Source organism: Perca fluviatilis, chromosome 1 (assembly GCF_010015445.1).
Source record: "Perca fluviatilis chromosome 1, GENO_Pfluv_1.0, whole genome shotgun sequence".
NCBI lineage: Eukaryota > Metazoa > Chordata > Actinopteri > Perciformes > Percidae > Perca > Perca fluviatilis.
Genome location: NC_053112.1, coordinates 5,111,386 through 5,233,885, shown reverse-complemented (window position 1 = coordinate 5,233,885; position 122,500 = coordinate 5,111,386). Strand labels below are relative to the sequence as shown.

At 41.6% G+C, this 122,500-nt stretch overlaps 4 protein-coding genes, 1 long non-coding RNA gene and 1 pseudogene across 10 annotated transcripts; 3 read left to right on the top strand and 3 right to left on the bottom strand.

The window, feature by feature from the left end:
• Positions 1-28,248: 28,248 nt before the first annotated feature.
• LOC120563530 lies at positions 28,249-31,591 on the bottom strand (annotated as a pseudogene).
• A 1,466-nt stretch (positions 31,592-33,057) lies between these two features.
• On the top strand, positions 33,058-33,679 carry LOC120563682. Its single transcript, XR_005639998.1, has 3 exons — positions 33,058-33,078; positions 33,282-33,385; positions 33,595-33,679. It is a non-coding gene; the product is annotated as an uncharacterized LOC120563682 (long non-coding RNA).
• Positions 33,680-36,768: 3,089 nt separating this feature from the next.
• LOC120563443 (NACHT, LRR and PYD domains-containing protein 12-like) lies at positions 36,769-53,690 on the bottom strand. Of its 5 annotated transcripts, none has more exons than XM_039807615.1 (11): positions 53,619-53,690; positions 50,655-50,975; positions 49,775-49,873; positions 43,649-45,506; positions 42,908-43,081; positions 42,002-42,175; positions 41,441-41,614; positions 41,157-41,330; positions 40,439-40,612; positions 39,537-39,583; positions 36,769-37,557 (listed from the first exon to the last, which is right to left on the bottom strand). In XM_039807615.1, the coding sequence occupies exons 2-11, from the start codon at positions 50,926-50,928 to the stop codon at positions 37,013-37,015; spliced, it is 3,693 nt and encodes a 1,230-aa protein (XP_039663549.1). In that variant the 5' UTR covers positions 50,929-50,975; positions 53,619-53,690; the 3' UTR covers positions 36,769-37,012. The 5 variants fall into 5 exon arrangements, with proteins under 5 accessions (XP_039663549.1, XP_039663544.1, XP_039663557.1 ...); XM_039807610.1 differs by having other exon boundaries at positions 50,655-50,940; XM_039807623.1 differs by having other exon boundaries at positions 50,655-50,937.
• Positions 53,691-54,143: 453 nt separating this feature from the next.
• LOC120563472 (NACHT, LRR and PYD domains-containing protein 12-like) lies at positions 54,144-75,005 on the bottom strand. 2 transcript variants are annotated; one of them, XM_039807646.1, is made up of 11 exons: positions 74,949-75,005; positions 74,201-74,480; positions 72,751-72,843; positions 69,669-71,508; positions 68,632-68,805; positions 68,330-68,503; positions 67,951-68,124; positions 67,617-67,790; positions 66,161-66,334; positions 65,970-66,016; positions 54,144-55,932 (listed from the first exon to the last, which is right to left on the bottom strand). In XM_039807646.1, the coding sequence occupies exons 2-11, from the start codon at positions 74,469-74,471 to the stop codon at positions 55,394-55,396; spliced, it is 3,660 nt and encodes a 1,219-aa protein (XP_039663580.1). In that variant the 5' UTR covers positions 74,472-74,480; positions 74,949-75,005; the 3' UTR covers positions 54,144-55,393. The 2 variants fall into 2 exon arrangements, with proteins under 2 accessions (XP_039663580.1, XP_039663589.1); XM_039807655.1 differs by lacking the exons at positions 72,751-72,843; positions 74,201-74,480; positions 74,949-75,005 and adding an exon at positions 72,186-72,279.
• Positions 75,006-83,473: 8,468 nt separating this feature from the next.
• On the top strand, positions 83,474-85,370 carry LOC120563591 (putative nuclease HARBI1). The gene is made up of 3 exons (XM_039807848.1): positions 83,474-84,131; positions 84,221-84,332; positions 84,434-85,370. Exons 1-3 carry the CDS (start codon positions 83,505-83,507, stop codon positions 84,802-84,804), a joined length of 1,110 nt encoding a protein of 369 aa, XP_039663782.1. The 5' UTR covers positions 83,474-83,504; the 3' UTR covers positions 84,805-85,370.
• A 13,210-nt stretch (positions 85,371-98,580) lies between these two features.
• On the top strand, positions 98,581-119,866 carry LOC120564103 (NACHT, LRR and PYD domains-containing protein 12-like). The gene is given in 12 exon segments (XM_039808807.1): positions 98,581-98,598; positions 100,910-100,970; positions 101,210-101,278; positions 108,698-109,921; positions 109,924-110,554; positions 112,959-113,132; positions 113,306-113,479; positions 115,092-115,193; positions 115,841-115,865; positions 116,322-116,488; positions 116,756-116,802; positions 119,207-119,866. Coding segments are annotated over 12 exon segments (3,222 nt in total). The 3' UTR covers positions 119,737-119,866.
• The last annotated feature ends 2,634 nt before the right edge of the window (positions 119,867-122,500 follow it).

Sequence of the window (122,500 nt, the reverse complement as noted above, 5' to 3'; positions counted from 1 at the left end):
GTTTAAATGTTTCTCTGCATGAATGTGTCCCATCCCTTGTATTAAAGCCAGTGTATATCAGGCTGTATTAAAGCCAATGATGAAATGATCATATATGCATATTAAGTGTGTGTGTGAGCTGAAAGCTGCGCTCCTCTCCGTGTCCTCAGGTTCACAGCGACTACAGCAGCACAGAGCATCAGCAGCAGAACACTGAGCACTGAGCATCGCACTTTGAAGAAGGTGGAGTAAATCCCAAAGGGCTCCATGTACACTAACACAGTTCTGCTGCTTGACACACACAGTAAATCTCGGTCATGGACTGCACACCAGTACTCTCCTGCATCTCCCACTGAGATATTAGAGATAACCAGGCTACCTTTACCGTAGTCCCACCTCACTCTGCTGATGCTCTGATCAGACGTTACACTAAAGATTCTTCCCTCTGTTCGGTTCGACTTCCCAATCTCTGTTCCCAATCTCTGCATCTGACAGTGACTTCTTCTCCCTCTGAGAACAGCTCTACAGCAGGGGGGCCAAATTTGGGGCACACCACTAGCCAGTACTGTTGCTCTCTCATAGAGGCTGTACAGGAGTACTGACCTGAGTGATTTAACATTAGAGATGAAAACACCAGCGAGTAGTTTTGGTCTACTGAAGGAACAGTCTGGTTTTGTTGTCCCAGGTCAGTGTAAGAGTTTGCTTTTTGATTATACTTCCTCCAATGTGGGGGCTGTTCATCAGTGGAGTCAGTGATAGTGCACGGCAACACAGCGGTCTCTCCCACTGAGCGGTAGATTCTCTCATACAGCCATATTCTCAACTCTATAGGTCGACCGCTAAAACACTGCTGTTGGTTCATCACCAGACATCTGTACCGTCTAAAGTCTGTTGTTGTGATGTTGGAAACACGAAGAACTGATGTGTTTGTCACCACTTGGTATCTTCCTCTAACATTGTCCATCACTGATGTCGTCTTGGCCCCCAAAACTCTGCTCCATGTTTCTTGTTCATATCTAGAGTCCTGTTTGAGCCACTGGACATCCAGATTATCAGCTGCTCCCTTACATGGCAGGTCCACTGTTTGTCCAAAGACCGCTCTGATACTGTTAAGACTCGAACTTATTGAAGCAGTACAAACAGTAATAGTGATGTTGTTCTCATGCGTCACGTTGCCATCAGTCCAACACTCCTCTCGGTACTGGCCGGAGTCTGAATGGGTCAGGCTGAGGATGGTGTAAGAAGAAGTTTTCACTGTGACAAGTCGTTGTTTCAAGTGTTCAGGTACTGAGGAGCTGTTGGACCAGAGGTCAGAGGTGTTCCACAGGACAAGCTTCTCCTCACCAACAGATCTGGAGATCAGGCAGGAGTCGGTGTTCTCGGGGAGATTGAAGGTGTGAGAGCTGCTTTCCGGTCGGAGGATGATCTCTTCTTGTACATGGATGTAGTTGATGAGAACAAACAGCAGGAAGGAGAGCTATGTGACTGCAGCCATTCTGCTCCAAGGTCGACAAACACTGACACCACTCAGCTCATATACACTCTACACCAACCCTCATCAGCAGCTGCTCTTTATCTGGTATCACACATGACTTCTTTATCTCATCAGAGGAAACTTTGCAGCATCAGCTCTCTATCCAGTAATCAATGTCCTTTACATGACTCTAAAACTACAGAGGCTTACGTGACTTCATACACACATTATTCAGAGAGGAGAGAGTGGGGTGTGTGTGTGTCTGTATGTGTGTGTGTGTCTGTGTTTTTTAACAAACATGACTTCTTTATCTCATCATCAGAGGAAACGTTGCAGCATCAGCTCTCTATCCAGTAATCAATGTCCTTTACATGACTCCAAAACCTCTTTATACACACATTATTCAGAGATAAGAGAGAGGGGCTGTGGGTGTGTGAAAGTGTGTGTGTCTGTGTGTGTGTGTGCGTCTGTGTGTGTCTGTGTATGTGTGAGTGTGTGTGTCTGTATGTGTCTGTGTGGTGTGTGTGTGTGTGTGTGTGTGTCTGTGTGTGTGTGTCTCTGGAGAAAGTGCCTGACGTCAACTCCCTGAGGCTGAACACAGACGAGTGAATGAAACTGTCCCATTATGATTCCTGACATGTTTTATTGTTCTCGTTGCTCCGTTTCTGTCCGCTGTGTTTTTCTAAAACATCTTGACTCAATTTCTCAATCAAATCTCTTCAAACAGAGAAAAAAAGAAAGGAAAAACACACCAGAAGTCTGCACAGAGAAACTTGTTCTCTGAGAGAAATCTCCCACACACAAAAGTCTGTCTTCTGCAGTACAGCAGTAGTTTGGTTCATTTTGCTTTCTGTACGTAGAGTCACATCATGTCTGTGTGTGTGTGTGTGTGTGTGTGTGGCTGTGTGTGTGTGTGTGTGTGTGTGTGTGTGTGGGCTTGTTTAACTATATTCGTGGGGTCCAAAAGCCGTGAGTCCAGTATACTTATGTGGTCCCGACAGCTTTGTGGTTAGGGTGAGGGTAAGGGTTAAGGTTAGGCATTTAGTTGTGATGGTTAAGGTTAGGGTAAGGGGATAGGGAATGCATTATGTCAATGACGGGTCCCCACAAAGATATTGCCACAAACCTGTGTGTGTGTGTGTGCGTGTGTGTGGGTGTGTGCATGTGCGTGTGTGTGTAAGCGTGCGTGCGTGTGTGTGTGACTGTGTGTGTGTGTGTGTGCATGTGTGTGTGCTTGACTGTGTGTGTGTGTGCCTGTGTGTGTGTGTGTGTGTGTGTGAGTGAGTGTGTGTGTGCATGTGCGTGTGTGTGTGTGTGCCTGTGTGTGTGTGTGTGTGCATGTGCGAGTGTGTGGGTGTGTGTGTAAGTTTCTGCAATAAGTGAGGAAAGAGAAACAATCTGTGAATCAACAGAGAAACCACAATCCTCAGACGTTCCTGAGATCATGAACCCAAATTCAGAGAATCGTGTCGTTAAACAGAAAAAGACCCCCATCCAGTAAATCATCTTCTGATCTCTGACAGACCGGCAGCTCGCAGCCAAAACCAACCGTTCAAAGACCTCTTCATCCCTCAGGACCCACCCGGCTTTCACTCTCCGCTGCAGCGCAAAAAAACACAGTTATTCTATTTTACAGATTTTTACTTTTTTAAATACAAAAAAATATCAATAAATCATAAAAATCGACTGTTCACACGTCTGTATGATGATTTAACTGCAACGCAGAATAACCATAAAAGATTTGTTTTCACATGCAAACCGAAATGCATATATATATATATATATATATATATATGTATATGTGTCGGGCTCGGGCCTTGTCGGGCCGAACTTTTAAGGCCCGATTACAGCTCTAGCGCACGGACCCTTTTTTCTGCTGTCAAACAAGCAAAAGTGGATTTGGACACGCCCTAAACGCACCTGCACCAGGCGCTTCACACCCAAAATAGGGCCCCTAGTCAGTAAGAGAAGATCACGGTCTGTCTACCGTGCTGCTGTGTGACCAACCAGCTCACCACTCCCTCCTATCCCGGGTTCATCCCCCCCCCGGGGGGTCTCGGCTCTAAGGGGGTCAAAGCGGGGTCACCTTCCTCTCCGTTGACGGGACGTCCCCTGAGGATCTTTGACCTTTTTAAAAATGCAACCTTATTTTCCACTGCAGAGTCTCTGAATGTGAAGGTCTGAAAGGAACCGGTTGATGTTAATATATAAACTGTGAAGAAATGATAGAAATCCAGAGTATTTCACCATCCTCTGTGTGTGTGGATGGGACTCGATGCTGTCTGGAGTCACATATATGGTATATATATATATATAACTGCTCATATATATAATATAGCTGCATTCCACTTAGGAGAGACCCTGGTATTAAACCATTACTGATGGCTGCATTCCACTTAGGAGAGGTCCTGGTATTAAACCATTAATGATGGCTGCATTCCACTTAGGAGAGGTCCTGGTATTGTGCATGCTGACTCACTGAAATATCTTACTGGGACACTTGATGGAACTGAGCCATTGTTAAGGTTATCAATCTCAGCTGCGCTTTTCCTACTATGACAAGTCAACGTGTCTGCTGTAAAAAAGGGTTATAGAGGGAGTCTATCTGCCTGTGCCAAGTGCTGCAGCCACTTGGCACATTGCACTGGTCACACCTGCAGCCCATCAGGTGATCAGGGGAAGGCATTAAGGGAGCCAGCCCAAGGCCCCAGGGAGAGTAGGGACCAGAGGACCAGAGAAGCAACGCTGGAGCAGTTTTGTTGTTCAGGAAGGAGATTGGCTGGAAAAGGACTGACCTCTCACTCTGCTTTAAAACCCCCACGGGACAACACTGAACACTGCCTGAAGACACGGGAAGAATCCTGAGTTAAAGTTTGTCCCACTGTGACTGTGTCTGTGTGCGTGTGTGAGTGTAATGCATGTGTGTGTGTGACGGTAGGTGTGCGCGTGTTTGTGCGTGCGTGTGACTGTGTGTTTGTGTGTTTGTGTGAACATGCATGCAAGCGTGTGTGTGTGTAAGCGTGCATGTGTGTGTGACTCTTTGTAAAGCGTGTGTATGATTGTGTGTGAGTGTAGTGTAAGTGTGTGCCTGTGTGTGTATGTGTAAGCGTGCGTGTGCCTATAAGCGTGTGTGTGTGTGTGTGCTGTAATGACTACCACATGCTGCTATGCTTGCTTCCAGTCTGACTCATGGGATAATGGCTGAATCTTGACGTGTGTGTGTGAGCATCTCCGAAGCCACACAATGCAGAGCAACCGAGCCGCTGCAGTGACTCCCTGTTAACCAGACCAGAGCTCTCGCTCTTCTCACTTCAATCAGTCCAGTTTGGGTGGTCTGTTGTTCTCGGACCCAAAAATGCAAATCGGTAGATCTGAGTTCACGGTTTCCCAAGCGGAGTGTGTAGGTGGTGTTGACAGAGAAGTACAGCTTTAGGATGCACTTCCTCTGCTTTGGTTTGTGGGCGTATAACGTATAATGAAGGAATAGATGTGAAGTAGTTTTTATTTTATTTATTTATGATATTGTGCAATATACTCCTTTTTAACTGTGTTCTATTTATTGATGTGTTGGATAGGTAGCGCTGTGGATGTCTGGTTCAATGTTTGTGTTGTGGACAATGTGTCAATATGCCTGTACTGTACAACAAATTGCCTCTCGGGGACATTAAAGTTTTCTAAGTCTAAGCGTAAACATCTGCAGCGTCGCCCCCCCCTACCCTGGCTACAGGGATCCTAACGCTGGAAGAAAGCCACGTGGGAGTGCTGCCCGCGGGCCGCCAAGCCACGCTGTGTACACAAGCTCCCACGTCCTCCACGCCGAAAGGGAAACGAGTTTGACACCAACTGCGTTCGCGGCATTTTTTTGGCTCAACAAGCTGGGGTTTAGTAAATTAGCTGCGGTTGAAAAAATGGAAGGGAAATGGTTTTGGCAAAGTCAGGATCAAAGTTAGGAAATGGAAATTAGCATTACAAGGTTGAGGCTGAGGCGGGTCAGGCCGCACAATCTGTCCATCATCGACACGTCTACGGACCAACAAAATGGCTTCAAACCAGCGTTGTAATAAGCATCTATTCTCACGGATATACAGAGATGTTCACAAGTCATTTTTTTGGAAGTTCAAGTCAAGTCTCCAGTCTCTGGCCCTCTGATCTGCCCCTAACACTGTATTGTTACAGCTTATGAATTCAAAGCATGTCCTGACTGACCTATCTGGGAGCGTTTGGAGATGCCTGATGAAGTTCAACGTTGTTGATCCAGCATCGTTTATCTTGGTGCCACACACCTCGCATGGAGGTGGTCGCTTACTGTCACTGTTTACCAGGGTTGGGTACCGTTTGGATTTTTACGATTCCTAAACCGATTCTTGAAAAACTGAAAAATTACATCAAAGAAAGGCTCTTTCATGGATTTTTTTTTTTTTTTTAAATTGAAAATTATTTAAATTGAACAATATATTAACGTTTTAAAGTACTTAAATATATAATAAGGAAACCTGAGTCACCTAACACACAGCTACAATAATTGAACAAGAAATAACAGTTACACTATTAACAAGTAACAACTAAATAAATGTTGAATTGGTATGCCAACCAGCTTCAAGCTTCAGCAGTTCTTTTGGAGAAAAATGACCATATTTGCCTTCTCTGGTGAGATAGGACACCTCTCCTGACTTATGGCATGTCCTGCACAGGAGAAAACTCTCTCAGACGGTGTCCAAGAGGTCTGTACACACACAGGTAGGAGTTTGAAAGGGCAGACAATTTGGGAAGGCTGTCCTGCCTCCCCCACCACCAGGCTACAGGCTCTTGTCCTGAACGATAGACTAGCAGACCAAGTGTAGCCTGATATGTTTACTAGCGATCACGTGCAGTGAATGGTTAATATGCTTTTACGTCCGTTTTGGTGAGCCCAGAGGGAAAAAATGGCATTTTAAAAGTAGCCTACATTTATGATAGCGATATTATGATAGATGATCATTATGGCAAAGGGCAGGGGACATGCAGCTCGTTATACGTTTCCCCAACGTATACGCGCCAATAAAAGAAAGTAGAAATACATGAATGAATTTAGATTTAAAAAGCAATAATTGCATGAAAACAGGTTGTTGACGAGTCTCAAAGCTCGAGTCCAAGTCTCAGATTCGAGTCCCCATCTCTGCGGATACATAAGGAAATAGAAAACTCCGAAACCCCACTCCACATGAACACATCATTCATCATGAACACCTGAACAACATGTCAAAGTGATCCGTCCAACAGTGGAGACATCTCAGTCTGGACATCCGTAGAGCCTCATGTTGTCCTCGGGTCAAATTTGACCTGTTTTCCAAATTCCTAGATCAATTTTCTTCTTATCTACCCAATTTGAATAATCCGAAACAACATGGATGATTCCACACAACTCTTTGGCAAGTCCACATCTCTACTTTCATTAATTTTGGGGTGTTTTGTTCAATTTTATAGCATTTGAAGAAAAAACAAATTAAAGTCGTTTCTAAATCGTGTTCTGATTAAAAAGTAAAAGTTGACATATTCCAGTCTGTGATTATCCATCAACATACATTCCTTTAATTTTAGTCTAAATAATTTGATATAATTTCCTATAAATGAGGTTTATTGACCATCTGTATAGCTGTGTTTATATACTGTCTGTTTATATAAGGGTGTTTATTGTGAAATGTTTGTATTTCTTATACTTTATATATATATTTTTTTATATGTAACAACTAATATTTCTTTCTTTTGAGCTGCTGTAGCACAGGAATTTCCCCAGTGTGGGATAACTAAAGTCTATCTTATCTCAGCTTATGAATTCTAAAAATAAGTGTAAAACTAAAGTTAATAAGTTAGTGTTACGTAGTGCTGAAAACGTCAAATAAAAGTTAAAAACATTGATAAAAAGCGTCAACAAGTGTTGATTTTCAATTTTGACGGGAAACCAACACAAGGGTCCCTGCTGTTGTCTTGAAACTTTCACACGTTGTACAAGAACAGCAGTTTGAGCAGTATACCTGATTAATTTACCAAATCAATACGTTACCATGGTTACATAATCACGCTGCAGGTGTTTCTGCTGAATCAGAAGTTAATTATTCCTCCTGATCATTTACAGACAATTACAGTCATGTGTGTGTGTGTGTGTCTGTCTGAGTGTGTCTGTCTGTGTGTGTGTGTCTGTCTGCGTGTCTGTGTGTGTGTGTGTATCTGTGTGTGTGTGTCTGTGTGTGTGTGTCTGCGTGTTTGTGTGTGTGTCTGTGTATGTGTGTGTGTCTGTGTGCGTGCGTGCATGTGTCTGTGTGTGCGTGTTTGTATGCGTGTATGTGTGTCTGTCTGTGTCTGTGTGTGTCTGTCTGTGTGTGTGTGTCTGTCTTTCTGTCTGTGTATGTCTGTCTGTCTGTGTGTGTGTGTGTATGTCTGTCTGTGTGTTTGTGTGTGTCTGTCTGTCTGTGTGTGTGTGTGTCTTTCTGTCTGTGTATTTGTGTGTGTGTGTGTCTGTCTGTGTGTTTGTGTTTGTGTGAAACTGCACACTGTAAGAGAAGCTGATTCGGCTCTTTAATCACATTTTGATTTGGCATTTTCTGATATTTTTATTGGATTTCTTTAGACTGCAAGTGTTCCTGTTATTTTGTCCCGTCCACCTCCCTCCCGTACACACAGACGGGGACACTGTGAGATGGAAGTTAAGTACAAATATAACCGAGGACGTTTATTGGACTAAAGTTAAGCCAGTTCTGTCTGCTGAAGCGGTCGATATCACGCTGAAGCTTTAGAAAGCAGGATGGATGCACGGTGGGTTTTTTGCAGAGCAAGGCCAATTTTAAATTACATTTTCTAATTACTCCAACAAAATCTGTTTCCAGAGGGAATTACTGCAAGTCAGGGACCGAAAAAGTAATGGACTGCACAGACTCTTTAGGCCCTTTATTTGACCTCTGAATATTTAGACAAAAATAGTCGCTATATACAGCCTGAAGCATCCTTACATATATCTATGAAAAATAAAGCCCTATAACTAGTATGTATGACTGTCGGCAGCATGTTGACTGCTGCTGTATAAGAGTGTGAAGATCCTCATAGGGAGGAGGTTGGGGGGGAGGTTTGGCTCCTAAAACACAGAGCTGTCAAGGGGGGGGAGGGGGCAGAGTTCATGTCCTGGAGAAGTTAAGGAGAAAACACAAGACCTTCACCCAGGAAACAGGTGTTCATGTCCTGAAGAAGTTAAAGGGGTGATAGAATGATTATATAGGGTATTTTACACTGTTCCTTAAGGTCTCCTAATGGGGTATGTAACATTGGTTGGGCTGAAAATTGCCCGAATGCCATTTTATTAGGCCCTTAACTACCCTGTGAGTATGGCTCTATTTGGAACAAGAGCTTTTCTTCCAAATATGGTATGCTCATTAATATTCAGAATGAGCTATGCGCTGATTGGTTTGAGCAAACTACATAGAAACACATGGGAGACTCGACAGCAGGTCTCATATTTCAGACACTGCAAAGTTATACATTGTTTATCGGGCTATTTCGTTATTAAATTCACTTCTGAGACTTTTTTAAGCGAGAAATCAACTACATAAAGCTCAAATATGGGCCGTTTTACGAAAATGTATGGCTAATTGTAAATTTGGTAAGACTGTGTGTCGGAGTTCAGCCGCTGGTGCTGCCTCGCCGCCCGCCGGTGCTGCCTCGCCGCCCGGCCTGCCTTCCTTCACAGCCCCCGGCCTGCTATGAGGTACTTGGAGCTCGGTCACGGCAGCCCACAGCAGGGACTACCAACACCGCTGCCCTGACAGAGCTCCAGGGCCTGCAACTCCTCTCTTCCTGCTAGCTAAATGGCCCGTTGAGTGAGTGAGAGCGCCGTCAGCGAGCTTGTTACACCAGCAATCTCTTACCACGTTACACACATGTCACGCCACTTATACAAAATCTAACTAAATGTCTTATAAAGCTAACAACGGTGTCCGATTTCAAATTAATATTTGTGAAGACAAAGTGTTTCGTTAGCTGCGACTGTCCCTTCAATCCTAGCTATGTGTAGCTACAAATCACGGATAGTTAGCTTCCTTTTCGCCTTAATTCGAGTATATTTACAGTTTGAATTTCGTCACGCCACTTACACAACATCTAACTATATGTCTTATAAACCTAACAACGGTGTCCGATTTCAAGTTAATGAATATTTGTGAATTTCAGAGGAATTCTAAGAGGAGGCTAGCTAGCTCTCATTGATAGAGCTACATCCAGCAGCAGGCTCTATCAATGAGACTCACGGACAAGAGGTGTTTATTTCCCCGATCGTTTGTTTAAATAACTCAACACATTATAATTACACACATTAAAAGAGTAACTGAAACCTGTGGTAAGAGACTGCTGGCGTAACAAGCTCGCTGACCGCGCTCTCACTCACATACACCGGGCATTTAGCTAGCAGGAAGAGGGGAGTTGGAGGCCCTGGAGCTCTGTCAGAGCAGCCGCGTTTCGTAGTTCATTAGCCCAAAACGGTGACTTTGCGCGGGTATGGAGTGCTGTGGGCTGCCGTGACGGAGCTTCATCTACCTCACAGCAGGGCGAGGTCTGTGAAGGAAGGCAGGCCGGGCGGCGAGGCAGCTACACAGGCAGCACCGGCGCTGAACTCCCGACACACAGTCAGACAAAATTTGCAATTAGACATCAATTTTCGTAAAACGGCCCATATTTGACCTCTACGTAGTTGATTTCTCGCATAAAAAAGTCTCAGAAGTGAATTTAATGGTAAAATAGCAGATGAACAATGTATACAATTTCTGAGATCTGCGCGACCTAGATTCAGAAGACTAACTGATCTCAGGTCAGTTGTGTAGCCTATGCAAATGTTGGGGCGTGACAAAGAGAAAGACTAGAGCCAAATGAGGAGGAGCCGCAATAGTTGACGTCAACTAGGCTGCTTGTTGAGATTCGCCCGTTTTCAGAGGCAGTTTCAAATTGTGAGATTTTCAGAGAAAAGAGGTGTCAATGGGATTTAGAGGTTCTATGCATGTCGTAGTTACCCACTAAACTGTCATTATTCAACTATGACAAGGTAAAATCAGTTTTGCATTATATCACCCCTTTAAGGAGAAAACACAAGACTTTCACCCAGGAAACAGGTGTTCATGTTCCGGGTGTACCACTTAAAGGAACACGCCGACTTATTGGGACTTTGTCTTATTCCCCGTAACCGTAATCTAGCCTACTGCTCCCAATAAGTGACAAAATAACGCCGACATTTTACTATTTCCATGTTGTGATTTGTATAGTCACAGCGTGTACAAATAACAAGGTCACATGAAACACAGCCATCTTCTAACCGTATACATACTGGGGACTATATTCTCAGAAGGTGAAGCACTGATACTCTCTGCTCCTCACCACGGGGCTTCTCAGGTGCTGCGAGCAAATCACTCCGCCCAAGTAGCAGAGAGTAGCCTGCGCTTCGCCTTCTGAGAATATAGTTCCCAGTATGTATACGGTTTCGTACCATAGCATATGAATTGGTGTGCATAATTGTGCGTACGATATCTCGGAACCCGTTCATGAGAATAGGTTGATTTAGTTTCACACTGGTTTTCTTTATTTAAGTGATAATTTTTTTGATAGATCCACAGCAAATGACAACTCGCTCATCAACCAACTGTAAAATTAAACAGAAGAAAACTAGATAAGTCCAACAGTGGGAGTAGGTTTTTCACTGCAGTTATTTATGATATGATTCCCATTTAATATTTAGAGTGCGGGGGACAGTTTATGGCCGTGCTGGTCGCTGGTCGCTGGTTCCTGTCCGTCCTCTGGACAGATGCTAGGAGAAGCCGCGTCAGCGTCAGTCCGGTCTTTCCTCGGCAGCTTTGTGTTTGAGCGCGGCGGCCTCAGAGCGCACGGCGCTCCGCATGGCGCTCTGCATCAGCCAGGTGGCCAGGTGGACGGTGACGAAGGCGCCGCCGGCCGCCCACAGCCAGTTCCTCCGCAGCCAGCTCCCGGGCTTCATACCGACGCCTCTGCAGGGGGAGAAGACACCAACACTGGATTCATACGCTACGTTCTGTACATTAAACGTCATTTAGTGGACGCGGTTATCCAAAGCAACTTCCAGTTAACTGCTCTAGGTATTCACCATACCTAGAGATTGGCATGGGGTACTTTCCATAAGATCATCTCTCAATGCAAATCAAATCAAGCTGTTAGGCTAACTGACATTAAACCATGCCAATCTCTAGGTATGGTGAAGGGTATGTGATGATGTGGGGGCCAAGGGAACTTTATCAGGATGAAGACATACAGTGGTTTTATTTCAGTCAGCCTAATAGCTGGTTTGATTTTCATTGAGAGATGACCTTATGCAAACCACCGCATGCCAATCGTTATTTATTTACGATACATTATTCATTCACAAAGAAAATTGGTGTCCTTAAAGGTTGGATTTTTCCTAATTAAAGGCATTAAGATCAATTTCCAAAAGATGTTTTTTGTATTCTTCTTTCTAGTCAACTTTAGCATGGGTGTGTAAACGTATGCAAGCCACTGTATAAATAGAAGACTGTCGTGTTTTTAGGCTTGTAGAGCAGAGCTCCGGAGCAGACGCACCTCTACGCTGCTCTCTCCTCGGTGTCACCAGTTTCATTGATCATAGTGAAAGTGTATTGTTGGAACGTCCGCTCTGTGTACGTCACGCCCGTGAGTCAAGACCAAGACTAAACTAGAGCGTCGTTGTAGAACAGCGTGCGGCACGATAATCTTTTTATATGGATTACTTTGGTTTTATAATCGTTGAAAGCAGGTTTAAGTTCTGACTGCTATCGTTCTAAAAGACCAAAACTATCTGCACGGAGAGACTCGACAGAGGTGCACCTGACAGTGAGATATTTAGATGCAGCGTGACTTAAAGATCTCACACTTAGGAGAAAGACCGCTGACAGACTCAGATTATTATTCTAAGTGTCTGACAACATTATGAAAGGATCCCTACAGAGATAGACCTTTTAGTTAAAGAGTAAGATCCTTTTAGTTTAACATCAAACAGCCCTGAAATCACCATCACCAAACTCCACCAGACTCCATGTAAATAATCAGGACTTTTAGCGTGTATAGAGCCAGCATATCTCCACCAGACTCCATGTAAATAATCAGGACTTTTAGCGTGTATAGAGCCAGCATATCTCCACCAGACTCCATGTAAATAATCAGGACTTTTAGCGTGTATAGAGCCAGCATATCTCCACCAGACTCCATGTAAATAATCAGGACTTTTAGCGTGTGTATGCCTACGCTGGATACAGCTGATGTAAACATACCCACCACGTGGCGTGTTATCGCGAGAACGCGACGTACTATCGCGAGAACAACGTCACACGCCTGTTAAAAAAAAAAGAAAAAAAAAAAGAAATGGTTGGGTTTAGGAAAAGAACACAGGGAAAGGCTTTAGTAACAAAAACACGGAAAATAACGACAAAAACACGCTTAGGAAAACAATAAATGGTTGGGTTTAGGAAAGAAACATTGGGTAAGGCTTATTAAAAAAAAAAAAAAAACGGCTGAAACGGCTGAAAAATCGCAACACGCGAACCCGGCTCTCCCGGGTGAAAGTCCTGTGTTTTACCCAACCGCCACCCCCACCTACCGCCTTACTCAATCCCCCGTTCCTTTATACTACTCGCTACGGCGGAAATTGGCTCGCAATGTAGGTCAATGGCGGCCGATTTGCGTTGATATACATGCAAAAATGCGATTATGCGTCTTGGTAACACGCAAAAACGGAATACAAATTGGCCTGTCATACATACGCCAATTCATGAGATCGGTCTGAAATAAAACTACCAAAAGCCGTCTTGGTTCATCTTTCCACTGTTCCAACAATCACCACTCTGGTTTGGTTGAAATAAACCCTTAATTCACCCATTTACATGTGGAGATATGCTGGCTCTATACACGCTAAAAGTCCTGATTATTTACATGGAGTCTGGTGGAGATATGCTGGCTCTATACACGCTAAATGTCCTGATTATTTACATGGAGTCTGGTGGAGATATGCTGGCTCTATACACGCTAAAAGTCCTGATTATTTACATGGAGTCTGGTGGAGATATGCTGGCTCTATACACGCTAAAAGTCCTGATTATTTACATGGAGTCTGGTGGAGATATGCTGGCTCTATACACGCTAAAAGTCCTGATTATTTACATGGAGTCTGGTATATACGTTTATACGTCGGTGATTATATACATGGAGTCTGGTGGAGATATGCTGGCTCTATACACGCGTCAAAGTCCTGATTATTTACATGGAGTCTGGTGGAGATATACTGGCTCTATACGCTAAAAGTCCTGATTATTTACATGGAGTCTGGTGGAGATATGCTGGCTCTATACCGCTAAAAGTCCTGATTATTTACATGGAGTCTGGTGGAGATATACTGGCTCTATACACGCTAAAAGTCCTGATTATTTACATGGAGTCTGGTGGAGATATGCTGGCTCTATACACGCTAAAAGTCCTGATTATTTACATGGAGTCTGGTGGAGATATGCTGGCTCTATACACGCTAAAAGTCCTGATTATTTACATGGAGTCTGGTGGAGATATACTGGCTCTATACACGCTAAAAGTCCTGATTATTTACATGGAGTCTGGTGGAGATATGCTGGCTCTATACACGCTAAAAGTCCTGATTATTTACATAGAGTCTGGTGGAGTTTGGTGATGGTGATTCATCAGTCACACACCAAAACAAAGTTACTATTTAGGGGAGAAAATATGATTGATTGTTTGTAGTTTGACTGAAGTTATTACTGTTTCAACACCACGTTAAACTGGTTGTGTAAAACTGGCATTCGCTTTGAATTTGTAAAGAGACTTTGGGGGGTTTTCATTTGCCTCAGTCCAGAGAGAGTTGTGTTGGAGCGGCATCTAGTGGAAGTTTTTGTCCCTTTCTTTTCTTTGATGGCTGAATTACTTTTTGGGGGCTTTTTGTCGACCAAACTGTAGGTGAGAAGACTATATAAGATATATACTGTACGTGATCAGGGCTCGACATTCACTTTTTGAGGCACTTGTCCTTTGGACAAGTGCATTTACGTTTCACTTGTCCATGCTCAAAAGTCACTTGTCCGGGTAAAGATTTATAATTTTTTTGTGTGTGTGTTTTGCTAATGCAGAATTGGAACAAAGCGTTGAAAGCTGGTTTGAAACAGGCTGATTTACCAGGGGAGCCTTTAAAACGTGTAGCAACTTTACTGTTGAATATTAGCTGATATTTAACTACGTACATTTAACCGATACATAATTATTTTGTTTGAGTTTTAACTTGTCCAATGGGGCAGTAAGTAAGTAAATTTCTCTTCCACTTGCCCTACAAAAACAAAATCCACTTGTCCCGGGCAAGCGGACAAGCCTTAATGTCGAGCCCTGCATGGTAGTCCTTTCACGGCTCGTTAGGCCATAAAGATCAGAATAAATGAGCGAGGTCAAAGTCTGAAACACGCCCCCCTGAACCCGAGCTCAACGTAGCAGAGTTACTGTAGCCTGAAACGCACTATTATCTGAGCACAGGACGGCGAGGCGAGGCAGAATTTCCTACCTCGGTTTGGGCTACTTGGTCTTTGCGGCAGTAGCCGGGGAGACGTAGGCGACGATGCCCGGCTCAGGAACGTACTCCTCTCGGGCTTTGTGCAGCTGTGGGTTAGCCTTCAGGTTGTACCAGCCCCAGTGGATCAGCCCCAGACTCGGGACCATCACAATCAACACCTTGTAGCTCCTCCAGAAGTCCTTCAGACCCATGACTGACCACCACACAGCTGCCAGAACACACACAGACACAGTCAGACACACACAGATACAGTCAGACACACAGAGACAGATACAGTCAGATACACACACACACACACACACACACACACACACACACACACAGACAGATACAGTCAGATACACACAGATATAAACAGACACACACAGATACAGTCCTTTATCATTGCTTAGACCAAGATGCAAAGACATCTTGTCAAATGACAGTTTACTCTGAAAACTACAACACGAAGAAGAGTTGTGTGGAAACGCAACAATCGTGTTGTATTAATATTATAATAATAATAGTATTATATACTGTCTATGGTACTAACTAACGTTACACAGCAGTTATCTAACCGGCGGCTAGCAGCGACACAGAGCTCGCTAACGGTCAGCGGAGAGCCGTTACAGCCGTGAGCTGCTCGGGGAGTGTCCGTTCAAAGAGCCGAGCAACAGAAATATAACGTTACCAAACATTAAGGTAGGAATAAATGAAGATATGATGATCAAACTGCTCTAACCTTCAGAGATCAGCTGTTGCTCCGGCTGCCTCCATGATGTCGGGGTCCTGAATGAAAAGGCGTCCGACGCGATGCCTGAACACTTTAATCAGCAGTAGCAACAAACCCACCAGACTCCATGTAAATAATCAGGACTTTTAGTGTGTATAGAGCCAGCATATCTCCACCAGACTCCATGTAAATAATCAGGACTTTTAGCGTGTCTAGAGCCAGCATATCTCCACCAGACTCCATGTAAATAATCAGGACTTTTAGCGTGTCTAGAGCCAGCATATCTCCACCAGACTCCATGTAAATAATCAGGACTTTTAGCGTGTATAGAGCCAGCATATCTCCACCAGACTCCATGTAAATAATCAGGACTTTTAGCGTGTATAGAGCCAGCATATCTCCACCAGACTCCATGTAAATAATCAGGACTTTTAGCGTGTATAGAGCCAGCATATCTCCACATGTAAATGGGTGAATTAAGGGTTTATTTCAACCAAACCAGAGTGTTGATTGTTGGAAAAAAAAAAAAAAAAACAAAAAAAACTTTTGGTAGTTTTATTTAGTTTCTGTTCACTTTGAATGAAGTGTGTTTTACGATGATAAAAGTCCTGATTATTTACATGGAGTCTGGTGGAGTTTGGTGATGGTGATTTCGTGGCTGTTTCATAAAACTTAGAGTTTAACATCGTATGTTATATGAAAGACACGTTTCTGATTATACATTATGCATTTAACATAAAACATGTGATACAATATTAAAGCTTAAAACGCATCGGAGATTTTTACAACGTTTTGTAGAAAGGCAACAATGTAGGAGCCTATATGCTAACGACAGGTTGTTTTGTTTTTACAACCTTTATTGACAGTGGACAATAACAACAACCGCCAGGGGGCAGAAATACACACACTCACTTTCATTTATAATAGAGAACAGATACATTCAGTGTTTGCTTTCTTATTTGTAGAATATCAAATGGTTCTTTGGATATTTAAACAGCAACACTAAAAACTGTAGTTCTAAACTTATATACACTACCGGTAAAAAGTTTGGGGTCACTTAGAAATGTCCATTACACTCCATTATAGACAGAATACCAGCTGAGAGCAGTTTTCAGATTACATTATGTGCTTACATAATTGCAGAAGGGTTCTTGACTGTTGTAGAAAGAAGTGGCTGATCTTTACTGCAATATCTACATTGTCCATTATCAGCAACCATTCATCCAATGCTCCAAAGGCTCATTCTGTTTACCAATCTGATATCATTTTAAAAGGCTAACTGAGAAAACATTGGAGAACCCTTTTGCAGTTATGTAACCACATAATGTAATCTGAAAACTGCTGCCCTGGTTAAAAAAACAATGCAACTGATCTCAGCTGGTACTCTGTCTATAATGGAGTGGAATGGAAATGTCTAAGTGACCCCAACCTTTGGACCGGTAGTGTGTATATAAACATATATAAAACATAACTGGACTTTTAGCGTATGGAATAATCAATGGAGTGATGCTGTTGACTGCTGTCCTCGTGCGTGAATGCACACAGCAGCAACAGCAACAGCAGCAGCAGCAGCAGCAGCAGCAGCAGCAGCGGATAGCTCCGCTGTGTTTACAGTTTAGAGAAAATTGTCCTCATTAATAATGTATTTCTGTCATTCACCCGCAACCATCTCACCCTTATAACATAGAATATGTAGGCCTACAGTAGATCTGTAGGTCTAACGCGTTCTGCTTATCCTGCAAACATGTACCACTAATAACCAATATGAGTGGGCAGGAGGGTGAGCTGAGCAACCAATAATGAAAATAAACTTTATTTGCTGAAGACCTTTCATACAAGTCTTGGTTACAGGCCTAAAACTCTTCATATCAGCTATTCTTCAAACATCGATGGAACAACTGAACGGGGAAAAACACTTCCAGAACCGGAAACGTTAAAAAAAGTGTCTGGTCACTGTTGAGCTGTTCTAACCTCGAGAACACAAGATGAGTCGTGTTTTTTAAACCTGGAGCTCCTTTGCTTTGCCCATTCAGATAGCCTGGGTAAACCCTGACGAACGTCCGGCAAATTTGAGATTTTGCTATGCAGGTCAGTCTGGCGAAGAGCCCATTCAAACCCATTTCCAATGTCCCCAAAATCGAGGCACCAATCACAACCGTTGAGGAGGGCTTTACACCAATCACAACCGTTGAGGAGGGCTTTACACCAATCACAACCGTTGAGGAGGGCTTTACACCAATCACAACCGTTGAGGATGGCTTTACACCAATCACAACCGTTGAGGAGGGCTTTACACCAATCACAACCGTTGAGGAGGGCTTTACACCAATCACAACCGTTGAGGAGGGCTTTACACCAATCACAACCGTTGAGGATGGCTTTACACCAATCACAACCGTTGAGGAGGGCTTTACACCAATCACAACCGTTGAGGAGGGCGTTTTTACACCAATCACAACCGTTGGGGAGGGCTTTACACCAATCACAACCGTTGAGGAGGGCTTTACACCAATCACAACCGTTGAGGAGGGCTATACACCAATCACAACCGTTGAGGCGGGCTTTTACCAATCACAACCGTTGAGGCGGGCTTTACACCAATCACAACCGTTGAGGAGGGCTTTACACCAATCACAACCATTGAGGAGGGCTTTACACCAATCACAACCGTTGAGGATGGCTTTACACCAATCACAACCATTGAGGAGGGCTTTACGCGACGACGATAGGCGCAGCGACGGCGAGCAGCTTTTTGTTTACATTCAACATGACGGCTACCGAAGCCGTGCTTCACGTGCTCGGCCATGACCGGCGAGCTGCAGGTCAGTCTGATATATGGTGATTTCATGCCGGTCAACGCTACAATTAACTGACAACAGAAGTTCTAGAGTTACAGTTCTCAAGGACGCACGCACACACAGACGCCACAGCACGGACGCCACAGCACGGTCGCCACAGCACGGACGCCACAGCACGGACGCCACAGCACGGTTGCAACAGCACGGACGCCACGGCACGGACGCCACGGCACGCACGCCACAGCACGGACGCCACAGCACGCACGCCACAGCACGCACGCCACGGCACACTCTCTTTTTCCTTTCTCTCAAGTCCTCTGCCGTGTGTGGCGCGTACCAGCTCGCGGTGAAGCACGTGTCGCCGTTATTCTCCCACACGTAGGGAACCTGGTGAGTTAACCTGCAGCATGTCAGCTGTTTGGACATTCTTCAGCGTGTGGTCAGAAGATAACAAGTTTACAATATCAACACCTGCAAGGAGACAGTAGGGCGTGGAGGGACCACACCAAGAACCCCAAATCACATTTTTTTTAGTTGGATATTGAAAAGCATCACCCGGATTGTTGGTCTGATTGGTTGGTGACGCCCCTTTGGAAATGAACTGTCAATGAACCTTTCCCAGACCCACTCTCATTTACAACTGAGAAGTAGGGCTGGGCGATAAATCGATTTTATCGATTAACTCGAATGTGTAGTCAACGTGGATTTGTTAAAATGAAAAATCGATTTTCTCCTTAACATCCGCCGACGCTCCCCTCTGGGCTCCCGTAGCTCCGAACAGGCTCACCCCCCCCGCGCGCGCGTGCCATAGAGATACACAAACAACATGGCAGCGACAGGGACTAACATTAATTATTTTCTTAACCAGTCGTTTCATTACTTACTTATCTGTAATCTGCGCCGAAATGACCGGCCGCTCGCGGTGCTCTGTCCCCGGCTGAGAGTCACCTATTCTGGGTAACTGAACCACCGGCTACAGCTGACCTGAAGGAGCTCCATGGGGGGCACCAGAGGCCGTGTTGAGGAAACTCTTTGCGGCTCAACACATCTACTAAATGCCGCATGATACAACGAAGCCGCAGGTCAGTAGCGCGCTTAAACAACTTGTCGCCGCTGTGTAGCACGGAGCTCCGCTCGACTTTTGTTTTTATCGCTCTCGAAGGAGCTTGCTACAGGTATGCCACATTCAAGAGACCATGGAGGGTTAACGTCGTTACTCAGCAACAGGTGAAAATAGGGGCAAGGCTGCGCAATAACGTTAAAATGATTTGAACTTTTAGCGAGGAACGAAGTTACCACCTGTGTGAAAACAGCTTTATCTCACGCATCCCGTTTTGTTGTAATATATAGCCCCCCCAAAAAATATATGTCCACAAAATTGGCATGAATAATCATAATGGTACATGCCCCATGTGTGTGTATGAGTCAAAACAAAATAAAACTTGTTTTGAACAATTTCTTTGTCATCTGCAGATTGATTTTAAGTAGAGGGAGAAAAAAATCGATTTAAATCTTAAATCGGATTTTTTTTGAAAAAATCGGGGATTTTATTTTTAGGCCATATCGCCCAGCCCTACTGAGAAGGGTCTGGGGTCAACCAGGCTACCATTCAGAGGCTAAAATGATAGAATTGTTGCTTTTGTTTCTCGGTTTGTTTGTGTTCACGCTCAAGAGCCGTGTGATAGCAAACTGTTCTCTCGTTGGTCAGGAAATCTTACTGGCGGAAATAGCCTCACATCCATCAGGGGGGTGTGTGGGCCATGCAGGGAGTCCGAATGTGAGGCCTGAGCGTGGGCTCAGCCCCAGTCTGGCCTCCCTTCCTCTCACTGAAAAAAAAAAAATTCAAAATATTGAAACACTGACAAAATAATTAGGTTGGTATACCAGGGGCACGAAACTCTGGCCCAGGCAGCTGGAGGGGTTTAGTGCAGGGAAGGGTGCTTAAGTTTGGGTACTGTTCCTCCGCGTCTTCACAGCCGCTGTGTCTTTTAGGTTTCGTTTCCTCATATTTAGATATGATTTTAGTAACACACTCAGGTGTGGGGGATGTAATTAGTAATGATTTATATTACTGCGTTACAGCAAAAAATAATATATTACTGTAATTGCCTTACACCCAACGATGATTATGATTGGAAATAATAGTTAACAACGAGCTGATAAATAATCCAAAAGAATTAGCAACTGAATTTAATAATTTCTTTATTAACTCTGTTAATGAAATAACACAAATGTTTAGTCCCTCAGAGTTGGCCTGTAAGCCTATTAACTCTAGACAGCCAGTTTTCAGATTAGAGCAAATAACTGATCTGGAAGTGGCCAACATTATTAAGTTTATGAAACCCTCAAAGGCAAAAGATGCGTATGGCCTTGATACACATTTTTTAAAATTACACAAAGACATGCTGGTATGCCCGATAACACATCTGATAAATGTATCAATTAAAATGGCAGTTGTTCCATCTGGATGGAAGGTGGCAATAGTATCACCAATTTTTAAATCAGGAGACAAAACAAACATCTCAAATTATCGCCCCATCAGCATCCTCCCTGTTGTATCTAAGGTTGCAGAAAAGTGGATCGCCAAGCTGCTGAATAAACATCTCAACAACGGCCATCCTCTTCTGCATCCCATGCAATTTGGGTTTCGCCAGTACCACTCCACAGAGACAGCAAACTGTGTCTTCATAGAAAGTGAAATCTTTGCTTGATAAAACCATCTGTGTTGGTGCAGTCTTTTTGGATTTAAAGAAGGCCTTCGATACAGTAGATCATCGAACCCTTCTGTCTAAACTGACTCACTTCAACTTTGCAGAAAATGCACTAGATTGGTTTCAATCTTATTTGTCTAACAGAAGACAATCTGTGAGTGTTGGTGGCACTAACTCGTCTTACCTTGAATGTTCAGCAGGGGTCCCACAAGGCTCTATTTTGGGACCCTTATTGTTTTCTGTGTATATAAATGATTTGCCAAATGTTTGTCAGACAGTCCACTTCCAAATGTATGCTGATGATGCGGTTATTTTTACACCTGCTAAAAGTACACAGGAAGCATCATCCTCACTTACATCAGCACTGGAGAATATACAGCATTGGCTGCTTGAATCTGGCCTGTTATTGAACAAAAAGAAAACTGTTGCTATGATGTTCACAAAAAAACCCATAAAACTGGAGCGGTCAAATGTGTTCCTGGGGGGAATGGAACTTGACATTGTTGATGAGTTCAAGTACCTCGGCGTCACACTGGACCCAACACTTTCATTTAAAAAACAATCAAACTTGCAGAACAACAGAATAAAATTCAATTTACAAAACTTTAAACAAATAAGACCATCAATGACAATTACTTCTGCTAAAATGTTCCTACATTTAATGATCTTTTCACATATAGATTACTGCATCACAACCTGGTCACTCCGCAGAAATACAATTTTAAAACCCATAGAAATGTTATTCAAACAATCTATAAAAATACTGGATCAAAAACCTCTGTCATACCATCAGTGTAATATTTTGGGAAAATACAATATGCTCAATTTTGGAAATTTTATTCATTTTAAAAACTGTTGTCTAATTTATAAAGTTTTTCATGGACTTGCTCCACCTTCGCTTTCTACATTCATTAAACCTAGGTCTGACAGAGGATGTTGTACCAGAGCCTCATTTAGAGGAGATTTAGAGATCCCGCTTAGAAAAACTACCTTTGGACAAACTGTTCTGTCTATCAGAGGAGGTCACTTTTGGAACAGCATCCCAACAAACATTAGAGAATGTCCAACTTATTGCACATTTAAAAAGCACTTTAAACTGTTTCTTAAGAGTTCCCAGTTATGTCATCACTTTGACTAATTTTATTGATGTAATGTAATCTGTCTGAATGTGTGCTAATGTGTTCCTTGTTTGATATTGTATATTGTCATATTCTCACCTATGTATTATCTGCATGTTGTTGTTTTCCTGCCTCGGGACTACAGGTGAAAATTAGCATTTATGCTATAACCTGGCTCATTTACAGTCTTTACAGAAATGTTAGATTGTTCATTAATGTGCATTGTCCCGAATAAATAAATAAATAAATAAATAAATAAAAAAATAATAAAAAATAGATGCATCCTCAATGTTACTGTTTTGGCCATTGAGTCTGACTACAATTCTCTTTCTCCTTCTTACTTATTTAGGGGACACCATCCAGTGACGTAGAGACAGAATTAGCTGCAGTGCCACAGTCAACTCCCAAGAAGGCGTCAAGCTGGTCATCCAGCCAGTTTCAAAATAGTTCTTTCAAGTCCACAGAAGAAAAAAACCCTTACCCCGTCATGGACAGAGAAGAAGGCGACTGCTTTGTAACAGAGCTTTGGTTATTTCACTAAAGAAGTGAGGCATTTATTTATAATAAATATTTATAATTTATAATAATTATAATTTCATTTATAGAGGGCTTTTCATCGTACTCAAAGACACTTTACAGTAAAAACCAGCACATATATCACATTAAAAACATAAGCAATAAAACCAACACATACAACAAGGATATTTAGAAGCAATTAAAAACAATAAAAGCAGTAACTATCAGGTGAGAAATGTAAGATTATTTGTATGTGGAAAGCTAATCTGAAGAGGTGTGTTTTGATTAGTGTTTTGAATGTGTATTTACAACTAAAAACAAATGTTCCTAAGCTAGACAGAGTCACGAAAGCCTGTTGTACTCACTCATTAGACAGCTGGCCATCAGGTCTGTCCGGTTAGATCATCCTTATAGATCAGATGGGGAAACCTCTCTGTATGGGCGAAACAGTGTTGGTTGACCCATCCAGACCAGGCTGGATGAGATCCCATTCCTTACAGCACAGGCTTTCTTCCTTGTGGTCATTGCGATACAGTATCCACACGAGCCCCACGCATCAAGTGCAACCAGCCATAACGGTAAAATCTCCCGGCGTGTGGAGGTTGTAGACGGTGAAAGCTCAAGCTCAAATATCTCTTCATTTGGTTGCCAAAATTTGGAAAGGCACAAACTCGAACCATTTTCTCATATTAGCCCTGATCTAACTCCAAGCTCCGTCTGTCAGCTCTGTGAGCTCCTCCCTGCTTCTGCCGACAGGCAGGCTCCGCCGTTGCTAGGTTACCTATGCAAATGAGCTGCTGAACTCCTGGAGCCGGTTGCACCAACAGGGCTTTACTAAGCCTGGTCCTAACTGCTAAGTAGGTCTTAGTTAAGACCAGTCTTAAGAGTTGACCTAACGTCTGTTGCACCAACCAAACTTAAGCCTAGGCTTAACTACGCCTGGTCTTAGCGTTGCGCGTCCATGTGTTGTTGACCAGCAGCGTGCGTTGCTAGGTTACGCTGTAAACTATCTTCCGCTGTTTTGTTAACTTGTAACGTTAGCCGTATCAATGGAGGAGCAAAGAAAAAGAAAAGAAAATTTCACCGACATTGAGATACGAAAGTTAATAGAGCTGTACAGTCAGCACAGACACACACTGACTGCCAAGCAATCAAATACAATAACAAACAAGAAAAAACAAACAACATGGAGACAGATAACAGAGGCGATTAACGATTGCTCTGACTCCGGCTGCCGGAACGAAAGCGATGTAAGAAAGAAGTGGAAAGACCTCCTGAGCAAAGCAAAAAAGATTTGTCTGCAAAAAACACCACCCGACCGGGCGGGGTCCTCCCCAAAATCTTCCGTGTACAGTACCATCATTGTGGATATCTTTGGAGAGGATTCCCCGGCTTTTATTGGTTTGGTCGGTGCGGAAAGTGGCGGTTACCGACATGGAAGAAACTGCTGTCTCTCCAGAGATGGATGTCGATCACACAACGCGAGTGTGATTTGTGAAGGTGTGTATATATATTAGAGTAGCCTAGAATAACAGTTTTAGTAGTTGTCTTATAACAATAGGCCTATGACATATTATCTGTATTTTTAGACTCGATGGAGGACCCAGTCACTCCACAAAGTTCTCACGAACACAGCAGCGGTGCACCGCCGGTGAAACGGATGAGGAGGCTGGATAATCTTCAGCAGACACTTCTTGAGAAAGAAATTGTTAGAGTGGAGACTGAAACAAAAAAATTACAGACCGAGCAGGAAAAGTTGGAACTTGAAAAACAAAAAATATTGTTAGAAATACAGTTGCTCCAACAACAGATAAACAGGTCATCTTCGCCTATTTCTGAAGAGGATGGGCGGTCTTTTGTAATTCTGTAAATAAGCCTAATGGCAAATTGTGTACAAGGAATCAATGACAAATAAAAAAAAAAAGTTTATTATAGACCAACTGGACTTTATTTGTGGCTTATTATGGTTTACAACCTGCAGATAATTGGCAGAATTATTTGTAACATTTATAAAGCATTAATAATGCGTGTACGGACTAGTCGTCCACCGACATCGTCATGCCCTGCATGGTCCACAGGGTCGACACCTTCCTCCGGCACCGGCTGATGGTGTTGCCTGGGAAGAGGGATCCTCTTGGTGACACAGATGTTGTGGAGGACAGTGCACGCTGCTATTACGGTGCAGACTCGCTCAGGGTGCATCCGCATCTCTCCATGAAGACAATGAAACCTAGAAAAAATAGTCAATGATTACTGTAAAACCTAAATGTGTCACTTTTTTACTATTGATAAATGAGCAAAACTTGGTCACTAAATATTTAATATTACATTTTTGGGGATTATTTTGACGATCGCCATATTCGTAGTCTTTTCGTTTTGAATTATATTGCTATATTTGCTTCTTATTTATTAAATACAGGCAATTGGTTTATGAAAGATTTATTAAAATTAAGATACAATTTATCCAAAACGAAATTCACTTTAATTCACTGTTCACTTTTCATAATCTAATATAATATTTTAACAAATATGAAGCAACTGCTAGCCGCCCATGTATATAGTTTTCAGTGATCTAGTGACAGCACTACATCAGCACCATGGATAGGGGAACAGACACTGCGGGAAAGGATTTTACCTGCGGCGAGGACTCCGATGCACCGCTCAACGAGTGACCTAGTGGTGGTGTGGATGGTGTTATACCGTCGTCTTGCTCAGTCCTCGGAGCAATTATAGGCGTCATCAGCCAGTGTTTCAGTGGGTATCCACTGTCCCGAGAAGCAGCCCGTTTACTCTTCCAGCCTCGAAATCCTGGTATAACGCATCTCCGAGAGAATGCGTGCGTCATGGGTAGATCCAGGCCATCTCGCCACCAAATTAAAGATTTTATAATTGGCGTCACAAGCAATCTGCACATTGATTGAATGGTATCCCTTGCGGTTGACATACAGATACTCATGATCAGATGGTGCCTGGATCCGGACGTGAGTCCCATCGATGCAGCCCACAATACCAGGAATGCCAGAGGCCCGGCGGAATCGGTGTTTCATCACCGCAGACTCGGCCTCAGTGGGGAGGTGAGCAGATCGCGGAAGGCGACGGCTCAGTGCCAGTGACACTCTGCGGATTGCCCGGCATGCGGTGGATTTGTGGACATTAATCATATCTCCAACAGTGTTTTGAAACGCACCATTTGCATAAAAACGTAGCGCTATTAACAGCTGTAACGCTGGTGTCAATGCTGCGTTGTGGTTCGATACATACTGTAAGTCGGGTGACAGCTCTTCAACAAGTTCATATATATCCCTCCGACAGAATCGAAACCTCTCTATCAGCTCCTCATCATTGTATATGTCCAATGGATTGCTTTTGTCCCTAATAACTCTCTCCCGTCTAAATGCCCGCTCATTGTAAAATCTGTGTATAAGGCGCGCCATGTCTATAGGCTACTGTCTTTAGTTATGTGGTTACAAAGTGGTTACTATAGAAACATTATCTATCGGATAACGGCTATTAACGGCCTAGATTTTGAATTTACGCCTGCTACTGACTAGGTGTAAGATTTACGCCCGGTCTTAGCGAGAAGAGGACTTAAGCTTGGACGGTGCAACTGTCGTAACTTTTAGGTCGGACTTAGAATGCTGAGTTAAGACCTACTTACCTTAAGACCAGGCGTAAGCCCTGTTGGTGCAACCGGCTCCTGAACTGCAGGTCAGCTCTGCTTCACTGCGGTGTCAGGTTACAGCCTGTTGATACATGCTCATTACTATGGACAGGACCTCGGCAAATCGTTTTTGTGTGGAAAAAATACATTTTGGAATATTGGATTGTATGAGATCGGCACTCGATTGGTGGGGACTTGACCGGAAAGCAGTACATAAACAGAGGTAAGGATTAAAACAACTTTTATGCCTTTCTGTCACATCTACTGCAATCAAATTCGCTGTGTTCCCTCGTAAGGAATAACTGCACATGGCTAAGCACTAGTAATGGCATTTCGAACATGTTTAGAGGCTAAAAACAAGTTTAAAACTTGCCCTGTTTAAGCCTTGTTTAAGACTGTTGGGTGCAAAATCTAGCAGGAGGATAACTCGGTGTAGGCGGCACCGTTTGTGTTCGTTTTTCTCGCTACCGACAGTTCTCCTGATTTACAAACAACAGAGCTACGGGTTGAAATCGACCGGAATTCTCCTTTAAGTATGTTTAGTGTTTTGCAAATCACTGTGTGTAGAGTTTTGCAAAAAGTGTGAGGTTGACAATGTGCTTATAGTTGTGCAAATATGGGCTGATGTTTTGCTTGAGTGTAAGGTTTTGCTAATAGTGTACTACTTTTTAGTGTGTAGGCAATCCAAAAAAAACTGTAAAATGTGGCTTTAAACAATGATGTTAACTTACAACATACAAAACTAAAGTTATTGTTATTGTCAGACGTTACCTGCAAGAAGAAGCTCTGCAGAACAACTATAGATGAAAACAGGAGAAATGTCTTAGGTTCTATGGCAGGCCGTTTTAACATTTAATCGAACCACACTCCTATCTGTAATTACATTTTAGATATTTATAATAGCATTTATCCTAGTCAAAATTATATTCTAACTAGTCAGAATGGTAATTAAACATTCTTACTTGTAGCAATTGTTTTTTGAGATATCTACAACTGTGATTGTACTAGTCAAAACTAAATCTAAATCCTTAAATAGTATAATTGGCGGTTTTAACATTTAGTAGCTAGACTGGATATTAATTGCAGATATCTGTATGTAATTCTTCCTAGTCAGAAAGAACTTTCTAGATATCTGCAATAGATTTTATTAGAATATGTCCACACCCTGTTGTGTAGACTAGCTTTTATTAAAGAACAGCACTGCTAACAAAGCTCTGCTTACTGTACATTTCCTCCAGTGCTCAAGTCACTGCTTACTCAGGCCTTGTGTTCAACAGCTGCTAAAGTAGTTTTTATTCTACAATCAAATATTTGCAGATTTCTTTGACTCATAAACCATCTTATAGAATTCTTGAAACAAATAAAAAAATTCAGCAATGTGTTTTCTGTGGCTGCACATCAAATACAAATAAATGTGTATCCGATTACATAATCAACACATTAATTTGATGCATGATGACATACGTTATGTGGACGATATCTATTTAAACCTCTGTTAAACCCACAGACATTTATTATAACTTCCAGAAGAAATCAGTTTCTAAAGATACCAAATATGTCAAGATGAAGTTTGATTCAATTTGCAAAGAATTGCTGCCAACTTAACCATATGATAATAAATGGAACAAAGTGTAAATCAGTCACCACAGAAAACAGATTCTGTAGAAATTAAGACATAAGATATATGAATATGTACATTTGTTCCCTTTATTGAAAATAAATCAATACATTAAATGAGATCAGTGATTAGTTTACTCTGACAGGAGAGATGATCAGAGGGGCAAAGTTTTTACCACCATCATTATTACAGGGACAGAAGTATGGGAAGAGTTTCTCAGTGAAGGAGCAGCCAGTAAAGGAGATAAGAGCTGCAGTATCTACGTCATAACAGAAGACCAGACCCTCCTCATAATCCACAAACACCCCCACCTTCTGAGGAGGAGACTTCAGAGAGAGATGGAATGAAGGGACAGCAGCAGTATGGTACTCATTTCCATTTCTCAACCATATAGTCCAGAAACCATCCTCAGGACTCAGTGTGATGTCTCCCTTCCTGTTGATCGACTCTCTGGCCCTCCTAAAGTCCATTTAGTCTTTCCTTTAACTTGAACCTCAAAGTAAAATCTGCTTGAAGAGAAACTCTGTTTTCCTAAAACACAATGACACTTAGAAAATCTCTCTGGGTTGTCTGGGGGAATCTTCCACACATCAACATGATTTACTTGTTTCCCATCATCAGACAGGATGAGATCAGGATGTGCTGTATCAGGATCAAGAGTCACATCCACTGCATACTGCTGGACCTTCCTCAGCTCAGACTCAGCGAGCAGCTTCTTCGTCTCTTTACTGAGTGTCTCCTCCAGCTTTCACCACAGCTTTCACCACAGTCCCCTCATATGATGATGGACGGATGCTGACCTCTGTCCAGTCCTTAGTGGGTGGAGGTTGTTGGATGTTTAGGGACTGGACACTCTGGAGAAGATGGAGGTGGTCTTCAGAGCGTGAGAGCTGCTCCACCTCAGTGCTTCTCTTCATCAGCTCAGAGATTTCCTGTTCCAGCTCTTTGATGAAAGCTTTGGCCTGTTTTTCTGTTAATTTCTGCTTCTCTTTGATCGTGTTGATGAGCTCATTCAGGCCTCTCTCAACAGACTCCATCAGAGAAGTGAAGACCTGAACACCTTCTGCTATCTCTCTGTCTGCATCTTCCTCACTGAGGTTGACTGAGTGTTTGACCTCCTGAATCTTCAGTCGTCTCTTCTGGATCATCTGCTGAATTTCAGCCTCAGCCTTCTTTCTTTCATATTCTTCTGTCAGAGGAACAACATAATGCATCTTGTGCTCTAAAACAGTGCAGAGCATGCAGACACATGTCTGGTCGGTCTTACAGAACAGCTCCAGAGGTTTATTGTGCTTCGTACACATCCTGCCTTCCAGGTTCTCCACAGGGTCGATCAGCTGATGTCTTTTCAGGCCTGACATTGTCAGATGAGGCTCCAGGTGAGTCTCACAGTAGGAGACCAGACACACCAGGCAGGACTTCAGGGCCTTCAGTTTGGTTCCGGTGCAGACGTCACAGGGAGCTTCTCCTGGTTTGGACACTTGTTGCTCTGAGCTGGTGCTGCTGGCTTTCTGTTGAGCTGACTGTCTGAAGTGAGCAACCATCTCAGAGATGAAAGTGTTGACCCTCAAATCAGGTCTTGTGGTAAAACCCTCCTTACACAGGGGACAAAGGCACCTGTTACTAGTATTCCAGTGTTCAGTGATGCAGTTCTTGCAGATGTTGTGACCACATGGTGTGCTGACAGGATCAGTGAATACATCCAGACAGATGGAGCACAGAAACTGAAACATGTAGGGTGGGAGAGAACAAAAACATTATATTCAAAATACAGAGTTATTTGTTGAAAAAGAATGTGCCTTAACTGTCCTGTTAAGCATAACTTATTGTAGCAACAGCCCACATTTCCCATCATGCCTATTGAGTAGTTTAAGTGTTCCGTTTCATGTCCCAAAACCCAGATGTTGCTTTTTGTTGTTGGTAATTGCCATTTTAGAGCTTGTTTAGTTCTAACCATCAGTGAGGTGGCTGTTACGTTTCATAAACCCAGCTGTATTTTGTTACTATGTTTTGAGTTCTTGTTCGCTGTGATGACTGTCATTAAAGGCTTGGCCCTCGTTGCCTTTGTCTTGTCCAAAATTTAGCACTGGAACACACCACACAGAGTACAGCCGAGGGCCAAGTACCACGTATGTTTTGCGCATGCGTGCAAGGAATCAACTCCCCATACCAGCAGGCAGCGGTAATCTATTCATCATTCAACAAGGGAAACCGGATACCTTTGCTATGATACCCACAACATACAGCGTTTGCTCGGCAGAACCAAACAGAGCCTGCGGTCCCTCTGCTTCACTCCCCGCCAGGAAGACAGCGGTACCGGGAGATGTCTAACTGGACTGTGCCTCCCCCGGGCTGTCATCCGTTCTGTCGGCAAAGAAGTCTCCCTACAGTTGGAGCGGAGTGGAGTGACCAAACAGCCAGCTGCTGGCTCGTTGGCTAACGTTAGCTTGCTAATTTCACCCACCCGACATGGCTTCATCATACACCTCTTACCGAAAATTTGCAAAACTAAATTGTCACTCATCTGGCAACAAATAATTATGTATATCTCGTTGTAGGATATATCTTATATCTATTATCTTATATCTTGGGCAGCTTGGGCGGCTGTGGCTCAGTGGCTGCGCATCGGAGTGTAAATGTGTGTGAATGTTTATCTGATGAGCAGGTGGCACCTTGTACGGCACAGTGTATGAATGTGTGTGAATGGTGAATGCTTCCTGTGCTATGTAAAAGCGCTTCAAGTAGTCATTAAGATAAATACAGTCCATTTACATTTACATCTTATGATCATAATGTGAAACTAAATTGTCACTCATCTGGCAACAAATAATTATGTATATGTCCTTGTATCTTATATCTTATGGACATAATGTGCAAAAATAGTTATTCTAATAGTTCGAACCTGTGTGTTTTTAGAAGGAATATTCAAATTTTTGACACTTTTATGTGTATTGGATTGACAAGATAAGATGAAAAATAAAAGGAGCCTTGGGTGTGTGTGTGTCACAGTCGTTTCTTTGTTTGCCTCACTCTTGTTTCCAAGCTGAACAGCCAATTCATCTGATTGGCGGCCGCCAATGCCAATTCAACATGTTTAATCGGTGTTGGTGGAACAGCCGTCTGACACATCGCACAGACTAGGCCGACAGTTGGTCGCCGTAGGCCCAACTAGGACCGACGGCGACCGTAGGCTTGGTGTGTCAGGGCCTTTAGTAGCTTACCTAACATATGGGAACGTGATTAATATATTATGTTTGTATATAAACTAACTAACTAATGGAGCTGCTGACAGCAATTTACTGCGCAATGGGTGGAGCGAATTAGCCTTTCGCCGAGCCCCCCTTAGTTACTGTTGCTATGTCCGACAAACAAATGGTCAAACACGACCAGCGCGACAGATTGCCATGACGGGAAGAGGTATACCCGTGCGTGTCAGTGACCTTTTTTTGGAGCAATACCTCTGCGATATCCTCCAGATCGAAGCAAAAGGGGTTACAGTATGCAGTGGAGGGATATATTCAAAATATATGAATGACGCAATGACGCAATGAAGGAGACACGACTAGTATCGAGGCTAAATCTTACTGGTCTCAAGCGAAATCTGAGAAACCCCATGACCTGTACCTCAAATGCTACATGAAAGATGAAAACAAAATTATTTAAAGTTGCTTGTTAGGGCGCTATGTTCAACTTTGTTGTAAACTGACGGAAAATAAAGTTGGGGAGCTCATAGACCCAACACAACAGCAGCTAATGTAGCTAGCGTTAGCTAACATGTTAACTAATGTTGGCTAAAGCTAAAGGGCTCGTTAAACTTAGCTTAGAGAGTAGGTTAACATTCTGGCAATGATATCCATGGTAATCATAACTTTGGTCCAATTTGTGTTCTTGCCTCTAGTTAGTAGATCTAGACAACATGGTAACTAGTTAGCCGTTAGCCTTAGCTACCTTTGAGCAGACGTATTTATGCTTCGTAATGTTCGACACATTTAACTGGGAGTGGGGCCGTCCACACTGTTTTATCCATTGTAGGCACCGCTCAAGTTGTGTTTTCGGCTTTGGGAATGGAAAGAACACAACTCCTCCAGACAATCTCTTGGGGTCTCTATTGTCCGATTTACAAACGCCGTGGGCGCACCGCTTCACCATCTAGCTTGGAGTCAATGTTTGTCGGACCTGCTCACATAGTAACGGTTGCTATGATGTGTGATTGGACAATGGCCGTTTTGGCAGAGGGGCTGGCGAGAGGTCAATTAGCATTTCCTAAAATGGCGTAAGAATGTCCCGTCCTACTCTGCCCCTGATTGGCTTGTACTGGTGGTCTAACCCTAAACAATCTCACTCCTCATGCCTTAACTAAGCAAATCTAACCAACAAGTACACCAGTCAGAAAAGAAACCACTTAATCATTGCTTTTCCTAACTTTGTAAAACAAAATGTAACAAATAAATTCATGTAATATTGTCGCAGAGGCTCAATACATTTAGTTTGACTACTATTGTAGACTAATTTTAATTAAAGAACAGCACTGCTAACAAAGCTTGGCTTACTTCATAACACACACATTTCATTTCCTCCAGCTGCTTCACATTAAAAGCCTCCCACTGGTTCTCTGTTGGGAAGCTTTTATTGTGAAACAGCCAGATGAAGCAGGATGTAGGAAATGATCAGTAAATAGTTTCCCCCACCTATTTGTAAGTGTCCTGCTATGAACAGTAACAGACCTTTTAGATACAATAAGGTAAGGTAAGTGTCCTGCTATGAACAGTAACAGACCTTTTAGATACAATAAGGTAAGTGTCCTGCTATGAACAGTAACAGACCTTTTAGATACAATAAGGTAAGGTAAGTGTCCTGCTATGAACAGTAACAGACCTTTTAGATACAATAAGGTAAGGTAAGTGTCCTGCTATGAACAGTAACAGACCTTTTAGATACAATAAGGTAAGGTAAGTGTCCTGCTATGAACAGTAACAGACCTTTTAGATACAATAAGGTAAGGTAAGTTTCCTGTTATGAACAGTAACAGACCTTTTAGATACAATATGGTATGGTAAGTGTCCTGCTATGAACAGTAACAGACCTTTTAGATACAATAAGGTAAGTGTCCTGCTATGAACAGTAACAGACCTTTTAGATACAATAAGGTAAGGTAAGTGTCCTGCTATGAACAGTAACAGACCTTTTAGATACAATAAGGTAAGGTAAGTGTCCTGCTATGAACAGTAACAGACCTTTTAGATACAATAAATAAGGTAAAGGTAAAGTGTCCTGCTATGAACAGTAACAGACCTTTTAGATACAATAAGGTAAGGTAAGTTTCCTGTTATGAACAGTAACAGACCTTTTAGATACAATAAGGTAAGGTAAGTGTCCTGCTATGAACAGTAACAGACCTTTTAGATACAATAAGGTAAGTGTCCTGCTATGAACAGTAACAGACCTTTTAGATACAATAAGGTAAGGTAAGTGTCCTGCTATGAACAGTAACAGACCTTTTAGATACAATAAGGTAAGGTAAGTGTCCTGCTATGAACAGTAACAGACCTTTTAGATACAATAAGGTAAGATAAGTGTCCTGTTATGAACAGTAACAGACCTTTTAGATACAATAAGGTAAGGTAAGTGTCCTGCTATGAACAGTAACAGACCTTTTAGATACAATAAGGTAAGGTAAGTTTCCTGTTATGAACAGTAACAGACCTTTTAGATACAATAAGGTAAGTGTCCTGCTATGAACAGTAACAGACCTTTTAGATACAATAAGGTAAGGTAAGTGTCCTGCTATGAACAGTAACAGACCTTTTAGATACAATAAGGTAAGGTAAGTGTCCTGCTATGAACAGTAACAGACCTTTTAGATACAATAAGGTAAGATAAGTGTCCTGCTATGAACAGTAACAGACATTTTCACAGTTGTAAACAAACATTCTAAACGTGTGGCCAGGCTGTTGCCTAGCAATGGAAGCTAAACCCAAACCACAGAGATGCAGTTCCAAGTAGCCTAACTAAAATCCTGACAACTGACTAAAAATGTGGCTACTGTGGACAAATAGTCATCTATTGTTACCAATTTCACATGAGAGGAAGAGTGTGACTTGCTGCCTGAGTAGAGCTGAAGTTTAGTGTCCATCCTGTTTTTGAAAGTGTAAATATGATCAGCTGGAACGTTACTTACCACCGGGGTTTTGGAGGAGACTCTGAGCGGTCTGCACAGACGCTGGACAGCTGCATGTCCTCTTTAAACGTCCATATCGTATTCCCATTGTGAGTCCAAAGCGAGTGCGTATCCAGTGTGTGTAAATGATAAATAAACTAGATTTCATAAAATAGATTTCAATATCTCTTGCTCTTTGACTTCTTCCACTTAGCTCACTGCATTGGTGTTCCAGCACGATTTAAAATACAAATGGAAAAAGCAATTGTAGTCATGGTAACCCAACAAATGTAAATAAACATGAACACTAAATCAAGACTATAACCTAGGTAACGCAAATGCATAACGAAAACACTAACAGAACATCATTTACACACTTAAACTGAGACATTGAACCGTTAATAACCTAGTCCCATGATCCTTTGCGCTGCCGTGCAGAACAGTCAACACAACGGCATCCTGCCGGCCGTTACAATATTCTTACACACACACACACACGCGCACACACACAGACAGACACACACACACACACACACACACACACAGACACAGACACACACACACACACACACACACACACACACACACACACACACACACACACACACACAGACACACACACACACACACACACACACACCTAGTAACCTAATAACCTAGATCCATGATCCTTCAACCCAGTCTCACGGCAGTTTGTGAAATGGTCACGTTATTTAATCTATTGATTTTTTTTTGTGGTGGTCAGCACGTTTTTTAAACTAATGTATTTCAATGGGAAGCATCTTTTGTGATCACAGCACGACTATGGTAGTGAGCAGGTTGGTTGGGGGGATGGGTCAAACAACACAGGACTTTCTCCCAGGAGACCAGGGATCGTGTCCCGGTTGTGACGTTTCCTTTCCCCGTTGGTCTTTTCTTAAACCAAACTGTCCCGTTGCCGTGAGACTGTGTTGATATATGATAAATATGATACAATAGTTTGAGTTATGGAGGAGCAGATAAGAGTAAACTTCTCCTTTTCAGTTATGTGATATTTGTTCACGTTTATGAGACTTTGTATATTGAGACTTTGTTATATGTTCATTTTAAAGGGGAACTATGCAGGTTTTTTTTTTTTTTAGCATAATTTACCTTAACTGAACAGCTTCAGAGTCATTGGAATGGTCATATGACTTTTTTCGGGTTGAATGGTGGTCATCTCTCTCCACCCTAGTGCCTGTGAGCAGAAAAACCACCCTTGCAACTTTCGCGTCAGGAAGGATCGCGTGATATCAGGTCTTGTCATGTAACAAATTGCTTCACGTCACTGCACTGGTTGAGTGAAGGCTTTGAGAGAATAGCAGGGCCTGTGTCTGTGTTAACCCTGGTGTTTTTCTGAGTCAAAATGTTAAATGAAAAAGCTTTATCAACATTTTGGTCGTCTTTTTCGACACTTTTGTGGCCTTCGGCGATGTTTTTGTCACTTTTTTCAACGTTTGTCAACTTTTTCCGAGCCTTTTGAAGTTTTTGTGGGTTTTTTCACAAATTTTTAAAGCTTTGTTTCTTTTTACACATGCCACTTTTTTTTCTCGACATTCTAAATTTTTTGTCACTTTGTCGAAAAAGTCTGTCACTTTTTTTTTGACATTTTTATCACTTTTTTTGACATTCCTGTCATCAATTTATTTTTCCTCAAATGCTATAAAAATTACTAAAACACCCAAATTCAATGAAAGTAGTGAACTGATTATTTATTTAACTTGTTAAGAGCGTTGTAGTGAACCATCCACCTTATTTTTTGGGAGAATTTGTTTGAAAGAAAACCCAAATTTGTGATATAGAAACTTTTTTGAAAATGAGTCAAATTTGACCCGAGGACAACAGGAGGGTTAAAGTGTCCTGAAAATCAGAAAAGATCAGAAAGAGTTTAATTCCTTTGATGTCTTTTTTGTCTTTGGCTTCTTCTTTTTTCAGTCTTGGGCGGGGCTAAGCTCCGGACGGAGCCCCGGTGCCTCTGCTAAATAGTCTCAGGAAGGAACTTTTTTTGGTGGAACATGTGTACGTTCAAAAGAAGTTTTAGTCGTGCAACAGAAAACTCAGTTTGGACAGATAGTCTAGCTAGCTGTCTGGATTTACCCGCAGAGATCTGAGGAGCAGTTAACCATAGTCCTCACAAATCCACCGGATCCATCCCGGAGGTGGAACGTTGTCAATATAGACTCCCAATACTGTGACTTCAATACCGGTTCCTGAGCGATTTTATAAAAATCCATTTTAACAAAAAGAAATTACAACATTACGGCAGAAATCTTTGTATTTATGTTCCAGCTCCGACTATGTGAGTCGTCTCTGTGTAACGTAGAGTTTTTCCTGCGTGTCTGTGATTGGCTGTCTAACGTGTAACGCTAGACAGCTCATTATTAGATCTTGGTAGAAGCATGCTGCGTGCTGATTGGCTTACTGATGTTGATGAGATTTACTCCTTTAGGTTTTGAAATTGGGTTTTGAATGACGAGGCATTTGTCTATACTAAGGAGGGAAATCGGCCGGTGCCTAGAAAGTATCAAAAGTTCAGTACCCAGCCCTACATGAGACTGTTAGATAACATTGTTTAGTAGGGTTCCAAGACATGCATCCTGCGGCACCAGAACGTCAAGGATATACAGTAGACTAACACAGGAGTAGACTCTCACTCTTACAGTGAACACAGAGACACTGAGGGACTGTATGACAATAACCCAAGCCCAAAGCCAAAACCAGGATAGGGTTCAGTGAATGTGGTGTTGAAGGTGTAGAGGTGAATCAGTGTGTCAGCGGAGACTCTGTAGAAGGACAGCGTGCCAGCAGGACAGTCCACATACACTGCTACTCTGTTAGAGACAGTGGAGGACGAAGTGATGGGAGTGCTTCTCCTGTTGTGACTGACAGAGTAACCTTCGACATCAGAGCACAACAGACTCCAGGACTGATCATTGCCTCCAAACCTGCAGTGAGCTCTGTTTCCTTTCCTTTTGATTCCTCTGAAACTCACTGATACAAAAACTCTTCCTCTCCACTCGACCTCCCAGTAACAGCGGCCACTCAGACCGTCTCTACACAGCAGCTGAGGCCAGTAGTCAAACCTCTGTGGATGATCAGAATATGGCTGCCTCTCTCTCACTGCTGTCACCTTCCTGTTGTTGTCGGAGAGTTGGAGGTGTGGGTTTACAGTGTTAATGTCCATTGTGAGTTCACAGGCATCTGTTGAACACAGCAAAACACAATAGAGCTTAGGTGTTGGGTATTGTTTGGATTTTTACGATTCCTAACCAATTCTTGAAAAACTGAAAAAGGACATAAAAGAAAGGCTCTTTTAGTTGTTTTTTTTAAATTGAAAATTATTTAAATTTAACAATATATTAACGTTTTAAAGTACTTCAATGTAAACCTAAGTCACCTAACACACAACTACAATAATTTAACAATAAATAAAAGTTACACTATTAACAAGTAACAACAAAATAAATGTTGAGTTGGTATGCTAACTAAACCAGCTTCAAACTTTAGCAGTTCTTTTTCAGAAACATTACCATATTTGCCTTCTCTGGCAAGATACGACATCTCTCCTGACTTACGAATCCCACTATGGTCACGCCAAGACCCGCCCTATGAAGCAGCTCAATTGGTTGGGGTTAAGCATTTCACCTCGAGTGGTTAAGGTTAGGATAGCTGATTGGTCAGGGGATAGGACCTGTACAAATGGGGTTACGTTACCTTGCGTTCTCATGGACGCCTGGCCAATAAATGCTATTGAAGGGCGGGTCTTGGCATGGCCATAGTGGGATTCGTAATATCGTGTCCTGCTTTTATGTCCGTTTTGGTGAGCCCAGAGGGAAAATATGGCATTTTAAAAGTAGCCTACATTTACGGTAGCTAGGTAACGGTGTACTACAGAGAAAGTGTGATATTTTTACGTCCGTTTCGGGGGCGACAGAGGGAAAATATTTCAGTCGACACATTAAGTGGAACCAAAATGAGGAACTGAAATTTGCGTTCTAATCCAGTCCGATTACTACCGGTTGCATAGGAACCGGTTCCATAGTGGTACCCAACCCTAATAGAGCTCATAAGTGTGGTTTTGGAAGTAAAAATCCCATTGATTTTCTCCATTAGGATTTAGATTATCATCCATAATGTCTAAATCAGCCGAGGCAGACTGACCCCAAACTATGAGGTTGTGAAACGAATGTTTTTGATCCTGAAATCTAGAAGCCTGAGAAAAACATGTTTTATTTGCGATCTTATGGCAAAAAACGACACCCACAATCCTAAGCGTAACAGCAACGCCTCTGAATGGTTCAACTTGCTGTTACCATGGAAACGTTTACTGTACCAATAACAGCTGGAGCGAGCTTCGACCGTTCAAGTCATTAATAGTTTCTCTACACAGTCTTGTATCTTTTGCCTTTTTTGCTGGTTTTTTTTGCACCGAATCAAATGTTTTATGTTCAATATTCATCTCGTAGCTGGTTGGCTCGGTTCCAGACTTAAAACTCTTCATATCAAAATTTTTTGAAAAGTCAATGACACAATTGAATGGGGAAAAACACTTCCGTAACCAGAGTCGTTAAAAAAATGGGCGCTCACTGTTGAGCTCTATACAACATCAGTTTATCATCTAATGCCTGGTGCACACTAGAGGATTTTAAAATCTTAGGGGGCCTTCACACCTGCCACATTTAGTTTGGTTGAATCACAATTTTAGAGGACAGAAATAGACAGTGCACATCTGTCCTGTAGGGTTACATTGCAGCCTGGTTCGCGGCTGCCGGTTTCAGCGTTCTCTTTCAATACTGGATCAACTACAAAGATTAGTCAATTAGACACCAATGCATGGGAAAATAGGTTTTTCCAGGTAGAAAAATACTGAAATTAATTTGCCAGAGAATCTGCTTAAACCAGCCTTGAATCATGGACACCCCCGTGATTGTCGAGATGGGCAAAACAGAGTCAAAAACTGCTTTTATCCTCTAGCGTGGGGCCAGGAATACACGCACGATGGGTTTATTTGTTGCTTTTTTAAACAACTGACTGTTAAATAGATCAAAACTTCACAATGACTCATCTTTTTGGATCGTCTTTTAAACTGAGAATTAAATGCAGATACACAGGCTTTAATTTAAACTACTTTAACATGTACTGCCTTGTTTTCATTAATCAAAGTGAACACACACACTCACACTTGCTCAGACCAGGTTTCAGCCTCTGCTCTCCACCATGTTCCAGTCTGGAGGAACAAACAAAGTCAGAATGAACCTTCAGAAGCTTCATCAATCAATCATCTTTATTAACTATCACTTCAGATTCTAGGACAGGCCACAGTTTGTGTAAAAAGGATCTCAGATATCTGCAGCTCGTTTGGAATGTAATCATTTATGAATGCAGGATCTGTAGGCAACAGGACAACATTTTGTTCGGAAGTGTTTTGGTTTACGTTCATAGTCCGTTTGTAGTCCCAGTAGTATTGACCAATCACATTTTGAGTGTGCTTTGGCAAGCAAACAGTCCGTCTGCAGAGTAAAAGAGAATTGGCTGGAATGCAATCTTGGAGCTCCGTCGGCCAACGTTTGACCAAATTAGCTTTTATTAGCTTTTTTTTTTTTAAATGTGTATCTGCATTATTGCATACATCTGTTTTGAGAAATTAGCCCAAATATCATCTGGACCTAAAATAAGAAGTAACACACAAAGTTTCAAGATATTATTTTGTCGGCAAAGCTGGACCGGGCAAAATACAAGTCTGTGTGTAGACCTCCAAACAGAAACATCTTCACAATGCTCTTACCTTCGGGACTGAAATGGCGTGATTTAATAATAAGTAATAATAATAAGTTAATTATAGCACATATTGCTATGGATGGGACCCCACTCATGTTACAACCTTCAAAGCTTCAGGAAGAATGTGTGTCATAGGCGTGATATAAGTTAAAAAGCAAGTCTCGGCAGGGACAGGGACTCTCAGCCATCAGTTACTGTCTTCACTGTTAGCAGCAGTGCTGCTGGTGCACACTGTGAACCAACAGTCCTCCGTTCGTCAGTGTAACAGAGAAACAGCGTGTGAGGTCTTGCTGTCTATTCATACCTGAGAGTGTCCAGTCTCCAGTGTGGATCCTCAAGTCCAGCTGACAGCAGCTTCACTCCTGAGTTTCCTGGATGATTGTAGCTCAAGTCCAGCTCCCTCAGATGGGAGGGGTTGGAGCTCAGAGCTGAGGCCAGAGCAGTACAGCCTTTCTCTGTGATCAAACAGCCAGACAGTCTGGACATACAAACACACACACACACATATATAATTTCTTTTTGTATATCATGGATGTCCTTTTCCTTGTAAGTGAATAACACGCATCATAAAGATTATAATTGCCGACGTTTTTATAAAGAATTCAAAGAAAGTTGTTACCTCAGTTTTTCTGAGTAAACTCTACACTAGAGCTGATTAATCAATTAGTTATCAACTATTTAATTAATCAAACTTTTTGATAATTGTTTTATCAGTTTTCTCGTTACAAAGTAAATCTTCTCTGATTCCAGCTTGTTAAATGTGAATATTTTCTAGTTTTGTCTCTCCTCTGTGAAAGTAAACTGAATATCTTTGAGTTTTTTTACAAAACAATACATTTCAGGACGTCATCCTGGGTTTTGGGAAACATTGTTCAACATTTTTCACGAATTTCTGACATTTCATGGACCAGATAACTAATCCATTTATCCAGAAAATAATCAACAAATTAATCAACAATAAAAATAATTGTTGGGGGGTCCACAGTGACATCAATCTGTACGTCCAGTACAATTGGCCTGACCTGAGAGTCTCCAGTGTACATTGTTGACTCTCCAGTCCTGCAGAGAGCAGCGTTAATCCTGAGTCCTGCAGGTCGTTGTTACTCAGGTCCAGCTCTCTCAGACTAGAGGACTCAGAGCTGAAAACTGATGACAGATCCTGACAGCATTTCTTTGTGAGCATGGTTTGACTCAACCTAAAATATAAATAAGTAAAACATATTTGCCTTTTTTTGGTAATGAAATGCAGAACTAGATCATAAAATAATATTTGAGGCACAATACAGGCATCAGAGTCAGACCGAACCTGAGAGTCTCCAGCGTGCATTGTTGACTCTCCAGTCCAGCAGAGAGCAGCTTTACTCCTGAGTCATGCAGGTCGTTGTTACTCAGGTCCAGCTCTCTCAGACTAGAGGACTCAGAGCTGAGAACTGATGACAGATCTTCACAGCTTCTCTCTGACAGATTACAGCCACTCAACCTAAAGAAGAGTAAGTAATGAAGAAACTCAGATAGTTTCTATTGCCTACAATGTTAAAAAAAGCTTCTCAATAATAAAATATATAATAATAATGTTTATTTATATAACATTGTTACAAATCTGAGTTGCCCTGATGGAGAAGGCTCGATTACCTCTAGTTTTGAGCTTTGACCTTGAAAACGATTAGAGCAATGAGTAACTGTTGTGTGCAGATTTTATCAGCACTAGCTAGCTGGCGCAAGATAATGCTCATACTAAAACTGTAGTTTGGTTGTAAATTCCATCTCTATGTGTTTTTAAATGCTTCCTGCTTCTTCATTTTCAAAAGAGAACTTTCTAAAATGGGCAAACATGTTGCTTTACAAAAGCACCACAGTATAATCTGACCTGAGAGTCTCCAGTGTACAGTGTGGACTCGCCAGTCCAGCAAAGATCAATTCCACTCCTGAGTCCTGCAGGTTGTTGTTACTCAGGTCCAGCTCTTTCAGACACGATGACTGGGAGCTGAGAACTGATGAGAGAAACTGACAGCATTTCTTTGTGAGCCTGGTTTGACTCAACCTGAAACAGAAAGAAGTACATAGAAAGAAGTAAAAATGATTTTACTTGTTTTGCTTTAAAACTGGAGTGCCGCCCTTTTACATATAAATAAATATCATGAATGCCCGTTACATTCAAGCCTTTGCCAAATGAGTTCACACAATGCTGATAAAGCCTATCGCTGCCAGGGAATGCTCTCTGTATTTTGGATTAAACCAGTGTTTTGGTGTCTGATGTCTGTTTCCCATGCTGGTGCACTGGTAGTGATTTGTTTTATGTCAACCAGCCAGAGCTGAAGGAGGTAGAGAGGGTGGAGAGACCATAGTGATGGAGCAGCAGCTAGGTGATTTCAGTGGATTTATCAAGTACTCAATCACAATAAAGTCTGATGCTCAGGTGTGTAGAAAGTGTCCCTCAGTGTGGGGATCGTACTAGTTTAAAAAGGTTAAAGGAATCTGAGGCACTGAAGAGGGTACTGTTTAAAAAGCATTTAATATATTCTTGGCTAAAAAGTCATTCAAACATGAATGTTTTACGTTACGAAACTTGTTTTAAAGGCTTTTTGTATGATGTAAAGTGCAGCATATGGTCATCAAAAACACAATAGAAACCAAATATGTTTAATATATACTATAACACTATGCACATATAGTGTAACTAAACTTAACCCCATATAATATATAAACTATAAAAAATATATATATATAAAAAAAAAATATATATATATAGTATAGCATTACAATGTGATCTGACCTGAGAGTTTCCAGTGTACAGTGTAGAGTCTGCAGTCCAGTTGATAACTGCTTCACTCCTGAATCCTTCAGGTTGTTGTTACTCAGGTCCAGCTCTTTCAGACTAGAGGACTGGGAGCTGAGAACTGAGGACAGAGCTTCACCGCTTCTCTCTGACAACTTACAACCACTCAGCCTGAAGAAGAAGTGATAATGACAAAAACTGATACTATTATCTCTAATGTGAGAAATACATTCTATGTCTGACCTCTCTAAGTTGATCATCATGCATTACTGGAAACTAACATCATTTTAAACATTTAAAAAAAAACATCTCTACTCTCCGGAGAAATCCTCTCCGGGAACCATCATCGTAGATAAGTTTGCATTTCCCTATGAACATAAGGCCTTTGTTGTCTGGAGCCTGGTGCTCTTGATATAGTCTCCCATGGCAAAGTGGTAGGGTTTTCCGCTGACCCTGGCCGGGCACAGCCCAAACAAGTGACTTGGCATTCCCCTCTACCTTCACAACAACACGGGTGGCACTGGAGTTGGCCTGGGAGTATGCCCATAAGTAACTTGGGTTCTTGTTCGCAAGTGAGGGGACAATGGAGTGGGAGAGAGGCTGCAGAATCGGAGGAGCGGGTGCAGTATTGCATTCGCTTTACCCCACCATTGTGACAAAAACATTCAATAGTTGAGAACAACCCAACACATGTAACACTGTGACACAGTAAGTATCTGCAGTTATCTGTGTACATACAGAGCTTTGTTGGAGGCTTTGACCACTGGCAGCAGCCTCAGAAGAGCCTCCTCTGAAGCAGAGTATTTCTTCAGGTCAAACACATCCAAGTCGATTTCTGATGACAGTAAGATGAAGACCAGAGCTGACCACTGAGCAGGAGACAGTTTATCTGTGGAGAGACTTCCTGAACTTAAGTAATGTTGGACTTCCTCCACTAGAGAACGATCATTCAGTTCATTCAGACAGTGGAACAGATTGATGCTTTTCTCTGGAGACAGATTCTCACTGATCTTCGTCTTGATGTACTCGACTGTATCCTGATTGGTCTCTGAGCTTCTTTTCTTTTTCAGTAGGTCTCGTAGGTATTTCTGATTGGTCTCCAGGGAAAGACCCAGGAGGAAGCGGAGGAATAGGTCCAGGTGTCCATTTAGGCTCTGCAAGGCCTTGTCAATAGCAAACCTGTGGACATCTGTCATAGATGTTCTGCAGAAAACCATTCGCATATGTTTGACAGTTGTTTGCCCTGGCTCATACATCACATTCTTGTTTCTATTAATGACTGCCCTCTCTACATGTAGAGCAGCCAGAAACTCCTGGACACTCAGATGGACGAAGCAAAACATCTTGTCTTCCTCATTCTTCCTCCCACGCTCCTCTTTGAAGATCTCTGTGAACACTCCTGAGTACACAGACGCTCCACCGACGTCAATGCCACTCTCTTTGAGATCTTTCTCGTAGAAGATCAGGTTTCCCTTTTCCAATTGATGGTAAGCCAGTTTTGCTAAGGACTTAATGTACTCAATGCACTTTTTTCGGTCATACTTCTTTTTTGTCTGATGAATCTGAAACACCAGGAATTCTGCATACATCTCGGTCAGGGTCTTGGGCAGCTCTCCTCCCTCTCTTGTCTTCGTCACTTCCTCCAGAACTGTAGCAGTGATCCAGCAGAAGACCGGGATGTGGCACATGATGTGGAGGCTTCGTGATGTCTTCATGTGGGAGATGATTCTGCTGGCCTGCTCCTCATTTCTGAACCTCTTCTTGAAGTATTCCTCCTTCTGTGGGTCAGTGAACCCTCTTACCTCTGTCATGATGTCAACAAAATCAGAATGGATCTGATTGGCTGCTGCTGGTCGTGTGGTTATCCAGAGGCGAGCAGAGGGCAGCAGTTTCTTCTTGATGAGGTTCGTCAGCAGCACATCCACTGAGGTTGGCGTTGTCACATCGAATTTACTTGCTTGGTTTTTGGTGGAGCAGTCCAGATCAAGGCGGCTCTCATCCAGTCCATCCAAAACAAACAGAATTTTGAATTTGCTCTTGTCATAGTTGGTGTTTCCTGATGACTGCAGAGCTGTAAAGATGTGATTGAGAGCTTCTTCCTTGATGTCTCTGGTCTCTGTGATACATTCATGAATAAGCTCTGTTAAACACAACTTTTCCCCCTTCTTTAAATTCAGCTGGCGGAAGGTGAAGGGGAAAATGAGATGCACATCTTGATTGGCTTTTCGTTCAGCCCAGTCTAACACAAACTTGCGCACAAGAAATGTTTTGCCAATTCCTGCGATTCCATTGGTCAGCACTGTTCTTATGGGTTTATATCTTCCAGAGGGGGATTTGAACATGTCACAAGCTTTAATTGGTTTCTCTGTTCCTGCTGGCTTCACCGCCTTAATCTGCCAGACCTCATGCTGTGTGTTAATGTGTACGTCACCCCCAGCAGCGATGTATACATCTGTGAAGATATCATCTAGACGTTGCTCATCCTTCTTCTGTGCCCACCCCTCTTGTGCACACATGAACCTATCCTGATTGTGTGATTGAAGCAAGTCTTTGTAATATGAGATGTATTGTGGCTCTGGTACTGGAACAATCTCATCTGTGTGACAGAAATAGAAAAAACTATTATGCTGCATGTGTACATATTATGTTTATGTTCAAACACATTCATGCACCCCAGCTTTACAACATTTCAACATTTACGACAGGGAGCAGCCCAGTACAAACACAGCCCTTGACTGGTGACAACTGAGCAGCTGCTGGTAATGGTAATGTAATTCTAGAAATACAAATCATTAACTTAAACCAATGCCTTTGTGTTTTCCAAATGTACATCAGAAGTTACCTCTTCAGGAATGGACAACTTAACGTGTGTCTCAGTGATTCTGGGAGCTGTATTGTCGGGACCATAGCCCCGGTAGGCAAAAAAATCGTCCCGGGGGAGAGGCTGGACTATGAGTGATTCTCAAAGACCTGGATGATTTACGTTTGGGTGGATTGTGTGACTTCACCTGGACAGGGAAACCAGAGATCCCTCCTGGAGGCATACCTAGACGGGCTTTTGCCCATGGGGCTTGGTCGGGCACAGCTCAAAGAAACAACATGGTGCTTGGACCTCCACCACCCTGTGGACCCACCACCCCCAGGAGTGGTTATCAGGGTCGGGTGCAGTGTGAGCAGGGCAGTAGGCAGGGTCTGGGGTCTGGATGTGCCATTTGCCAGCAATTCAGACTAGCTTTAGCGACATGGAATCTAATCTCTCTGGTAAGGAAGGTGCCTGAGCTGAAGAATGAGCGGTTCCAGCTAGATATAGTTGGACTAAACATTTCTGGAGTTTCCAAGGATGAGAGGCACCTGGCGGGTGTGGGGATGGAGGATTGCCTCAATGCGGCTGCAAGTCGCAAGGTAAAAGGCTCTTACTGTTGTCTGTGCTTATATGCCAAACAGCAGTTTGGAGTATGTGGGTGGAATCCTGGAATGGACACCACCTGGGGACTCCATAGTTCTACGCGGACATTTTTGTTCCCAAATGGGCAACAATGGAGAAATCTGGAGGGGGTGATGAAGAGGAAAGGCCTGAGTGTTTTTTTGTTGTTGTACAGTTAGTCATGGATAGTTAATAACAAACACCATGTTTGACCATAAGCATGTTCATAAGTGTAGGTGGTACCAGAACACCCTAGGCCTAAGATCGATGATTGACTTTATAGTCTTATCATCTGATCTGCGGCACTCCAACTATCGGGGTAATACACACTGCTCAGCCTCCCTGGGAAAGCCTATGCTAGTGTGCTGTAAAGGAGGCTCTGAGGAACAATGCAGGTTCCGTCCGGGCCGTGGAGCAGTGGACCAGCTCTTCACCCTTGTGAGACTATTTGAGGGGGCTTGGGAATTTGCCTATCCTGTATATATGTGCTGTGTGGCCGTTAGCAAGTGCAAGTCCTTCTATGACCACAGTAAGAGTTGTGTTTGTATCCTTCACAGTAAGTCAAGCACATTTTCAGTGGGTGTTGGCCTCTGCAAGGGCTGTCTTTTGTCACAGATCCTCTTTGTGATTTCCATGGACAGGATTTTAAGGTGCAGCTGGGGGGAGAAGAGTGTCTGGTTTGGGGCCATCAGAATTACTTCTCTGCTATTGGCGGATTATGTGGTTCTGTTGGTACAGTGTCTGCATTAAAGCAGGCGTTATACCGGACCCAGGCGTAGCCTTTTCAAATTTACCAGTCCATCTACATTCCAACCCTCACCTATGGTTATGAGCTTTGGGTAGTGACAGAACAAAATTGTGGATACAAACAGCCAAAATGAGTTTCCTCGGTAAGGTGGCTTGGCTCAGCTTTAGAGATGGGTTAAGAAGCTCGGACATGTGAATGGAGCTTGGAGTAGAGCTGCTGCTTCGTCATGTTGAAAGGAGCCAGCTGAGGTGGTTCGGGCATCCGGTAATGATGCCTCTTGGGCGCCTCCCAAGTCTTCCAGCCCCATCCAGCTGGAAGAAGACCACAGGGTTGACCCAGAACACACTGGAGGGATTATATATCTTATCTGGCCTGGGAAGGCCTTGGGATCCCCCAAGAGGAGCTAAAAATCGTAGCTGGGGAGATGGACGTCTGGGTTACCTTACTTGAGCTATTGACAAGAACCCAGATCACGCTGATGACAATGGATGGATGGATGGATGGATGGGTGGATGGCCAGACATAAGAAGTTAGAACTGAGCTTACTCATGCAGCTGCATGAGTGAGTGTTTGTTGCAGATCTGATGCTTCCGACTAAACTCCACAAAGGCACAAATGAATATTAAGACTGTTTAATAGCTTCAATGCCCTTTTTTTGTTGTTGAGGGAACTGAATTTAACACCGTTTGATCTTTAGATACTTGGTGCTGCTTCAACTTCATCTCAGCAAGATCTCCTGTCTTTGCTTTCACTCTGTTATATTGGAGGAATGATGTCTCACACAGAAAGCAAAACTTACTTGGACTTAATTCATTCAAACTTAAAAACTATGGCGTTATATATGTGCCTCATTCCTGAGCGAGTAATTGTATGTTTTGAGCACAGAGAACTATATTTTGCAAGCACCTTACATTGCATTTTGAACAGAAATTAACACTCGCAACTGCACGCTCAACTCTTGACACACTCGGTCAGATTTTCACAGCATTACAAGTGTGCCACAAAACCAACCAATCAGTGAATCAAAAGGTCAATTCTGATTGGTTGTTCGTCTCCAATTAGATCGCAAGTAGCAGGAAACATATCTACAGGGAAACAGTCTTTGACACAACACCTGCAGTGATCCCCCCAGAGTATCTCTAATGTAGCCATTGGGTACTTGGAAAGATTGTGGAGCAGCTTAACTAATCAAAATAATAATTGAAATTATGATTGATTTAAAACAATATATCAGCTAAAACAGCTCAACACATATGTATAAACTATAGCAAAGTAATCAATGGTAAAAATAAATAGCTAAAAGTGGCTTATTGACTTAGCTAACAGTTGAAATGATTAGCTAAAAGTAATGGATGACTGTTGAAACATTAACCACACTTCAAGTAGAAGGCCTAGCTAGTAGGATTTCTGACCAAATCAAACTAAATGTTTACAGTTCAATTGCATGAAAATGTAAGAATATTCACTTTAATATGATAAATAGTGTGAACATATTGGGAATTGATAGGGGGGAGTATGTCAGTTTATATGACAGGGCTGTGCATCCAACATATGCACCCGAAAACACCTAAAATGTCACAATACAGCCACTTGTAAGAAGTTTGTAATACTGGTTACATAGCTAGTTATCATGTTTTATTTACCTTAATTCTGTTTGCCAAGGCTATATTTTATTGGCTTGCAAAGTAGCTATACGTTGCTAACCCTAATGTTAGCTAATTTATGTAAAAAAGCAGTAGCTAACTAATGTTACTGCCAAGATATGGTTTCATTTTAAGACAGTGTAAACACATGACAACACTTGACGAGTCTTACAACACCTCTCTGGTCTCCAGTGAAACCATATCTTGGCAGTAGTTAGCTAACGTTTCTGCTTTTTGAGATAAATAAGCGTTAGCAACAGATAGCTCCTTCGCAAGCTAATATATCAACAGAATTCAGGTTAATAAAACACGGTAATATAACCAAAGTATTAAAAACTACTTACATGTGGCTATAGTGTGACAGGCCTACTGCTGTTCTGTCTCGCATTGCGAGACCTAACTTGGCTAGTTACAGTGCTGCGAGGCCTGTTCAAATGACATGTTGGCTGCAGTATGTGAGCTAGATTGCTTGTGAAGGATGAGTCAAACTAACGTTAGTCACACAAGGAGATATGAGTCAAACAAAACAACGGCATTATAGTACACACAGACATTTCTGTGATATAAGTCAAGAATACAAAATACTGACCGAAATGTGTTTTAATCCAGTAACATTAGTTGAACACCTCCACTGTAGTTGTAAGTGTTGACTGAAAAACATCCTCCTAGATTTTTGTTTCCTGCTACTTGCAATCTAATTGGAGATGAACAGCCAATCAGATTGACCTTTAAGTCTCCGATTGGTTGGTTTTGTGGAACACTTGTAACGCTGTGAAAATCTGAGTGAGAATGTCTAGAGTTGAGCAGGCAGAGTGAAGAGGTTGAGAGCAAGGGAGACATGACCGGAAATACATTTATTGTGCACAAAATAGGTTTTTTTTTACTTTTATCTTTTTGCAAGTGTTAATTTCTGTTCAAAATGCAATGTAATGTGCTTGCAAAATGTAATTCTCTGTGCTCAAAACATACAATTACTCACTCAGGAATGTGAGACATATAATCACACCATGAAAAAACTACCATTTTTCTATTAGTGCTTCCATACATACCAGAGAATACAGCAGCTTTACATTCGCTCTGAGAGGAAGTTCTGTTTTCTGAAGTTCTGTTTTCTGAAGTCTCTCCAATATCATTTACGTCCACTGAAACTGTGTGAATATGCATTGTAAAATTTGAATTAACATTGATAAATTACTGTCATAAAATGCAACAGCCCTTACCCAAAAAGGATTTTCTGTTAAAACTTAAAATTTACTGATATGCAAATACTCCTCACAGTCTGTCAAAAATCTTCAATTTGTGATCAATGCACCTTCACCTTTATTGGTCATGTACACATAGGTTTTTTGATGGCAGAGATCCCACATTGGCGACTGATGGGCTTGCCACTAGCAGTTATCAATTTCTCTTCAATGACCACTGACAAGCAAAGAATACAGGTTCCGTCCTCCTACAGCCGCAATGGATGCACCTGATTAAACGAATGCTTCCCTCGTGGGCTGTCTGTTCCCGGATTTCAAAACAGACTAACATGGCGGCTTGTTTGGAAACTTTCTCTTAGTTTCCGTTAAAATACTTCACCAAAATGTGTTTCTGAAAACATTTTAGACAAGATATAAGCTGCAGCTGTGGTCTGAGGAAACTTTGCTGTGTGAACTGATTATTTTGTAGAAATCTGTAGAGTATTAAACAATTTGTTGAACAATTGCGGGAGAGAATTAAAAGAAATTGGTAAGGAAGTTAGAGTTGTGTTATTATATTTAAGGTTTTGTTCAAAAAAATTATATAAATATTTATTTATTAATCCTTTGCCCTTAATTTCACTTGAGCCCCTGCCCCCCAAAATGTCTGTGCATGGCCCTGATTGTGTTGCTCATGTCAACCCATTCTTTTTGCCTTAAAATCCCTTTTTTTTAAAGTGTGACTTACCTTCTAGTCCTGAGCTGGTGTCTGGCAGACTCTGCACCAGATCATTCCTGTTGATCTTCTCTAAAACCTTCTTGGTCACCTTCAGAGCTCCATGAAGATGAAAGGTTTTAACCATCACATCCACTGTGTCCTGCCTTTCTGCGTTCTCCAGCTTGGACACTTTGATGCTTTGGAAGTCTTCCAGGATGTCTTGCTGCTGCAGATACCATTTGAATTTCTTAAATTCATCTTCTCTTAAATCCTCCAAAGTGTTGAAAAGGTCCACTGCCGTCATCGGGTCTTCCTGCTTAAATCGGAAAGTTCTGTCAAACTGAAGGAAAACTGTAAAACAAATGTATCAGAGCAGCAACAGGAGTTTTGATTGGCCGACACAGGAGCTGTGTTGGTGTGATTTATGTGCTGAGTCTGGTCAGTTCATGGCTAATCTTGTTCTGTATGTTTTTTTAGTTGCGAGGGCTGGTGGTGTTCTGTCATGGTACTGGGTTGAAATCATAGTCGAAATATATCATAGATACTTCTTATGAACTCACAGACCTCTTTTTATTGACAGTATTTATTTTTTCTTGCAGCTCACCGCTCTCTACATTCATGCAGTCCAGGCACTTGTAGAGTGCGGTCTGGTTATTATGACATAATTATGTTATGACTCAGACAGCGGCACATTGCTAAAAAAACAAACAAACCGTCACCTCGTACACTTCTGTCACAGGGCTTAGAGGATGCGACTGCGAGTAGAAACTAGCTTTAAAAATAGATAATAATAACCGCAAAAATAGCGCTAAAAAGATGACAATTCATTAAAACCAGCTCGCAGTTTGAGAGTGAAACGCCACATGAAGATGATGGGACGCGTCAGATAAGCTAGTTAGGAGCAGTGCAGGATGCTAGCGGTCATGTAAAACATAATACTGTAATGGCAAAAATTACATTTAAGCATAATTCCTTGTATTTTTATATTTTATTTCTACTTTAATTCTCTCACAAATGCTGAAAGAGTTTCTCATTCCCACATGCAGATTCTAACCTTGTGAGACATCCAGTCTGAACATAATGTAAGCACTTTTGCCTGAACAGATAGGGGCTACAAGGTCATCTCTAGTTTTCCCATGCCAGTTAAGATGTAACTGGGGAGTGAAAGTCGTACCGGGAGGAGGAGGCGAAATGGCTCCAAGATGTCTCTTGTATTTCTCTGATTGTCTTCATGTGTATCAGATTGCATGTAAAAATTGTAGCGTCATAATAAGCCAAGTGCGTGTGTGCTGTCACTCTGAAGATGCATAAAAGCCTGGTGTTCTGTTCACTCATTTGAGAAACTGACTCCACACTGGGCTGCGGCCTTTTGTGAAATCATGTTGCTCCTATATTTGCAAATATATCTTTTTTAATAAAATACAAAAACCCAACTTGGTGTTTAGTCTCAGTCTGTCTTATTTGTTTCAATTTACTAAACTCTGAAATTTACCCCCCTGCTGCAAAGGAAACTTCCACAACAATACAACATTGCCTGCAAACTACCGTTCATGTTTATCAATCAAAGTTTTTCTTGTAGCTTTACAGCAGCAGCCATTAGTCCAGTTTTCTGCTAACAGTGACAATGAAGAGCCAGTACTGACCAAGCAGCAGCCCAGAACTCCAGACAGGTAGGATTGCTCATTGAGTGAATATTATAAGAACTAGAATTAATATTGATGAAGAGTATGGTGTAGACCTGTTCTCTATGAAAAATGCCCTGAGATAATTCATGATGCCAGATGATTTGACACCACGTTAATGAAACTGACTTGACTTTGTAAAAAGGGGAGATTTGTGCTGAGAATTATGACAATTTATAAAATATGATTTAGTGTCAGAAGCAGAGCCAGTAGTGTGCACAAGGGATAGGGATGCTGTCAGTGTGGCAGGCACATCTAAGATGGTTTACCACAGTGTGTGAACAAGCTAAAATGATCAGATTAGTTACAATATTTATAACCACTTCATATGCCCAAATGTAAGTGCAATACATTTTTTTTTTCTGTCTTTTTATTTTATATTTTTATTCTTCATTCTTTTACTTCATTTTAAGGTTTGGATGTCTGAACGCTTATTTGCACAGTAAATAGATTTTGATATTGTTAAACATTGTGTTGTTGTAAAGATGTTAACTGTTGTGAAGCAACACTTACTGTGTTTGCACTAAATTGGAATTAGTGATATATATTTTTCAAGGCTGTAGAGAACAGTGCGCTGTTGCAGACATATATACTAAAGTTTTAACTACATTATTTTAATATAGTCAGTCAAGAAGTGAAGTGGGCCGGTCTAAGGCATGAAACTCCAGGGCTGAAAATGTGTCCCACTCCGGCCCTGGCACCAGTAAATGTGCTGCTGACAGTAATAAATATGTGTAATACATAAAAATTGCCTTACTATTCCTAGCTATAATAGTTCATACAAACAACCTGGTTAAAAGGCACCACAATACAGGAAAGGACATCTCTGTTAAAAATGTTCTGGTGGATGCAAATTTGTGTTTCCTAGGATGGCGAAGGCATGTCCCGCCCTATTCTGCCTCTGATTGGCTTACCCTGGTATTATTACCCCAAACCTAACCAATCTCACTCCTCATGCCTAAAACTAACCAATCCACCAAACAAAGGCAAATGAGTACTAGCCAATCAGAGACAGAGTAGGGCAGGGTCAGTTTGGATCAAAGGGGTGGATAAACAGATCGACCAGGTGACAGATCAACATCGCCAATCCTAAAGCCGCACCACTAACAGTGCTAAAACATCAACTGCAATCCTGTTACTCTTTAAGTACACTAAAGTATTATCTTGATGGCTTCAGTGTAGAGATTGAGACCTGTTTATAGTCACGTGAAACGAATAAAAGTAGACTGTACTCTTCACGTCACATTACAAAAGTATCACATTACAAAGTTATCTACATGATGAGCTGAAGCATAAAAAGAAAGATTCTCACCTGAAGGTTTGGAGAACCTTAGACCATGTCGACAATATCAAAGTCTGCTCACTCTGCAGTCTGACTGCTGCATTTACATCAAATCAGTTAAGAGGAAGTGAAGAATGAGGAAACACAGTCAGGCTGTGTCTGTACCAGGAAGGGAATTCTAGGTTCCTCTTTTTCATGCCAGTTCCTGTAAATACCGGCCCAACTTTGCACATTACTGCGTCATCACAACTGAATGATCATTTGTTTTTGTGTTTGGTTTGTTTCCACTTGTAGTCACTGCTGTATTTTACTATTCTTTTATTAAGCGCTGGATTTTTACAGCATTAAAAGAGTCTCACGGTCACTGCATGAGTGTTTGCAGCCCACCTTGTTCCCTCTTTTTTAAACTTTTTACTCAATGGTGACGTTTCTACCCTCTGTGTGTTTCTGTCAAGTTACGTTTATTACTTGATACAAGGTTGCTTTTAAAAATAAAACACTGCAGACGGGAAATACAGGAATAAAAGCCATTAATGAAACAACACTGAAATACAGTAGACTTAAGATTTTACTCGCAGAAAACAAACCATGGTACAAAGATGGATAGAAGAAGTAAAGAGATTTCAGAGATCAATTTGTTTTATGTGTTGACAGAACTGTATTATACAACAAAATATTACACATGATGCCTTTTTAAGTTTATGTTGATGTTTCCAGTTACTTTTAGTCCTCATATTTGCCCCCTCTGTTTGAAAAGGGTTCCCAACCATTCATCTGATGATTGATTGATTGATGTAGATTACACTTGAAATGTAGGAGTTTAGTACATTTGTAAAATACTCAAATTACATTTCAACTTTCAATGATTGACATCATATATAACCAGGGTACAATTTGTGAAAAAAGGCAGAGGGGGGTGAAAGGAACATCATCTGGAGGTGCCTGTAGCTGGCTCGCAATCACCTATTGGCAGCTAAAAAACTGCCGCTGGTAAACGGTGTCCCGGAGCTCTGTAGCGGCTAAATAAAACCAGCAACAGCTGCTCGGATTGTATTGTTCTATCGCACTATAGACTATTCATGTTACAGCGCTTTACAGGTATACAATATATGGTCCATTGGTGAAGCATTGATCACTTTGAGGGGGGATAAAGCAACAAACTTCAAGAATGGAGCTTAGCACCTCCCAAGATGATTGTGATTGGTTTAAAGAAATGCAAACAACCCAGAGAGTTTTTTTCTCCTATCAGAAATCATCTGTGTTACAGCCAGACCTTACTCCACAGCGCTGTGGAGATAGAGCTGGCAATAAGAGACTAAGTCATATGAGACACCCGAGGCCAAGTCTGAACAACCATCGTTGGCATTCTCACATAAGGCTTAGTTGATTAGTTTCCTGGAAAGAGATTAAAGTACAGCATTTTAAGTGGAGAATAAGTGGTGTCGCAGACCTCCTTCTCTGTTAAGCAACGGTTTCTCTACCCAGGTGTACCTCTTTCAAACTGCTGTCCAATGCAGGGAGGCATCCACAGACACAGAGAAATCCACAGACAAACAAAACAACCGTTACACAAACGCATAGCCCAACACAGAAGGACCGACGCCCAACACAGAAGGACCGACGCCTCAGGTCTAGACTCAGCAGTTTACTCACATCTGAAGAATAAAGAACACTCTTTTGAAGACCATCAGGTACACATTTTAGACAGAGAGGACAGATGGTTTTAAAGAGACAAAGAGACAAAAAGATTGTATATGTTTGTCAGCAGTGTGAGTATTTCTTTGCACAGGAAGAGACTCTCCCTGCTACAGAGAACACAGAGACAGTGAACCAGGCAACAAAAACCCAAATCCAGGATAAAGAGGTTCAGTAAATGTGGTGTGGAAGGTGTGGAGGTGGATCAGCGTGTCAGAGGAGACTCTGTAGAAAGACAGAGAGCCAGCAGGACAGTCCACATACACTGCTACTCTGTAAGAGACAGAAGAGGATGGAGAGGAGGAGAGGCGTGTACTTCTGTCATTGTGACTGACAGAGTAACCTTCAACATCAGAGCATCTCAGACTCCAGGACTGATTATTCCCTCCAAACTCACAGTCAGCTTTGTTTCCTTTCCTGCTGATTCCTCTGTAACTCAATGATATATCAACCTCTCCTCTCCAGTCAACCTCCCAGTAACCGCTTCCAGTCAGACCATCTCTACACAGCAGCTGCCACCAGTAGTCAAACCTCTCTGGGTGATCAGGATATGGCTGCCTCTTTCTCACTGCTGTCACCTTCCTGTTGTTATGAGAGAGTCGGAGGTGTGTGTTCATGGTGTTTGTGTCCAGTGTGAGTTCACAGACATCTGATGGAGAGAGCAAGACAAAATACAGCAGCAGTTTATCATCAAACCCAAACTTTTTGACGTTAAGGACACCTAAACTGACACAAATTAGACCACAAACCCCCATTTGATAAGATTCCTTCCCAGTGTCCCCCATCTGATAGGACTTCTGCTTCTATATGTTTTATTACAGAAAGTGTATAAAAACCCATGACCAAAATAGTCATACATTATGTCATTGTGTTACTTATGGATCAAGTGATAGTTAAAGGACAATTCCGAAGCAAAACGAATCTAGGGGTTATTAACAGATGTGTACCCACTTGATTGTTCTCTGGGACATGTTTTCATGCTAATCAAATGTGTGTATAGCTTGGAAGAAGATAGCACGGACCGCTGATTAGCTTACAATGCTAGAATTTGGGGCACAGGGAAAGTAAAAACAAATCGCTATTCATACCACTAAAAAGGCTCAAAATATCACCAAACTTCAACAGTAGCATATTGAGGGTCCCTAAATGTTAACCGAAGCATTGAGAACATTGTAATTGTACAGACAGTTTATTGAACGAAGAGCTGTGGGAGCTCCGTGAAAGGGCTGCGAGAGAGAGAGAGCGCTACCGGTAGTCAATGCCGCAACACAGCCTCGCACCGCTGTACTTGAAACTTTTTTCCATGTCCCGAAAATAAATTGGAGACAGCGACTCAGACCGGAGGGACCAGATGGAGCTACACTAGACAAGTTATATTTTACACCAGTGCGATTATTTCAGATATATTGAGCAAATTGCTTTTGATTTTAGTTTGCATTGCCAGCTGTAAGTCATGACTGATTTTCAAGACAGCGGCTGCATGTAAACATGAACGCGAATGTCTTTATAATTTATCTTTTCAATAAACTGTCTGTACACTTACAAAGTTCTCAATGATTCGGTTAACATTTACGGATCCTCAGTATGCTACCGTTCAAGTTTGGTGATATTTTGAGCCTTTTTAGTGGTACAAAATAGCAATCTGTTTTTACTTTCCCTGTGCCCCGAATACTAGCGTTGTAAGCTAATCAGCGGTCCACGCTAGCTTCTATCAAACTAAAAACACATTCGATTAGCATGAAAACATGTCCCAAAGAACGATCAAGTGGGTACACATCTGTTATTAACCCCTAGGTTCATTTTGCGCTGGAATTGTCCTTTAAACTGATATAAAAATGTGAAAATGCATTTCCTGCAGAAAATGCGTGTGAATGTTGAAAAGCTGAAGAGACGCTGCATTGCTGGCTTAAATGCATAAAAGGATGGTGAACTAGTGAGAATAGTTGGAAAAGTGGACATGGTTTTAATTCGTATAAATGTCACTGAAATGTTGAATAACACCAATGATACAAAATAGGAATATTTTAAAGGGGTGATAGAATGACTGTTCCAGGTCTCCTAATAGGGTATGTAACATTGGTTGGGCTAAAAATTGCCCGAATGCTATTTTATTAGGCCATTAACTACCCTGTGAATATGGCTCTATTTGGAACAAGAGCTTTTCTTCCAAATATGGTATGCTCATGAATATTCAGAATGAGCTACGCGCTGATTGGTTTGAGCAAACTACATAGAAACACATGGGAGACTCGACAGCAGGTCTCATATTTCAGACACTGCAAAGTTATACATTGTTTGTCGGGCTATTTCGTTATTAAATTCACTTCTGAGACTTTTTTTAGCGAGAAATCAACTATATAAAGCTCAAATATGGGCCGTTTTACGAAAATTGATGGCCAATTGCAAATTTGGTAAGGCTGTGTGTCGGAGTTCAGCCACCGGTGCTGCCTCGCCACCCGCCCGTGCTGCCTCGCCGCCCGGCCTGCCTTCCTTCACAGACCCCGGCCTGCTATGACGTACTTAGAGCTCCGTCACGGCTGGCAGCCCACAGCATAGACTACCAAACGCCACTGCCCTGACAGAGCTCCAGGGCCTGTAACTCCCCTCTTCCTGCTAGCTAAATGGCCCGTGTGTGAGAGTGAGAGCGCGGTCAGCGAGCTTGTTACACCAGCAATCGCTTACCACAGTTCCAGTTAATCTTGGCTGGCTGTCAGCTGCCGGCATAACTAGAGTAGCTATATTTACAGTTTGAATTTCGTCACGCCACTTATACAACATCTAACTAAAGGTCTCATAAAGCTAACATCAGTGTCCGATTTCAAGTTAATGAATATTTGTGAAGATTAGGGGTTTCGTTAGCTGCAACTGTCCCTTCAATCCTAGCTACCTATGTGTAGCTACAAATCACGGATAGTTAGCTTAATTTTCGGCGTAATTCGAGTATATTTACAGTTTGAATTTTGTCACGCCACATCTACCTAAATGTTTTATAAAGCTAACAACGGTGTCCGATTTCAAGTTAATGAATATTTGTGAATTTCAGAGGAATTCTAAGAGGAGGCTAGCTAGCTCTCATTAATAGAGCTACATCCAGCCGCAGCGGCGTTTATTTCCCCAATCGTTTGTTTAAATAACTCAACACATTATAATTACACACATTAAAAGATTAACTGGAACTGTGGTAAGAGATTGCTGGCGTAACTAGCTCACTGACTGCGCTCTCACTCACATACACCGGGCATTTAGCTAGCAGGAAGAGGGGAGTTGCAGGCCCTTGAGCTCTGTCAGAGCAGTGGCATTTGGTTGTCCATTAGCCCAAAAAACAGTGACTTTGCGCGGGTATGGAGTGCTGTGGGCTGCCAATCAAGCTCACAGCAGGCCGGGCTCTGTGAAGGAAGGCAGGCCAGGCGGCGAGGCAACAACACAGGCAGCACCGGCCGCTGAACTCTGATACACAGTCGGACAAAATTTGCAATTAGCCATCCATTTTCGTAAAGCGGCCCATATTTGAGCTTTACATAGTTGATTTCTCGCATAAAAAAGTTTCAGAAGTGAATTTTGTAATGGAATAGCAGAGATCTGCGCGACCTATATTCAGAAGACTACCTGATCTCAGGTCAGTTGTGTAGATCTTATGTAAATGTTGGGGAGTGACTCTTAATACACCCATGGGCGTGACAAAGTTACAGGTCTTGGGAGGTTGACATCAACTTCCAGCTTTGTTGAGATTCGCCCGTTTTCAGCGGCAGTTTATATGAGATAATATGAGATTTTCATAGTAAAGGGGTGTCAATGGGATTTTGAGCTTCTATGTATGTCATACTTACCCACCTAACTATCGTTATTCAACTATGACAGGGCAAAATCGGTTTTGCATTCTATCACCCCTTTAAGGTTTTCTGAAAAGCTGCAGCACTGATATGCTGGCTTGAATGTATAACAACTCAAAATGCATGAAAGATGTGGAACATTTTAAGATTTTAATAGAGTATGGATCAGAAGATACAGGTGAACATTTTGAAAAAGCAGCTTAAAAAAGTGGCTGAGGGCGCTGTCGAGCATGGGTAGAGAGTAGACGCGCCGTTGCCAGCTCCGACATATTTATCCATTGATTTGTTTTAAACGTCTGTTTAGCCCGTTGTCTTAGCCCCTATTTTTGGTTCGGACTATTTAAGACATCTGCCGATATGTCTGGGAAGGGTTCTACTCGCCAAGAACGTCCAGCTCGAGCTCAAAACCGACATGCTAACGGAAAGCTAACCAGCCTTCTCCCACATGACGACGGCGTACGGCGAAGAAGGCCCGTCGCTACTCGCGAGTTGGTAAAACTTATTGAAAGTTTTAGGGCTGAAACCCGCGGTTCACTGGGCACCCTGAAGTCTACTATAGACACTTTTGGGACACGTCTTACTGAAGTTGAAGCTTCCCTGCAAGACAGCGACGATAGGATTACTGCGCTTGAGGCCAAATGCGAACCGCTAGCGAATTGCAACAAGTTGCTAATGGCTAAATCTGAGGACCTCGAGTCGAGGAGTAGACGACAGAATCTACGTGTTGTGGGTGTACCTGAAAACATGGAGGGGCCGCAGGTCACGGCATTTATGACCGACTTCTTTGCTGAGACGCTGGGTATGGAGATTCCTGACGGGCCAGAGATGTTGGATCGGGCACATCGCCTAGCTTTCCGTCCAGCCTCGGGTCCGAGACCCATGATTGTAAAGGTGCACCATTTCAGAGTGAAGCAGCGCATCCTCCAGCTAGCCAGGGAGAAGGGTCCGCTTACCTTCCGCGGACACGCGGTGCATATCTTCCCTGATTTTACTGCTGAGGTCGCTAAACGGAGAGCATCTTTTACCAACATCAAGCAGAAGCTCCGGGCTGCAGACGTCAAATACGGCCTGCTGTTCCCCGCTAGGCTCCAAATCTCATTCAACGGCGCGTAAGTATAGCGCTACAGCGGAGGAGGCAGTGAGTTTCACGCAGAGTCCATAGTCCCGACTCTCCGGGCGGACCGGAGAACGACGCTACTGGATAACTTCTCACCGACCTCTTGGTGTTGCTATCTTTATAGCTGTACACAGGCTGACAACTTTGGACGGACCGTTTCTCCTTTTTCTTTTTTTCTTTCAGATACTTATTATGTAGGCTCCTCTGTTATACACAGCTTATGGGTCTGAAGGTGGTGAGTCATAATGTTATTTATGCTTTATCCTGTTTGAGTGTGTTTTTATAACGTGTTTTATAGACGTTTACAACTATAAATGGTTACTTGTGGAGCACTGGTTTAATGCACAGTTAGGATGCATAATGTAGAGTGTAGACGCTTAGTTCAGGGAAAACGTTTTGGGTAGGAGGGCTAGATTGGTTTGTTTTCTATCTTTCTGTTCTTTTTTCACATTGTTTTTAGTTATGTTAATATGTCTATCAGAAGGTATTGTACACAGAGTCTAATACTGCACATGTTTCTCAGTGAATCCATTGTACGCACAATGTGGGATAATGGTTGATATTGCAGGAATTAAACTGTGCTCTTGGAATGTCCACGGGATTCAGGGCCCCATTAAATGTAAAAAGATTCTTAATTACTTAAAGAAAGAGAAAGTACAGATTGCAATGCTACAAGAGACCCATCTAGATGACAATGAACATCTAAAGTTAAAAAGAGAGTGGGTGGGCCAGATTTACTACTTCGTTTTTCTTTCAACGAGTAAGTAGCAGGAGCCATCCTAGTTCACAAATCTCTGCCCCTGACAGAGGTGGAAGTTAGGGCTGACACATCAGGCAGATATGTAATTATTAAAGGGACACTCTTTGGAGAAGCTGTCTCCTATTTAAATGTGTGCCCCCGGTCCGTCCCTCTGATTTCTACACCAAGGTATTTTGTTTGTTCTCTGAGTGGATTGTTGAGTCCTCAGTGATAGCTGGTGACTTTAATTGTTGCCTAAACCCGTGCTTAGATAGATCTAATAGAACTGTACAGTCTAATATGGGGCAAAGTCGGTCTCTACTTGGCTGCTGCATGGATGTAAATTTTATTGACACTTGGAGGACCCTTCACCCCACCGAACGGCAGTATACATTTTATTCAAAAGTACATAAATCATCCTCCAGGATTGACTATTTTTTCTCCTATAAAAATGCCCTTCAGAGGGTCATCTCTTGCTCTATTGGCAGTATAGTTATTAGTGATCCCCGCCAGTGTTTTGTCGTCATGTCCAGCAGGGCTCAAAGCATTAGGGGGCAATGGCGCTTTCCAAACCATCTGCTTAAAAATCCCAATTTTAAAACGTATCTTAGTGAGCAGTTTAATTATTTCATTTCTGAGAACAGCGCCCCAGATGTGTCTCCTAGTTTACTTTGGGAAACTGCTAAGGCCGTTATGCGGGGCTCTACTATATCATTTTTAGTAGGTCTTAAGAAAAAACAGAGAGCAGAACAACAGCTTCTTGAGGAGCAATTAAACAAATTACAGGGAGAATTTAACCTTAAGCCTTCAGAAGGCCTGAGGCTTCAAATTGACACTACCACAGCAGCTCTGGACACTCTTCTATCTAAAGAGGCTCAGAAATCCATACTGTTCGGTAAGCATAAGATGTATGAATTTGGTAACAAGCCGAGCAAGTATCTAGCCAATTTGATTAAGGGACATGCTGGCTCCCAGGCTATTCCAGTTGTAAAGAACAGTGCTGGTGCAAGAGTCCATAGCAACAAAGATATAAACAACTCATTTCTTGATTTCTATGAACACTTATACAATTCTGAATCAGATCACAGCTCTGGGCAGCTAATGCATAATTTCCTATCATCTATCAAACTCCCTCAAGCCTCTGAGACTCAGAAAGAGAGGCTGAATAGGCCTGTTACCCGACAGGAAGTGATAGAAGCTATCGGTGACTTACAAAATAATAAGGCCCCAGGACCTGATGGGCTGACCCCCGAATTTTATAAAACTTTTAGTGACCTGTTGGTGGACCCTCTTCTTCATATGCTATCCCATTCCTTTGATTCTGGGGCTCTCCCTGACACTATGATGGATGCAAAGATTTCCCTAATTTTAAAGAAAGGCAAACCTGCAGATGAATGTGCCTCCTACAGACCAATTGCCCTGCTGGACGTAGACCGGAAGTTATTGGCTAAAATTCTGGCTAAGAGGCTTGAGGGTGTCCTCCCAGATTTAATTTCGGTGGACCAAACTGGGTTCATATTGGGTCGTAACTCGCGCAACAATGTAAGGAGACTATTGAACCTCATACAGCATAGTTCAACGTCAAAGGCCAAATCTCTCGTCATCTCCCTTGATGCAGAGAAGGCCTTTGACAGGATTGAGTGGCCCTATCTGCTGGGTGTTCTTTCGAAATTTAACCTTGGTGACAACTTTATTAAGTGGATATCTCTGCTATATGCTGCCCCTCGCGCCTCTGTTATTACAAATGGCCTGAAGTCTTTCCCGTTCTCGGTGAGAAGGGGAACTAGACAAGGTTGTCCGGCCTCGCCACTTTTATTCGCCCTTGCCATGGAGCCCCTAGCGGAGGCCATTAGATCTGATCCTTTGGTGATAGGCATTCAAGTGGGCCCCACGTGTCATAAAATCTCACTCTACTGTGATGATGTTCTCCTTTACCTAAGTAGTCCTGAATCTTCTATCACACGGGTTGTTGACATAATTAATTCCTTTGGTCGATTTTCAGGCTACAAAATTAATTACTCCAAATCTGAAGCTATGCCCCTCACTTCTCATGTGTCTTGGTCTCCGCAATGCTCCGCCCCTTTCCGTTGGTCCCCATCCGGTTTTGTCTACCTGGGCATACGCATTACTCCCTTACTCTCAGGCCTTTACAAAGCCAATTTTGTCCCTGCAATTCGTAAGATTAAGGAGGACCTGGCCCGATGGACGGCTCTACCACTGTCTCTCCTGGGTAGGGCGAATCTTATCAGAATGACTATACTTCCCCGGTTACTGTATCCTTTCCAAATGATCCCAGCTTTGTTAACAAGAAAATCTCTTTCTGTTATAAACAGCTCTATGACTTCCTTTCTTTGGAAGAACAAGCGAGCCAGGTTGAAACTCACTACACTACAGCGCCCCCTCGAGGAAGGGGGCTTGGCAGTACCGGATTTTAGACGCTATCAGTTAGCATCTCTTTGCACCTATATTTGGCATTGGTTTGACAAGGGTACCGAGACTACCTGGCTTGATTTGGAGGCTGCCCCAGTGGCCCCTATTCCTTTGTACCATCTATTATATGCATCTAAGGGGTGGGCTCGCCTTAACTTAAAGGGCAATTTTATTCTACAGAATACTTTAAAAGTCTGGAGGATGATAAGAAAGTTAGAAGACCAAGATGGGTTTTTTTCTCTCCTTACACCTGTCCATTTGAACCCAGATTTCCCTCCTGGTGTGGCCGACCAAGCCTTCTCAGTGTGGTTTAGTAGGGGTATAAAGACTGTGGGGGACCTGCTGACAGAGGGCACTGTGTTGTCTTTTGATCAGCTCAGAGTGAAGTACAATCTCCCACAGAATAACTTTTTTAGGTATTTGCAAATACGCAGTTTCATTCTTTCTAATGCTAAGTTGTATCCTAATGGGTTTTCCATCTCAGTTGTGGAGAAGGCTCTCCTGAAGCCTGACTCCAGGAAACTTATTAGCAGGCTTTACAAGGCCCTGTCAACTTCAACCAGTGACTGTAGTGTCACGTTAGATCACTCTGGGAGGCGGATTTTGGGGAGACTATCTTCGATGATGTGTGGAATGGGATTTGGTCAGGCCCTGCAGGTTGCTTATTTACCAACAAGGCCAGGGAGATGCAATTTAGGGTCATACACAGGCTCCAAATCACACCGGTGAAACCCAATAGGTTTAACCCATTGCTCTCAAAATTCTGTAATAAATGTAAAATTTCTGAAGGTACATATTTCCACTGTATATTTGAGTGCCCCTTATTAATGACTTCTGGGTCAAAATTTGTAAGGAAATTGATGTTATATTCAAGGAAAAACTAGCTCTTACTCCCATCAGCTGTATTCTGGGGTTAAATACTAAAGCACTGGGTCTTGGCTCCTCATAAGGGGGGGGGGGGGGTTTGTGTTTGTGGGGTGTTTGTTTTTGTTTTTTTTTTTTTTTTTTTTTTTTTGTTTTTTTTTTTTTTTTTTTTAAGGGATAGGGGGGTGTTTGGGGTTTTTTTTTTTTAAAAAATTTTTTTTTTTTGGGGGAGAAAATTTTTTTTTTTTTTTTAAAAAATTGGGGCTTTTTTTTTGTTTTTTTTGGGGGGTTTTGCACGGGCCCTACTTCAGAGTGGCCTCTATGGTCTAGCATGGTCTGAGATCTCAAAGTGCATTTCCAGGTGACATACAATGGCCTAAATAACCCAATTTTACTGATTACGTTGAGTATGCCTCAAATGCGCAAACCTTCTGTGTTTTTGTTTAGTTATTTTCTTTTATTTTTATTTATTTTTTTTTTTTAATTTTTTTTTTTTTTTTTTTGTCTTGGTTGTTTGTTTATTTTAAGGGGTTACGGGTGGGCTAAAACGAGGGCTTTGTTCTTTACTCAGTAGCTGTATTCCTGTATGTTGAATGTGCCCTGAGGAAATTTAATAAAGATATGTTTAAAAAAAAAAAAAAAAGTGGCTGAAGCAGTATGAATAGTTGGAAAAGTGGGAAATGGATGAAGGATGCAGAATATAGAGTAAGCAATGCAACAAGTTCAAATTTACAGCAAGGACGTAAGTTAGCTTGATTGTATATAAACATAGTCAAAGCATCCCTAATTTTCTGTTAACATACAGTTTGCTGCTTTTATTTTGATAAAAAAGCAAGTCTCATCCTGAGCTTCCTGTAATGATACAGTTACTTTCTAGGGCTGTTATTCTGAAAAACTAGGTTCATGACTAATTTCTACTAATTTTGCTTAAGAGTATTCACACAATAATTATTCCCCTTTTGGCTGCAGACCACCTAGAACTCCATCAAAGTCCTCAAACCATTTTGCGAACCACTGATCTAACACACCTGAAGGGTTTATTTGCTGCTTTATTAACAAACTGTTAATTAGATCAAAACTTCACAATGACTCATCCTTTGGGATTGTCTTTCAAACTGAGAATTTAATGAAGATACACACGGTTTAATTTAAACTACTTTAACAAGTGCTGCCTTGTTCTCATGAATCTAAGGGAGCTTTCACACCTGCCTCATTTAGTTTGGTTGAATCGCTAGAGTTAGTTTTCCCCCTTGGTGCGGTTCGTTTAGGCAGGTGGGAATGCAGCAATCGCACTCGGATGTGCACCAAAAGCAGACCAATGAAGTGTACTGAACAGTTTGTTTGTGCTGAGAACGTGATCGGATCTTGATCCACCCCAACTATTTTTACTCCGCAAGTCTGAGCTAAACGACTCCTGTAGTCAGGTGTGCGTTGCAATCTGCAATACGACAAAGCAGCAAACTGTAGCAGCTTCAATGATTCTCTCACAGAAATAAACTGTGGTTTACCAAACACATCTGACCAATAAAAGGAGGGAACGTTCTTACATGGTATGTAGTGATGCATTTTGGTTCGCTTGGATTTTTCTCCATGTGAAATGAGACCCAACTAAGGGATAAACGCTCCAAGTTTACAAACTCATCAACTAATTCGGACCAGAGCAAACCAACTAGGTGTTGAAATGCCCAAAGTGAACACACACTCACACTTCCTCAGACCAGGTTTCAGCCTCTGCTCTCCACCATGTTCCAGGCTGGGGGAAGAAACAAAGTCAGAATGAACCTTCCTTATCAATTATCTTCATAAATCTTCACTCAGATTCTCCACTAAATATGAACCAGAGATCATCAGTAAATGACAGAGAAACAGAGTGTAAGCTCTTGCTGTCCGTTTATACCTGAGAGTTTCCAGTCTCCATTCTGGATCCTCCAGTCCAGAGGACAGCAGCTTCCCTCCTGAGTCTCCTGGATGATTGTATCTCAGGTCCAGCACTCTCATATGGGAGGGGTTGGAGCTCAGAGCTGAGGCCAGAGAAGTACAGCCTTCATCTGTGACCAGACAGCCTGACAGACTGAAGAGAGACACACAAACACACAATTTATTGTGTGAATTTCCTGATTAGAATGAGCTCAATGTTAGAATCAGTTACCGTTATGATCTGCTGAGTGAATTTGCAGCAAAATTCTAAGACATTTTCTCAAAAACATTACATTCTAGACATTTGGACAGAGTATACTCTCTCAACTAAAATCCTACAATTGTTGGATATCATCAGTGACACAACCTGTATCTCCAGTACAGGGCCTAAAATTACCCTCGGACTACATGCCTAATGCCAGTTGATAGGTGAAATAATCAAGCCTGCATGTACTCAAATGTATTTTCATATTTCATATGTTCTATAATGTGTTATTACGATCGAGGGAGAACGTCACAGGTAGGCAAAGAGGCCCCTATGCGTGCGATTGTGGCATCTGGTTCAGATGTTTAAGTTAATAAATTAGAGACCCTGATTGAGTAACTAATTGAGTAACTGATGACTTTTGGAGGGGGCCTACAGGATGCTTGAGTTTATCAGAGCATCGAAACCTGTCAGTATTAGGATAATATCATGGATGAGGGTTTCCAGATGTGAGTTTCAGGATCTATAAGACTGTAAGGTCAATCCGAAGTTCGGAGAGAGCACTTGGGTCTGTGCAGCGGTGCATGGCTATGTGTTCTCCCTCATGAGAATCTTGTTCAATATTGAATAAAGCTGCCTATAATCTGAAATTATCGGAGTCGTCATCTTTGAGCATCTCCATCATCAATTTCCAGAGAGTGACATCTCTCACCGGTGACACTGTCTGAAATCTACCTGCCATGTTGGTGGGCAGCCAAAGAATTAAACGATTCAACAGTTTTTTTTTTGCCACTGTTGTTCTTTCACATTTTAACCAAGTCCGCCATTTCCTTGGATTTGACCTAAAAAATGGGGCAGCACATTACTGGGGTGAAGGACTAGGCCAGTTTAAACTAGCAAGCAACAAAAAGAAGGATTCAAAGAAAAGTAAAAGATGAGGTATTATTACCAAGTCGGCAGTTGGCAACAACGGCAAGGTTCATGAATGGCTGATTTACTGAATTAGCAGTTAATTGTTAATAACTTAACAGCACATACATGTGTTCAGTTCAAGGACAATGCTTGTTTATTTTGTGTATTTCACCTTCAGGAGGCAAATACAATTGGCTGGTAAAAGCCAGTGGATATCAAAATGAACCTGCCACAGTGGCTGGTGGCCAAAACATTAACTTCAGGCCCTGGTCCAGTACCATTTAAAAGTCCATCTATTGAAGAAAAGAGTAATCCTGACCTGAGAGTCTCCAGCGTACATTGTTGACTCTCCAATCCAGCAGACAGCAGCTCCACTCCTGAATCCTGCAGATCGTTGTTACTCAGGTCTAGCTCTCTCAGACCAGAGGACTCGGAGCTGAGAAGTGATGAGAGATCCTGACAGCATTTCTTTGTGAGCCTGGTTTGAATCAACCTAAATAATAAAAAATATATATTTTCCTATGTTTCAGTGTAGTGTCTAAGAACTGTAGGAATGTGGAGTCAGGAAGGCATGCAACGCATGCAATGCCAAACTAGACTATAAAACATTTAATGTTTGAGGCACATTACAGTGTTACACAAAAGCATCTGACCTGAGAGTCTCCAGTGTACAATGTGGACTCTGCAGTCCAGCAAAGAGCAGCGTTGCTCCTGAGTCCTCTAGGTCATTGTTACTCAAATCCAGCTCTCTCAGACTAGAGGACTGTGAGATGAGAACTGCAGACAAATTTTCACAGCTTCTCTCCAACAGACTACAGCCACTCAGCCTGAAGAAGAGTTAGTGATAAAGAACTATTTTTTTCTTTTTTAAACAAATAACAAATATGTGTTTTTCATTTTCTTATTACAAATGAATTACGGATTATCCAATAATACCTGGACCTTTATTCTTCTGCTGCTTCATTTTAAAATGAGAACCCCATAAAATGGGAAAACATGATGCTATACAAAACGGCCAAAATATGATCTGACCTGAAAGTCTCCAGTGTACAGTGTGGACTCTTTAGTCCAGCAGAGATCAATTCCACTCCTGAGTCCTGCAGTGTGTTGTTACTCAGGTCCAGCTCTTTCAGACAGGAGGACTGGGAGCTGAGAACTGATGAGAGATCCTGACAGCATTTGTTCGTAAGCCTGGTTTGACTCAACCTGAAATAGCAATAAGTAGAACATATTTTCCTTCATGACAACACCAACCCTGTCATCTTTTGTAATCAAAATATTGAAAACCCATGCAATAGAGCATTGAAGTACAAACTGTTACACAAAAGTCTGACCTGAGAGTTTCCAGTTTCCAGTTTGGACTCTTCAGTCCAGCAAAGAGCAGCTTCCCTCCTGAATCCTTCAGTTCGTTGTTACTCAGGTCCAGGTCTCTCAGACTAGAGGGCTGCGAGCTGAGAACTGAGGACAGAGCTTCACAGCTTTTCTCCGTCAGATTACAGCCATTCAGCCTGAAGTGATAAAGACAAACATTGAAACTATTATCGCTAATGTGAGAAACACATTATATATTTGACTCCCTGAGCCTTAAATTAACTATACTGTAATTTTCATTTATTTGTCTGCTGAGTTTAAAATCACAACTCCAACGACCGACTTTTAGGAAATTGATATATTAATCAATTTGCTGAATAAATCTTGCGACTATTAGTTTATTAAGACTTTAGTTAGTTGAGAGCAACCCTGCACAGTGAAACTTTTAGTGCGTTTACATGCAGTTTAAAAACCCGATTATATTCGGGTTAGGCAAAACCTTGATTTCTCAAATGCAGAGTTAACACTTTACCCCAGCTAAAATCAGAGTTCTCATACCCCTTTTAACAGACCTAGATAGCTCCTTTAGTAACTGGTGTATTCGTGCATGTATACACCTTCACTGTGGTAAGATCTGGTTACACATCTGCTCGTGCTCCGTAGATTTTGTCTGCCCCTACCCACTCTGCTGCATTGGGTTTTGGCCCAGAAATAATTCCGTCAGCACTCATCTCAGTGTTGTGGAGATATAAACCGTTGCTATGATACAACAAAATAGCTTTGCATGGATCAGCAGTGGCAGCATAGACTTAGCCTCTGTTTCACTCCCTGCCGAGACAGCAGGGGACACCAGAAGAAAAAAAAAAAAAGTAGAGGGACCGAGTAGCCCATGCTGCGGCCGCTGGCTAATGATAACAGTAGTTAGCTAGCTAAAGAAACAATAATCAAGTAATCAATTTGTTGTAGTTTTGATACTACAACAAATCCGTTGACATTCAATAGTTGAGAACAACCCAACACATGTGACACAGTAAGTATCTTCAGTAATCGGTGTACTTACAGAGCTTTGTTGGAGGCTTTGACCACTGGCAGCAGCCTCAGAAGAGCCTCCTCTGAAGCAGAGTATTTCTTCAGGTCAAACACATCTAGGTCATTTTCTGATGTCAGTAAGATGAAGACCAGTGCTGACCATTGAGCAGGAGACAGTTTATCTGTAGAGAGAATTCCTGAACTTAGGTAATGTTGGATTTCCTCCACTAGAGAACGATCATTCAGTTCATTCAGACAGTGGAACAGATTGATGCTTTTCTCTGGAGACAGATTCTCACTGATCTTCGTCTTGATGTACTCGACTGTATCCTGATTTGTCTCTGAGCTTCTTTTCTTCATCAGACCTCGTAGGTCTTTGTGATTTGTCTCCAGTGAAAGACCCAGGAGGAAGCGGAGGAACAGGTCCAAGTGTCCATTTGGACTCTGCAAGGCCTTGTCAATAGCAAACCTGTGGACATCTGTCATAGATGTTCTGCTGAAAACCATTCGCATTTGTTCGCCATAACTTTGGCCTGGCTCAGACATCACATTCTTGTTTCTGTTAATGACTGCCCTCTCTACATGAAGAGCAGCCAGGAACTCCTGAACAGTCAGATGGATGAAGCTAAACATCTTGTCCTCATTCTTTCTCCGACGTTCCTCTTTGAAGATCTCCGTGAACACTCCTGAGCACACCGACGCTCCACTGACGTCAATGCCACTCTCTTTGAGATCTTTCTCATAGAAGATCAGGTTGCCCTTTTCCAACTGATGGTAAGCCAGTTTAGCTAATGACTCAATGTACTGAATGCACTTTTTTCGGTCATACTTCTTTTTTGTCTGATGAATCTGAAACACCAGGAATTCTGCATACATCTCAGTCAGGGTCTTGGGCAACTCTCCTCCCTCTCTGGTTTTCATCACTTCCTCCAGAACCATAGCAGTGATCCAGCAGAAGACCGGGATGTGGCACATGATGTGGAGGCTTCGTGTTGTCTTGATGTGGGAGATGATTCTGCTGGCCTGCTCTTCATCTCTGAATCTCTTCCTGAAGTACTCTTCCTTCTGTGGGTCGGTAAACCCTCTTACCTCTGTCATGATGTCAACAAAATCAGAATGGATCTGATTTGCTGCTGCTGGTCGGGTTGTTATCCATAGGCGAGCAGAGGGCAGCAGTTTCTTCTTGATGAGGTTCGTCAGCAGCTTGTCCACTGAGGTCGGCGTTGTCACATCAAATTTAACTGCCTGATTTTCATTGGTAGAGCAGTCCAGATCAAGGCGGCTCTCATCCAGTCCATCCAAAACAAACAGAAGTTTGAATTCACTCTTGTCATAGTTGGTGTTTCCTGATGACTGCAGAGCTGTAAAGATGTAATTCAGGACGTCTTCCTTGATGTCTTTAGTCTCTGTGATACATTCATGAATAAGCTCTGCCAAAGAAAACTTTCCCCCCTTCTTTAAATTCAGCTTGCGGAAGGTGAAAAGAAAAATGAGATGCACATCTTGATTGGCTCTTCCTTCAGCCCAGTCCAACACAAACTTGCGCACAAGAAATGTTTTGCCAATTCCTGCGATTCCATTGGTCAGCACTGTTCTTATTGGTTTATATCTTCCAGAGGGGGGTTTGAACATGTCACAAGGTTTAATTGTTGTCTCTGTTCCTACTGGCTTCACTGCCACTGCCTCAATCTGCCAGAACTCATGTTCTGTGTTAAGCTGTATGTCACCCCCCGCTGCGACGTACAGATGTGTGTAGATGTCATCCAGATGCTGCTCATCCTTCTTCTGTGCCCACCCTTCCTGCGCACACATAAATGTATCATGGAGGTTTGATTGAAGGTTTGTTTTGGAATGTAAGATGAGTCCTGGATCTGTTAACAGAACACAAATATAGAAAATTAATATGATTAGGCTATTTGTACATTTTTATAAGTAGTATACAAATACTGTTTTGCTAAAGGACTTTCTTTCTATGAAAAACAACTCTTTCTTTCTTTCCTAGTACTGTAAATAAGATAAAATGGAGCCATCTTAAATGTGTTTGTGAAACAGTCAGTAATGTTTCGACACAAAACAAACTGGGCTGGTAAACTATAAAGAGGTAGTGTGGATGCTCGGTGTGCCAAGTTTTTGTGTTGACAGAATGTGGGGGACTTGCTTTTCTCGTAAGCAACGGTAACAATGGCCCAATCTTGGTCATATAATGGTTAGAGAACGTGTGTGTAGCCCGGACATGAAACTGCTTGTAGTGAGTCGATGACCATACTATCGATAAGAGAGTTTGCCCATGTCCCGGATGTTAACATTACTCCCTCGGCCAACACGCCGCTCACAACTGACTACATAAACTCAGTAATTGCGAGACAACAGACGAGCACCCAAATGCATTGATCGTAATATCCGGGGACTTCATCCACATCACTCTGGCTGTGACTCTGCCCACTTTCAAGCAGTTTGTGGATCTAACCAGGAAAAATGTGTTCTGTAACTGACATGGAGAGAACACTGATGACCTTACGGATTGTATAACAGGGTACATCAACTTCACCTCAAAACCCAACCCCTCGTCCACGTTGTGAGAGGTGATTGCAAGGCAGGACGAAGAATGGTGGATGGTTCTCAACCCGGGCAGCTAAGGTAACCATAAAGGCCAGCCTGGGTGTACCTGAAAACATGCTGGCTAATGGGGATTTGGTAAAGCTAGGTGTACCAATCATCTGCTTAGTAGAAAAAAAATGATTACAGAAACAAATATGAAAAACATACAGCAAGGTTTGGAAGTGGAAGGTGTCTCCCACCCAGACAAGCATGATGCTGCATAATGGAAAGCCGAAAAGAAGTTGCACAGCTGATCCCCCTCCTAACCAAACACGCTACAAAGATTGGCGCCTGGAGCATCCGAACAATGTACCACGCTGGTAAACTACACATTAAATCACATTAAAAAAAATGATGTCCCCGTTTTTCAAGAACTTTCTGATGAAGTCAAGTCAGTTTCATTAATGCAGTGCCGAATCATCTGGCATCATTAATTATTTTTATATAAAGCAGGTCAACACCATACTCTTCTTTAATATTAATTCTTATAATATTCTATCAACGAGCAATCCTACCTGCCCAGTATGGAGTTTGGGGCTCATGGCTGCTGCTTGGTTCTTCATTGTCAGTGTTAGCAGCAAACTGGACCAGTGGCTGCTGCTGAGGAGCTTCAAGAATAAAAAGAAAGAAGAAGAAAAAGTTGAATTCATAAACATGCACGGTTGCAGGCAACGTTGTATTGTGTTTTACACAACCGCTAGCATCCTGCACTGATCCTAACTAAGCACTAGCATCCTGCACTGATCCTAACTAACCGCTAGTGTCCTACACTGCTTTTAACTAACCGCTAGCATCCTGCACTGCTCCTAACTAGCTTAGCTTACCCATCTCATCATCTTCATTTGGCGTTTCACTCTCAAACGGCGAGCTGGTTTTAAAGAAAAAGTTGCTCAGTTTAGCACATCTGGCCACGTCACTTTGTAGAACTTTCATTTGTTTAATTGTCGTCTTTTCAGCGCCTTTTTCGCACTTATTAGTATGATCTACTTTTATAGGTTCTTTTGGTTCGTGGATCACATCCTCTAACAAGCACAACTGACTGAAGTGTAAGGTTACAAGGTGACGGGTTGTTTTTTGAACAAGGTGCAGCCGTTGATAATGTAAAAACATAATAATGTCATAATAACCAGACTCAGCGACTCGCATGGGCTGCATGAATGTACAGTAGAGAACAATGGGCTGCAAGAAAAAATACGGTAAACAAAAAGAGTGGGCTGTGAGTACAGGCCGCATCCATTAAATATTTCAACTGTGATTTCAACTCAGTAGCACGACTGAACATGGCCGGACTTCGTAACCAAAAAAAACAGACCAGCAGACCATGTGCTTCCGATTAGCCAATCCGGTCTTGCACCTTTTTCATCTTCAAATGTTTTGTTTTTAAACCCTCCTGGCATTCTATTCTATATTATTCCATGTTGCTTAGTTTGGCATTTCTTTCGCATGAACATGCAAAAGCCACACAAAAGTATTTATGGTCAAAACGGCAGAGACAGATCTCACAATCCAGAGGCGGTGTTAACGTATTGATATCTATGAATGTATTATAAATGCATGGGTTTCCCTGCCATTTAAAGTGTTAGGTGCAGCACCTGAGCCGTTTTTGGCAGCACCTAAGCTGAATGAATGTGAAATGCGGCAAAAAAGCGCCAAAAACTATGGAAAAAAGCATCAATCTAACTAAAAGATTTTTGTCAGATCTAATGATTGTAGTCGGACTTCTTTAACAAGTTTTGTCTTTAAGTTTTTTGAGTGTTATTTATTTATTATCTGCTCTGGTTTTTCCAACTTTTTAGACAGATATATGGTGATAATAACAGTCCAAAATTATGTCAAATTGCAATTTCTTTTAATAGAAAAACAAGAAAGACCCTTGCCAAATATGCGCACTTAAGTCTTCCACAAACCTAGGGAAAACATTGAAATGCATTTCTGTTACATCATGTTTGTCTTCCTGTGACTGACCTTTTGTCCCTGAGCTGCTAGCTGACGAACTCTGCACCAGATCATTCCTGTTGATCTTCTTTAAGACCTTATTGGTCAGCTCCACAGCTTCAGGAGGGGTGTAGGTCTGGATCATCAGACGAACTGTGTCCAACGTCTTTGCATTCTCCAGCTTGCTCCATGGGATGGTTGACGAGTCTTTCAGGCGTTCCTCTTTCAGGATCCACTTGAAACGCTGAAATTCGTCTTCTCCAAGTTCGTCCAGAGCATTTAAGAGGACCTCGTGTGCCATTGTGGCTCCCTGTTAAGATCAGAGAACATATTTCTGCTAAATATTGTTGTTGTTTTAACCAAAGGCTGCGTTTGGAAGGAATGACAATCTGTTTGTGTCTTGGAGTGACAAAAACATTAGGGGTAGGAAAAATAATCGATTCTTAGATGCATCACGATTCTCTCTAGAACGTTTCGATTATTGATTCTGATAAGTTAGTAATCGATTTAAAAAAATAAATAATTACATTTTGTATATATACACATGATCTAATAAGACATACATAAAAGCAAACTCAGATTTATATGTATATTTTTAAAAATCACTCATGGAAATATACATAAAATTTTGCATTGAGATGCATCGATAATCGGTTTAGAATCGAATTGTTTGCCTCTAAATCAGAATTGAATCGAATCGTGAGCTGCCAAGAGATTCACACCCCTAAAAAACATATTCTGCAAATGAACAATATCTAGAAATGCATTGAACACTCACACGTAAAAGGAGCTGTCTCTTCCCTGACTGAAGTCTTGTTGAGTCTCCTACAGACTGAGTGAGTTAAGAGCTGTGAAAAACAACAGGAAGAGTGTGACCTATATGTTGTGTGAGGCAATCGATCATGACCGGTCATGACCTGCTACTCCGCGGTCTTCCACAGAAAGTGTGGGCTGTCAGCTTTCAAACAGGTTACTACAGCTTAAAAAGTAGGTTAATTTTTTTATTTTTTTTTTAATCTTAAATACTTTTATGTCATGTTGAAAGAGTTGACATTCCTTCTGTCCACACTGGCTGTGGAGCTGTGTAGAACAGGAAAGTTTTAAGCATCAATTACTTCATTTCCTGTATTCGGATAAACTTTTATGCACCAATTTACGGTGGAAATATCTTTATTTAGCCTATGCAAAGAAGAAAAACACAGATGACAAAAATATAATGGAAAGTATGTTGTTGTCATTGTGCATTTTTAGGTGGTTATATGGAAATCCTAGAGCTTTCTTAGTGGGTATACTGCGTATACCTGCGTATCACGTAGACTACACCACTGGGTTGATGGCATTTCTTTAATGCTGCTGCCACCAAACCGGAAGAAAAAGAAACATTTGAGGGTGAAGAAAAGAAGAAGAAGAAGAAGAAGAAGAAGAAGAAGAAGAAGAAGAAGAAGAAGAAGAAGAAGGGTGATTTACATGAAGACAGCAACGAAAATCTCCAGCTGGAGAGACGCCGAGATGTAGGAACTTCTGTCAATGTAATCTGCATCATGTCCTGACTCCTGCACGCTCTGCCCCTCGCCTTAAGTCTGACGTGTCTTAACTTGTCCATTAAAGTGAGAAAGGGAAAATCTGGACTACTCCAGACTATTCGTCGGATGTGGTTTGGAGCTGATAGGAGAAAATGGCTTTAGTTACACAAATCCAAACTGATCTTTAAACACAGACTATGCTGAAACATGCTTTCTACATGTTTTAGACACAGAGGGGATGCCTCATTCACTTTAATTCAACTTCCCTGCCTGAAGTGTGATCGGTTGGCCTAGTTTTGGGGACTTTTAAAAGATTTATTTATGCATTTATAAATGCAAACCACCCAAAGTGTTTTTGTTATCTCCCAGAATGCATCTGTGGTGTCTTACTCCTCTTCATCCCCAATGGGACATAAGGCTTCAATGAGCACTATCCATTGCATTCGGTCCCTGGCAGCATGTTGGACCTCTCCCCATGACAGGTTCATCTGTGGTGTAGCCAGACTTTACTCTGTGGCTCTGTGCAGATAGAGCTGGCAATGCAAGACTAATCAGAGACTAAAAAGACCATTTTAAAACTATTCTGTCAGCCACTGACCTTAAATCTTTGTCCTTAAATAATAAAAAACAGCAGCAACCAAAGATTTTTTCATGTCATGTACTACTGCAGAATGACATTCATTTCTAAGTTACTCAGTAAAACCACACTTTTGGCAGGTGGGACTTTGACCCAAAACAACAAGTCCTCCAAACCACACGACCTATATGTATCTATATATATATAGATATATATATAGTGTGGTTCCTACCCTCTAACACGACCCACAGCAGCGTTTTATACATTATCGCCTCTAGTGGTGGAAGGAAATACGACATGTTATCTAAAGCAGAGAATGTAACGTTAACGGTTGTGACTTTAAACATGTCTTTAACATTGTGAAACAGTTGCAGTTTGGTTAGGTTTAGGAACAAATATTACTCAGGTCTGCCACGACTGTGTGTTTGACCCAAAAACACGTCACCTCTTTCTCTCTCTCTCTCTCTCTCTCTCACTCTCTCTCTCTCTCTCTCTCTCTCTCTCTCTATCTATCTGTGTCTCTCTCTGTCTCTCTCTCTCTGTCTCCCTCTCTCACTCTCTGTCTCTCTCTCTCTCTCTGTCTGTCTCTCAATTTCAATTTCATGTTGCTTTATTGGCATGACATAAAATACATCTGTGTTGCCAAAGCATAAGAACAAACATGCAACAACAACAAGGAGTAAATACATCTGATATAAAAATACGATGATATTATTGCAGATACTAAACAAATTCTGTGCATGTCCCTCAAAAGGTACGTTGAAACAAAAAAAATACAAATAAATAAAACAATAGAAAAATAAAAATGATAATATATACAATTCTCTATTTATTTTGCCTTGTATTGTGGCAGGAGAAGACATATTTAGCTGCTATCCATGCCATGCTTTTATCCTCTCCTAATAAAAAAGAAAGCTTTTTGTCTTCAGTGTAGGTATATGTTTTTCAAATTTTTGGAAATATTTGGTTCTTAAGTCTTCATATTTGGGACGTGTACATAGGAAATGTAATTCTGTTTCAATATCCTGATGGCAGTGTGTACAGACTCGTTCCTCTCTTGGTCTCCACACTTTTAAATGTCTACCTCTTTCAATTCCCAGCTCATGCTCACTGACTCTGTATTTTGTTAAAACTATTATTTCTTTTGGATTTCTTGTTTTGAGATATTCGGCCAATTGGATATTTCTGTTCAGGGATTGACAATCAATCAATCAATCAATCAATCAATCAATCAATCAATCAATCAATCAATCAATCAACATTTATGTATATAACACTTTACAGTAACCAGCAGGTATCCAAAGTGCTTCACATCAGAAACCAAGAATAAAACATATGATACAACATATAAAATAAAAAGAATGAAACATAGAAAACAGTAAAATAAAAAAAGGTTCCATAGAAATAGGATAGGGAAATTATCACACCACTACTACGTATTAAAAGCCATTCTAAACAGATAGGTTTTGAGTTTAGACCTAAAAAGAGCTACATCTGTAATTGTCCGAATATCAGGTGGTAACTTGTTCCAGAGTCTCGGAGCAGCAATCGCTGAGGAGGAGTAACAGAGGAGATTGCGTTGTATTTTATTTTCATTTTGCCTTTGTTCTGTATTCTCGTCTTTTAGTTTAGTTTCAAATCTTTTGATTGAAGACTGAGGATTGTCTGTGACGGCTCTGAGGCTCAGTGTACCTGTCTCTCTCTCTACCTGTCTACTACTGACTGTGTTTAGCTCCATGTACCTCCGAGCCAGAGAGCTTTGTATGCAATGGAATTTGTATCAGCTTGATTTAAATGCTGCCAAAATTTAATTAAACTTTTTTGAATTTGAATTTTCAGAGGGATTATACCGAGTTCTGCTCTGCATGCATTGTTTGGGGTGTTTGGGCGAACTTTTAGAATAATTTTACAGAATTCCAGTTGTAATTTTTCAGTGGTTGTTTTATCACAGTTTTTAAATTCTGGTTTCGAAATCAGGACCCAAACTTTGCTTCTGTAAAGCATTATTGGTGTTATCCGAAAATTGTTGATTTTAAGCCAAATTCTTGCGGGGATATATGTTTTTCCAAATTTGCATTTGATTGCATACAAAGCATTCTGAGCTTTATTACATAGTGTGTTTAAGACCAGGTTGAAACTCCCTGATGCACTAATTTCAACCCCTAAGTAATTATATGAACCCTTTTGTTCTAGTCTGGTGTTGCCCAAAGTGAAGTTGTAACTCTGTCTATTTCCCCGAGATCTGGCTCTTCTCTGAAATACCATAACACTGGTCTTTTTCAGATTGACTGTCAGTGCCCATTTCTGACAGTACTGCTCTAGGACGGACAGGCCCTGTTGTAAACCATCTTCTATTATGGACAACAAAACTAGATCATTGGCATAGAGCATGAACTTGATGTTGGTATCGTGAAATGTGAGACCTGGGGCTGCAGATTGTTCCAACATTGCTGTTAGTTCATTGATATAAATGTTAAACAGTGTTGGACTGAAACTGCATCCCTGTCTCACTCCATGCCCTTGTTTGAAGAATTCTATTCTTTTGGAGCCAATTTTTACTGCACATTTATTTTCCGAGTACAGTGATTTAATAGTGTCATAAACTTTACCCCCTATACCACTTTCAATAAGTTTATAAAAAAGCCCATCATGCCATATTGAGTCAAATGCTTTTTTAAAGTCTATAAAACAAGCAAATATTTGCCCATTTTTAATTTTGGTGTAGTTTTTAATTAAAAGAGTGTGCAGAGTGTAAATGTGGTCTGACGTGTGATATTTCGGTAAAAAGCCAATTTGATTTTTACTTAAGACATTGTGCTTGGTAAGGACGGACAGTATTCTGGCATTAATAATACTGCAGAAAACCTTCCCCAGACTACTTTTCACACAAATGCCTCTCTAATTGTTAGGGTCCAGTCTGTCGCCATTTTTGAAAATAGGGGTGATGAGTCCATGGTTCCAGATCTCAGGGAAGTAACCAGACTCAACAAGGTTGAACAGCTTGTGGAGGGTTGCCTGCAGTGTAGGGCTACTGTGCTTTAGCATCTCAGGGCAGATGCTGTCCTCTGTATCTCTCTCTCTCTCTCTCTTTGTCTCTCTCTCTCTCTGTCTCTCTCTGTCTCTCTCTGTCTATCTATCTATCTATCTATCTATCTATCTATCTATCTATCTATCTATCTATCTATCTATCTATCTATCTATCTAACTATAGCTGTGTTCTAATGGAGCAGTTTAATGAATGTCACAAACGACTTTTAATCACCTGTTAGTGGTATTGTTTCCCCAGAAAGCTGCAGTGCTACTATCGGCCACCACGTTCAGTAACTTCAGACTGTGTCACTATGGTGGAAGAAGGAGCCAATTAAATCCTTTACTTCCATTACTGCAACAGTTAAAGTCCTACATACAAATGTTTACTAAAGTTACAGTTTTTCTCTATTGATTTGGCACATTTACTTAAACAATCTTACAAAAGTTCAATCCTCACACCACATGGTACATTCAGCACTTGCAAAAGGTGATTACTCAATCAAAAGAATTAGCTCCAAATGTAAATGTTGTCATTAAAACAAAAAGTTCATTTATCATTGGATTATCCGTAATTCATTTGTAATTAAAAAATGAAAAGCAAGTTTTTTGTTTGTCAATTCCTTTAATTGTTATTCCTTTTGGATTGAAGAATGAAAAAGTCTGTGCACAAGTTTTTTCATAGTTTGAAACCAAAAACGGCAGTCACGTGGGTTTTTTGTTTCCAAAATGAAAAATGTGAAAACCAAATTCAAAACATCAAGACAGATAACATTTATTAAAAGTAAATATGTCAAAATAAAAGCATGGGGGAGCATGTCAGATGACAAATAAACAAATTACAATTACAAATTAATTACAGATTATCCAATAATACCCTGACCCAAAAGGTACCTTTATCATTGCTTAGACCAAGATGCAAAGACATCTTATCACATGACAGTTTACTCTGAAAGGGTGATAGTTACCCTCTCCTTTGCGTCGAAAGGAGCCAGTTGAGGTGGTTTGGGCGTCTGGTAAGGATGCCCCCTGGGCATCTCCCTATGGCGGTGTTCCAGGCATGTCCAGCTGGGAGGAGGCCTCGGGGAAGACCCAGGACTAGGTGGAGGCACGTCCAGCTGAGAGGAGGCCTCGGGGAAGACCCAGGACTAGGTGGAGGGATGGCAAGCTGGGAGGAGGCGTCTGGGAAGACCCAGGACTAGGTGGAGGCACATCCAGCTGGGAGGACTAGAACGCCTGCATGCTCCTTATTCCACAGCTGTAAAACTCAGTCTAACCCTCGCAGTGTGAATGTATTTGAGAACTGATTGTTTCTCCCGTTTTTTAGCTCTGTTTGTTATTTCTCCCGGGAAACTCCCGTAATTTGCATAGCCCAAACTCCTTTATAAATAATCGGAAGAATATGTTTGTCTAATGTTGACCAGTTGCCAGATCTTGTATGAAAAGCATCCTGTTCACACAATCCACATACCATGTAATGTATAATTTAATAATATTTCAACAGTGTTGGGCACAACAATTTACATGCATCTTACCTAGTCATATCGACAACCTCCATGCTTTTTTTAAGGTGTGTCACATTGATTTCAATGTAGCGCACAGCGGGAATAATGACATTACCCAGCACATTATAACACAGCGGGTCTTACAGTACACTTAACAGAAAAAAACTGTAGTCATTTTAAGAACATTCCAGTGATTGCACTTCCATTAAGTTGCCTGATAAAGATTATAAAATTATTTGATGACAGACAGCAAACCTAGTTTTGTAGGATTGAACAGCAACATGGGTTTTAAATTAGGATCACCAGAGGATTCTTCAGAGTTTAGTGCGTTTTTGGAATGAAAACAACTGCTGCAAATCATGAGATAAAGCAAAAAAAAAAAAAGAAAACATATGCAGTGGTGTTGATGATGTAGTAATGTTCAATGATGGGCTGGTATTTACCAGAGCTGACATGAAAAAGAGGAACCAGAATTATACTTCCTGTTACAGACATGTAGCTCATTCTTCACTTCTTGTAAACTGACTTGATTCAAACGCAGCAGCCAGACGGCAGAGTGAGCGGACTTTGATGTTTGACATTTTATTGTTCTCCAAACCTTCAGGTGAGAGTTTTTATTTTTATGCTTCAGATCATCATGTAGATTACTTTGTAGAGACCAGAGGCCTGTACTACGAAGCAAGATTTGGCGTTAACAAGCTAACTTCAGGTTCAACCCAGGGTTTTCTGTACCACGAAGGTGGATTAGTTGTTATCGGGTTCAGTCGCCGTGGTAACTCATGCTGAACTCCTAACCTGGTCGGGAGCAAGTTGTGTTGGAAATTAGAGATCAACCGGTGTTAAAGCACCACCTACTGACCAATCAATACTCGATTGATAACGGCGTCACCATTCTTAGAAGATCAGGCGGAGCTCGGTGTGCAGAGAGAGAGAGAGAGAGAGAGAGAGAGAGAGAGAAAGGTGGAGAGAGAGAGAGAGAGAGAGAGAGAGAGGTGGAGAGACAGAGATGCGCTCATAAAAGTTAAAACATTTAGAGACCAACAACCCTGTTAATATTCACTGATGGGTATCTTTATGAAAGATAGAGTTTAAGAGGAGGGAATTACATATAGGCTATTTGTAGGCTTCTTTAGCCATGTGTTGCCAATACGCACATCGGTTAGAATTATGTTTTGATATTTTTTTATTTTCTCTCACGATCACTTACCACTGCCAGGGTTTCAAATGAAATAAAACGCTAAAGCAACGACAGTTCATGGAAAGAAAAAGTGTAATTATGGTCAGATCTTGTGCCTGACTTATGGGGAAGTGATAGGCCTATTATTAAGCGTTGTTATTTAGGCATCTACAGCGTTGGCAATTTTTTTTTGCTAGCTTTCCTTCCTGTTTTAGGAAGCAGCGACTGTATTGCGTTTTGCCTGTAAAACCATGTCTGTGTTCTTCATATTTATGTAGAGTTATAGTTTGCTCTCCTATGTAAAATATGCTGCTCTGGTAGATGTTTGCTATTGGTCATGCTGTGCAAACACCGCCTCTTTTATGTGAATGCACGCACCGCTGATTGGGAATTCCTGGGTTGATTGAACTAGTTGTTAACCACCATCGTGACACAGCTTATGTGGGACCGTGGTTGTTAAGTTAAGTGAAGCTGGGTAACTGAAAGAAATCCAGGGCATGTTGATCTTGATTCGTAGTACAGGCCTCTGGGGTCTCATTTATAAACGTGGCGTATGCATAAAACGGGGCTGAAAATGTGCGTACGCCACTTCCCACTCAATGGTTGTGAATTATAAAAAACAAACTTGACGGGAGAATGTGCGGTCCTCCACGCAAACTCTGACCCATGTGTATGCACATTTTGAAGACAAAATAGGAATTGGCTACGCAGATGGTGAGGTGGTGAACTGAAGTCAGACTGCAGAAAGTAAATGGGAATACGATTACTCGTAATATTTTCTAGTATTGATGCCTCACGCACATTCTTTCACTCATATCATCCACATTACCATGAAGATGAAATCCAGCAGTGTTATTTGCGCTTGTACTGAGTGGTCCCGACCAGGCTAACTGCCAGGATTTATTTAATCCTGGAGCCTTTTCTGTTCACTTAGCAGTCACTCTGGTCAACGAAACGAATGTGTTCTTTAATAGGCCTAGTTATTCCATGTTTTCATAGCTGATTAAGGACGTTGGACGGGTGGAGACGCGCCAAATTTTTATCGTCACTTTTCAAATTAATAGTTAATTAATTTCACAGTTTACCACAAGTTTGTTGTTCTTATTATTATTATGTTCGATACCGTTTGAGTTAAATAGGAATTGTAGAATCATTTCTGTCAACATAATACTCATTTTTTGGACTATAGCCTAAATTATTAGTTTCAACAATCATCACCACGTCAGATTGGCGGATCTATATTCTACATTTGGCGAATAAAGCAATTGCTATCCTGACATTTATAAATGTTCCTGTTATTATTTTAACAACCATTAGCCTATTACTTTTTATAGGTAGGCCTATTGATATTCATTACTGTTAAACTATAGCCTACATTTATGAAGACGTCTGCACTGTGTGTTTTTTGAGGTTTATATAAAGTTGAAATGGCGGCTGAAGTTCCAAGGCTGTTTTCGACTCATTAATAGGCCTATATGAACAATATAAAAAGCTCCCTGGCTGCGTGTGTGTTTTTCGATTTACTATGGCGTGCCCGTTCATAGACGACGTAATGGACGAAGAAGCACTAATACTAAGAAGAGCTTTCCGACGAGAAAGATTTTTTCGGGACCGGTCGGACCCTTTGGCTTTTGACGACAGCCATCTGTATGAGCGATACAGATTTTGTGGCGATGGCATATGCTATCTGTGCAGACTGCTGGGTCCGAAAATTCAGCACCGCACATCTCGGAGCCATGCCCTCACCATCCCACAGACGGTGTGTATAGGGCTACGGTTCTTTGCCAGTGGCATATTTTTATATGCAGTTGGAGATGCCGAAAATTTGAGCAAAGCCACAGTTTGCCGTTCAATCAGACAAATGTATTTAGTGCTTAAAGGATTCCTGAACATCTTCATCACCTTTCCTGGACACAAACGAACATGCTTCATTAAGGAGGAATTCTACAAAATTGCAGGTGGGCCTAACATGAATTACAGATTACAGAATCGTGTTACTTTCACAGTAGGCCATTACTCATTATTTTGTGTTACAGGTTTCCCTAATGTGATAGGTGCAATGGACTGCACTCACATTAGAATAAAACGCCCCTCAGGTGTTCATGAGGGAGACTTTGTGAATAGAAAATCCTACCACAGTATCAATGTTCAGGTAAGTAGGCTACTTATGTTGTCTGTCAACTGCATAGGCCTAAATTAATTCTGAGCATGACATGACCTTGACACAACCTATTGTTTCAGATGATCTGTGATGCTGACTGCACTTTCAGCAATGTAGAGGCAAAGTGGCCTGGCTCGGTCCATGACTCCAGAGTCTTTAGGGCCTCTACAATTTTCCAGCGACTTTCACAAGGCAAGCCCCTGTCATTTTATTGATAAGCACCTTGAACATCATGATAGTGTCAACAGTTTCCCTATACTTCTTGTTCTAACTATTACATTTTGTGTTCTCAGGGGAATATGCTGGTGTTTTGCTTGGTGACAAGGGCTATGCATGTCAGCCATTTCTTCTGACTCCATTTGCAGACCCCCAGACAGCAGCACAGCACACCTATAATCTTGCCCATGCAAGATCAAGGGCCCGCATCGAGATGGCATTTGGCCTTTTGAAGTCCCGTTTCCAGTGCCTTCACCACCTAAGAGTCACCCCAGAGAGGGCCTGTGACATCACGGTTGCCTGCACTGCACTGCACAACATTGCCTGCCTGAGGAAGGAAAGGGCTCCCAGAGTAGCCTTGGATATGGACTGGGACAATGAAGCAATATTCCAAGACAATGTCAATGGCAGGCTGGTCAGAGACCAATACGTTGCCAATTACTTTTGATTCCTGAGTTATGTATGTTTCATTTGGCTTTTGAAGTGGACATTTGTTTTGGTTTAATTGTATAGAGTAGGCCTATATACCAAGGAAAAGACACCACAATGTTTTTTGACCTTTTTATTTTGTAGATGTCTCACTTGTCTGCTGCGAGCTTGGGGAAAGAACAAAAAAAGATTAATACATTGTGTTGCTGTCATTCTTAAAGTATGCATTTAAATGATCATTTACTTCTCTCTCCAGTTTCTTGATTTCCAAATCCAGTTTCCTCAGGGTTTGTCTTTTGATTTGCATATCAAGGTCCATTTCCTGCATTTTTCGTTTCTTTAACTGAATTTTTATCTCTGCCAAATCTATTTGTTTCTGTAGGTGTGTTGTGTACAGGGACCTGACTGTTTGGGAACTCTGTAGAACACATATCAGTTATGACTTGGCTGCTGTGAGACTTTCTTAAATACAGCAGGAATTGTGCATGGTGTGAATTTGTTCTTCAGGGTAATACTTACGATGTTGGCAGGCTGAGTGTTGGCCTGCACAGTGTCTGGGTCCTATTAAAAATATATTTGCTATGAGCACCACATCACTATAATCCATTATGTACTAAATAAGTATTTCCACAAGAGTGACATGATACTGTACCTCCTGTCTTCTTGAATCCACTGAAATAGTTTCCTCCTCGTCTTGTGCAGCAGATGTGCCTTCACCCTATACCAGATTCCACAGAATTGTATTGACAAAGGTTTGACAGGGGCCAGGCCTTGGGGGGGCATTAAGAATTAATACTCACCGGATCTAGGTCATCATAAAGGGGCTCCAGAAGAGTGATAGTATTGCCAGACACTGCAAGACAATGTCAGACAGTCCACATGATATCTTGTAGGCTAAATGGTTTATTATGTTTCATATTCAGGCTACTACAGTATAGGAATAATGTAGCCTACCTTGTATGAAGTGGGCACTTTCTGTGGGTGGGACAGAGTCGGTGGAGGTCCCACCCTGGATTCCTTCAATTATAGGCCTCCCTTTGTTCAGGTCGAGGGGCCACCTCCTCTGCTGGGGTAAATTCTGGGGTAGCTGGGCCACCCCCGGCCAGAACCTATGTGTCCTTTTTTTTACTGCTAAAATCAGTACAAAATAATATCAAATATGAGCAGTCCCCTTACGAGTGACCTATACACCTCATTTGTAGTAGGCCTACATTGTTTCACTAACATTAAACATTTACCAGTCTGCAAGATGTTCTTGTATTTGATTTTGACTTGCTGCCAGGTCCTCTTTTGGCCAGTCATGTTTGCTCTGTGAACATGAGTAACAGAAATTACATTAAAACCGCCAGACTATCATAACAAGTAACAGCCTTGCATGTTAATATGTATACTTAGAAAGAGAGAGAGAGAGAGAGAGAGAGAGCGCGTATCATTTGAGTATTTTAATTTAACGTTACTGTGTAGGCCTATACTCTATTTAATCTTCATGCTACATTGACAAGCCAATTAACTTACGTTGCTGACTTTTAAGGATGATGTGATGTACAACTGTTAATCTCTGCAAATAAAGATTAACTAAATGAATGGTGTTAATATAGCCTAACTGTTTCAGTGCAGTAAATATATATTTTTGGGGTAATAGGCTTACTTACGCATTCAGGCGGTCCGCAATGGTTTGCCACGCTTTTTCTCGCTGTTTAATGACAGCGGCCGTGTTGCCTTTTTTATTAATGATGTCTTTGACTTCCTCATATGTCTCCATTAGAATCTGCTGCTCACTCTGTGTAAAGTATGCACAACGTGTCTTCTCCATTTTGGCATCAGTAAATCTGTGATCGACCTCGCGGTCTTTTGAGGAAAGCCGTGGACGCGCATCTATCTGAATTAGTTCAGCCTGGCTCAACCTAGTCGCTCCTCCTCAGCCTGGCTTGGCCTTCGTGAAACGCACCAAGCCAGGATGCACAGATTAGACTAGGTCAAGCCTCGCTTTATCAGTTATCCTGGATTTATAAATTCTGCTTTTGTGAAACAGGCCCCAGGTCCAGGTTCTGTATGTTGAGCATCATAAACCACTTGTGTCATTTGTGCTTGGGTATTTCTTGTTACTGGTCTTATGTCAGTTTGTGTTACTGCAGCTTGTTTAGGCCTCACAGTCACTGCTTGTGTCCCAGGGTGAGATTGACTTTTGACATTACTTTTATCAACCCTTTCTGGTACAAAATAATCAGCATTCTGATTTAATCCACTTGTTCTTTGGGCACTGATCTTTTCAAAATATGAGTTCATTCCATCAGACACTTTAGAACCAGACTTTGAATTCCTTTCCAGCACATTAAGTTTTGCATTGGCTGCAGCCAGTTTTGTTTCCAGAGCCAACTTTTCCTTTTCCCTTCTTAGTTCCTCCTGTTTGGCTTCCAATGAATGTTTCTTTTTTAATGCAGCCATATGCTCCTCAAGTGCCGCCTTGTTAGCTTCCGTTTTAATTCTTGCAGATGAGGTGGATGATAATCTGGATAACTGAGAGTGTGACCTAGAATGAATTTTTGTCACACATGAAATGTTTGAAGCACTGTCCTCAAGTTTAATATCATCAGAAGCCACACTTTGGTTATCAGAAGGTTCAACATCATTGTCCTTTAATTCCACATATGGGTGGCCAGCATCAGCACACCAACTCTCTACCTCTTCAATTAAGTCATAAAACATGGCTCTTTTTTCATGAAAAATATTTCTTTTGTTTTTCAACTTCATCCTCTGGTAAATTCAGATTTAAGATGGATTCATGCATGTCATTAGCTTCCTCATGACATTTAATGAATTTAACCAGCTGAGATTGCACACATTTCACATTGTCAGGGAATTCCATCAAATCATGCACTTGCTTCATGTACCTCTTAGCTTGTTTGCATTTTAAAGACCTGTTTTCTTGACACGTTTTCACATAAAATGCCAAGCCTTTCACTGTAAGCTTGACGCTCCACTTTTCAGAGCGTGCGGACGCTGTTTCGCTCATTGCCTTTGATGCTGTGTCGGACATTATCTCCTTAACTTGGACCTTTAAGGCTCCTTTAATGTTGTCACTTTATTTGCAGTATTTCATAAAACACAGGGAAACATTTGTGTCCCTGTGTCTCCATTTCGGAGATTTTATTAATGCATGCGGCTCCGGTGAAGTAGGCTATTGCGCAATCTGGCCGCTCGTCATCCAAAGTACAACTTTCCTTTCTTTAAAAGTCCCAATATTCATCAATATGCAGTGAAACAATGACTCAAGTACTCCAATAGTAAAGCCGCTTTCCAATACAGCATCCTGAGTTAATATTTTCACATACCGATGCTGTTGCACAAATTTATGTAGCTATATCATTCAAGCAAAAACAGAAATTAAATACATTTATATTTAACTATTAAATATAACAAAACAATAACTAGCTCTAACAATAACAAAACAATGAATAGCTACAACACAGCCGTTAAGCTCTCGTGCAATCGGTACACTTAATGTTCTCGTTATCGGTCCAAACTTTAATACTGTTCATAACAAATCCTGCATGAAGAAAAGTGTGTTCACCTATTACATTTCGTCTTCAAATTGTGTCTCGGGGTGGGGGATACCACTAGTTGATGCTGTGATTTTAGCAGGCTGTTAACAATCACAAATTGTTGTAAACATAAATACTGCGGTGAACCCGTGCGTAATGCTGCATGATGGCACTGTTGGCCCTGCAGGAGGACTAACCCCCAATGGAAGAATCAGGAGAGAAAGAGACTTCAGGGCCCAATGACGATGACTGGCTAATATGCCGATTTAAATTCCCTAATATAGCTGTAATAGTAATATAGCTGTGCTCTTGGATCTATGTACTGAATTGGGTCCAATAGAGAGGGCAACGCACCAGAACCGTGCCATAACCCCGGTCCAAATACAGGTCCTCGCCACTCTGGGTGAAACCGGCTGTTTCCAGAGGGAAATGTCAGACAGCTAAATGTTTTTTTAAATCAATATTATATATAATCTTCTACTTTATCACTAAGGCTTGTTTGGATATAATATATAGTTCTGTTGAATCTTATTATATACGTCTGGTGTATTGAAGCTGTCCCCGAGTCGCGTAATGCCTGCCGATTTGGAAGATTTTATTAATAAAGGTAGTCTATAGATCCGGGTTCCCTACACTATGCGACAACAGGCCAAATTATAATTCAATTTGCAGCAATTCCCGAGCGTCTGAGAAGTTTTTAGCTTTTTCCCCGCCAGTCATCATGATTCGGCGTAAAGAACAACTGCCAGGGCCATTAACATACTGATCAGCATTCATGAGGTGTTCTGCATTGACTATTTATGGTTAAAAATGGGCATGTACAGGGCGGGATAAGAGGCTGATTCACGTATGCACACTTGTGGCTAATCTGTGATTTATAAAGGGAACATTGCTTACAGATGTGCGTACGCACGGTTTTATGAATCTGATTTATTTTGGCGTATGCCATTTTTGGCTTTAGGGTGTACGTACACTTTAAGTAAGGATCCTTTGCACAGTTTTATAAATGAGACCCCTGAGGCTGGAGTCAGGCTTCACTCTTTACTGGATTCTTAGTGGTCCAGTTGAACAGATTGTAAAATTTGAACAGAGTGCAGTTGAAAGAACATTGGATAAATACTTTTCAGTTTTACATTTAAATATTACTAGTCTTACAATACTTTAGTACTAAACTACTACAAACTCTCAGTACTGGGTAATATTTACTTACAAGTATCTGTATCTCTAACATAGTAAACAATATTGCATGCTGGTGAGTGGAGGATTAATAAAACATGATGGACTCTTCAGAAGAGATCATTATCTTCACTTGAGTTTCTGCACAGGAAAGTCATCAGACGCCACAATCTTCTGAACATAGTCAGACTGAGAGAGTTGTGTGGAGCTTATAGTCTTAATTAGCTTTGTAACAACTTGTAACAATGGCTTAAATGTAACAGACGTTCATTAATATCACAAAGTTATGCACTAAAGCTTTAAACCTATCTCCCCCCACAATTTTTTGGCTCTATTGACAGCAGACTCCGGGAACTTTATCTACAGACTGTCCTCGACAAATTTACCATTCAGAATTTTGATGTATCAAAAGTTGAGCCCACAATGCATTGAAATGTTTTACTGCATAAAGTAGTGTAAACAAAGTCTTCCAAACTAAACCTCTGATGTTCATGGATAAAACTCACATTCAACATTATGAGGTCACTGTAGATTTAGTGTGCAACATTTCAGAATTTTATCTCAAAAAGTATATTTTTATAAAATGTTTGAATTGTGCCCTTTACCATTACAGTCAATGCAAAATAGAGCATCTTTAAACATCAGTTTGTCACTAATTGATCTTTGAGAAAAGAAATGACAGCTATCTCTAGGTTGTAGTACACAAAGTACACAAATTCTGTGAATTTTCTAGTGAGAAATTACTTTTTGACAGTACATTAAAATGCTGCAGTCCGGCCCCTTACATATCACATATTGTGAAGCCAGTTGTTGTGCCAAATAGCTCCCTGAGATCAGCACCTGCCTACGGCAACAAAGGTTCTGACTTGAGCCCCTCGTGTTGCCGTACTATCAGGCATTGTGCGAGAGTGAGATGTTTGGAGTTCAAATCCCCTACGCACAACTTACGAACTCTCACTTAAACAGGAGCCCTGTTCCTTGGGCATAACCACGGTGATGAGCAGGAATGTCTCTGTTTGGCACCTATGCTGACAGAACCCTTGACATTTTTCTCCTCTTCTCCATCCACCGCTTTTTCCTTTTCCTGCAGCTATAATTAATGTTGGATGTTCCTCCTGTTCTAGTTTGACTCCTGTTCTAGTTTGACTTTGTCAGTCTGCTCTCCGGCTCTGTGGAGATGGTGTGGGTAAAGTGCTCCATCAAGTGGACTGATTCAGATTAATTTTATTTAAACAGGGACAATGCACAAGTTAACATTCACCTTGTATAAGAACAAGGAGAGATGCATTGTGCCAGGTTGTAGCACAAGTGCTATTTTCCACCTGTAGTCCCTTGACAGGTCATTAACACTATAAAAATTCCATGCAAGTGAAATACAAAACATTAAAATATACAATTTTACAACCACCGTCACAACTCATTTACAATTAAAACTATCATATGCTCAATTGTTCCCCCTTCCTAGAACCCCCCCCCCCCCACCCCACACCAGTAAAGCTATGCAATCAAAATCCATACCTCTCCCAATACACACACACACACACACACACACACACACACACACACACACCCCTCATAAATGTGTACAATTTTGTTGTAACAGTAACCTTGCTTTTGTCAAACTCGAAAGGTTTGATGATTTGTACACATAATAAGATTGGAACATGGAACCATGGTTACAGCTGCTGAACCATCTCTAACTATGTTCTCCATGTCAGAGCACTCAGATCAGTCCAGCACTGTGTGTGTGTGTGTTTTGTGTTAAAGCCCAGAGCAGCAGCAGAGACCAGACTCTCCTAAACCTGAACCCAGATGTGTGTCCATCGAGAGCCACCGGTTCATGGATCCACCTTTAGTGTTTAAAGGACAGCTTCCTGCAGGGATTCAGTAAGTCGCAAAGGACCTTTCTATTCGATGCAAATAAAATGAGAACAAATCAGGTACATTAAAGCCATTTGGAGTAGGTGGCTCAGTGTTAAGCTAACCGACGATCAGCCATAAACTGTGTTGTACAGCGACGAGCAGTTTAACCCAACTTAATTTATACATGTGTTGGGGAAAAGCACTTGAGGTGAAACCAAATAGGCTTTCTCCAACAGACTTTGGATCTGTATCATAGAAACAGAAAGAAACTGAAAGAAATTACAGATAATTTTGGATTAACACAAATCATCAGTGATCCCACTAGAATAACAAATCGCTCTAAAACTCTAATAGACCAGGGGCCTGTTGCACAAAAGTAGAATAAAGAAATCCAGGATAACTGAAAAAGCGCAGCTTGACTTAGTGTGATCCGCTCATCGCGGCTTAATCGGTTGCACGTTTGCCGAGCCAGGATAAGTAGGTGAAGCTATGTCAGCCAGGTGTACATAGCTGGGATAAGTGCGCGTTCACGGCTTTCTTAAATAGACCACGGTATCGATCACAGATTTACTGATGCACAAATGGAAAAAGACACCGTGCAGCCATATGTTTCACCCCCGCTGAGCAGCAGCTTCTAATGGAAATTTACGAGGAGGTGAAACATATAATATGCAAAAGGGAAATATGACTGTTATCAAACAAAAAAGACTGACAAAAAGTCAACAAAGCGGACCCCGAATGCATTATGGATTTAAAAAAAATCTACTTAGTCACTCCACGTTTTAATTGCTTTAATATGCTTGTTTTATGTATTGGTTTTATTGCTCTATCTGTTTTTATGCGCTAAATGTGCTGGTTTTACTGTAAAGTGTCTTTGAGTAGCCTGTAAAGCACTATATAAATAAAATGTATTATTATTTAGTCTACTTTGCCTTAAAAGTGAGCAGAGGGAATTCTTGTTCCTGGGAAATTTATAAGGACTAGGCTTAATTTCAAAGCTTATTCATAATGCGAGGATATGTTTTACAACCATATGCACAAATCTCCATAAGCTATGTCTAATTCTAAATATCTTTCTACAATTAATGTTCATATAGAACAAACATGACTGGACAAAAACTAGAAAAAGGAGTGACTTCAATACACACTGTAAGCATATCTGTAAAACAATGTAGCCTGTTATTATTCATGTTTTTTTTTCTCACTCCCAAGATGACAGGTGACAGCCCCAAAATAAAATGATTAAGAAGCTTTGTGGCATTCCAACACATTCTCACTCCCATTTGGTAAAAAAAGGACGTTTGATCAGGTGCCGTTGTCGTCGTTATTGATGCTAAAAGTCCCCTTTAAAGTCCACTGCACGGTGTGGGAGGATCCCCCCATCTCCCCCCGCCTCCCCGCATTGCACGGGGCACATTTCACGGGGACAGCAGCGGAGGAAAAGCCCATTTCCTCCGTATCGTCCCACTTTTTACCATTACCATCTCAACAACTGCAGTAGTAGGATTTAAATCAAACTCGTGATAGCAATAGTGACAAGTAATGCATGTTAATAAAATGAAGCAGAACACATTCAGAAGACAACAGAATAACTGTTAAACACGTTTATTTCGGATCAGAGCGGCAGCTGATTTAACACATCAGACTCCATAGTGGGGCAGATAAGGGGGGAAATCGTTCACAAGTGGATACAAGCACCAAATTTTGTGTGGTTATCCCTCTGGGGCCAATAATTTGAAAAATGTTAGCCACTTGATTTTTCAAAATGGCCGCCATTTTCCAAGATGGCCGCCATTTCCAGCATTGGAAAACACATATCTTGCAACATAATTTTAATCATGGGACATATTTCAAGGTTTTTACCTTTGAATCCTATGTTCTTGACTATAGAGATGTCACATACATATCTATTTTGTGTTTAGAGTCTTTTTGTGGTATTTATAGTAAATAATGTGAAAAAACATGCATGAAACATGACATAATTCCAAGAAATTATTATGAAGTATGCCAAAGTAACAGGACGTTTTACGTTATTTCCTTTTTATGTTCATTGTATTTATGTGGGTGATTATATTCATGTTCATTAAAGCCAACATTGCTAGTCCTGGCACTTACAGCTGCACAGTGTTGTACAGGTAAAACTGGTTACACATATAGCCGACGGCTGACCGTTGACAGTAAAGCCAGTCGAAATGATCAGTCTCCCCGTGTTGGTCCAAAAAGTGCCACAGAACACACCGATGAGACGAGACAAGATGAGACGTAATACATCTCTATAACAGCAGGGGGAGCTAATCTGTATTGTTGCCCAAGTAATGAAAACTGGTAGCTGATTGGACAAACGCGTCACATGGGTTTGTTTTCTCCGGAAATTCAAAGACAGACTGTCATGGCGGCCGTTCAGAATACCATCTCATATGGTACTAAAATAGTTCACCGAAACATGTTTCTGAAAACATTTGAAGAGAGAAATAGGCCGTGTGTGTGTGTGTGTGTGTGGTGTGTGTGTGTGTGTGTGTGTGTGTGTGTGTGTGCAGTTCCTGAATCTGTCTTCATTTCAGATCAACAGTTCAGCTCAGTTTAAAAGATTTTCATCAGATTTTGAGAGACTCTATTCACCTCATTCAGCTCCCCATTTCCGGGTGAGTCCCGACTGCCCTGCCGCCGACTGAACGTGTCAGGTCGGCCAAAATGAACGCCGACAGCCCCCCAGACTGACGACAGCACGGGACACACTGAACTGACTCAAGTCACTGACCTCACCAGACTGTCCAACGGCCGATAATCGGCCGTATGTGTCAGCACCTTAAGACCAAAGTGATAGCATTTACATCTTCCACGGCATTCTGCTTTGCATCCACATTTGGTCAGTTGCTGACAGCTCTCTACAATTGGTGATAGCTCTGTCCAGATGATCTGCCATAGATCACCTTTCTTGGTCCATCCCCACTCAGAAGGACTCAGTATTTCTGGCTGGCATACAGTTGCTTGACTCCAGATGCAGCCTGCCTGGTAGGCTGAATACTTTACATGCTGCAGCAATGCTGCTTGAGTAGGAGGAATGGCTTCATATGGCCTTTGCTTTCTGGCAAACAAGTCCAACCTGGCTTCATCTACTCCTCCTGCTTCGCTGGATCTGTCATACATCATGACCACAAACTTTTCTAAAATCTTCAGGATGCTGTCATTAGTGTTGGGCGGTATACCAATTTGTACCGTATACCGGTATTAATTTCCCATATGATATGAATTTTTCATATACCGTAATACCGATGCATTGCCGCAGAGAGCGCTACAGTCAAAGTAATTTGCGAGTGAATTGAGAACGGGACCCCTGTTAACTCACTCATTGTAGTAACTTTATAACACAACAATTAATAACCCACAACTAACTCTCTTTAACAGGATAAAACACCATAACACACAACTATTTTTGACTTAAACTATTTATAATATATTTCTAACACTAATAATTTTACATTTAAAAATTCACACCGCCGAACAGCATGCTGGGTAACATTATAGCTGCTAGCTAGCTAGGTAGTATAATAGTCCATTAAGCTAGGAGAGGCTCCGGTTGCTACTACACATTCAAGAACCAAGAAGAAAGTTAGAGGATGAAGAAAGAACGGAGATACGCCAGAACAACGTGTGCTCAAGAGAGGAGCCGTCTGTTGTTTCCAAGCTTTTTGTTTCTGAAAAATCAGACATAATTTAGCCACTGTTGTTACCCATCGCTCTAACATTACTTGGTTACTCGGCCGTGCGAATGTTAAAGACATGTCACTTCAAGCATGCAGCGGAGCAACATTATGAATGCAATCCCCGCTTGACCGTTGAGAAAGACGTCCTCCTTCAGCACCTTTTTCTTCAAAGAACTGACAGAGACTTGTTCCTGATGGAAGAAGTTCATGCAGTTCTTCTTGATTGGCTCATAAAGTTTGGGTTATTCAAGTCCTTTTATGAACTGTTGGAACCAGGTTTTGCATCTCTCACAGTGCGTATGAATCAATGCAACTGCACTTGGGTTTGCAATATCCTTTGTGTCTAGTGAAAACAGATCCTGGCTCTCTTCCTTGAAAGGATTGCCCATATCTTTCATGACACTGTTGCTTGTTGATTTTATCAAGAAACAACACTTGAGCTTGTTTGGTCTGCTCATGGTGGCTGGTTTGTTCTGTGCCTTCTTTGGCTCCAGATGCTGCATCATACTGCAAAACCAAGCAGCTGATTTTAGGACAAGATACCATCCACCTTCCTAGGGCTGATGGATCTTCAGTCAGACCTATTGCACCCCCACTTCCCTTTATTACAGCATTGGCCGTGTTTACATTGGCGTCGGGTAGAATATACACAGCCGTGACGATCACTACTGTTAGCTCTCTCGGTAGAAAAAAAATGGCAGACATGTACTCGAGGTCAGGGGAACAGTGTTTATCTATAATTGTCCCATTATTACACCAGTTCTCATGCATGTACATACATAACCCCCCTCCTCTGCTCTTACCGAAGTCCTCAGTCCTGTCCCAGCTGCATACTAGCATCGGGTATCCACAGGTGAAGCCAGGTTTCAGTGATAATCAAAACACAACAGTCACGAACATAGCGATTTCCAGCGAGTTGTAATTGCAAGTCGTCCATTTTATGTACTAGGGATCTGGCATTGGAGAGATACAGGCTCAGTAGAGGTGGCTTGTGTGGTTGTTTTCTTAGCCTTAGCATAACCAGCGGTCTCGCTATGTCGTCTGGGATGTTGTGCATATAATGAAAGACACTCAAAATAGTTATCTGGTGCTGGTAACCGATGTCCAAAAGGTTCTGGCGGGTGTAGCGGATGTTAGCAGAAAACAAGCAAGAAAGAAATACAAAACCGTGGATTGTTGTGGATAGCATGCAGCAAGCAGGTCACACTCTGCACCCTTGTGAATTGAATTACATTATTTTACATTTAGAAGGTAGGCTAAATGCTTTACAACACTTTAACTTGGAAAACATTACACTTTTTTCAAATATCCCACAAAGTCACCTGAAATTCCTTAAAATTTCATAATTTTATGATTTACATCCACATCATTAGATCTCACCATTAGAGTTAACTAATGATATAAATAGTTTATGATGTTGAATATGGGCTCATTGTAATTCTTGACCATCAAAACATAAGGGTAAATATCACCTCTCGTGATTTATCATGTTTGGTTCAAGAGATATGATGGAAAATGCATAATTTGGTTATGGCGGAATCCAAAATGGCCGCCACAGCTGTCTAGAAGCCTTCATTTATGTTGTGTGTGGTATCACTGTAATCGTTGACCATCAAAACATAGGGCTAGACATCATCCTTTATGCAGTTGAATGTTTTGTTTAGGAGATATCATGCAAAATACATAATATGGCTATGGCGGAAAGTAAAATGGCCGCCGCGGCTGACATGATGTTATTTTGCGATGGCTAACGTACTTTTTTGAAAGAGCACTATCCACTGAGTAATTGTGCCAATTTTGGTGCTTGTATCCACAAGTGAACGATTTCCCTAAAAAATGGCACTTATCTGCTCCACTACCAGGATTAATCTTTGCCTGGCTGTTAGCCTGCTCTGGACCAGGCTAGCTGCAAAGAATAAATCGCCATGGTTACTTGGCTGGGTTTAATTCAACCTGCTTTTGTGCAACCAAGTCAAAGCTAAATTCATCCAGGATAACCTGAATATCCCAGCTTAATCCCTTATCTTGGTTTTGTGCAACAGGCCCCAGGTGTTCTCTAACAAAATAGATAGAATGATAAAAACATACAATTTCTTGACTGGCTTGTCTGACCACAATGCCATATTCTTTTATAGAAAGCTGACTAAAAAACGATTGAGAAGTGTTAGTAATATAAAACAAACATTTATTCCAAAGAGCCAAGAACAATGTTTAACTGAGGTTCTAAATAGTTTTGATTGGTCTAGCATACTATCTTGTGATGACACTAATAAATGTTGTGATCTACTATACTCCTCTATTAAAATGGTTCTGTCTCAGTTTCAGAAAGTGGGTCATTTAAAGAAACAAGTTTATTCCTTGCCTTGGATCAATAGTGAGTGTAAACAGCTTATGACACTCAGAGACAAATTACTTAAAAAATCATTACAATCTGAATTAATTACTGATCGATTAAATTTTGTATCCGCAAGGAATAACGTCACACAAACTTTGAGAATGGCAAAAGCAAATTTTTTCATGACTGTAATTAATGGTGCCAAAGGAAATTGTAAGCTAATTTGGGAAAATATAAACAAACTTCTTGGTAAAAGTAAGCACAATGCTGATAAAGACCTTGAACTCAAATTTGCCAATAAATTGGTATCAGAGCCTCTCAGCCTAGCAACTAAATTGAATGAGTATTTTCAAAGTAACATTGATGAAATAGCACAACTGTTTTCTAATTTGTGTGTTTCCCAACAAAATAGTGGCAACATAGACCCCCATATAGATGCCTTAACTCAAAATTCAAAGTTTAATATTCAAATAATTACAGAAAATGATGTAGAAAACATAATCTCAAAATTAAAAAGTTCTAAAGCAAGGGATGTGTTTGGATTTGATACCAATCTTCTGAAGCATTATAAATCTTATATCTTGGTGTCTGTGACCCATCTTATTAATTTATCAATCATGCAGGCAGTCGTCCCTTTGAGCTGGAAGGTGGCAAATATCATACCAGTATATAAATCTGGTGAAAAATTAGATCATGCTAATTATCGACCTATTAGCATACTCCCTATCTTCTCAAAGATAGCAGAAAAGTGGGTCGCTAATTCTATTATTGCACATCTTTATGATTCCATTCTGGGTTTGCACCCAATGCAATTCGGATTTCGTTGTCTTCACTCAACTGAAACGGCTGTCTGTGTTTTTGTTGATAAGGTGAAGTTTTATTTAGACAAAAGCAGTTATGTTGCGGCTGTTTTTGTTGACTTTAAGCGTGCATTTGATACTGTGAATCACCTTAAGCTCTTGTCTAGACTGTTAACATTTAACTTTAGTAATCAAACTGTTAAATGGATACAGTCTTATCTATCAGATAGAAAACAATGTGTGCAAATAAAGAATAGCAGGTCACCCTATCTTCACTATACGCAAGGTGTCCCTCAGGGATCAATTTTAGGTCCACTGCTATTCTCACTCTATGTAAATAACTTGCCCAATGTGTGCAAAAATGTCGACACGATTATGTATGCAGATGATACGGTAATTTTTACACAGGCAAAAAGTGCTGGTGATGCAGCCCATCAGCTTTCATTAGCCTTAAATGACTTACAAACATGGCTGAATGATTCATGCCTGTGCCTTAACGTTAAAAAGACCCTATCAATGTTTTTTAGTAAACCTAAAACAACCGTGGCTGCAGTAAAAGTTTGCTTGGGTGGACATGAATTAGTTAATGTTGAGGAATTTAAATATTTGGGAGTGTTAATAGACTCGAAACTATCCTTTAAAAAACACATTAAAAAAGTAGTGAAAACGGTAAATGTTAATTCGGAATTTTAGACATATTCGTACATCATTAACGGATATAGCAGCGATTACATTCCTGCATTCTATGATACTAGCTCATATTGAGTACTGTATCACAAGTTGGTCCTATACGAGTCATGCAGCTATTGGGCCAATTGAAGTATGCTACAAAAGAGCATTGAAAATATTAGACAAGAAACCTTCGTCATATCACCATTGTCAAACTTTAGATAAATATAAGTTTTTAAATTTTGTTAATTTCAAATTATTTAAATCAACCTGCCTAATCTACAAGGTTATACATGGTCTGGCGCCTCCACCATTGAGCGATTTTATAAAACAAAAGTCTAGCAGTGTTGCTGGGTCTCGAGTGACTAGAGCCACTATGAGAGGTGATTGTGAATTGGCATTTAGGCGGACCGCCTTTTCACAGAACGTCCTGTCATATCAGGGAGTGCGTTTTTGGAATAGCATTCCAATGTCAGTGAGGGAAAGCACAAGTCTTTCTATCTTTAGGAGTCATTTAAAAGTGTGGTTGAGGGACATACAAACATGTGATCATGTTTAGTTAATCATATATCAGACTTAAAACAGAGTTAGTGTATTATAAAAAGGGACACAATTGTTAGTGCAATATGGGTTGTGCAATAAGTGTCAGTATAACATGGGTTGTGCTATAGGGGTCAGTGTAATGTGGGTCAGTGCAACATAGAATGGTGTAATATGGATCAGTGTAATATCAGGACAGTTTGTGGTTTGTTCACTATAGTCGATGCTTTCCTGTTTTCTAAATGTCCCTTGTTGTCCACTCTTGTTGTTATTGTTTGTTCTAACATGATGTGAACACTGTTCTTGTCCTTTTCTCTTTGTATATAGTGTCTCTGTATGTATTCATTAATTTGTGTGTAACGCCAACCTGCCAGGGGGTCTGCAGATGGAAATTAGCCTAAGGCTATAATCTGGCATATTTACATTTGTGAAAATGTTCATTAATATGTATTGTCCCCTTTTTCTTTCAAATAAATAAATAAATAAAATAAATCATACAAAGTGGTGTTGACAGGATAAATTCAATTCAATTTGATTTATAGTATAAAATCATTACAAGAGTTATCTCAAGACACTGCATTCATCTATAGCATTCAGATGCCTGCTGGATCAAGTCATTATCAGCTCATTTTCAGACCTGCAGCACTACCAGTAATATTCTGTGTCATATCACAGCAGAAACTTAGGTCAGAGGCCCTGCTGGATCAAGACAAGTCATTGTGGTTGTCTCAAACCTCCTGTGGATTTAAAATATAAAAACTGAATAACTTATTATTATATTATATATATTATTAATTAATATTAATATATATATTATTATTATAACTTATTTCGCAGCATATTTCCTCATCTGTAAATGCTGAGAAACTCAAACTGTTGTTGTAAAGTACACTTCTGCCATTTAGTGGCTCTTATTTTGGCATTCTGTCCATAAAAAAGTTTAAATCGAAAATCCAATTGGTCATTTGGAAAACCGGAGCTCTTTAAAAATAATTAAGGCTTCCTGATTGGGTCTTATCGGTCCCGCAGTGTCCTTCACTGATTTGTCACGCTCCTATCACATGACCCTTTTCCAGAAGAACATCAACTTTGACTACTGATGGTTTTCCTGATCTTATTGCTGTTGCTAGAAGCTGTTGTGCAATTAAATTCTGCATTTAATAATGCTGCTGCTGCCTACATGTCCTCAACAATGCGCAAGAGGGAAGATATTATTTGAGTCATTTGCGACAAGTGTCCAGTGGCGTAACCAACCCTACACTGTGTTTCATGTGGATGAGGCCTAAGAATCATTTTGGAGCAGGTCTTCTTTACAAAGACTGCAATGAGGGAAGACCACCGTAGGTTTTTCTACTCGCTTGGAAAAGGGAGGTGTGCAGGGTATTCAGATGGTCGCAATCTGCAAACTCACCACTAGATCCTACACACTGGACCCACAGAGCAACAGCAGGAGGTCTAACTGGCCAGACTCTGCACATAAATCCCACCAACAAAGCTCCAGTGTCGACCAATTGATCTAGTGCAGAGTCTGCCATGCACCAGCTCAGGACCAGAAGGTCAGTCAATCTTTTAAATAAGTATTTTCTGTCACAAAGACTGGGGAATGAAGTGTGCTTTTGCATCACAGTGACATACTGTATGTAATGGGTTGACTGTGAGGAGTATTTGTGTGTCTTTTAATTTAATTTAATTTAACTGTAACAGTACATACTTTTCAGGTGAGTGCTGTTGCTGTTTATGACATACATGTTATTCATCAATGATAATTTAAATGTTACTATGCATTTCCACATAGAGTCAGTGGATGTCAGTAATGTTGGAGAGACTTCAGAGAACAGAGGAACTCCCTCCTCTCAGAGCAAAGGTAAGCTGCTGTATTCTCTGGTAAGTATGGAAGCCCTGAGTTACAAAAAGTACTTTTGAAGTTTGAAAATATATTGTCCAAGTAAGTTAGTGACTCCATTCTCCAACAAGTTAATTATGGTGTACTACAATTTACCTGAAGAGCTTTCCAAGCCAATGAGAAAGTGTTGACATATGAAAGCATCAAACATGCATTTGAGATGAAGCAGATGACCAGATATCCAGTAGTTCCTCGTCCCCGTTTGCTCAGCGCCGTTAAAGTGTATGTACGGGACGCAGGACGTTTCTACCTGGAAGATATTGGAAACAAACTGTGATTGGGTTGATAGTGATCCTGGTGCTACTGACCCCCTGGATCCCCCCACTTTGGAAAAGTCTTAAAGGGTTGATAGAATGATTATATAGGGTTCCTTAAGGTCTCCTAATAGGGTATGTAACATTGGTTGGGCTGAAAATGGCCCAGGTGTTATCTTTGTGGCCCTTATGTATCCCTGTGTAATGGCTCTATTTGGAACGACAGCAGAGACAAAATAAAAAAGTTGTGACACTTTCATTATAACTAGTGTTGTTCTAACGTTACTCTTGTGACATAAAAAAAACTCCACCAAAGAATCTCAACTCACCTTGTAGCTAGTAAGCGAGGGGAGAGGAGAGTGAACCCCTGCAAGCCTGTCCTGCCAGTGCCTCTGCAGCACTGCATTAGATCCACAACTCCCTCTCGTCCGATATACTCGTTCTAAACCCTTTTCTCTGGGCCAGTAGGCTATTCCGTTGTACAGTCTGGAAAACTGCATTTACGACGTGGTTCTTTTTTAATATCCTTGCAAAACCTCCAAACTTTCTTCTTTTCTAAAGTACACAGCACAGCTCGTGTGGGAGATCCTGACAGAGCTCCAGCTCAGCGGGTCAGTGAAGGGGGAGAGTCCGACCGGGAAGGCAGCAAACCCGGCCGGCAGCCGCCGCCTGTCTCGGCAGATTGTGGAGCTTGTGAAGTCCAACACTGTCTTACCAAATTTGCAGTTAGCCATCAATTTTCATAAAACGGCCCGTATTTGAGCTTTACATAGTTGATTTCTTGCATTAAAAAGGTTTCAGAAGTGAATTTTGTAATGGCATGGCAGAGATCTGCACGACCTAGATTTAGAAGACTAACTGACCTCAGATCAGTTAGTGGCCTAGTATGTCCATTTTGGGGTGTTACATTTGAATTGAGAAGTTGACGTCAACTTTTAGCTTTGTTCAGATTCGCCCGTTTTCAGCAGTAGTTTCAAATTGTGAGATTTGCAGAGGAAAGAGGTGTCAGTGGGATTTTGAGGTTCTATGTATGTCAACTATGACAGGGTAAAATCGGTTTTGCATTCTATCCCCCCTTTAAGATCACATAATTAGCTCTAAACAGGAGTTCAACTATAGATTCCATTATGATACGAACAATCATAAACCACAGTGTGAGTAAAACATTTCCTGGTGATGAGCTGAATAACTTCTCCGTGAACCATCACCTTATCGTGGTGGAGAGGTTTGTGTGTCTCTGTGAACCTGAGGGCTGTGTTGTCTGGAGCTTTGTGCTCCTGGTAGGGTCTCCCAAGGCAAAGTGGTCTCAGGTGAGGGGCCAGACAAAGAATGGTTCAAAAACCCCAATGGAAAAACAAGGTAGAAATGGAGTGACCCTGCCCGGAGGAAGCCCGGGGCCCCCGTCTGGAGCCAGGCCCAGACGGGGGCTCGTCGGGCGAGCGCCTGGTGGCGGGTTTGCCACGAGGCCCGGGCGGGCACAGCCCGAACAAGCTACGTGGCTCCCATCTCTCCAGCCCATGGGCCCACCACCTGTGGGAGGAACCGCTGGGGTCGGGTGCGCTGCCACATGGGTGGCAGTGAAGGTCAGGGGCCTCGACGGACCAGACCCGGGCAGCAGACGCTGGCTCTGGGGACGTGGAACGTCACCTCTCTGTGGGGAAGGAGCCGGAACTGGTGCGGGAGGTGGAGCGCTACCGGTTAGATCTGGTGGGGCTTACCTCTACGCACAGTCTCGGTTCTGGAACTGTACTCCTGGATAGGGGTTGGACTCTTTTCTTCTTCGGAGTTGCTCAGGTTGTGCGGGCGCCGGGGGGTGGGGGATACTAACAAGCCCCCCGCTGAGCCGCCCACGTTGGAGTTTACCCGGTGGACGAGAGGGTCGCCTCCCTACGCGGCGCGGGTTGTGGGGGAAAACTCTGACTGTTGTTTGTGCATATGCACCAAACAGGAGTTCGGAGTATTCGGCCTTCTTGGAGACCTTGAGTGGAGTCCTGCATGGGGCGGCCAGTGGGGACTCCATTGTTCTGCTGGGGGACTTCAACGCACACGTGGGCAATGATGGAGACACCTGGAGAGGCGTGATTGGGAGGAACGGCCTCCCTGATCTAAACCAGAGTGGTTGTTTGTTGTTGGACTTCTGTGCTAGTCATGGATTGTCATGGAAGCTGCGGCGAGGAGCTGTGGTCTTAGGGTCTTAGGTGCCTCAAGGGGCGGTAACCCACGAACACCATGGTGGACACCGGTGGTCAGGGAAGCCGTCCGACTGAAGAAGGAGTCTTTCCGGGATATGTTATCCCAGAGGACTCCGGAGGCAGTTGCAGGGTACCGGCGGCCCGGAAGGGCTGCAGCCTCTGCCGTGAAAGAGGCAAAGCAGCGGGTGGTGGGAGAAGTTTGGAGAGAAGACATGGAGAAGGACTTTCGGTCGGCACCAAAGTGCTTCTGGAAAACTGTTCGCCACCTCAGGAGGGACGCGGGGAACCATCCGCGCTGTGTACAGTAAGGATGGGACACTGTTGACCTCAACTGAGGAGGTAATAGGGCGGTGGAAGGAGCATTTTGAGGAACTCCTGAATCCCGCACCATACCCTCTATGTTAGAGGCAGAGCTGGAGGATGACGGGGATTGGCGTGCGATTTCCGGGCGGAAGTCACTGATGTAGTCAAACAACTCCACAGTGGCAAAGCCCCGGGGGATTGATGAGATCCGTCCAGAAATGCTCAAGGCTCTGGGTGTGGAGGGGCTGTCCTGGTTGACACGTCTCTTCAACATTGCGTGGAAGTCTGGAACAGTGCCAAAGGAGTGGCAGACTGGGGTGGTGGTTCCCCTTTTTAAAAATGGGGACCAGAGGGTGTGTGCCAATTACAGGGGTATCACACTTCTCAGCCTCCCTGGTAAAGTCTACTCCAAGGTGCTGGAAAGGAGGGTTCGGCCGATAGTCGAACCTCAGGTTGAGGAGGAAAGGAGCGCCAGTTCCGTCCTGGTCGGTGGAACAACGGACCAGCTCTTCACTCCGCAAGGATCCTGGAGGGGCCTGGGAGTATGCCCAACCGGTCTACATGTGTTTTGTGGATTTGGAGAAGGCATATGACCGGGTCCCCGGGAATACTGTGGGAGGTGCTGCGGGAGTATGGGGTGAGGGGTCTCTACTCAGGGCCATCCAATCTCTGTGCGACCAAAGTGAGAGCTGTGTCCGGGTTCTCGCAGTAAGTCGGACTCGTTTCAGGTGAGGGGGCGTCCGCCGTGGCCTGCGCCGCTTTGTCACCAATCCTGTTTGTGATATTTATGGACAGGATATCGGCGTAGTCGGGGTGGGGGGAGGTGTTGCAGTTCGGTGGGCTGGGGATCTCATCGCTGCTTTTGCAGATGATGTGGTCCTGATGGCATCATCGGCCTGTGACCTTCAGCACTCACTGGATCGGTTCGGCGCCGAAAGTGTGAAGCGGTTGGGATGAGGATCAGCACCTCTAAATCGGAGGCCATGGTTCTCAGCAGGAAACCGATGGAGTGCCTTCTCCAGGTAAGGAATGATTCCCTTCCCCCAAGTGAAGGAGTTCAAGTACCTTGGGTTTTGTTCGCGAGTGAGGGGACAATGGAGCCGGAGATTGGTCGGAGAATCGGTAGCGAGGTGCGGTATTACATTCCATCTATCGCACCGTTGTGACGAAAAGAGAGCTGAGCCAGAAGGCAAAGCTCTCGATCTACCGGTCAGTTTCGTTCCTACCTACCCTCACCTATGGTCATGAAGGCTGGGTCATGACCGAAAGAACGAGATCCAGGGTGCAAGCGGCCGAAATGGGTTTCCTCAGGAGGGTGGCTGGCGTCTCCCTTAGAGATAGGGTGAGAAGCTCAGTCATCCGTGAGGAGCTCGGAGTAGAGCCGCTGCTCGCTTGCGTCGAAAGGAGCCAGTTGAGGTGGTTCGGGCATCTGGTGAGGATGCCCCTGGGGCCCTGCCCTAGGAGAGGTGTTCCAGGCACGCTCCAGTGGGGAGGAGGCCTCGGGGAAGACCCAGGACTAGGTGGAGGGATTATATCTCCAACCTGGCCTGGGAACGCCTCGGGATCCCCCAGTCGGAGCTGGTTAATGTTGCTCGGGAAAGGGAAGTTTGGGGTCCCCTGCTGGAGCTGCTCCCCCCGCGACCCGACACCGGATAAGCGGACGAAGATGGATGGATGGATGGATGGAGCTGAATAACACGCATGTGCAAATCACAATAATTCATGCTCGTCACATATTGAAGCTGAAGGATGAGAAACGGCCAACTATTTAGATTTGACAGAGTGAGTCTGAGAGAGGTGTCTGAATTGTAATGCTCATTGGATCAAACAAGTAAAAACAGTAATAATCACATTATTTCTCTCTGTTTCAGTGGATGCCAGTGGAGATGAAGAAACTAAAGGTACATTAGCAGTAATATCTTAAATATTTGAATAGTTGATTATTTTCTAAAGCCACTGTACGTCAGATGTGCTATGCAAAGCATTTCAAAGCAAAGGGCCTTTCTATTAGATGCAAATAAAATCAGTACAAATTGGGAACAATAAACTACTTGGAGTCAGTGGCTCAGTGTTAAGCTAAACGAGGATCAGCCATAAACTGTGTTGTACAGCGACAAGCACCTTCACAGCTTATTCAAGTTCAACCCAACTTAATTCCTAATAGGGATGTCAAACTAATTCTTTTTTCTTAATCATGATTAATCTCTGAATTTCTATAGTTAATCGCGATTAATCACATATTTTATCACATGATTAAAATTCTATTATTTTGCATTTCAGAACCATTTTTAAGTACATATTAACAATGGAAAGCAATTCTTACCAGTCTCTCTTGATTGGGAATCAAATGAATGCAAAGAAAGTTACTTTATGAACTTGACTTTAAAATTTGTATTTCTTTATTATTTATTAATTTATTTACTACAAACAAAAGAAAAATGTGTGAATCTAGTCACACATTTGAATCTAGAGTCAATATGGTGTGCAGTTACTCCTAAATAATTTGTATTACTCACTGAGGTCCAGTGATCATCGGTTAATGAGACAGCATTTGCGCTTTGCAGCAGTTCCAGTTGGGCTGCTTTCTCCGTGTCATGCAGGCTATTGTGTGCGTGCGGCTGCTGTCCCCCTCAACGGAAATGTATAAGACAGGTCCAAGCATGCCAACCGTAGTACATCTTTAAGAGCCGAGTCTTCTACGATGCTGACAGGTCTGCAGTTAGTTGCCACCCATTTCGCAAGAGCTGTAGCAATAGTTTTTGCCTACCTGCTTGTCTCAGGACTTCCTTTGTTGTTTGCACTGTTTATTTTATTAAATCCTCAAAACTATCCACTGCCTACCCGTCTCTGCATTTGGGTCCACAATTTTCTGAACCCTGCTAACAGATTGTGACAGAGCCCACTAGCATCAACCTGAGTCACGTTAACTGTACTTTGCTTCGCTCGTAGGTGGTAGCTCAAGCTTGACGTGCTTCGGTGATATTTTAATTTGGCTTGTGCATATGGCTTTCGACTTGTCTACTAAGCCGTCCAGGAATTTTGGAAAATAAAAAGTGCCATTCAGAATTGTGTTGCTGCTGTCTTTCTCCATCATGCCTGCAGCAGTAGGGTGTGTTATGAGGAAGTATGGCAACTTGATGAAAAGTAAAGGTGCAGCAAAGGGTCAAAATAGTAACCTGTTAGGCACGACGCGAAGCCAAGTGAAGTGTAAAATAAATTTAATAAATGGCGGCATGCGATTAATGTTTTATTTTTTATTTTTTTTTAAAGATTAAGGCGTTATGCTCGGCCCTTAATCGCATCATGATTAACGCTTTAATGCTGACAGCCCTTATTGATACATGTGTTGAGGCCAAGCACTTGAGGTGAAACCAAATAGGCTTTCTCCAACAAGCTTTGCATCTGAATCATACAAAGTGGCGTTGACAGAATAAATTCAAATCAAATTTATTCATAGTATCAAATCATTACAAGAGTTATCTCAAGACACAAAGACCCACCAATTTCCCACGAGCAAGCATTTCGGTGCAACTATGGTGAGGAAAAACGTACTGTTATCCAGAAACCTCGGACAGACCCAGGCTCTTTATGGGCAGCATCTGTCGCTGCCGGTTAAGACACAGACACTGATACAGATATAGAGAAATATGATTGATAATAATTGTAGAAGTTGGAATGATGAACAGTGGCAGTTATAGTAACAATAAATATAGTGGAACTATATTTATAGAAATAAAAGTTGTAGAAGTTTAGGGCGTTGCAGGGCACAGTAAGGCATAGTGGGGCGTTGCTGAAATAGTAGGGCATAGCAGGGCATTGCGGGGCGTAGTAGGGCACAGCAGCGCGTAGAGCGACAGCACAGCAGCAGCATAACTATGAGCTGGTCTAAGGCGCTCTCCTCCTTTGTCGGGAGAGAAGTGGAGGGTCCAGTGGGTGGGCTAATAATTGCTAGCTAAGTGCTTCCCAAGTGCTGCATTCAAACAATAATTTCAAAACAAAACAGAAAATAGCCCAATAAACATGGCTGGGAAATATTCTGGTTACTACAACATGAACAATAAGAGTAAACACACTTGTTACCAGATGGCTGTTGTTTGAATGAAATAATTTTACTTTAAATATCAGATTTGTATGTTTCATAATTTAAGAAAACTAATTAATATATACCAAAACCATATCCCAAAAGTTATCAATTACTCTTTTATTTTTTTTAATTTATTTTTTTTTAAACCAAAATACACAATATTGATTTATGATAACAATCATCCATATCGGGAGTTTACAAGGAGTGAGTGAAGGCAGCAGTGAAATTGTAGCCATACTATGGCCTTTCAAAGTAAATTAAAACAAGCATTACTGTAGAATAACTATAAATTATTAGAGTGCTAATCCAACTTAATTGACTGCATTATTTGGTTATGGCGGAAATAAAATGGAAGCCATGGCCACTTCGAGGAGTCTTTGCAATGGCTCCATTTCTACAAATGTTGTAGAAATGGAGCCCATGCTTTTATGAAAAAGTGTCCCATGCTTTTATGAAAAAGTGAATATATCAACTGGGCTATAATGCTTCTACATCTGTAGACAAACCACCTCATACTTTATATTTTTTATATTTGTGTTCGATACAGAGGGGATGGTTCCAGTACCAAAGCCAGCACGGCACATCTCATATTACCAAGAAAAAATTCAGCCAAACCTCATAGACCGTTACATGCAACTACAAGAAGGGTTGATGGAGGTGAAACAACCTCTGGATGAGATGTACACACATCTGTCTGTCACAACTGGGGGTGACGTACACATCAACAAACAGCATAAGGTCAGGCAGATTGAGGCAGTGAAGACAGCAGATACAGAGACAACAATTAAACCTTGTGACATGTTCAAACACCCCTCTGGAAAAGACAGACCCATAAGAACAGTGCTGACCAAGGGAATCGCAGGAATTGGAAAAACATTTCTTGTGCACAAGTTTGTGTTCGACTGGTGTAAAAGAGAAACCAATCAAGATGTTCATCTTATTTTCCCCTTCACTTTCCGCGAGCTGAATTCATGGAAAGGAATGAATGTATGTTTGGCAGAGCTCATTCATGAATGTATCTGGGAGACCAGAGACATCAAGGAAGAAGCTCTCAATCACATCTTTACAGCTCTGCAATCATCAGGAAACACAAATTTTGACAAGAGTGAATTCAAACTTCTGTTTGTTTTGGACGGACTAGATGAGAGCCGCCTTGATCTGGACTGCTCTACTAATATAAATCAGGCAGTTAAATTTGATGTGACAGCGCCGACCTCAGTGGACAAGCTGTTGACGAACCTCATCAAGAAGAAACTGCTTCCCACTGCTCGTCTCTGGATAACCACACGACCTGCAGCAGCCAATCAGATCCATTCTGATTTTGTAGACATCACAACAGAGGTCAGAGGGTTCTCTGATCCACAGAAGGAAGAGTACTTCAAGAATAGATTCAGAAATGAAGAGCAGGCCGGCAGAATCATCTCCCACATCAAGACATCACGAAGCCTCCACATCATGTGCCACATCCCGGTCTTCTGCTGGATCACTGCTACAGTTCTGGAGGAAGTGATGAAAACCAGAGAGGGAGGAGTGCTGCCCAAGACCCTGACTGAGATGTACGCAGAATTCCTGGTGTATCAGATTCATCAGACAAAAAAGAATTATGACCGAAAGAAGTGCATTGAGTACATTGAGTCATTAGCAAAACTGGCTTACCATCAGTTGGAAAAGGGCAACCTGATCTTCTACGAAAAAGATCTAGAAGAGAGTGGCATTGATGTCAGCGGAGCCTCGGTGTGCTCAGGAGTGTTCACAGAGATCTTCAAAGAGGAAAGTCGAAGAAAGAATTACAAAAAAAGATGTTTAGCTTCATCCATCTGAGTGTTCAAGAGTTTCTGGCTGCTCTTCATGTAGAGAGGGCAGTAATTAACAGAAACAAGAATGTGATGTTTGGCCAAAGTTGGGTTGAACAAGGGCAAATGCTTTTCAGCAAAAAAACTATGACGTCTAAGGTCCACAGGTTTGTTACTGACAAGGCCTTACAGAGTCCAAACGGCCACCTGGACTTGTTCCTCCGCTTCCTCCTGGGTCTTTCTCTGGAGACCAATCAGGATCTCCTCAAAGACCTGCTGGTTCAGACAGGAAGTAGCTCACAGACCAATCAGGATACAGTTGAGTACATCAAGAAGAAGATTACTAAGAATCTGTCTCCAGAGAAAAGCATTAATCTGTTCCACTGTCTGAATGAACTGAATGATCATTCTCTAATTGTGGAGATCCAACAGTACCTGAGTTCAGGAAGTCTCTTCACAGATAAACTGTCTCCTGCTCAGTGGTCAGCCCTGGTCTTCATCTTACTGTCATCAGGAAACAGTCTGGATGTGTTTGACCTGAAGAAATACTCTGCTTCAGAAGAGGCTCTTCTGAGGCTGCTGCCAGTGGTCAAAGCCTCCAAAAAAGCTCTGTAAGTGCACTGATTACTGAAGATACTAACTGTATCGGATGTGTAGGGTTGTTCTCAACTATTGAATGTTTTAGTCAACTGACAGTCAAGATTTAGTCGACAAATTGATTAGTGAATTAATTGAAAAACCTGCAAATTGTTTTCAGTTTCATTGTACCTCCACAGATTAATGCAGCCACATGAAGAAAAAAAAGATCTGCCACTTTGTAGTTAATTTGAGGCTGAAATGAATTAGTGTGAATGATTGGGATCCAACAGATGTGACTAAATTTCCTTAAATAGGTTCTGACTCCAGTAATATACAAAATAGAAGCCATACATACATTTGTGTTTAGTTTGAATCATTAACTCAGTCTGGACAACCGTAGACATGTGATGTGTTTTAGATGTTTAAGTAATTTCAAATACAGATCAGAAGTGAAGCTGCCTTCACTTCAAGTGCTGTGCACTAGAGTCCACGCTATAAACTGGAGACTCTCAGGTCAGGAATAATGGATCTATAAAATGTGATCCATTATATTACATTTTATTTAGCTAATGCTTTCATCCAAAGTGAATTACAATGACTGTTAAGTGCAGTCAACCATGTAGGTAAAACTAAGAAGAGCAAGAATTACATAGAAGTACATTAGCTTTAAATAAGCTAAAATACAACATGTAAGTGCAATTTCTTTTATAAAACCATGATCTTCTTAGCTGCAGTTGGAAGAGATGTGTTCTAAGCCTCCGGTGGAGGATGTGTAGGCTTTCAGCTGTCTTGATGTCAAGGAGGAGCTCATTCCACCATTTAGGAGGCAAGAAAGCAAAAAGTCTGGATTTTGTTAAGTGACTATAGGTGTCCCTCGCAGTAAGGGAGCAGCAAGCATATTGGACATTGACAAGAGCCTGAACCAGAACCTGAGGGTCAGAAAAGGCAGTATCCTTCTGAGGTTATGCAGCATGTATCTACATGATCGGGTTGTTGCAGCAATGTTGGCAGTAAGGGAGAGTTCGACAGATGGCCGTTGAGTGTCACACCCAGGTTCCTAGCAGTCCTGGTGGGGACTACCAGAGTTGTCGATCTGGGTGGAAGAGCTCTTCCCTGGAAGGAAAAGCAGCTCAGTCTTGCCAAGGCTGAGTTTCAAGTGGTGTGTGGACATTCAATGAGAGACGTCAGTCAGTCAGGCAGCGATACTTGCTGGTACTTGTGTTTCAGACTAGGGAAAAGAGAGGATTAATCAGGTGTCATCTGCATAGTTGTGGTAGTGTGGTATCTGAGGGCCTATAAGGTTAAATTCTGTATAAAGCTCAAATGTGCCGAGACATCGTGAGCACTGTGTTAGTGACGTGAGTTTAATGATTTTCTTCTCAGTAGAGTAATGTGTTGAAGAGGATGTTCTATGTGACTCTGTGATTGGTGGCTGAGTGGGATCAATTAATTTATGTGTAGTGTTGGAGCCCTTCAGATGGACTCGGACCTTTACTTGCCAACTCACATCTGTTTTACTTTATCTAACATGTTACCTAAATGTACCCCTTATAATTCTGTTCTTGCTGCAGTCAAGACAGAGTATGTTGATTGGCTGTGTACCCTCCAAGCTCTGTAGGGCTTTTATTGATGCGGAAAACTTTATGTAATAAAACCTTTACAATCAAGACAGTGTCAAGCGGATTTCCTCTTCACACATCATCACAGCATCGCAACTAAAGATACCACAGTAGAAAAAAGCCATGTGAGTGAAAAACAGAAGCAAGAGGGAGTTGGTGTACACCAACTCTGTAAGGGGCCCAGGACAGTACCTTGAAGGATCCCATTGTGAGTGGACAAGGTTCTGACACAGATTCTCTCAAAGTTACCCAGTAGGTGCGGTCTTTGATGTAAAATGTGAGCAGAGTGTGTGCAGAAACTGAGACACAGATCCTGATGGGTGAAAATTTGGTTCTGGTGGTTCACTGTTTCAAATGCAGCAGAAAGGTCCAGAAAGATGACCAAAGAGGGGAGAGAGGCTGCTCTAGCAGCTTCAAGCCGCTCAGTGACAGGAATGAGGGCAATTTTAGTTGAGTGGCCTGCCTTGAAACAAAAATTGTTGGGATCAAGAAGGTTGTTCTGGTGAAGATAAGAAGAGAATTGATTGAAGATAGCAGGTTTGAGTGTTTTGGAGAAAACGGAAGAAGAGAGACAGGTCTGTCGTTAACTTCTGACAGGTTGAGTGTGGCTTTCTTTTGGAGAGGGGTCACTCTGGCTTCTTTGAGAAAAGTCCAGGAAACAGCCGGTTGACTAGGTGGTGATAATAAAAACAAAAGGGTGACCCAAATCTTTCACAAGGTGTTGTCATTTTCCCCCCTGGTAGCTGCCTAAATATAAGTGTAAGTCATATCAAATACAGATAAACATGTTTGCACTTATATTCTGTACATATTTTAGGCTGAGTGGCTGTGACCTGTCAAAGAGAAGCTGTAAAGCTCTGTCCTCAGTTCTCAGCTCAGAGTCCTCTAGTCTGAGAGAGCTGGATCTAAGTAACAACAACCTCACGGATATAGGAGGGAAGCTGCTCTCTGCTGGACTGGAGAGTCCACACTGTACACTGGAGACTCTCAGGTCAGGAAAAATAAACCTGTAAAGGGGGAACTAGATCTGTCACATGGTGTTTTCATTTTTCTTCAGTCAGTTAACAATTTATCTTTGATAATAGTAATGCCTACCTAAATATAAGTGTAAGTATTATCAAATACAGATAGATTTTTTTACTTGTGTTCTGTACATATTTTTAGGCTGAGTGGTTGTAACCTGTCAGAGAGAAGCTGTGAAGATCTGTCCTCAGTTCTCAGCTCAGAGTCCTCTAGTCTGAGAGAGCTGGACCTGAGTAACAACGACCTGAAGGATTCAGGAGGGAAACTGCTTTCTACTGGAGTGAAGAGTCCACACTGTATACTGGAGACTCTCAGGTCAGGAATAATAAAGCTGTAAAGGGGTTTTTCAGGACAATTCTTGATCATTAATAAGTAATGTATTTAATATTAAGTAATATTATTATAATTAATTTAATAGGCATAAAATTAAGTTTTGCGAAAATATTGGACAGAACAGAATTCATAATTTTAGTCCTGTGAGCTAACACAATGGATTTTAAATGAAACCATTGAGATGTAATTATAGTGCAGACTTTCAGCTTTATTTTGAGGGCATTGACATCAAAATTGGAGGAAGGGTTTAGGAATTACACACATTTTCATTAGACAAATTAATATAATCATAAATAAAATGTCCATTCTTAATACTTTGTTGAGAATCATTTGCACGCGATAACTGCCTGAAGTCTGGAACCCATAGACATCACCAAACGTTGGGTTTCCTTCTTTGTGATGCTTTGCCAGGCCTTGACTGCTGGTGTCTTCAGCTGTTGTTTGTTTGCAGGTCTTTCTGCCTTAAGTTTTGTCTTAAGCAAGTGGAATTCTTGCTTGATCGGATTGAGATCAGGTAATTGACTCGGCCATTGTAGAATATTTCACTTTTTTGCCTTGAAAAACGCATGGGTTGCTTTTGCAATATGTTTTGGGTCATTGTCCATCTGTACTGTGACGTGCTGTCCAATTAACTTTGTTGAATTTGGCTGAATATGAACAGACATAAGGTTCCTATAGACTTCAGAATTCATGCAGCTGCTTCTATCTTCTGTCATATCATCAATAAACACTAGCGACCCAGTGCCACTAGAAGCCGTACATGCCCATGCCATTTAACTGCCTCCACCATGTTTTATAGATGATGTGGTGTGCTTTGAATCAAGAGCCGTCCCAAGCCTTCTCCATACTTTTCTCTTCCCATCATTCTGGTACAGGTTTATCTTAGTTTCATCAGTCCAAGAATGCTGTTCCAGAACTGGGCTGGCTTTTTTAGATGTCTTCTGGCAAACTCTAATCTGGCTTTTCTATTCTTGAGGCTTATGAATGGTTTACACCTTGTGGTGAACCCTCTGTATTTGCTCTTGTGAAGTCTTCTCTTTATGGTAGACTTGGATAATGATGCTCCTACTTCCTGGAGAGTCTACTTCACTTCACTAGGTGTTGTGAAGGGGTTCAACCACTGTTGTCTTCCATGCACGTCTGAGACTTTTTGTATTGCTGAGCTCAGCGGTGCGTTCTTTTTTCTCAGAATGTACCAAACGGTTGATTTGGCCACTCCTAATGTTTCTGCCATCTCTCTGATAGATTTTTTTATTTTCCCGCAGCCTAAGGATGGCCTGCTTTATTTGCATTGAGAGCTCCTTTGACCGCATGTTGTGTATTCGCAGCAACAGCTTCCAAATGAAAATGTCACACCTGAAATCAACTCCAGACCTTTTATCTGCCTAATTGATGTTGACATAATGAGGGAATAGCTCATACCTGCTCATGAAACAGCTTTTGACTCAATTGTCCATTTACTTTAGGTCCCTTGAAATAAGTAACTGTAACTGTAGAAATGTTTTTTTTTACATATTCTTAGGCTGAGTGGCTGTAACCTGTCAGAGATAAGCTGTGAAGATCTGTCCTCAGTTCTCAGCTTAGAGTCCTCTAGTCTGAGAGAGCTGGACCTGAATAACAACGACCTGAAGGATTCAGGAGTGAAGCTGCTCTCAGCTGGAATAAAGAGTCAACACTGTAAACTGGAGACTCTCAGGTCAGGATTCAGCTTCTCTTAAACAAATAACCATTTAAATGTTGCTTGATATTCAAGTTAATGTTAAAAAACGATACCCAACATCTTTCAGCCAATTGTTGTTTTCACGGCCCACCACTTTCATGTTTCAATTCAGTCTCACTACTCTCATCAACACCTTCGTCAGCAGCAGCATGCAGCTGTTTCCATCCAACAAGCTCTGATAAACCCACTGTACACTACCTGCCCAGCAGCCAACAGCAGACAGACACAGTTAGACACTAGCTGATAAAGAAAACATCTAGCAGCTTAAGAGCCAAATATTTTTCGTAAGGGGTTGTGGACACTTAGCTCATTTTTTAACCTCAGAACTTGGTAAGATACTCTGTGATTCACTCACATATCATTCCCAGTGCAGCTGGTTGCATCAAAGTTTTTTTGTGATCTTTCAGATGTCTGCTGTCTACCAGCCGTGATAGAGAAAGCTTTAGGGCTATACCAATTTAAGTCAAATTACATTGTTGGGTAAAACCATCCATGTTTCAGCACTGCAATAGTAACCCTAGTACTTTCTTACACCCTGTCGCCAAAACACCGGATGTTGTTATTATCAATGAAGAGTCCAGTAAGGTGTACATTTTGGAGGTAGGCTGCACCTTTGATTCCAGCATGGAGGAGGTTTTCTACACCAAGGTAGTTAAATACCAACCACTCCTTAAGCCCATCTCAGAGCTGGGCTATAGGTGCAGACTACTCGTTTTCATATTTGGTAGCCTAGGACACAAACACATGTTGGTAGTAAGAGGGCTGCAACAACTTGGGATGGCCAGAAAGAGGGCTAAACAACTTGCAAAGTACTGTGCCATATCTGCTATTATTGGCAGTTGCCACAGTTGCTACTTATACCCTTAAGAACTGAGTATTGTGCTTATTAAGTGATATTATGAAGACCTGCTGCATGCCACTGGTCCATGAGTTTGCATGTGTATTGTACTGCGTCTGTAATATTTGTGTCCCTGTACCATTTTTCTTCATGTGGACATGAATAAATGGTTAAAATGTGTGTTTTTGTGTGTGTGTGTGTGTGTGTGTGTGTGTGTGTGTGTGTGTGTGTTTTTGTGTTTTTTTGTTTGTGTGTCCAGTTTGTCAGGCTGTCTGATCACAGAGGAAGGCTGTACTTCTCTGGCCTCAGCTCTGAGCTACAACCCCTCCCATCTGAGAGTGCTGGACCTGAGCTACAATCATCCAGGAGACTCGGGAGTGAAGCTGCTTTCAGCTAGATGGGAAGATCCACAATGCAGACTGGACGATCTAAGGTATGAACAAACAGCAGAGCTCACTGTTGGTTCACAGTGTGTACCAGCAGCCCTGGTGATAACAGTGAAGAATCTCGTCCCCCGCTGAGACTCAACTCCAATTAATAAGTTACATTCTTATTGGAGCACTTTGAGGACGTCTTGATTATGTTGATGTTCAGAGTTAATCTTTGACCTTAGAAACCTGAGGTGTTTGATATATTTTGAAGATGCGAGATGAGGAAGCTTCTGAAGATTCATTCTGACTTTGTTTGTTTCTTCCTCCAGGCTAGATCATTGTGGAGAGCAGAGGCTGAAACCTGGTCTGATGAAGTGTGAGTGTGCTTTCACTTTGATTCATAAAAACAAGGCACAACATCTTACAGTAGGATTAGTATTGTGTTAGTATTTTTTCGATTGCTAACAAGCTTCAGTTAAAACGGAAGTCACATTGTCAAAACCATTCACACAGAGAAACAGAAGTCAAACTGTGGATCATTTTTCATTGCTTTAACACAAAATGCAATCAATGACCTGGTAAGTTGTTGTGTTTATGGAGCAGAGCCCTGATAGAACCAAACTCCATCCAGAAAGCAAGCATTATAAAAGTTATTTGCTTGTTGTCTTGCAGACAGACCTGATAAAGTATGAGTTCAGACTTTTTACAAATCATCATCATGATGTGATTTCAGGATACTTTTTATCTGTTTATTTCAATTAAAAAACAGCACAATGTGTACTTCAAGGCATGCTGGAAGTGGCATACATCAGACATAACCTTTCCTTCCTGGAGAAGGCAGTAAACATTACGCCACCAGATGATATTGTTAACCCAGACATGACGCCGTTTAGTTTCCCGATATATCTGTGACTTCCAAACCAGATACAAAGCAACAGAGGTTATTTTGGCCATATGATGACAGAAAGAAATGTTGTTGGTGCCTACAGCTGTACACCGGTGGGTACGCGAGTAGCGTAATTAAACACAAATGATCCAACTATGATACACAGCATAACACTTTTTTATGGACACCCTGCAGCCAATCAGAATCAAGTATTCACCCAGACAATGTTATACGTTGTTATGGCGACTCCTGCATTCATTTTCTTATGCCTTTTGGTGGAGGATTGTGACTAGCTTGGAGATCCACAAATAAACAACAAAAATAAGATAAAATAAATAGTATATAATAAATAAAATAAGTTCTCCGTGGTTGACTTTTCTACAGAAACTTAAACTTAGGGTTTTCTTTTATTAACTGATCACAATGCGGTCACTCATCTTTGTCAGTCCTCTCTACTCTCTATGAGAACTCCCCAAGCCATCACCTGATTTTACCTTACAATGACCTCATGAGGAGGAGGAGCCACGCTTCCCATTCTCAAGATGGAGAATAACATTTACTTCTCCAAAATTAAAGTCCAAAGTCTAAATTTCATAAACTCAAAATAAATAGAAAACTAAATGAAATACAAATCATCTTTTTTTTACTGTGAATTAATGAATACTTACCAATACCATGGTCTGGGTGAATTCTCAATTCTGATTGGCTGCAGGGTGTCCATAAAAAAGTGTTATAGGACACCTACTAAAGGAGTTCCAGTGAAACTGACTGTTCTAAACCATTCTAAATTAATAAATAAATGCGCTGGCTACATCAGTTGTGAGTAAGCATAGCAACAGGCACTCAAAGTATCTGTTTACAATTTATTGTAAGAAACTTACATCTAGTTAGCGTACCTTTATACTATTACAACAATGAGTGACTTCATTCTCCTCCACTTTGCCGTTTAACCTGCTTCTTACAAAAATAAAAACTGAACTGAACTCCTAGGCTTCAACCTAGTAGTATTCCTGTATATTATGTTGATATGTGCCTATATGTATATTGTTGTCTCTGTTGTACAGTATGTTACTACTATGTGTCTATTTGTTGAATGCATAGAGAGTTAACACCTACTGAAGTCAAATTCCTTGTGTACATAAGTATACTTGGCCAATAAATCTGATTCTGATTCATTCTCCTCCAGTTTGCCGTTTAGCTTGCTACTTAGCTAAGGCTTCATCCGACAGTAGCCTAACATTGTTCGTGAAAATCTTTATGTTGTTTTGAGGACAATGACACAGCTGGATAGCTAGCTTGTCTTGTTGTTCAACATACTGTCAAATTATTTTTACTGATTGCAAACTGTACACAATGTTATTTACTTTGGATCTTGCTAGCATAGCGTTAGCTTTCTGTCTCATAGCTTTAGATTTTATTGTATACCGTATTAAAATTTAAACTAATGTTTTAAAAATATGTTATTTGGCAAGTGACCATGGCCCCCGCCGAAAGTCTTGTATAGGAATTAATGTATTATGGCTCTAACACATATTGAAATATACAGACGATCTTACCAGATTATTTACAATACAATAAAGTGATAATTTCAAAAGAGATGAAATAAGATGTGATGATGAGTGTGTGACCAAATACAGGAGAGTGATTACACTAAAGCCTGTTTTGTTTTAACAACTGCTCTTTCTTTTACATAGAAACATTTAAAAACAGAAGGAAGTTGAATTTAAAGCTTGTGTTTCTGCATTCTATTCTCGTTTGAAAGTTATCCAAAGAGATGTTTCATTGTGAAGTTTTGATCTAATTAACAGTCAGTCTGTTAATAAAGCAACAAATAAACCATCAGGTGTGATAGATGATAAACTGCTGCTGTGTTATGTCTCGTTCTCTCCATCAGATTCCTGTGAACTCACACTGGACACAAACACAGCACACAGCAGACTCAAACTGTCTGACAACAACAGGAAGGTGATGAATGTGGAGGGGGAGCAGCCATATCCTGATTATCCAGAGAGGTTTGACTGCTATCATCAGCTGCTGTGTAAAGATGGTCTGACTGGTCGCTGTTACTGGGAGGTTGAGAGGAGCATATGGGTTTATATATCAGTTTGTTACAGAGGAATCAGGAGGAGAGGAAACAGTGATGACTGCAGGTTTGGATGGAATGATCAGTCCTGGAGCCTGGACTGCTCTGATGGTGGTTACTCTGTCTGGCACAATAAGAGAGAAATGCCCATCTCCTCCTCCTCCTCCTCCTCCTCTGTCTCCGATAGAGTAGCAGTGTATGTGGACTGTCCTGCTGGCTCTCTGTCCTTCTACACAGTCTCCTCTGACTCACTGATCCACCTCTACACCTTCAACACCACTTTCACTGAACCTCTTTATCCTGGGTTCTGGTTAGCCCCGCTTGCTTCAGTGTCTCTGTAGGACCGAGAGTCTCCTCCTGTGCACAGAAACACTCACACTGCTGACCAACACACACAATCTCTTTGTAAATCAAACTCAAAATTACAAGAGAACAATACATTAAAGGAGTCACTAATACATACACTTTATAATAACCGCCACTAATTAATGGTACAGTTATAGTTAAACTTTAGTTAATAGTTATTTTACTGTCAACAAATAATGAAATTATGATTTATAATGTTTACTAATAATTACTATTAACTTAAGTTTAGTTAACTATCAATTTACCATTATTAGCGATGGTTATTATAAAGTTTTACCAAATAGGATGACTCACTGCACAGCTGTGGTTTGAAATACCTTTAAATATCTTTCCTTTCACGTTTTTTTGAAGCAAAGATTATCTCTAACTAAAGATAGCTCATCACACACAGCGCCAATGGTCTGAAACGGTACCCACATCCTGTCTCCTAAAGGGGCATGGCCTCGTTTGAAAGTGTAGTGAATGTCGTGTGGATGGATGAAAAGTTATTTGTATAGTTAAGTAATTTTTCTCAAACAAAGTTAATGTTCTCCTTATGTGTCCATCTCAAACATAACATGTTAGTGTCAGAATGTTCTTGAGATATGAAGCTTGTTGAAGAAGGGCTCCAATATTTACTTTGGTGATTACGGGTTGAAAGAATCGCTCATAATCTGTGTTCACGTTCACTTCTCCCGTTGGAATCAATCCACTTAGGTCCTGCCGCTAGTCTCCTAAAGAGACAAAGACAGGAAATAACGTTTGAGTTGGGTTAAACCATCTCTTACTTTAGTAGAATGTTTGCTTCAGAAAGCTGCTCACCATTGGTTTAGATGGTTTTGCTTCCAGCTGGCAGCCAATCAGAGTGTGAGCCTGCAGAGTGAAGAGCAGGAGGCAGCAGATCCACAAATACTGAAATATTCTGCAACATTCAAAATGGAGAGAAACACTGAAGACTTCAGATCAAAAGTGTCACCTTAAAAATGTGTTGCAGAAAAATGTTATTTATGTTTCATAAATACATCAATGAAGGAAATAATGAGATTGCTTTCTGTCTGGCTCATTGAGCTTTTAAGCTATGTTTACACGGAAACTATCTGAAGAGAAAACGCAAAAGTGGCGTTGCGTTATCACTTTTTATTCTGCGTTTAGACGAGCGTTATAGAGGGGAAATCTGCGTGCATATGGTGACGCAAAAGTGCGTGAAATTCGATGTAGTATGCACTCCAGGTGACTAGGTGGCACTGCCGCACACCACCAAGGCCCCCTCCTGCGTAGAACATTCATTCTACTTCTCTCCTTAGCGCGAAACCAAAACATGCCGAAGCGAACAACAAAAGCTCGTCTGGAAAGACGAGGAGGTGGAGTTGCATGTTTGTCTGATGATGACCGGCACAATTGACCGTGATAAGCCACAACACAGCACCCACGGGAGCACTACCAATACCCTGAGCCTCGCGGCCCTTCAGCCGCTGCTTGAGAGCGAGAGGCAGCGGCCAGAGGAGGCTGAAGCAGACCCTCCTCTGCCCGCTGACCGCTGACCTCTGCCCACTGGCCGCTGCCACTCACTCTCGCTCTCTCTCTCTCTTCATCCGTAACGTTGTCGCCTGCTCTGGCTCAAATGAACAGCCTACATATTGTCATCGAACTATAACAACCTTATCCACATTGTTGAAATCATTTAAATATTGAGCCATTACATTGAAATTCTAACAGGAGCCTATAATTTCTGTAGCCTACTCCGTAACAACAGACGCCTTTTTCTCGTCTCTCTCCACACCTCTGTATTCAGACTTTTGCGTTTTTACCCTTAAAACCCCGTCGCCATATAAACGAAAGGCACATCCGATAAAATATTTTTTCATTTTCACCCAAGAGCGTCATTGTGTAAACAGGGCCTTAATCTAATCTGATGTCTGTATTAAAAACATTGTGTTGCAAAAGAATGATTTACAGTTTGAATTTTATGTGATAATTGTGAAAATGAGATGAATGTTTCTGTGATTCTGTAAAGAAAGGCTTGTTAAATCACTTTTATTCTGACTATAATGAATGTAATAAGTTGAACGTTTTTGATTCTGTAATGAAGAAAAAGAAATATAAAGTGATCATTTCTCTGCTGTTTGTTCACAGTGTATGAATATGTTAAAGGGAATTTCCACCCTATAATAAAATAATTACTGTATATCTGTCTGATCAGCAGTGTGTTGTATTTTATTCACATCACGATGATTCTGTTTTTTTATGAAAATATGATCCGGCAGCTAAATGTACTATATAGTTCGAGCCATTTAAAAATCTGTATATCATTTGGGGAAAACATGATAGTTTTCAAGTAAAAACTGCACGGCTTATCATAAAGTGTTCCTGTCTGTAAAGGGGAGACTCATGGGTACTCATAAAACCCATTTTCATTCAGATATCTGGAGATCAGAGGTCAATGGACCCCTTTCAAAAGGGCCATGCCAGTTTTTCTCTCTAAAAAATGTATCTTTGGAGCATTATTTAGCCCCCTATAACCCCCACAACCTACCATGCCGTGCTTGGTTTGAATGAATTCCTGAGATGGTTTAGTTTCATATGATACCAATATCATTTTAGATATTGGTTCCTTTTAGCTATTCCACAGTCTCGGATGAAAACAACGGGTGATCCTGCCTTCTCCGTTGTGGCCCGAGACCCTGGACAAACATATTATATCTTTAAGTCTCGTCTTAAAACACATTTTTATTCTTTAGAGTATGATTTAGTTTAGATCAG

What these genes read in the sequence shown, in the direction of transcription:
- LOC120563443 (XM_039807615.1), bottom strand. Translation starts at nt 50,928, where the DNA reads ATGACGGCAGTGGACCTTTTCAACACTTTGGAGGATTTAAGAGAAGAT. An exon ending in TGTACACTGGAGACTCTCAG is followed by an intron (nt 41,615 to 42,001) that starts GTCAGATTATAC and finishes ACTCTTCTTTAG; the next exon opens with GTTGAGTGGCTGTAATCTGT. An exon ending in TGTACACTGGAGACTCTCAG is followed by an intron (nt 40,613 to 41,156) that starts GTCAGGCCAATT and finishes TTGTATGTCCAG; the next exon opens with ACTGTCTGGCTGTTTGATCA.
- LOC120563472 (XM_039807646.1), bottom strand. Translation starts at nt 74,471, where the DNA reads ATGGCACACGAGGTCCTCTTAAATGCTCTGGACGAACTTGGAGAAGAC. An exon ending in CCAAACTCCATACTGGGCAG is followed by an intron (nt 71,509 to 72,750) that starts GTAGGATTGCTC and finishes TTCTGTTAACAG; the next exon opens with ATCCAGGACTCATCTTACAT. An exon ending in TGTACACTGGAGACTTTCAG is followed by an intron (nt 68,125 to 68,329) that starts GTCAGATCATAT and finishes ACTCTTCTTCAG; the next exon opens with GCTGAGTGGCTGTAGTCTGT.
- LOC120563591 (XM_039807848.1), top strand. Translation starts at nt 83,505, where the DNA reads ATGGCGTGCCCGTTCATAGACGACGTAATGGACGAAGAAGCACTAATA. An exon ending in ACCACAGTATCAATGTTCAG is followed by an intron (nt 84,132 to 84,220) that starts GTAAGTAGGCTA and finishes CTATTGTTTCAG; the next exon opens with ATGATCTGTGATGCTGACTG. An exon ending in TTTCCAGCGACTTTCACAAG is followed by an intron (nt 84,333 to 84,433) that starts GCAAGCCCCTGT and finishes TTGTGTTCTCAG; the next exon opens with GGGAATATGCTGGTGTTTTG.